The sequence below is a fragment of the Arachis hypogaea genome, chromosome 14, assembly GCF_003086295.3.
Source record: "Arachis hypogaea cultivar Tifrunner chromosome 14, arahy.Tifrunner.gnm2.J5K5, whole genome shotgun sequence".
NCBI lineage: Eukaryota > Viridiplantae > Streptophyta > Magnoliopsida > Fabales > Fabaceae > Arachis > Arachis hypogaea.
This window is the reverse complement of record NC_092049.1, coordinates 136,215,919-136,360,097: the sequence shown is the minus strand read 5'-3', so window position 1 is coordinate 136,360,097 and position 144,179 is coordinate 136,215,919. Positions and strand designations below refer to the sequence as shown.

Below are 144,179 nucleotides of genomic sequence, written 5' to 3'. Positions count from 1 at the left end.
CGTGCTGTGGTTCTGCTTCAGAAAGATCACCTTCTCTGCATTTTTCATCTATTTGAACAGTGGTTATCTCTTTAATAATGCTGTCATTTTCTTGTTCTTTTTGCAATTCATCTTCTGCAAATATCACATCTCTACAGACAACTACCTTGCGGGCAGTGGGATCCCACAGGCGATACCCCTTAACACCGTCAGCATAACCCAAGAATATACATTTTCTAGACTTTGGGTCTAGCTTTGTTCTTTCTTGGAAATTGTACATCACGTACACAGGACAACCAAATATATGTAAAGAAGAATAATTAGGTGGCTTACCTTGCCACATCTCCATTAGTGTCTTTAACCCAATTGCAGTTGATGGTGACCGATTTATCACATAACAGGCGGTTTTAACAGCTTCTGCCCAAAAAGACTTGGCTAAACCTGCAGTTTGCAACATAGCTCGTGCTCTTTCTAGGAGAGTCCTATTCATTCGCTCTGCTACACCATTTTGCTGAGGCGTATATGCAACTGTGAATTACCGTTGAATACCTGCTTGCTTGCAAAATGTTAGGAAATCACCATCGACATATTTTCCTCCATTATCTGTCCTTAAACACTTGATCTTCTTTCCAGATTCAAGTTCTAACTTTGCTTTGAACTCTTTGAACATCGCAAACACGTCTGACTTCTTCTTGATCGGGTACACCCATAGCCTCCTAGAGTAATCATCAATAAATGATACAAGATATTTCGCTCCTCCTAGGGACATCTCTGGCGATTCCCACACATCAGAATGAATCAACTCCAATATGTGCTTGCTCCGAGCAGTTGATCTACCAAACATCAATCTATGTTGTTTGCTTGTAACGCAGTGCTTACAAAATGGTAAGTTTACCGATTTGAGCCCGGGAATGAGATTACGTTCTACAAGAATCTTCAAGTCTCGTTCTGACATGTGGCCCAGTTTGCAATGCCATATCATCGTCATTTCTTCTTGGCTTGTTGAAGCAACTGATGCCTCTGCCTCTTGCAAAGTATCTCCCATAAGCATGTATAGATTTGCTGCAATCTTTTCTGCTTTTATTACCACAAGAGCTCCTTTAACAACTTTTAAGATCCCACCTTCAATATGGGTCTTACAACCAAGTTCATCCAATTGCCCAATCGACAACAAATTCTTCTTCAAGCCTTTCACGTGTCTTACCCCTTGAAGTGAACGAATAGAACCATCAAACATTTTTATTTTGACAGTACCCATTCCAACAATTTCTAAGGCATGATCGTTTCCCATAAACACAGATCCTTCCAAGACAGGTTCATATGTACAAAACCAATCACGATGAGGAGTCATGTGCCATGTTGCTCCTGAATCAACAATCCAAACATCAGTGAGCTGTTTACTGCCTTTAGAACCAATTGTTGCTTCACCATACAGGATTTCTCCATCATCAGAGGTACTTGCAACACATCCTTGAGAACTTGATCCTTCTGGAACCTTCTCTATACTCTTCTTATTCCAACAATCTTTCTTGAAGTGCCCTCTCTTACCACAATTGTAGCATTTGACCTGCTTCTTACTTTGTGACTTTGGTCTACTTTGACTCCCACTGAAACCACGCTCCATTGATCTCCCTCTTGTCATCAACAAAGCCTCTGCTTGTTTTGAGCTTTCTAATCTATCTTCCTTATTCTTGTGCCTAGATTCTTCTTCAAGAACCGCAGCAGCCATGTCATCAAAAGAAAGATAATCAGTCAAAACATTATTAGTTAAGTTAATGATAAGCTGATCATATGAATCTGGTAGACTTTGAAGTAAGAGATCTGCACGTTCGTTTTCCGCTATGGTATATTCCAACGATGAGAGTTGGGAAAATAGCGTATTTAGATTGTTGATGTGATCCGTTGCCGATGTGGATTCACTCATTCGAAGAGTATAAAGTCTTCTCTTCAAGAATATCTTGTTGTGAAGTGACTTGACTTCATATAATTTGGTGAGAGCATCCCAAATTTCCTTTGCTGTCTTTTTCTCTGCTACACTTGATAAAACTGAATCAGCTAGTGCCAAGTGTAAGTTTGCAACAGCATTGTTGTCCATCTCCTTCCATTTTTCATCTGTAATTCCAGTGGGTCTACCTTCAGTTGCTGTCACGCAATTGTCTTTTCTCATAATAGCTTTTATCTTCAATTTTCATATGGAAAAATTACTCCCACTGAATTTTGGAATTTCATACTTTGCTGCCATTTTTTTTAGACGGTAACTCGCAGCGGAAAAAAAAATATTAATCAGCAACCTTTGGCTCTGATACCACTGTTAGGTACCAGACAAATGACACAGCAAAATATAGAGATAAAAAATTAGAAATTTGTATAAAATATGGAAATAATTGAATAACTTTCTTTGAGAATTACAACTTCTCTCTATCACAAGGAGACTACAAAACACTCTCTCTTGACAAAAGGAGAACACACTTCTCTATATATATATAGAAGAAAACTACTCAAAGAAATATTATGTTATTCTATCTGGATGACTTGATTGAAATGAATTAAAGAAAAACTCAATTTATAGGTGAGTCTCTTCAATATGAACCATCCGTCAATTAGAGGTATATAATTCTTCTCTTTTTCAACCACTAAAATTCTAAGGTTATAAACTAAGATTGTTTATTACCTCTCATTTTATTTACTTATTATTTATTTATATATTTTCTAAAATTAGCTTTACTAATTTTCACAAATTTCTCTGTGAAGAAGTGGTTGTGAGACACTCTTTTGTTCTCAAACACCAACGAGTAGAGTAGAATGAGAGTGAGTGTAAGTAAGGAAGGTTAGAGGAAAAAGGATAATTAGTTTATATTTGGATTGTGTACGTTTTTTCCTCAATTTTAGATGTTACTTATAATTTTTTTTATAATAAGAGTACATAAGGAGTACATATAAGGTGTAATAACTTAACAAATATTTTATAAAGAATATTTGATATATTTGCGATTCAATTCCTTTCAAAAAATATTTGTTAATTATTATACCTTATATACTATATACTCCCATTATTAAAAATGTTACAACAAGAAAGCCTATATTAACTATTGATAAAACAATGCATAACATGTTATTTTTTTATTAATCAAATTATTATAATTTAAATTAATTTTAAAAAAATTAAAATTATAATTTCAATCTTATCACGTGCAAGGCACGTGCATGACACGTGCATACACGGATAATTATATTTTTTATAAGATGCAATTCAGCCATGATGATTCAATAAAAACAGAAATATTAAACAGTGAAAGAAAAAAAAAAAAAGACTAGAAACACCGAGATCAAGCGAGCCACGAAGGGCTCCAACAACACAAGTGAAGGCAAAATAATGAGTGAATCTGTGCTCATAAAGATGAGCCCTTTTCGTAGGTCTTCCTTCTACCATTCCTCCTGCCATTTTTCTCTGTAAAAAAGTGGTTGTGACGGACACTCTTTTGTTCTCGAGCACCAACAAGCAGAGTAGAATGAGAGTGAGTGTAAGTAAGGAAGGTAAAAAGGATAATTAGTTTATATTTGGATCATGTGTACGTTTTTTCGTCAATAGTAGATGTTACTTATAATTTTTTGTATAATAAGAATACATAAGGAGTACATAGTATATAAGGTGTAATAACTCAACAAATATTTTTTAAAGGATATATGATATGAGAAAAACTTATTTTTCTGCGATTTAATTCCTTTTAAAAAATATTTGTTAATTATTATACCTTATATACTATATACTCCCATTATTAAAAATGTTACAACAAGAAAGCCTACATTTACTATTGATAAAACAATGCATAATATGTTGCTTTTTTATTAATCAAATTATTATAATTTAAATTAATTTTAAAAAAATTAAAATTATAATTTCAATCTTATCACGTATAAGGCACGTGCATGACCCGTGCTTGGCACGGGTAATTACACTTGTTATAAGATGCAATTCAGCTACGATGATTCAATAAAAACAGAAATATTAAACAGTGAAAGAAGAAAAAAAAAGACCAGAAACACCAAGATCAAGCGAGCCACGAAGGGCTCCAACAACACAAGTGAAGGCGAAATAATGAGTGAATCTGTGCTCATAAAGATGAGCCCTTTTCGTAGGCCCTCCTTCTACCATTTCTCCTACCATTTTTTCTCTGTCAAAAAGTGGTTGTGACGGACACTCTTTTGTTCTCAAACACCAATAAGCAGAGTAGAATGAGAGTGAGCGTAAGTAAGGAAGGTTAGAGGGAAAAGGATAATTAGTTTATATTTGGATCGTGTACGTTTTTTTCGTCAATAGTATATGTTACTTATAATTTGTTTGATAATAAGAGTACATAAGGAGTACATAATATATAAGGTGTAATAACTCAACAAATATTTTTTAAAGGATATTTGATATAAGAAAAACTTATTTTTTTTGCGATTCAATTCCTTTTAAAAAATATTTGTTAATTATTATACCTTATATACTATATACTCCCATTATTAAAAATGTTACAACAAGAAAGCCTACATTTTCTATTGATAAAACAATGCATAACATGTTACTTTTTTATTAATCAAATTATTATAATTTAAATTAATTTTTAGAAAAACTAAAATTATAGTTTCAATCTTATCACGTGCAAGGCACGTGCATTAGGGGTGTTCAAAACCGATCCGGACCGAACTAAACCGATGGACCGAACCGAAAAACCGAAAACCGAAAAAATCGAAAAAGTGATGTTTTGCGATTTTTCTGCGGTTCGGTTCGGTTTTTGGTTCTTGCCACCAAAACCCTAACCGAACCGGTTCTTCCCAAAACCCTAAAATTAAAACTACCCCTAACCCCAACCCCACCCCCCCAAACCCCCAAACGCGTTACGCTGTTCCCTTGCTGCGCGAGTCCCTCCTCCCCCTATGGAAACCTAACCCCGCCCAAACCCCAGATCGGAGCCACCACATCTCGCCGACTCACCCAGACGGCCAGACCCCCCACGGAGCCAGCCTGAGCCACCCACCTCCTTGATACTCGAAGGCCGAAGCCTTCCTCTTCCTCCAAATCTCACCTCCTTCACTCCTTGATACTGGAAGTCGAAGCCAGCCTGAGCCACCCACTCACCACCTCCAACCTCGCCGCCTCCACCCAGAAAGCCTCCACCCAGCAGCGTTTCTGAGTTCTGTAGGGTCACCTCACCACCTCCGACCTCGCCTCCTCCACCCAGAAAGTCTCCCACCCAGCCACCGATTCGAGTGCATATGGAGCCCGAGCCATCTATTCAGGTAAACTTTACTGATGCATTGTTGCCTACTTGCCTTGTTGGTATTGCTGCTTGCTGGTTATTGTTCAATTTATTCATGTTAGGATTATTGTTGCCTCGGATCAAAGTTTGTAGGATCAAAGTTTTGAATTTGGCTTCTAAAATAGAGGCTTTCAGTTTCTGATAGGGATGTCCAACTCCAACGTGTTATCTTAGGTCACAAATTATGTAATATTAATGGGACCCTTTCAGTAACAAGTTCTTCAAAATTACCAACAAACCAAAACAAAAATCTCAAATTAATAAAATTATGTTTCACTGCAATACGCAATTTTAGTTTTCAATTGCCAAGTCAGAGTGTTCAATTTGTTGGTATAATGGTATTGTTGTTTAGTGTTTAATTTGCCAAGTTCAATTTGTTCATTGCTTGTTCAGATTATCAAGTTTTGTTCTGTTTGGTTTATTGCTAGTTCATTGCTTGTTTATTGCTGGTTTTGTTCATGTTGCACCCACTCGTGATCCCAATGAAGAAGATTCTGGTGTTGAGTCTGATTAAAGTACATCTTGTTAAGTTTTATGGTATGAATTGTTCTCCTTATATTATTATTATTATTATTATTATTATAATTATTATTGTTGTTGTTGTTCTTGTTGTTCTTATTATGTAACTGTTTTTTTTATTTCAGGTTGGTTTGCATTATGAAGTTTTAGCTATTTTGTTGGAGAAGACACCATAACTTTGCTATCAGTTTAATGACAATTTATTTTTATTTTCAGTTGTGTTGAATGTTGAGCTATTAAACTTCTTTAATTGTCGTATTTGAATTCTATTGTCGTTATATTTCATTAGATCAAGACTTTGTTAGCTATTGTGTATTTTGGCTTGTTGATTTCAATCTTATGACATTGCATAATAGTATGGTAGAATTTTTTTTTATTTGATTCAAAAAACCGAACAAACCGAACCAAACCAAACCGATTTTAATTGGTTTGGTTTGGTTCGGATGACCTTGGAAAAAAAACCGAACTAAACCGAACCGCACCTTAATTAAACGATCGGATCGGATGGCTTTTCCTTAAAAAATCGAACCAAACCACACCGCGAACACCCCTAACGTGCATGACACGTGCATGGTACGGATAATTACACTTGTTATAAGATGCAATTCAGCTACGATGATTCAATAAAAACAGAAATATTAAACAGTGAAAGAAAAAAAAAGACCAGAAACACCAAGATCAAGCGAGCTACGGAGGGCTCCAACAACACAAGTGAAGGCGAAATAATGAGTGAATCTGTGCTCATAAAGATGAGCCCTTTTCGTAGGCCCTTCTTCTATCATTCCTCCTGCCATTTTTCTCTGTCAAGAAGTGGTTGTGACGGACACTCTTTTGTTCTCAAACACCAACGAGCAGAGTAGAATGAGAGTGAGTGTAAGTAAGGAAGGTTAGAGGAAAAAGGATAATTAGTTTATATTTGGATCATGTGTACGTTTTTTTCGTTAATAGTAGATGTTACTTATAATTTTTTTTATAATAAGAGTACATAAGGAGTACATATTATATAAGGTGTAATAACTCAACAAATATTTTTTAAAGGATATTTGATATGAGAAAAATTTATTTTTCTGCGATTCAATTTCTTTTAAAAAATATTTGTTAATTATTATACCTTATATACTATATACTCCCATTATTAAAAATGTTACACCTATAATGCCTAAACACCACAAATCACCACTCATCATTAATATCTTTGTTTTGCTCTTCATGCATCACCGAACATGCATTTGGAGAGAAAGAAAAGAAAGAACCGAGAGAGAAGAGAGAAACCGTGAACTTCCTTGAGCTTCCGAGTTTGATTTCTTATAATTCATAACTCCAGTCAAAAATCTAATCCGATAAAAGTGTTCGTATCCTCCTCCTCTACACGTTGGTGTTACTTTGATCCGGTAGAAGTTGATGGTAACGTAGCTCCTCTTCCCCTTGAGTTCGGCCAATTGGAGTTTTAAGAGGCACAAATGATTTCAGACGTTTTCCTTTTCAGCAACTCGGTCAAAAAACTTCTCCAAAATTTTCTTTGATTCTGATTTCATACGAAGGTAGGGAATTTATTTTTAAATTAATCGTTTAAATCTGTTAATGCCATTAAAGTCTAGTGAGTAATTGCAAATAATTTATAAATGTCTTGCGTGATTAATGGATGAATTGGTTGAGTTGTGGTTGGAAAAAGTGATTAAATTAGTGTTCTTGTTAAATTAAAAGATTAGTTATTGAAGAAATTGTTGTGTTGATAATGGTTGAATGGAGTTGGATTTGAGATTAGTTTGGGAAGTTAGGAATCTGAGGGAACCCATATGGGTGGTAAAGTCCAATTTTAAGGGAAGATGATGTCCAAGTTTTTGTAAAAAGTATACGAAAAAGTGTTTTCGTTTTAAAAATTATTTAAATATGTATTTACATTAAGAAGCGAACTTTATATTAAAAAATCTGATTTACAGGCTTATTGTGGGAAATGATTTTGAAATTGAACCTGGTTAGCTTTCAAATTTATAAAATGATTTGGCATTGAATTTGGATTGTCGGATTTATCAGGAATGATCTTTGAGGATCGAAAATGATTTGGTTGGGACCCTTGAAGGGTGGCAAAGCCCGAATTTTAGAAGAAATGCTGCAGTAATTTTTATAAAACTTCGAGGCTTTGCTTAAAGCGTTAATCATAAGAGAATTTGATTTAAAACTCATTCTATTTGGCTTTCAATTTATCAGGAAAAGTTATGTTTTAAGTTTATTCTATTGAGAAAAGTTTCTTGTTTAAGTAATAACTTGAATCCAATTTATTAAGGAAAGGAATTTTTATTAAACGTTAAAGAAGTTTGGCTGCCTAGGAACTAATGTTTTGAGGTATGATAAGTGAAGGAATATGTGGTGATGTGGAGGTGTGAATAATAATAAGGTGATGCGGAGGTATGTATAGTTAAGCGGTGATGCGGATGTATGAGTATGTAATTGGTGATGTGGAGGAATAATGAAAATTCATGAGTGGAATAAATAACTGAAGTAGATTATGATTTATGAAAATGAAATGTGAATGGGTCTTTGTGCCAAAGCGCTAATGCGGAAGTGCCCGCCTAACTGATAGCCTAAGGTTGCTAATGCGGGAATGTCCGCCTAATTGATAGCCTATGGTTGCTAATGCGAAAGTGTCCGCCTAACTGATAGCCTAAGGTTGCTAATGCAGGAAGGTTCGCCTAATTGATAGCCTGTTCTTACCGTGATGCCAAGATATCCTGACTGACACGGTAAAGGAACCATATTCGGGGTTCTCCCCGAGTAACGTCGGGTTGCGGGTAGACATCCGACGCGTGAGCTCATGGCCTGCTTAGGACAGACATGCATCATATTGATTGCGCATTTACATTTGGTCTTGTTTTGCTTGTTATATTTTCTCTGTGATTGTGCTGCTTGACTTGTTTGTCTTATTGCAATTTGTTTGTGTGTTGATCTGTTTCTTGTGTTATTATTTCTCTGTGATTGGGAACTAAAGTTGTGATTGAGATTAGCTTATGTTCGGAAATTTAAAGAAGGTAATAAGGTAAAAATAAAAAGTATTTCCAAAGGTTTAACAAAATGGTTTTATTGAGTAAAGTTAGTTATTTGTATTTTATTTCATTACTTTTACGACATTCCTATTCCCTACTGAGAACTAGTGGTTTGTTCTCACCCCAAAATCTTCCACCCTTTCAGTGACACAGATTCGAAGACTCATTTTGAAGCCGCAGGCGACTAAGAGTTTTATTTAAGTTAAATTTATGTGTTGAGTTGCTTTTATAGAATTCCCTCGCCCTTGTTATTTAAGATTTTATTTTATGCAGAGGGATAGGAGTTATAACTGAATTTTATTTGAACTCTTCTATATGATATTTATTATTATTAATAACTATGTGACTAGTATTTCTTGGAAATCTTTGATATATGATTTTAATTAATAGAAACAAAAGTTTTCGGCTTTTTCCTAAAAACTGAAACGCGATATCGACGTAAAGGCTCGATATTAAATAGATAATAAAAGAAAACAGGTTAGTAACTCCTTACTTTTGGTACGATCACGACGTGCTATAAGTTAGGGTGACTATGTGAATAAATATGCTAGATTGTCACTTGAGCGGATCTATTGGACATCAATTGTCCCTTGATTTTGAAGATCATGAGTGAAGAAGAATTTGGGAGGAATATGCTTTGTTCTATCACCTTTGATATATCCGCCTTTAAGTTGAGCAATACATGTTGTATTATCTTCAAACAGGACAGTTGGAGCTTTCTTATGATCAATCAGTCCACATGATGACAGAATATATTGGATCAAACTCCTGAGCCAAAAACATTCGCGACTAGCTTCATGAATCGCTAGTATTTCGGCATGATTAGAGGATGTTGCAACAATCGTCTGTTTCATGGACCTCCATGATATAGCTGTTCCACCATATGTAAACAGGTATCCTGTTTGAGATCTCCCTTTATGTGGATCAGACAAGTAGCCAGCATCTGCATAGCCAACTAGTTGTGACTTGGATCCATAGGGATAAAACAATCCCATATCAACCGTCCCATGAAGATATCGAAAGATTTGTTTGATTCTGTTCCAATGTCTTCTGGTTGGAGAGGAACTATATCTTGCTAATAAATTCACAGCAAATGATATATCGGGTCGTGTATTGTTAGCAAGATACATTAGCGCATATGGTACTTCAGGACCAAGGATATCTTCATTCTCTTCTTTAGGACGGAATTGATCCTTTTCCACATCCAAAGACCTTACGATCATTGGGGTACTCAATGGGTGTGACTTATCCATATAAAATCTCTTCAAGATCTTTTCTGTGTATGTCGTTTGATGAATAAAGATCCCATTTTTTGTATGCTCGATCTACAGGCCGAGAAAAAATTTAGTCTTTCCAAGATCTTTCATCTCAAACTCTTCTTTTAGAGTTTTTATAATTGTTGGAATCTCTTCAGAAGTTCCAATGATATTTAAATCATCAACGTACACAGCAATTATAATGAATTCAGATGCAGATTTCTTTATGAAAATACACGGACAGATATCATCATTCTTGAATCCATTTTTTGCCAGATAATCAATAAGACGATTATACCACATTCGTCCAGATTGCTTTAGACCATATAAAGATCTTTGCAATTTGACTGAGTATAACCCTTGCGAATATTCATTGGATGGTTTAGATATCTTTAGTCCTTCAGGGACTTTCATATAGATATCCCGATCTAATGAGCCATATAAATAGGTTGTTACCACATCCATTTAATGCATATGCAGTTTATGATATGCAGATAAACTGACCAAATAACGCAATGTTATTGCATCTACTACAGGGGAATACGTTTCTTCATAATCTATACCGGGCCTTTGTGAAAAACCTTGTGCCACAAGTCGGGCTTTGTAGCGCACAACTTTATTTTTCTCATTTCGTTTTCTCACAAATACCCATCGGTATCCAACAGGTTTTACATCTTCTGGTGTACGGACTATAGGTCCAAAGACTTCACGTTTTTCAAGTGAGTCTAACTCAACCTTCATGGCTTCTTTCCATTTTGGCCAATCATTCCTTTGTCGACATTCTTCGACTTATCTTGACTCAAGATCCTTACTTTCATGCATGATATTTAATGCCACATTATATGCAAATATTTCATTGACAATTGTCTTATTTCGGTCCCATTTCTCTCCTGTAAAGATATAATTTATCGAGATCTTGTCATTTTCACAATTTTCAGGTACCTGAACGTCTTCTGGCGTTAAAATTATATCAGAATTTTGGACAACTGCAGGTGTCTTTACTATGTCTTTTTCAACAGGAATAGTATTTACCTCTTTTCTCTTTCGAGGATTTTTGTCTTTGGAACCGACAGGCCTGCCACGCTTCTGGTGTGTATTTGCTTCGGTTGCAATTTGTCCAACTAGGACATCAATTCGAATTAGGGCATTTTTCGCTGGTATATACGACTTGGTTATCCTCTTTGTATCGGAAAATGTATCAGGCAATTCATTTTCTATTCTTTGCAAATGTATAATCTTTTGAACTTCTAGTTCACATTACCCTGATCGAGGATCTAAATACATCAAGGATGATGCATTCCAATTAAGTTCCTTTTCAGGAAGCTTATTCTCTCCCCCTAATGTTGGAAATTTTGATTTATCAAAATGACAATCCGCAAACCGGGCTTTAAATACATCTCCAGTTTGTATCTCAAGATACCTCACTATAGAGGGAGAATCATATCCAACATATATTCCCAATTTTCTTTGGGGTCCCATTTTAGTGCTATTAGGTGGTACAATGGGAACATATATCGCACACCCAAATATTCTTATATGGGAAACATTTGGCTGCTAGCCAAAAGCTAATTGCATAGGAGAGAACTGATGGTAACTCGTTGGCCTCAATCGAATAAGTGCTGCTGCATATAAAATAGCATGCCCCCAAATCGAAGTTAGGAGATTTATTCTCATAAGTAAGGGTCTGGCAATTAATTGGAGGCACTTAATAAGTGATTCTTGACGAATGGGCTTTTGCTATTAAAGAAATTAACAAATAAATCCTCGTTGCAAGTATAGTTTCTAAACCAACAAAAATCTTTTCGTACAAAAGTTTTGTTTGTCACTTAAGCAAACCCAATAAAAATAATAACCGAAGTATTTAAACCTCGGGTTGTCTCTCAAGGAATTGCAGGGAGGTGTAGTTATTATTGGTTATGGAAAAAGTATATTTTGGGTTTTTTTTTAAGATAAGAAGCAAGAATAGTAAATGGCAATGGAAACAACTAACTATAAAACTCTTGGCAAGGTATGAGAACTGAAAATCCCATCCTAGTTATCCTTATCAATTGTGATGAGAATTGTTTATTGCTCCTACTTAGTTAACCCTTACTAAATAAAGGAAAGTCAAGTGGACTAATCAATTTAATTCCTGAAGTCCTAGTTAACTCCTATGGAAAGACTAGCTTTAGAGGAATCCAAATCAACCAGCAAATTCCAATTTTCAATCAACAAAGGAGTTTGATAACTCAAGTGTCACCAATTACTCAACCCAAGTCAAGAGGGAAAAAATCCAAATTATTTATATCATAAATAGAAGAAAGCAATCATAAATCTGAAATACCTCAAATTGCATTAAATAAAGAAATCAAATCTAACATGGAGAGTTCATAAACTAAATTGGAAAAATAAACAATTAAAGTAATAGGATAAATAAAAGTAGAAAAGAAACCACATGGTGGATGAATAGGTCCACATATATCACCTTGAATCCTTTCTAGGAATTCAGGTGACTCAAATCCAATCTTTACTGGTGATGGCCTTAAAATTAACTTCCCTTGAGAACATGCAGCACAACAAAATTCACTAGTTTTAAGAATCTTCTGGTTCTTTAGTGAATGTCCATGAGAGTTTTCAATAATTCTCCTCATCATGGTTGTTCCTGGATGACCCAATCTATCATGCCAAGTTATGAATTCATTTGGGCTAGTAAACTTCTGGTTTACAATGGCATGTGATTCAATTGCACTAATTTTGGTATAATACAACCCAGATGAAAGTGAGGGTAATTTTTCTAATATAACTTTCTTATTTAAATCATGAGTTGTGATACATAAATACTCATGATTTCCCTCATTCATTGTCTCAACATGATATCTATTTCAGCGAATATCTTTGAAACTCAACAAGTTCCTCAGGGACTTGGTAGATAATAGTGCATTATTTATTATAAATTTTGTTCCTCCAGGAAACAAAATTATAGCTCTTCCGGAGCCTTCTATCACATTGCCTGAGCCAATAATAGTATTAACATATTCTTCTTTTGGCACAAGATGGGTAAAATATATATCACTTTTAAGAATAGTGTGCGAACTTGTACTATCCGCAAGGCAAATATCTTCAGAATATGTCCTTGCCATTTTTCTTCAAAGACAGATGATAATAATAATAAAATGAGTAGAAGTACATGCACAGTAAAATTATTCACATGAATACTTAACAAACACATACACATATCAAACTATTCCATCATTGATCAAATAGCCAATATTTCCTTCATAATCCTCAAAGAAATTAGATACTTCATAATGAGTGGTGGAATTTTCATAATTTGAAACAAAATTTGTTTTCTTTCCTTTGTCATCCTTTTTCAAGGATGCTTGATAAAGATCAACTCGGTGCCTTGGGGGTACGACAGGTACGTGACTAATGGCCCTTTCCACCACAACGGAAGTATTTATCCTCAATTGATTTACTTTGCCCATTGTTTCTTTCTTTATCCCACTTTTGGTGAGATCCTTTCTTGTGAACATAATTTATTTTCCTTCCATAATTTTTTTTATCAAAATCTTGCCATTTACCTCTTCCGAGGTTATAAGTTGCCGCATTTGCTTCAGGAAATGGGGCAGCGCCAGCTGGACGCGCTTCATGATTTCTCAAAAGTAACTCATTGTTGCGTTCAGCAACAAAAAGGCAAGAAATTAACTCAGAATATTTTTAAATTCTTTTTCTCGATACTGCTGCTGCAGGAGCACATTCGAGGCATGAAAGGTCGATAAAATTTTCTCTAACATATCGGGCTTGAGGAAGTATCACCGTCTTTTTATGATTATACATTTTTCAAGGTCTTTCCACAGATCTGCAGGATCTTTTAATGTGAGATATTCATTTTTCAATTATACGTCAAGATGACGACGAAGGAAAATTATGGCTTTGGCTATATCCTTTTGGGATGTATTATTTTCAGCCTTAATGGTATCTCCAAGATCCATTGAATCAAGATGGATTTTAGCATATAGTATCCATGATAAATAATTATTTCCAGATATATCAAAAGCATTATATTCAAGATGAAAGAGTTTCGACATAATAAAAATTTGTTACCTGAAGTCTTCCTAAAATATCGTTAGAGCTTCGTGCTGATAACGTGTTGTAAAATAAATAACTAATGAAGATATTAATAAATATAAAGTAAATAAGTATAAATAGAAGACTCTAATTTTGATATTCACCAATATAATTATCTCACTATAATAATAGAAACTTATATATTTACTACTCTTATATATTAACAGTGTATGAAAGAGGAAGGAGAAAAGCTTAATATAAAGAGAGGGAGAAGATTTTATTACTGTGTGTATGTTACGTGAGGATTCATCCTCTATTTATACATACAAATATTCAACCATTCAACATTTCATTAACTTTCAATTTGGCTTGAAAAGCTATTCCTTCAGTATAGAAAAAGTTAGCCGTCCAATCTTATAAATGGGCATTCAATTTATTTTTATCACAATACTATTATCCATTCTTTGAGTTAGTTTAGTGTTTAACTTTTCTATTTGATATGCAAGCAACTTCTCAAACGCCTTAAACGCCAACCTTATGTCATCCCTATAGCCTTCACTTTGGCTTAATTAATTTACTCAAGGTTCACTCTAATTCAATACAAACAAGTTCATAATTATCAACCAATCAAGGTCATAAGAATTATTTAAAAGTAGTTAGAATTTTTTTCATTTAATTGTAATTTAAATTTCAATTCAGCATAATTTAAAAATAGGGTCATAGAGTACTTCACATACACCACCTAGGAGGGAGTCTTCTGTAACACCCTACTACACAGTGTTTTATGCTTAAGTCATAGAACAGAGGTAGTGTGGTATTACAGACCTTTAATAGTAAGGATATACATATAATACTGAAAGAAATAATATACTAGGAGCCTTGAAACAGAGCGGGTAAACAAAAATCGCAAAATAAAAAGCGCAACGCTCAAGGAATAGGATTACTTGCGTGCTAAGAAACCTAATAGGAACATGATAAAACAATAAACGAAGGGATAAAGAAAAGCCAAGGAATAGCATAACTAGCCTCTGACTCAGCCTGCGAAGCTAAGGCTGGCCGGAGGATACATATATACAAATAGAAACCAAAATATACCCAAGGACTACTTCGCTTTCCAGAATCCAGACGCCTAGCGAGGAGCCTCTCGACCTGCATCTGAAAAACAACAATACAATATGGAATGAGAACCGGAGGTTCTCAGCATGGTAAAAGTGCCACGCGTATAAGAAATACGGTCCTGAGAATACCATAGGCAATCCTAGAACTCCGTTATTCAATTATCCAACTTAAGTACTAAACAGAAGCCATAAACAGGGGTAGGTATTCTAAATCTGCCTAACTTACTCAAGTTCAAGCTTAACCTAACATCAAACCATTTCCTCCGTTTTCTCCATCCTTTCATCATTCAGAATGTAACAGAAACAAGCAACCAAACAAGTTCACGCACAAGTAATGATCAAATAGTACAAATAGCAAGTATAACAAATAGCAGGTAATATATATCAATTAGGCATACCCAAAAAATGCATAGCAATCAATACAAACAAATGCATATGATGCATGCCTGTCCTATGGCTGATGGGGCCCATCTGTCGGTTATCCAGCCAACCCGACAAGTCCGAAAACCTTAGACTGTCCCCCGTCGCGCATCCCCAAGAGTCTATGCATAGAGTTCACATTCAATCATCATATAATCACTCAATGGGGGCTATCCATACCCGGGAATTTATACGTGCCCGGTCACCCTTACGACGTAGGGTCAACAGAGTATCGAGATTCAACCTGGAACACGTGGTGGCGAGCCACGGCTCTTACCCAGGGAACTCGTATCTCAGATAGCATTATTCATAAGCCATTTCATAGTCATAATCATTATTTAATCATTCATCAAGCCATGGCATATTAACTCCTTTTATTAACAACCTCCCTTTCACATTTTTCATCGTCATTCCCTTATAATTCAACTTGATTACCCTTTCCGGGTCCTGACCAAACTTTTTATCAAACTCTTCTCATCCTTCTTAATATCGAATAATCTTAAAATCAACCCAACTCTAACATTAAATCAATCACATCACACGAGGATTGAACTTTAACTTCTCGAACTCATGACTATCACTAAGACATCCTCGACACTCTATTTTCTTTTCTGTTTTTAATATAGCAAATGAACTCGGAATTGCACAAACTTTATGTCCAGGCGTTCATATTGAAATAAGCTTTCTAAAAAACTAAATATCATAATTTTCTGATTTTTCTAGCCTCAGGAATAAAGGAAAAACTGTGACTGCTCTGCAGTGCATAAAACCAGAAAAACAGCAGCAGCATGTGATATTCAAAATTCAATATAAAATCCAAGTTAAATCCAATGACTTTGAAAATTAATTTAGTTAAAATTTACTCATCCAGGTTTCTTTCTCAATTGGTTCTGAGTCAATACCATTTTTAATGAAAAAGTTACATTACCTGGAAGTTAAGTAAAAATGAGACAAAATCTGTTTTAAAAACCAACAAGTTTAGTACCTTTCAATTGGAATAACTTTTATTACAAAACTCCAATTAAGCTAAATTTTGATTTGAGAACCCCTAGCTCATCTAAAAACAAGTGTGTCTTGGTTGCAACCCAATTTCTATTTAATTCTAAGAGTTACAAGCATTGGAAGTTGATGCATAGCTTGCTGAAATCTGTTTCTTTTTAGTTTTGACCACCAATATTCAAAAATTCACAGCTCCCAATCCTCAACTCTTAAAATTCTGAAATTTTAGAGAACTAAAGAAAGTTAATCAAATTTTATAACAAAATTGGTTTCGCTCCAAAACTCAACTCGTAAAAGTCGCAGCAAGACAAACAAGTTGCTGCCTGTTTGATCTTTTCTGCTGCTGGACAGATTTAACAACCTAACTTTAAAAATTTGCCATAAATTGTATATTTAACAAAAAAGTCCCAAAATTTCCAGTTTAGTTCCTTATATTCCCAAGTTTAGCCCAAACTTGGTCTCATGCAATTCCGATCATTATATAATTAGTTACAGCATATACAATACCACCACAACACAACTCTACATCCTTATTAACAAACACCAATTCTAATCCATCATAAATAAATATAAGAGCACACCATTAATAGCTTTCACACCTCATAATTCTAATATATAAATTCACTAACAAATCTATTCTAACAACATTACAAGGCTAATCATTAAATACAACAAACAATCCAACTTATTCTATGGTTCCTCTAACCTAAGTTTTCACAACACCGTAAATATTAAACGTGCGAAACTTAAACCATACCTTGGCCGATCACTTAATTCACCCAAGGCAGCTTCTCAACATAAAATCACAGCCCCTCCAAGCTCAATCAAACAGCCCCAAAGCAAGCCTTGTCACCAACAAAGCTCCAAGTAATCCAAATTCAAGTTCAATGCATAAACACCCTCTTAAACTACACCTAATACACATATATATGTTCCAATTCAGTTCTCTATTACCAAAAACAAGATTGAGCTAGGGTTAGGGTGTTCTTACCATACCCATATGCTCAATAGCTTGAGCCCACAAGTTCCGGAATCTAACTTGAACCTAGAACACAAAAATTGGACAAGATTCACTATAGGTTTTCAAGTTTACCAAAGAAAGAGGGATAGAGATTCTGAACTCAATAGAAGGCTTACCAGAGAAATTGTTTGGATAGAAAGGTAGAGCTCGACGCGCTGAGCGCGTGGCCGCGAACGGTGCGGCAATCGGAGCCCGGATGAGGAAGTTATGGTAGTTGGAAGGAATGGTGAGGGTTAGGTTTCTTCTCTTCTCCCCCTTGCTGTGTTTTTCGTTGCTGTGGTGAAATGGAGAAGATGAAGCTGCTGCTTCATTTATGTTAGGGGCCCGGTTGAACCCATGGGTCCGGGTTGGGCCCCGGTTCAACCGGTTCGGCCCTTCCGGTCCGATTTTGGGCCAAATTATCGAAATTGGTATCAAAATTTTCGTTTCGATGAGCTCTATCCTATTTTAATATTAGTTTTGTATTTTTAACTTTCCTAATTAAAATTCAATATATTAACTAATAATTTACCGATTTTAGCGGGGTTTACATCCTACCCACCTAATTAGGAATTTTGTCCTCAAAATTCAGAGAGAGTTACCTGAAAAGAGGTGTGGGTAGTCCTTTCGCATCTCTGATTCAAGCTCCCAGGTATGTTCTTCAATACCTGCCCGACTCCAAGCTACTTTCACCAAAGAAACTTCCTTTCCGCGGAGACGTTTGGTGCTGGTATCATCAATCCTAATCGGAGTTATTGGAAGCGTCAGGTCTTCTCTCACTTGGACTGATTCCGGTTCTAGGACATGACTAGGATCAAAAGTGTATTTACGAAGCTGCGATACATGGAACACGTCATGCAGGTTCGAAAGATGTGGTGGTAACGCGATCCTATACGCCACTGGTCCAATTCTCTTCAGGATTTCAAACGGCCCAATGTAACGGGGATTTAACTTCTTGGTTTTGATGGACCTCCCTATTCCAGTGGTTGGAGTAACCTTCAAGAAGACGTACTCTCCTTCCTCAAATTCTAGAGGCTTCCGTCTTCGGTCTGCATAGCTCTTCTGACGGCTTTGAGCTTCAAGCATTCGACTTCGAATTCTCTTTATTTGCTTAGTGGTTTCACTTACCATTTCAGGTCCTATCAAGCTCTTTTCTCCTGCTTCGTACCAACATAATGGAGACTGGCATTTTCTTCCATACAAAGCCTCATATGGAGCCATTCCAATACTTGCATGATAGCTATTATTATAAGCAAATTCTACCAAAGGCATATATCGATCCCAGCTCGCCGGTTGATCCAAAACACAAGCTCTTAACATGTCTTCCAAGGTTTGGATTGTTCTTTCTGATTGGCCATCCGTCTGAGGATGATAGGCAATGCTTAAGCTCAATTGAGTGCCAAAAGCTCGCTGAAATGCACCCCAGAACCGTGATGTAAAGCGAGGATCTCTATCCGATACAATGGTGGAAGGTACGCCATGTAACCTCACAATCTCCTTTATATATAAGCGCGCCAACTCCTCCATAGAACAACTTATCCGAATAGGCAGAAAATGAGCTGATTTGGTCAATCGGTCTATAACCACCCAAATAGCATCACAACCGGTCCGAGTCCTTGGTAAGCCCAAAACAAAATCCATAGCAATGCTCTCCCATTTCCACTGTGGAATCTCCAAAGGTTGAAGGGTTCCTGCTGGCTTTTGGTGTTCGATCTTAACTTTCTGACAAGTTAGGCATTTAGAAACATGTAACGCCACATCATTTTTCATTCCTGGCCACCAGAACATCGTTTTTAAGTCTTGGTACATCTTAGTGCTTCCAGGATGAATGGAGAACCCGCTCTTATGAGCTTCCTTCAATATGTTATGTCGCAAATCCCCAACATCTGGCACAATTATCCGGCCCTTGAACCTCCACAATCCATCTCTATCTTCTGACACTCTCCATTGCTTGCCTTTCTCAATCGCCGGCAAAATCTTATACAATTCTTGGTCGTTCTGATGAGCCTTTATCAGTTCAGCCTTGAATTCGCTTGAGATCTGTAATTGGCTTAAGCATAAAGTCCTAAACTCTTCTCTGATCCCCAATTTCAATCCTTCGAAGGCTCTCAACAACTCTTCCTCTCTCAGCATCATCCAAGCAGCACATAGGAATTTTCTACTCAAGGCATCCGCCACTACATTCGCCTTTCCCGGATGATAGTTTAGCTCGAAGTCATAATCCTTCAGAAGTTCCATCCACCTCCTCTGACGCATATTCAATTCTTTTTGTTCAAACAGGTACTTCAGACTCTTATGGTCCGAGAAGACTTGAAATTTCACTCCATAGAGATAATGCCTCCAAATCTTCAAGGCAAAGACAACGGCTGCAAGTTCCAAATCATGAGTCGGATAGTTTCTTTCATGAGGTCTTAATTGACGTGAGGCATAAGCTACAACCTTATGATGCTGCATCAACACGCATCCTAAACCTTTCAAGGATGCATCACAGTACACCTCGAATGGTTCTCTCGGCTCAGGCAACACTAATACAGGGGCGGTAGTCAATATCTGCTTTAAGGCAAGGAAACTCTCCTCACACTCGGGAGTCCACACAAAAGGAACATCCTTCCTGGTCAGCTTCGTTAAGGGTAAAGCGAGCTGTGAAAACCCTTTAATGAACCTTCGATAATAACCTGCCAAGCCTAAGAAACTCCTGATTTCCGTCACTGAAGTTGGCCGCTCCCAATTCATCACCGCCTCAACCTTAGCGGGATCCACTGCTATTCCTTGTTTACTTACCACATGACCAAGAAATTTCACCTCAGACTTCCAGAACTCACACTTGGATAGCTTGGCATACAACTTCCTATCCTTCAGAATTTGTAGCACTGTTCGCAAGTGTTCAGCATGCTCATCCTCAGTCTTAGAATAGATAAGAATGTCGTCAATAAACACAACAACAAACATATCTAGATATGGATGGAAAATTCTGTTCATGTAATCCATGAATATCGCCGGAGCGTTGGTTAGTCCGAAGGACATCACGGTATATTCATAGTGGCCATAGCGCGTTCTGAAGGCAGTCTTTGGGATATCCTCATCTCTAACCCTTATCTGGTGGTATCCGGATCGTAGATCAATCTTGGAGAACACGCCAGCTCCCTGTAATTGGTCCATCAGGTCATCAATCCTTGGCAGCGGATATTTATTCTTCACTGTAACCTTATTCAGCTGCCTATAGTCAACACATAAGCGCATGGTTCCATCTTTCTTCTTCACCAATAATACTGGCGCACCCCACGGAGATACACTTGGTCGGATAAAATTCTTACCCAACAGATCCTCCAGTTGAGACTTCAATTCGGCCATTTCTAGAGGCGACATCCTGTAAGGAGCACTCGAGATTGGTCCGGCCCCAGGTACTAAATCAATAGCAAACTCAACTTCCCGTTTCGGTGGAAATTCATCAATATCATCAAGGAACACCTCCGAAAACTCACACACAACTGGGATTTGTTCCAAATCTTGATCATCACCCGAAACACCCGCAGCTAGCAACAATATCCCCTGACATTCAGCCCCAGAACAGTTCACCATCATGGAATTCAAGTAGTAGTTATTCACTACAACCGGCCCTTCAGTGTCTTCAGGCATGAAATACACTGTTTTCGCCGAGCAATCTAATAGAACGCGGTTCTTGGATAACCAGTCCAATCCTAGAATGAGATCAAGACCAGTCATCGTCAAACAAATTAAGTTATGCACGAAATCACGCCCTTGTACACGAAAAGGAACTTGGGGGCACCCTAATCTAGTCACCATAGCCTCGTGGGTAGCATTATATACCTTTAAATCATACCCCAGTACTACTATTTTCAATCCTAGCTTATCAGCCTTCTCAAATGCAATAAAAGTATGTGAAGCTCCAGAATCAAACAAAGCATTCAAAGTTTTACCCGCCATCTCACATTTACCTCGGATCAATGACTCTGACCCCTCAGCGCCTATAGAAGAAGTAGTGTATACCCTTCCTGGTTGCTGCACCCTGCCTGTCTCATATCTCTTCTTCTCGGGGCAACCACTAGCCAAGTGTCCCGGCTGCCCACAGGAGTAACAGACTCCAGTCCCAAACCTACATTGTCCTGAATGATACTTTCCACATCTGTGGCAACTCATATCCTGCTGTGGCTGCTTACCCTGTCTCCTTCCCTGATTAGCATTGGTATTAGGCCTCCTGGAGTTGCCTTGCCCCTGATTATTCTGAGGAACAAAGCTACCACGCTTGAACTGTCTGCCTCTGGGTGCAAAATTTCTCCCTGTGGTCCTCTGGAATGGCATCCTCAGACCCCCTTTTTCTGCTGCAGCCCTTCTAACACAATCCTCTGCCACCCTGCTCCTATTTACCAACTCAGAAAACACCCGAATCTGCATAGGCGCCACAAAGCTCTGAATGTCACTCCTAAGGCCTCCTTCATACTTTATGCATTTCCACTCAGCAAAGTCCTCAGGAGCTCCCTGACAGATGCGTGAGAAGCGGCACAATTCCTCAAACTTACTGGTATACTCAGTGATGGTCATCTGTCCCTGTTTAAGCTGAAGCAGTTCGAGTTCTCTGGCATTTCTAACTGAAGTGGGGAAATATTTTTTATAGAATTCATCTCGGAACAACTCCCAAGATATCACAATCCCATCAGGTTGCAGAATGCGCCTCATGCCCTGCCACCAGTGCTGAGCTTCACCATGCAACTGATAGGTCCCAAACTCAACCCACTGCTCATCCGGAACCTGTTGAGCCTGTAATGCTCGCTCAATGGCCTGTATCCAATTATCAGCATCAGTCGGATTCGAGGTCCCTCTGAAAGTTGGAGGGTGAACCTTCAGGAAGGAATGCAGTGACATAGGACCATTCTCACCATTATTGCCATTATTTCCATTATTAATTTGATTTCCCAGGGCTTCAGCTGTTGCTTGCATTGCTGCTGCCATATTGCCTAATGCAGCCATGAAGTCTATAGGATTAGGAGTGTTTCCTGATGCCTCAGGCATGGCATTGCCTATTCGGCCTCTACCTTGCCCGCGTCCGCGTCCGCGAGTAGACATCTGGTCCCTATACACACCAAACAGGTGATATCAAGTTGATCAGTCTCAATATCGCAAGTTCAGTGCTTTAAGTCCCAAATGCATGCTCAGGAACGTTTATGCCACATACATCAATTAGATATCCTAATAGCACATAAACACATACACAGAGAATGCACAAAAGCACAATCAGTCCGTCCTCAGGCTCTATAGGAACGAACTGCTCTGATACCATAATGTAACACCCTACTACACAGTGTTTTATGCTTAAGTCATAGAACAGAGGTAGTGTGGTATTACAGACCTTTAATAGTAAGGATATACATATAATACTGAAAGAAATAATATACTAGGAGCCTTGAAACAGAGCGGGTAAACAAAAATCGCAAAATAAAAAGCGCAACGCTCAAGGAATAGGATTACTTGCGTGCTAAGAAACCTAATAGGAACATGATAAAACAATAAACGAAGGGATAAAGAAAAGCCAAGGAATAGCATAACTAGCCTCTGACTCAGCCTGCGAAGCTAAGGCTGGCCGGAGGATACATATATACAAATAGAAACCAAAATATACCCAAGGACTACTTCGCTTTCCAGAATCCAGACGCCTAGCGAGGAGCCTCTCGACCTGCATCTGAAAAACAACAATACAATATGGAATGAGAACCGGAGGTTCTCAGCATGGTAAAAGTGCCACGCGTATAAGAAATACGGTCCTGAGAATACCATAGGCAATCCTAGAACTCCGTTATTCAATTATCCAACTTAAGTACTAAACAGAAGCCATAAACAGGGGTAGGTATTCTAAATCTGCCTAACTTACTCAAGTTCAAGCTTAACCTAACATCAAACCATTTCCTCCGTTTTCTCCATCCTTTCATCATTCAGAATGTAACAGAAACAAGCAACCAAACAAGTTCACGCACAAGTAATGATCAAATAGTACAAATAGCAAGTATAACAAATAGCAGGTAATATATATCAATTAGGCATACCCAAAAAATGCATAGCAATCAATACAAACAAATGCATATGATGCATGCCTGTCCTATGGCTGATGGGGCCCATCTGTCGGTTATCCAGCCAACCCGACAAGTCCGAAAACCTTAGACTGTCCCCCGTCGCGCATCCCCAAGAGTCTATGCATAGAGTTCACATTCAATCATCATATAATCACTCAATGGGGGCTATCCATACCCGGGAATTTATACGTGCCCGGTCACCCTTACGACGTAGGGTCAACAGAGTATCGAGATTCAACCTGGAACACGTGGTGGCGAGCCACGGCTCTTACCCAGGGAACTCGTATCTCAGATAGCATTATTCATAAGCCATTTCATAGTCATAATCATTATTTAATCATTCATCAAGCCATGGCATATTAACTCCTTTTATTAACAACCTCCCTTTCACATTTTTCATCGTCATTCCCTTATAATTCAACTTGATTACCCTTTCCGGGTCCTGACCAAACTTTTTATCAAACTCTTCTCATCCTTCTTAATATCGAATAATCTTAAAATCAACCCAACTCTAACATTAAATCAATCACATCACACGAGGATTGAACTTTAACTTCTCGAACTCATGACTATCACTAAGACATCCTCGACACTCTATTTTCTTTTCTGTTTTTAATATAGCAAATGAACTCGGAATTGCACAAACTTTATGTCCAGGCGTTCATATTGAAATAAGCTTTCTAAAAAACTAAATATCATAATTTTCTGATTTTTCTAGCCTCAGGAATAAAGGAAAAACTGTGACTGCTCTGCAGTGCATAAAACCAGAAAAACAGCAGCAGCATGTGATATTCAAAATTCAATATAAAATCCAAGTTAAATCCAATGACTTTGAAAATTAATTTAGTTAAAATTTACTCATCCAGGTTTCTTTCTCAATTGGTTCTGAGTCAATACCATTTTTAATGAAAAAGTTACATTACCTGGAAGTTAAGTAAAAATGAGACAAAATCTGTTTTAAAAACCAACAAGCTTAGTACCTTTCAATTGGAATAACTTTTATTACAAAACTCCAATTAAGCTAAATTTTGATTTGAGAACCCCTAGCTCATCTAAAAACAAGTGTGTCTTGGTTGCAACCCAATTTCTATTTAATTCTAAGAGTTACAAGCATTGGAAGTTGATGCATAGCTTGCTGAAATCTGTTTCTTTTTAGTTTTGACCACCAATATTCAAAAATTCACAGCTCCCAATCCTCAACTCTTAAAATTCTGAAATTTTAGAGAACTAAAGAAAGTTAATCAAATTTTATAACAAAATTGGTTTCGCTCCAAAACTCAACTCGTAAAAGTCGCAGCAAGACAAACAAGTTGCTGCCTGTTTGATCTTTTCTGCTGCTGGACAGATTTAACAACCTAACTTTAAAAATTTGCCATAAATTGTATATTTAACAAAAAAGTCCCAAAATTTCCAGTTTAGTTCCTTATATTCCCAAGTTTAGCCCAAACTTGGTCTCATGCAATTCCGATCATTATATAATTAGTTACAGCATATACAATACCACCACAACACAACTCTACATCCTTATTAACAAACACCAATTCTAATCCATCATAAATAAATATAAGAGCACACCATTAATAGCTTTCACACCTCATAATTCTAATATATAAATTCACTAACAAATCTATTCTAACAACATTACAAGGCTAATCATTAAATACAACAAACAATCCAACTTATTCTATGGTTCCTCTAACCTAAGTTTTCACAACACCGTAAATATTAAACGTGCGAAACTTAAACCATACCTTGGCCGATCACTTAATTCACCCAAGGCAGCTTCTCAACATAAAATCACAGCCCCTCCAAGCTCAATCAAACAGCCCCAAAGCAAGCCTTGTCACCAACAAAGCTCCAAGTAATCCAAATTCAAGTTCAATGCATAAACACCCTCTTAAACTACACCTAATACACATATATATGTTCCAATTCAGTTCTCTATTACCAAAAACAAGATTGAGCTAGGGTTAGGGTGTTCCTACCATACCCATATGCTCAATAGCTTGAGCCCACAAGTTCCGGAATCTAACTTGAACCTAGAACACAAAAATTGGACAAGATTCACTATAGGTTTTCAAGTTTACCAAAGAAAGAGGGATAGAGATTCTGAACTCAATAGAAGGCTTACCAGAGAAATTGTTTGGATAGAAAGGTAGAGCTCGACGCGCTGAGCGCGTGGCCGCGAACGGTGCGGCAATCGGAGCCCGGATGAGGAAGTTATGGTAGTTGGAAGGAATGGTGAGGGTTAGGTTTCTTCTCTTCTCCCCCTTGCTGTGTTTTTCGTTGCTGTGGTGAAATGGAGAAGATGAAGCTGCTGCTTCATTTATGTTAGGGGCCCGGTTGAACCCATGGGTCCGGGTTGGGCCCCGGTTCAACCGGTTCGGCCCTTCCGGTCCGATTTTGGGCCAAATTATCGAAATTGGTATCAAAATTTTCGTTTCGATGAGCTCTATCCTATTTTAATATTAGTTTTGTATTTTTAACTTTCCTAATTAAAATTCAATATATTAACTAATAATTTACCGATTTTAGCGGGGTTTACATCTTCGGACTCTCCTTCCACTCTCATCCTCTCTTTCTCTCTTTCATTTCCTTTCTTACACACTTTTGTAAATATTTAGTTATAAATCTCTACTTTTCAACATTAGAAAAAAGAGATCTATTGCAATTTAATGGATTAATTTGTTTTTATTTTTCATCTTCAATTCTTCTATTATTGTTTCTCTAGAAAGATCTTCGTTCTTAATTCCAAAAATTCAAATGTCTTAAAAAGGAATTTGAATCTCACATGAATTCCATGAGAAATTGAAAGAGGATCATGGAATTAGAGATTGAAGATCTTTCTCCCAATTTTTATGAATTTGGGTTTGAAATTGACATGTGACATATAATCAACTCATAACTTTATTCATGAAATTATGTGGTTCTAAATCAGAGACCAATCTTCATCTCTTCTTATGAGCAATTAGATCAAGACATTATCAAGTGATCAAGCTAAGAGAAATTGAATTGCCAAATATTGGAATTCAATTACTTATGATTTGCCAAGAGATCAATGACTACATGATTGAAGAGGAGATGAAAATTATTGATCCTGAAAATGCAACATCTCTTGATCCTAATGTTCTTTTCATTCTTAATTCTAGTTATTTACTTTCTTACACTTTATTTTCTTATACTTTACTTTCTTTCACTTTACTTTCTTATACTTTACTTTTCTTGCAATTTAAATTCCAAATTATTTACATTTCCGTCAATTTACTTTCTTGTCATTTTATTGCTTCATTTACTTCTTGTTCTTTAATTGCTCATCATTTAAAATTGAACCGTCTAACTAGAATAATTAATTAACCATTGTTTGCTTAATGCATTAATTCTCGTGGGATCGACACTCACTCATCATAAATTTTATTACTTGATACGACGCGGTGCACTTATCGGAGTTCTACGGAATATTGTTTTGTAAATTCTGTATCAATGGAGGAATGAGAAAAGCTGAAAAAATACTTGTGTTGTTTTTGTTGTATCCGAAAAGAAGGAATTTTTGGAGAAGGAGGTATTGTTCTTTGTTATGAAGAAATCAAAATAGATAGAAAGAGACATGGCATGGACCTCAGAGATGGCAGAAGAGAGGGAACGATGCGGAGAAAAAGCAAAAAATAAAGAAATCACGTCGGTGGAGCAGAGGAGCAACAGAGAGAGGTGAAAGCAAAGACAAAGAGGAGAACGCCAAAGTCACGCCAAAGTCAGAAAAGAGAGGTATCGTGCAAAGGTGAAAGAAGACTTTGAGGAGTAATGATACACTCTCTCAAAGATGGGAGAGGTTTGATATTTTACCATTGAATAATGTAGTTAAAAATAGTCATATATCATTAATGTTGCAAATTTTCAGTTGAATTAAATAACATATGTAATGGTAGAACTTTTCAAGAAATGAAAACTTGAATGGGAGGAAGACATGTAGCAGAAAAGAGTGGTCATAGAACCGGAAGTTAAGATATTAAATAAGGATATTTGGAGTTTAGTTTTTAGTCTTAGTGTTTAGAGTTTGAGGTTTAGGTTAGTTTTTAGTGGTGAAAATCTAGGGTTCAATTTTTTTAGATTATGATTTAGAATTTAAGATTTAGGACTTAATATTTATATAGTTTATTTATGAATAATGGTCTAAGATTTATATAATAAAATATATAATTATCTTTTAATAATTTTTTAAATAAATTAGTTAAAATTTAACATTGATAATATTGTTGTGATAAGGATAAAAGATGAGGTGGATGACCATCATTAATATGAGCATTTGATTTTAATACTGAATGGCTTAACTTCTCAAGGCAAACCAAATTAATGAGGTTGAAAAATGTAAAGCTTCCTTGCCTATAAATAGAGAAGCAACTAAAGAACACTACTCACAACAATAAACAATTATCTCTCTTTTCGTTGCAATACTTCTTTCTCTTTATATTTTTTTATTTTATATTTGTTACCTCTTCTTTATTTATTTAGTTATTTTATAACAAATATAAACCTTTTTGTTATTATTATCTCATACTATATATAGTTATTTTTAAATTCGTTATCTATATTTAATTTTAAATTATATTCTATATTTTTAATGTCAGTGTTTTTAATATAAAAATGTTTTTATTATCCATATAAATCAATTTTTCATTACCTTGATTTTTATGCTAATTAGTTTTAAATTTTTATATCATCTATGTTTAAAGACAAAATTAAAACCATAATCAAATATCAAATATTTAAAACTTAAACAAATAAAATTCAATAGCTATATTGAAATAGATTAAAATAGATCGAATTTTTTATGTTAATTTCTCTAATAAATATGGCAAGTTAAATATGTGTAGTTTTTGTGTTATATAATTTTTAAAGTACGCAATAATCTTTAGCAAAGAACACTTTAGGGTTCGCCAGTTAAAAACAAAAATTTTGTATAATTATTCTTTTATTGTCTTGTATATTTGTAATTTTTTTAGTTTTATTATACGACTTTTTATGATGATATGTTTGTCATAAGTTATGACTTTAACTTTTAATTATTTCTATGTTTTTGGTTAGCATTTATAGTGATTAGTTTAGTGATAAAAATTTAAGGGTTCATCAGTTGATAACAATGGTTTGTATAATTCTTTTACTACTTTGTACATTTGTAGTATTTTCAACTTCATTTTACGATTTTTTTGTATGTATATGTGATATATTTCTCATAAGTTACAGTTTAATTAACATTTAGGTATTTCTGAATTCTCAGTTATCATTTACAGTGGTTAGCTTAGTATAATAAAAACTTAAAGGATTATCAGTTGAGATAAAAAAAAATTGTTCCATTTCATATAGTAACTTAGGATATAACCATTAATAACTATTCTCTCTATTTATTAATGTATATAATTTAATATATATTTTACTACAAATTGTATACTTCTAGTTTTAGTTCTTTTGTTAAAAAATTATAGATTCTTTGTTAATTTGTAATACTTTTTAATATTATTATTTGGGTAAAGTACTAAATTAGTCCCCTACGTTTGGGCGTAATCTTGTTTTGGTCCTTAAGCTTTAAAATGTCCTATTTGAATCCAAAAATTTTTTATTTAGTTTCAATTTAGTCCCACCGTGAGGTCAAAGATAAATAATTAACTAAATGTCATACATGACAGCAGTATAAGATTAAGGTCGATAATTTAGAGAATAGGTACAAATTCCAGAGACACAAAATCAACCGTAGATGCATCAATACATGTATTTAACATTTATTTTAGTTTTATAGAAAATATTTTATTTTAATTATAAGAAAAATGATAAATAAATATATTGATGCATCTACGGTTGATTTTGTGCCTCTGGAGCTTGTACTTATTCTCTAGATTATCGACCTTGTTCTTATACTACTGTCATGTAGGATATTTTGTTAATTATTTATCTTTGACCTCCGATAGGACTAAATTGAAGCTAAATGAAACTTTTTTTTATTCAAATAGGACACTTTAAACCTTAAGGACCAAAACAGAATTACGTCCAAATGTAAAGGACCAATTTAGTACTTTACCCTTATTATTTTGTAAATTTCTTAAGTTATACCATTTTTAAAAAATTATTCAATAATTTTTTAGATAAATTATTTATTTTGTTAATATGATTTAGCTAATTTTTTAACTATGTCACTAAATCCAACTTTTATAGTGCAACTAATAATTGTATTTTTTTTACAAATATTATATAAAATATTGTTTACGGTATATTAACTTAAGATATAAGTATAAAGCATTTTTTACAAGTAGGATATACAATCAATAATTAAATATACTAAAAGAAGCAAGTTACATTAGTATTTACGGTGGTTAGCTTAGCAATTAAAATTTTAGGGTTCACCCATTAAAAATAGGTTGTATATTTGTAAGTCTTTCGACTTCATTGAATGACTTCTCGCTGTGATATATTTCTCATACCTTATGACTTTAATTTTTAGTTATTTCTGAATTCTTGGTTAGTGTTTACGATAGTTATCTTAGCAATGAAAATTTAAGAATTCATCAATTGAGAGCAAAAATTTATTTTATTCTTTCATTGATTCGTATAGTAACTTAAAATGTAGCCATAAATATGGTAAATTAAATATGTACAAGTAATAAGTCATGATGTAAATCCTTTTAAATTAGTAAATAATTAGTCAATAAATTAAATTTTAATAAAAAAAATTAGAAATGTGAATTTTACATTAAATTAAGATAGAACTCATTAAAACGAAAATTTTGACACTAATTTTAAAGAATTTGGCACAAGATTGAGCCGAACAGACCGAACTAATCGAACCGGCCCAAAATAGGCCCAAGGACCCAAACCAACCCAATCCTTATATGAAGAACCCTGCTTTCCTTTCCCCTTTTCTTCAATTCACGCTGCAACATTGAAGGGGAGGAAGGGAAGGATCCCAAACCCTTATACCAAATTCAAACCACCACAACTTTTCACTCTGAGCGAGCTCCGATCGCCACACTGTTTATGGTCACGCGACTACCGCAATGAGCTCTACGATTCTATCGGAACAATTTCATAGGTAAGCCACTCTATCACCCCAATTGCTCTATCCCTTCCTATTTTTAAAATTCATTAAGGTGGTGTTGAGATTTCTTTGGCTTTGGTACTTTAGATTCAATCTAGCTTGCGGAACTCATTGAGTTTGGTCCGTTTGATCCGTGGGTACGGTAAGGATCCTCAACCCTAGTTAGTTTTTTGAATTTGGATATTGGGTATTGAATTTGTGTATGGATATGTGAAAAATGTGAACTTAGGTGTTTATGCATATATTAGAACTTGATTTTGGACATTTGAGACTTGGTGGAGGATTAGTGTCAATGCTTTGGTAATTTTTGGACTTGTGGAGCTGTGTTGGCTTTGGTGATTTGCCTTGGACAATACGTGAAAATCGGTCAAGGTATGATTTAGGTTTCTCGTATTTAATATATAATGTTCTGTGAAAACTTAGACTAGAAGACCTTGGATTAGGTTTGATGGTTTCAGTGGCTAAGAGAAGGGGGGTTGAATCTTAGCCCCCCTTTTTTGCTTAGTAACACTTGCTGGCCTTTGAGATAACTTTAGGAGACTTTTTGATTTTTGTCTCGTCCCTATCCATGGCACGAGACTTTTCTTTTTGTCTCGTCACTTGGCACGAGATATTTTTCAGTTTGAGCTCCTGTGCAATAGAAACAGAATTGGAGTAGAGAAGAGAGAAAATTACACCCAGATATATCCTGGTTCAGCTGCTAAGTGCAGTGCAGCCTACATCCAGTCTCCATCACAACCATGATGGAATTTCACTATAATCTTCTTGATTACAGACTGTAAAGTGCTAACCCAACTTACAAGGGGATTCCCATAGAATCATGAAACACAACATAGATGAACAAAGGAACTCTAAGGACATCTATGGCTTTTTCTTTTAATTTTGCACTCTCTGCCTTTTTCCGCTCTATGGCTTTTTCATAAAAACCTCACAGTTTGCCTTTTCCATGAGACTCAAGACATGACAAAATTAAACAGAAAAATACTAAACAGAATACATTGAAGGAGAAGAAAATCTGTAAGCTTAGGTAGCTCTGAGAATCCTGTGCCTTGCACTCTCACTGCTTACTTCTAACTCCTTGCTCCAAACAGTGGCTATTCTCTCTTTTTATAGAAGAGGGAAGCCTCCACTTTTGAAGCCAAAACCCAAGCCAACTTCTTCTTCTTCAAGAAACAGAATCGGTTCGGCCACATAGAGAGAGAAGAGATAACCATGCAAAACCCAACATGCAATTACCTCTAGTCCTTCCTTGGTCACCATTCTTCATCAATCCGGGATCTCCATCCTTGGCTTGCTCTCCAAGATGGATTTTTGGCCCTTGATGCTTTATAATGATGATGACTTCATCTGCTTCAATCTCTGCCTCTTCCATCACTTCGCCACTCTAGCTACTTCCTGTGGTGGTTGAGCAGAATCAAAGACAAGTCATGCCTCCAAGAATCTCTTCCTTGCTGGCCGAGATCTTCTTCTTCTTTTTGGGTATGAAGAGCTCGAGATTACCTCACCAAATCTACCCATATTTGGTGAAAATCTCAGCCACAACATACTTTTATTTTGTTATGTTTTCTTGCCATCATTGTGATGGTCTTGTAGCTTGCTCTTTCTTCAATTTGGTAGCTAAGTTTTGCTTTCATGGTTTCCTGTGTAATAACCGAAGAAGAGAAGCAAAGATGAAAAAGAGGAGAGAGAAATTTGAACACTAGCTAATAGGTAATGATAAAGTGAAATTAAAGTCTAACTTCCCTTGCATAAGGTAGCGTGTAGAGTTACTGAACCCATCAAATCAATTTCTCTCTCTCACATTTATGTTTCCAATGCTAGCAAATTAAATTTGAAATCCATCCAAAGTAAAGAAATAGGATCCGTGGGAAAGCATGAGGCAAATGATAACATTTGCTTTCCTGATGGATATTGGATCAAGCATTGGTTCTTGTAGCATCAAAATTAATTTGGGCTTGTAGCAATAATAGCTTCAATTTGGCCCAAATAAAACACAACATTGTTTCAGCCACTATGATCACAATTAGATTAATATCAAGGCTGAGTGTTCATAGGCATATTGGGCTTGCACCAGAATTTTATTTTCGGCCCAATATTAAAAACCTGCAACAAAATTATTAATCAATATATATTAAATGAAAATCAAATTAATAATTTTGTAATTAATTATTTTAATAATATTTAGTCATCACAAATATTAATTTAGAGTTTTCCAAACTCATCAATCTCCCCCTTGATGACAAACATTATTAAAATTGAAATGGAAAGAAATTTAAAGATTGAGTAAAGAACACTCCCTTTGAATTTGAATTTCTCCCCCTTTCAAATTGTCACATGGCTCCCCTTAATATATGCCATTTTTACTAAGGGAAGCACTAACCTGTAACAATTTAATCAAGCTTCAAGTAACAATGTTATTTAGCATTTTTTTTATTACATGATGCTAAATGCTTGATTTATGAGCAGATTTGAATGATATACAAAACTCATTTGTTATCAATAATTTGATTGTCTGCTCAAACTTTTTACACATCAATTGAGTACAAAACAATGTTGTTCAAAAATTTTCAGTCAAGATATCAGAGCAAAATTATTATGGTAAGGAAAATATTTTGAAGCACACATGATCTTGAAGCACACATGATCAAAACATGGCAGTTTTTATACTTTACATAGTTTAAAGGAACTGCCAAAAATATCAAGCATATTAACCAGGATGAAACAGAGTATTCAATATAAGCATGCATATTCATCAATTCATCAAGGTTAATTAACAACCTGTCATCCATGTAATCAAAACAAATGCAGTTTCAATATTATATCAAGCATCAAAATATAACAAGGGTGATCATGAATTTTCAACCGAAAATTTCATCCCCTGTTTTTCTTCAACCAAAAATTGCATCCCCTGTTTTTCTTAATTTCAATTTTCAGCTTTTCTCCCCCTTTTGTCATCAAAGGGGCACCTGCAAAAAATATTTAACATAGAAACATAATATGCAAAATATAATCCAGAACATAATCCAAAAGTGTTAACAGAGTATCACATAGGTATACTATTATCAGTCTGCAACCTAACAAAGCAAAGTAACAAATTGAGCCAAAGTGTGCCAATATCAAACAGTAAACAGAAACTTAATCATCAGAGAGATTAAAGTCAGATCCCTCAGCCCCTGCTTCACTACCAGCTTCATCATCAAGGCTCTCTAGCATTAAACCGACCCTTTCTTGGCATTTCTTCCAGGCCGAAACTCATTTTCATATGCAAGTTTGCGAGCAGACTTATGAAATTGAACCATGAGATCAGACATGTTAGAGAATTCTGTGAGAATGTCTCTTAGGGAATCGGTCGCCTTTGAGGATTCTGGCCGGCTCTCAAAGTCATCATCAGAAGCCATTGATTTCTTTTCCTTTTAGTAGTCACTCTTAATCATAGAACTTTTCTACATCCTCATTTGTTAAATCTACCTTAAAGTACTCAAAAATGCATATGAGGAACATTCCATAAGGTAAATTAGCCTTTTTTGTACTCTTTACAGACTCCCACATATGTCTAAGCATGAGGTAACTAAATGAAATGGAAGATGATGTAACAAGAGCAAATATTATGAGACAGTCAGATACAGTTACCCTGTTATGAGAACCACTTTGTGGGGTGAGGATGTGGGTTATGATGCGGTGCAGCAGGGAGTTGGTTGGACCCAAAGCCTTGTGAGTAGGAACGGTTCCATCTAGTCAAGACAGATTTTCACAGATTTGATGAAGAACTTGCTTGTATGTAAACCCAACATGTGAGTCCCATTTATCGCTCATGTAAACCTTCGGCCTTTCATCAATGTAACCAAGGGCAGAAGCAATGGTTTCAGTATTCAGAGTGATGTGCACCCTTTTCACGTAGGAGTGAAGGCTACCATCAATATATCTCAGATTAGCATAAAACTGTCTCACCAACCATGGGTAAACCATTTTATGGATAAGGAGCAAGGGTGACCATTTGAGACCATCAAACAGGGGTTGTAGGTTGATTCCTTTGGAGGCCAGAGACTCGAGATTAACCAGATAGGAGGGGCACAGATGCCGCTTTTCCAAAACCTCTTTGTGGAATTCATAGAAAGCACATGTTGAAAATCTTGAAGGATCAAAATGGGAGTGTGGTTTGTGAAATTTATTCTTGAACTCCATTGAACCAAGGTTCGTGGGTTCTCTGGTTTCATGAAGCACGAATCCTTTTTTCTTCTGTGAACTCTTTCCGGATGCATGTGGAGTGGTTCTTTTCGACGAAGATGGAGGGGGTGATGTATGAGATTCCTCTTCTTCTTCTTCCATGCTTGGCTCCTTGGTCTTCTCGCTTTTTCTTCTTCTAGAGGATTTTTGAGCAATAACTTTGCGCCTCATAGTTTCGGATTTCTTGGTGGGGGGTGAAGGGGAAGACGAAGAAGTAGAGTGAATGTGAATGTGTGTATGTGTTTGAGGCGTAGAGGGCTTTTGAGATAGGCGAATTCTCTCACTCTTCCTTGGTGCTGTTTTCTTTTTCATAATGAGGAAGATCAATGGAAATGGAAGTTGGAGAGGGAGAGGTGGCCGAAAGGTGAGGTGAGTGGAGGGAGGTTAGAGGAGCATTAAATGCTTGATTGGAAAGAGAGAGTGGAGGGAGTTATTAGCCATTAAGAGAGCGGTGATTATCCAAAGGGGTTTCAAAAACTGAAAAGGGGTTTCCTTGAATCAAGGGATTAGTTGGAAGGAAAGATTTGATTTGACAACATGCTTCTTCCAACAAGATTTGATAAGACAACAAAGAGATTTTGTGAGTTTATTTTTCAAACAAAAACGGTAAACTAACAAAACTGTCATGGTGGGGTCAAGAAATTTTGATGGGGCCCATGAAAATTGATTGTGGCGTTGCCTCCCCCTTGATTATAGCTCTTCTAACATGCTCATATTTTTATCTCGTCCAAACCTATGAGATAAAACTGAACAGAGTCAAATATTCATAAGTTATCAATAGTGCTTAAATCAAACATTCCCAAATTTTTTCTTAAGTTGCAGAATCTGTCTTCACAGAGGGGTTTTGTAAAAATATCAGCAATTTGGTCTTCAGATTTTACAAATTGAATATCAATAGTACCCTTTTGTACATGCTCTCTAATAAAATGATATTTTATCTCAATGTGCTTGGTTCTTGAGTGCAGAACAGGATTTTTTGAAATGTTTATAGCACTCATATTATCACAAAATAAGGGTATACTATTGATTTTTAATTTGTAATCTTCCAATTGTGTTTTTAACCAAATTAATTGAGAGCAACAAGCAGATGCGGAATGTATTCTGCTTCAGCTGTGGATAAAGCCACTGTGACTTGCTTCTTGCTTGACCACATGTTGAGTGAGCTTCCAAGGAAGCAACACATGCCGGAAGTGCTTCATCTATCCACTCTATTTCCCGCATAATCTGCATCACAAAACCCTACTGCACAAAAATCATCAGATTTAGGATACCATAACCCATAATTACAAGTTCCCTTAATGTATCTAATGATGCGTTTAACAACCGTAAGATGGGATTCTTTCGGGTGAGATTGAAATCTTGAGCATACACCCACACTTTGAACAATATCCGGTCTAGAGGAGGTAAGGTACATGAGTGAACCTATCATTCCTCTATACCTTGTTTCATCCACATCTTGGCCATCATCATCTTTTTCAAGTTTTGTATTAGGATGCATTGGTGTACCCATTGATTTGGAATTTTCTAGGCTAAACTTTTTGATAAGTTCTTTTGCATACTTTCCTTGGTGAATAAAAGTACCACTAGGAGTTTGTTTGATTTGGAGGCCAAGAAAGAAAGTAAGCTCTCCCATTAAACTCATTTCAAACTCACTAGTCATAAGTTTTCCAAACTCTTCACACAATGATACATTGGCCGATCCAAATACAATGTTATCAACATAAACTTGAACAAGGAGTATATCATCATTAGATGCTTTAATAAATAAAGTAGTGTCCGTGGTACCCCTTTGAAATTGGTTTTCCAACAAGAAGGCATTAAGCCTTTCATACCAAGCTCTTGGAGCTTGTCTAAGACCATAAAGAGCTTTCGATAGTTTGAAAACATGATTTGGAAACTCTTTATGTTCAAAACTGGGGGGTTGTGCCACATACGCTTCTCTATCAATAAAGCCATTAAGGAAAGCACATTTAACATCCATTTGAAATATTTTGAAACCCTTATGGGCAGCATAGGCAAGAAGCAACCTAATTGCTTCCATTCTAGCTACCAGAGCAAAAGACTCATCAAAATCTATACCCTCTTCTTGATCATAACCTTGGGCCACTAATCTAGCCTTGTTACGAACAACTTGTCCATCCTCACCAAGTTTATTTTTAAATACCCATTTAGTACCCGTAACTTTCTTACCATCCGGATGGGGTACTAGTGTCCAAACCTCATTCTTGTCGAATTGAGCAAGCTCTTCTTGCATGGCTTTGACCCATGATGGATCTTCAAGGGCTTGTTTGATATTGTTGGGCTCCATTTGTGACAAGAGAGCGAAATTGCTAGGTTCGGTTTGCCTTTTGGTGGAGGAGCTTGTAGTTACACCTTGAGAGGGATCACCAATGATGAAGTCATGAGGTTAACCCCTCATGGACTTCCATTCTCTAGGCTTTCGGACAGGTGTTGAGCTTTGATAAATTTCTGGTGGTCTCACTGTTTCAGTTTCTCGTGCTTGCTCAGGAGACAAAATGGAAATGTCTCCTTCAATCTGACGAGACAAAACCGGGCTGACAGATTCTTCAGTTTGCACAGATTTGGGATTTTTTTTACTTGTTCCAGCCTCTTCACAATCTAAATCATTATCCTTTACAATACTGGGAAATAAGTTAGAATCACAAAAAGTAACATGTATGGATTCCTCTATGGTTCTATGCTCTTTGAGATAAACTCTATAGGCCTTGCTTGTGGTGGAATATCCAACAAACATTCCTTCATAAGATTTTGGATCAAACTTTCCAAGGTTTTCTTTATTATTAAGTACAAAGCATTTGCATCCAAAAACATGAAAGTACTTAAGATTTGGAGGGGTTCATTTCCATAACTCATAAGGGGTTTTCTTTAACCCTTTTCTAATGATTGTCCTATTCAAAATATAACAAGTTGTATTCACAGCTTCAGCCCATAAAAATTTAGGAATCTCATTCTCACAAAGCATAGCCCTAGTCATTTCTTGAAGGCTTCTATTCCTTCTTTCAACCACCCCATTTTGTTGGGGGGTTCTAGGGCATGAAAAGTTATGAGAAATTCCTAAGTCATCACAGAATTTTTCAAAATCTTGGTTTTCAAATTCTCTTCCGTGATCACTTCTTAAATGAGCAATTTTTAAATCCTTTTCATTTTGAATTTTCTTGCAAAGAGTGGAAAAGGCATGGAAAGCATCATTTTTATGAGCAAGGAAAAGTATCCAACCAAATCTAGAGTAATCATCTACCACCACAAGACCATAGTGTTTACCTCCTAAGCTTTGAGTTCTTGTTGGTCCAAAAGATCAATATGTAACATCTCTAATGGCCTTTTGGTTGAGATTCCATCTTTAGGTTTAAAAGAGGATTTTACTTGTTTGCCCAATTGACAAGCATCACAAGTAAGATCCTTATCAAATTTTATATTTGGAATTCCTCTAACCATATTTTTCTTAACTAGCTTAGAAATTTGGTACATGCTTGCATGACCCAACTTTCTATGCCATAGCCATTTTTCAGAATCAAGAGATGTAAAGCATGTCACATTTTGTTCTTTTAGGTCCTCAAGAGTCAATCCATACACATTATTGCATCTTTTAGCTTCAAATAAAATATTCCCAATTTTTTCACAAACAACCAAACATACAAACTTCCTAAAAATAACTTCAAAACCCAAATCACACAGTTGACTAACACTAAGCAAATTATGTTTCAAACCATTTACAAGAAGGACATCATTTATACAAGATGAGAAGTTTTTACCAACTTTTCCAACAGCAACTATTTTTCCTTTTGCATCATCACCAAAAGTGACAAGTCCTCCATCATATTCATCAAGCTTTATGAAGAAGGTTGTCTTTCCGGTCATATGCCTAGAGCATCTGCTATCCATATACCACATATTTTCCTTCCTTTTGGATGCTAGGCACACCTACAAAACAAGCTCAAGTGACCTTAGGTATCCAAATTTTCTTGGATATTTTCACGTTAAACCATCTCTTATGTCCTAAGCCATTATAATCGAAGACAACTTTACAAACTTTATCACCAATCATTCTTTCACCAAAAAAATATTGAATCGGAAAGTGTCCATTTCGATTGCATAGTCTACAAAATCTTGGAGTTGCTGTTTTGTTAAAGTAGGTGGGATCTTGAAATCTTGTATCATTAAAAGATGAAGCAATGTTTTCAAAATGAGCTTTTTCTGCAGATTTATAAAACTCCAACCCAGCTTTATCGTATAGAGGTTTTTGACTAGCCAAGATTTGATTCAGATTTTCAGAACTTTGGGTGAACTTGGCTAAGTCTTCCTTAAGCCTCTTAACCTCTTTAAGCAACTCTTCATTTCTTTTAAAACAGTTTACATATGCAAGAACGGAATGATCACTTTCACAGCTCTTAATTTGGGCTTTTAACTGCTTATTTTCTTCAACAAGATCACAAGCAGTTTCGGCCTCCCTTACTTTTTCTTTAAGAAAACTATTTTCAGCTTTAAGAATGGTGATTTGTTGTTCAAGTTCTTGATTTTCCAGCAGGAAGCATCTTATTTTTTCAGAAAGGTGGTCTATCATAAGATGAAGATCTTCAGTGTTAGGGTTATGAAAGACTACCTGATCAATGTGATCTGCCATGAGGCATGGTTGTGACTTGGTCTCGGTTTCTTCATCATCATCATCAGAGTCATTTTCTAAGTCTTTCCACGAAGCCATCAGTCCCTTCTTCTTTGCTCTTTTTGGCTTCTCCTCCTTCTTTAACTTGGGACAATCAGATTTGAAATGCCCCATTTTCTTGCAGTTGTAACAAGTTACTTTGCTAAGGTCTTTCTTCATTCTCCTTGAGCTGCTGTCTTTGCCTTTGAGCTTCATCATTTTCCTGAATTTTTTGGCAAATAACACAAATTCATGTTCAGAGGAGTTATCACTGGATTCTTCATCCAGAGGGTTAGTCATAGAAGAAAAAGCAATTCCTTTCCTTTTTGAATCTTTTTTCAAATAGGTGTTTTCAAAAGCAAGAAGATTTCCTCTCAAATCATCACAAGTCATGGAGTCTAAGCTACTGCTCTCAGAAATAATTAAAGCTTTTGTTTCCCACTCTTTTATGAGACATCTCAGCACTCTCCTCACAAGCACAGAATCAGGATATGTAATTCCCAGAGCATCTAAGCCAACAATGATGATGTTGAATCGTTCAAACAACTCATCAATAGACTCTCCTTCCTTCATTGCAAACATTTTATACTCTCTGTTCAACATATCTGTCCGAGTCTTTTTTATAATGGTGGTTCCTTCATGAGTGATTTGCAATTTATCCCAGATTTCCTTTGCCGTTGTGTAACGTGATACCCGTCGGTACTCCTCGAAGCTGATAGCACAGTTGAGCAGGTTTACTACCTTGGCATTTAACTCCACCTTCTTCCTATCTTCCTCGGTCCAGCTTGCTTCTGGTTTGAGAGTGACTATTCCTTCAGCACTTGTGTTAGTTGAAAATTGAGGGCCTTCCAAGATGATCTTCCAAAGTCTGTAGTCTACTGCTTGCACAAAGATCTTCATTCTCTCTTTCCAATAGGTATAGTTTTTCCCATTGAAAAGAGGCGGTCTGTTGCTTGACTGTCCTTCTGTAAGATTGTAGGACACCAGATTAGAGCCACTGCTTTCTGCCATTTGGATCTTTTCTCCAAGCTGCAAAGCTTGATCTCTTTGAGACCAAGCTCTGATACCAATTGATGGTTTCAGTGGCTAAGAGAAGGGGGGTTGAATCTTAGCCCCCCTTTTTTGCTTAGTAACACTTGCTGGCCTTTGAGATAACTTCAAGAGACTTTTTGATTTTTGTCTCGTCCCTAGCCACGAGACTTTTATTTTATCTCGTCACTTGGCACGAGACTTTTCTTTTTGTCTCGTCACTTGGCACGAGATATTTTTCAGTTTGAACTCCTGTGCAATAGAAATAGAATTGGAGTAGAGAAGAGAGAAAATTACACCCAGATATATCCTGGTTCAGCTGCTAAGTGCAGTGCAGCCTACATCCAGTCTCCATCACAACCATGATAGAATTTCACTATAATCTTCTTGATTACAGACTGTAAAGTGCTAACCCAACTTACAAGGGGATTCTCACAGAATCATGAAACACAACATAGATGAACAAAGGAACTCTAAGGACATCTATGGCTTTTTCTTTTAATTTTGCACTCTCTGCCTTTTTCCGCTCTATGGCTTTTTTATACAAACCTCACAGTTTGCCTTTTCCATGAGACTCAAGACATGAAAAAATTAAACAGAAAAATACTAAATAGAATACATTGAAGGAGAAGAAAATCTGTAAGCTTAGGTAGCTCTGAGAATCATGTGCCTTGCACTCTCACTGCTTTCTTCTAACTCCTTGCTCCAAACAGTGGTTGTTCTCTCTTTTTATAGAAGAGGGAAGCCTCCACTTTTGAAGCCAAAACCCAAGCCAACTTCTTCTTCTTCAAGAAACAGAATCGGTTCGGCCACATAGAGAGAGAAGAGATAACCATGCAAAACCCAACATGCAATTACCTCTAGTCCTTCCTTTGTAACACCTTAATACTTTTAAACCGAGTTAAGCTTTATTTGGATTATATTTAGTAGCTGATATTCAAAACCTTGCGAAATTTTTCTTTTAAAACAAATATGAAATATTTATATAAAATAATTTATAGATAAAAATATTGAATAATTAGTTTTTATTCGAATAGTTACTAGTTGAAAAATATAAGTGGATTTGAAAATACTAACATGAAAAACCGGTGTGCTAAACTATGAAGGCACAACAATGACAAGCTTTACTCATACCAAATAAAAAGAAAACATAATAGTTACAATTGCAATCAGTCAATAAGGATAAAACAAGACACATAGGAAATCCTAATTCTCTTAATTTGTTTAACTATGGCTAAAACAATCGCATATTCTTTCTTCTTAAGGTAAACGTTTAATGTTTTGTATCTACGTCCTCGATAGCTTGCTCCCACTAGTGCACCTGTCTTTTTCCCTCAACTGTATTGCTTCGTACTGCATCGTTCCTGAAGATGGTACAGAGAGAGGGGTGAGAAACAAAAATTTCTCAGTAGTTTATCTATATGGTGTCATCGTATCCATCCTCAGCCACTCCGAGTTTTAAAATAAAAGCAGTGATAATGCAATGTTGTTCAATTATTATTTCAAAAGTCTTTGTTAGTCGGAGTGGTATGACTTTTAGATGCTTCTCATTTACTTATGTTATGACATGTGTGATGCATACAAAATGCTTATAGCATTAAAACATATAAAGGTAAACTCATAAACCTTGGTATGATGTTCTCATAGGCCATAAAGCCAGACAAAATAAATAATAAATAAGAGAAGAATAGTAACATTGCCATAAATAAGTCAAACAGAGTAAATCTGAATAAAATAAAAATCTTAAACAATATCATGCATCATACAAAAAGGAACTTTGGATAAAAGAAAGATGTTTGAATGCAATAATAAACATAATCATAAATCAAAAAAAGATAAAAGAAGAACAATCATGATCACACTTTTCATTGCACTTTTCATTACTTTTTCTCGTAGCTTTTATGGAAGGTATTGAGCTCAAACCGGTATAAAAGGTGGGAGTCCCCTTCCCTTACCGAAGGTTATCATCCCAAATGTTTTGGCGATCACCTTCCCTTAGCGAAGGATCATCTCGATCGATCACCTTCCCTTACCAAAGGATCATATCGATATCTTGTCTTTGGGGGTCACCTTCCCTTACCGAAGGATCATTCCCTCAGTTCAATTTACAATCAAGGTTATTTAGACATACACAAGAAAAGAGTTATATCAACAAAGATATCTTATTATATAAAATTGATGGGAGTCTCCTTCCCTTACTGAAGGTTCCCAAAATTTTCCCAATCACCTTCCCTTACCGAAGGATCATCTCGATTATCTTGTCTTTAGGGGTCACATTCCTTTACCGAAGGATCATTCCATCGGTTCTTTAATGCACATAAGATTGCTATTATAATGCATAATGCGTATGACGAAAAGAGACATTATATCATGACATATGCAATGCTAACATCCATATAAAAAAATATTTAAGATATGACATATAAAAATTAGCATAAAATCCCCTACCTCGGGTGAAGTTCCGCTAGGTATTCCGATGTAAATAGATATGGTTTGTTAGTGAAGAGAGACTTGTTTTATGGCTAGACTTTGTGTATACTAGAATGTTTTGTATAGAAAAAGGGAATAAAATGAGAAAGGAAGGATCAAATAGCTCTCAGGTATGTGTAGATTATGTTATGAGGCATTTAGGTGAAATCTTCAATCTGGATCGTCATTTTGTGAGCCTATAACTTTTTTTACGTTTTGAATTTGGAATTAGCTATTAGAGAAAAATTTATAGAGAATTGAATTATCTTTAAAACGAATCTTAAACGAAGTCAATCAGATAACAACAGCTTGAGATATTCCCGAAATACTGTTAGTATATTAGGTTGGCTGATAAGAGCGCGATTTTCTACTCTGAACTTGTAACTGATTTATCTACCTAATTTAATTTGAATTTGATTTTATACTAAACTTAAGGAATAGAGCTAGTATTCTTATCTTTTCATATAACTAAATATCATTCAAATCTAATAAATGTAGAATTAATTATGACTATATTTTTAACAAGGTTGTTTATTGTCGGTTAGAGATTTACTACCACTAGTACTCTCATATGTTTAAATTTAAAATTCAAATCTTAAATCATTACCATTTTAATTAATTAATTAGTTATTAAATAATAATTTGATTCAAAAAGTTGGTATGTTACATCCTTGGTCACCATTCTTCATCAATCCGGGCTCTCCATCCTTGGCTTGCTCTCCAAGATGGATTTCTAGCCCTTGATGCTTCATAATGATGATGACTTCATCTGCTTCAATCTCTGCCTCTTCCATCACTTCGCCACTCTAGCTACTTCCTGTGGTGGTTGAGCAGAATCAAAGACAAGTCATACCTCCAAGAATCTCTTCCTTGCTGGCCGAGATCTTCTTCTTTTTTTTGGGTATGAAGAGCTCGAGATTACCTCACCAAATCTACCCATATTTGGTGAAAATCTCAGCCACAGCATACTTTTATTTTGTTATGTTTTCTTGCTATCATTGTGATGGTCTTGTAGCTTGCTCTTTCTTCAATTTGGTAGCTAAGTTTTGCTTTCATGGTTTTCTGTGTAATAACCGAAGAAGAAAAGCAAAGATGAGAAAGAGGAGAGAGAAATTTGAACACTAGCTAATGGATAATGATAAAGTGAAATTAAAGTCCAACTTCCCTTGCATAAGGTAGCGTGTAGAGTTACTGAACCAATCAAATCAATTTCTCTCTCTCACATTTATGTTTCCAATGCTAGCAAATTAAATTTGAAATCCATCCAAAGTAAAGAAATGGGATCCGTGGGAAAGCATGAGGCAAATGATAACATTTGCTTTCCTGATGGATATTGAATCAAGCATTGGTTCTTGTAGCATCAAAATTAATTTGGGCTTGTAGCAATAATAGCTTCAATTTGGCCCAAATAAAACACAACATTGTTTCAGCCACTATGATCACAATTAGATTAATATCAAGGCTGAGTGTTCATAGGCATATTGGGCTTGCACCAGAATTTCATTTTCGGTCCAATATTAAAAACCTGAAACAAAATTATTAATCAATATATATTAAATGAAAATCAAATTAATAATTTTGTAATTAATTATTTTAATAATGTTTAGTCATCACAAATATTAATTTAGAGTTTTTCCAAACTCATCAAGGCTGGAATGATTAAGCATGTTGAATGTATAGTGCTTGTGATAATGATTGTTGATATGAGTTGAATATATGCTGATGACCATAGTTATAGTAGAAATATAATGCTATACGGTGTACTGATAAGTGGTTGACAAGTTGGTGATATTGACCATGTATATATGAATGTTAATAACATTGTTGGTTAAGATGAGACATTTAAGTGTGAATGTGCGTAACATTAAAGTATGATTGATGTGTAGAGATTTTAGTGTTATTTTGGTATGGTATGGTATGTTGTTGTGTTGATGGATATAGATATGGTAAGTTGAATTGAGTTTAGGTTTTAATGAAAATTGAGGTTTTGAGGTTTTATGAAAAAATTAGTTTTTGGCCGAATTTCGACGAGTCATAACTTGGCTTCCGGACCCCCAAATGATTTCAAACTTATTTTATATGAAAATTGGATCCGTGAAGTTTATGTCGTTCAAAGAATGGATGAAAAATATTTTAAAACGAAAAAGTTATGCGCGTCGAAAGTTTGAGGTTTTAAATTGAAATTCTGCAGATTTCAGACTTAGCCAAATTTTTGCCTAAAAAGCCTTGCATGTATATGCATACACCCTTATACCCATTAATTACATTCTGTTTGGTACCTATGTGTACGCGTAGCACCAAAAAAAAAGAGTGTTTCGCGTACGCATACAGGAGCCATACGCATGCGTTCAATTCTGTCTAGCGTACATGCGTACACGGACAAGTGCATGCGTACGTGTCTTGGCCAAAAAGAGGTCAATGCGTACGTATACATGTGTATGCGTACACATACCCCTGTTTTCAGCAAATCATTATTTTGTGTTTTCGAAACCAATTTGACCTCCTAAACCCCTATTTTCATATTGTTAATTCTAAACTTGGTTAGAAAGCTTAGTAACGAGATGGAGTTAGGAAATTAAGGTAACTTGGAGAAGAAGTAAAGGTTAAAAATGGTGAATCATATAAGAATGAGGTGTATGCTTAAATGATTTATGATGTCAAGGCTTGAATGATTAATTTCTACAATTACTCTAAAATGTATGAGGCTTACACATTTAACTTATCTGAGATACGAATTTTTCTGGGTAAAGTGTCGTGGCTTACCACCACATGTTTCAGATTGAGACTCAATACTCTATTGATCCTGCGACGTAAGATATGACCGGACACTTTAAATTTTCGGAAAGGTTGACCCCCATTGAGCAATTTATAATATGAGAAAAAGCTATGCATAGACTCTTGAGGATGCGCGTCGGGGGACAGTCCAAAGGTTTAGCAGCCGGACTTGTCGGGTTGACTTGATAACTGAAAGATGAGACTCATCAGCCGTAGGACAGGCATGCATCATGTACATATTGCTTGAATTACTTGTTTGTGCATTAACTGGGTGTGCCTAAATGTACTTGCTATGTTAGTTGTATAATTGTTATCTGCAGTACTTGCACTCTACTTGTGTTTGTCTTTATCTGCTTGAGTGTCTATGATATGTTATTGGAGATGGAGGAACGGAGGAAAGGCGAAAAGATTTAGAGTTAAGGTTAAGTTTAAGTTAGACTTAGATTTCCTTAGAATACCACCTTTTATGGTTTCTGTTTTATACTTTTAAGCATTTTAATCTGAGTGTCGGCATTTTAGGATTGCCTTTGGCATTTCCAAGACCTTATATATTATGTGCGTGGCATCTTTACCATGCTAAGAACCTCTGGTTCTCACCTCATACTGTGTTCTTGTTTTCCAGATGTAGGTTGAGAGGCACCTCGCTAGGCGTCTAGACTTCTGAAGCGGAGTGGTTTCTAAGTTCCTTTTTGCTGTATAGTTCATAAGTATATATACTTAGCTTTCTCTTCGAATGACTTGTTTATTTTGATTTTCTTAGAGGTTTATGGAGAGTTAGGGTTTTATCTATATATTTTGGGTTTTTGGGATATGTATATATATATGTATATATTCTCTAGCCAGCCTTGGCTTCGCAGGCTGAGTTAGGAGCTAGTTATTCTGTATCCTTGACTCTCTATTCTCACTTTTGTTTATTTATACCTATGATCCTTAGGTTTCTTTGCACGCAAGTAATCCCGTTTTCTGAGCATTGCGCTTTTATTTTCGCGATTTTTGTTTCACCTGTTTTTCAAGGCTCCTATATATATATATATATATATATATATATATATATATATATATAATTGTTTTAGAGACCGTAATACCACATCACCTCTATTTTATGGCTTAAGTGTAAAATTCTGTGTGATAGGGTGTTACACGTGAACTCAATCATTGTCATTTTTTTTTATTCTATACAAATTGAATTGTCAAAATTTTCTATTGAAGCAATTTTCTGTTATTTTTGGATCCTCTTTTTATTTTAATTTAGTGTGAAATTTCTAATGATATAAATTTTTGTTCATTGTGATACGGGAATATGCTGAGTTTCTAGATGATCTGCTATTCATCTTTTATTGTTGAAATAAATTTTTATTTTGTTAAAATGATCCATTGTTCACTTCAAGATTTTCTAGTTCTTTAAAAGTTTTGTTTCATTCATTCATTTTTTTAAAGGAACTCAACTACAAATAGAATGAAAAACATAACCCCAAAAAAAAAAAAAAGAGCAGATTTGAGTGTTTAACTAATCACTATATATAATTTAGAGTTTAAGATTTAGAATTTAGTGTTTAATTTTTTTTTTTTTTGTTTAGGTCTTAGGATTTACAGGTTAGGGTTTATATTTTATGTTTACGGCTTCATGTTTAGATTTTATAGTTTGGAATTTAGAATTAATTTTTATCTACGAGAATTTGAAGTTTTGTTTTCTCGAAGTTAGGATTTAGGATTTAGGATTTAGGACTTATTGTTTATTGTTTATAATTTAGGATTTACGATCTACGAATTTATATAATAAAATATATAATTATCTTTCTATAAGTGTCTAATTTAGCAATTATATTTTTGTGTTTAAATTTAAGATTTAGGGTTAAGTGATTTTTTTATTGTTTATGATTTATAATTTAGGGCGTAAGAATTTTGGTTTATGTTTGATAGTTTCATTGTTATAGTTGAGTTAATTTTTTAGGGTATATGGTTTTGGATTTATTGTGTATTTTATGTGTTTATCTTTTATTACTATAACTTTGTTTTCTCTAATTTTGTTCTTATTAATAAAACTCAACTGGTTTATATTGTTAAAAGTGACATATGTTATCCTTTAATTATTCTTTAATTAATATTTTCAAATTATGTAATAATATTTAGCTTATTTTGAAATATGTAGTTATTTTTTTATTGTATAAAATAATTATTTTTTACATTAAAATTATGATTATATGAAAAATATTATTATTCATCCAAAATATAATTTTTAGCGACTCAGTATTATTTTATAATGTTATTAATATTTGTATTTTATAATTTTTTTAGGCTTATTTAAATTTGGTGTACAAATGTTTAATTCTTCCAATTTTTTTGAGTTAAGGTTTACGGTTTATTGTTTGTATTTTAAGTGTTATATTATTATGCTGTTATTTATAATTTATTAATAATGAATTACTCAATTGATATTTATTTTATATATATATATATATATAAAACAGTTTTTTATATAGTTTAAAACAATTTTTTATATGTATATTCTATTTTGATTTTGTTATTGAATTGATTTACATTGAACTTTTTTAATTTCTTATGAAACACGTGTTTGTCAATTATTTAAAAGCTTAGCTTTTCAGTTATGTTTTTGTTAAGAATATTTTTTTAAACTGATTATCCAAATTAGTTTTCAAAGGTTTTAAAAACGAATATTTTAGTTTTTAGAAAATATTTATACACAAGAATATCTCAATATTTTACTTTGACAGATAAATTAATCTTCAGTTTATTTTTTGACACAGTTACTCAAATCAGTTCCAAAAATTTTAAAAGTAAACATTTTAGTTATTCCTAAATCCTTGATTAGCGTTTACTTTGATTAGCTTAGCGATTGAAATTCAAAGATTTATCATTTGAAAATAAGAATTTGTATCTTTTTTTATTACTTTTTATATAATTTAGGATATAACTTTAAATAATTAGTCTTTTTATTTATTAAGATATATGATTTAATATGCTAATAAGCATTGCTCAAAAATATTTATTATTATATAATTGTACACTTCCAATTTTAATTTTTACGTTTGAAAAGTTATACATAATTTTTATTAATTTATAATATTTTTATTATTTTAATAATTTTGTAGATAAATCATTTGTGTTGTCAATATGATTTAGTTAATTCACTAAATCTAATTTTCATAGTGTAAATATTATTCATTCAATATTCTTTAGAAAAATTATTTATATCACCGAATTCAGTTTTTATGGTACACTTAATATTTATATTTTTTTTACAAACATTATATAAATTAGTGTTTATGGTATATTAATTTAATATATAAGTATATAATGTTAATTTTTTACTATTAGAATATATAAATAATAATTAAATATACTAAGAAATAAGTCTTATTATTATTTATGGTGGTTAGCTTAGCCATATAAATTTTAAAATTCACTCGTTAAGAGCAAGGATTTGTATAATTATTTATTATTTCATATATTTTTAGTTTTTTTAAGCTCATACGATTTCTAATTGTAATATATTTTTCACAAGTAGTTATTACGACTTAGTTTTTAGTTATTCTTAAATTCTTGGTTAGGGTTTATAGTGGTTAGCTCGCTTAGCAATAAAAACTCAAGGATTCACCATTTGAAACCAATAATTTGTATCATTTTTTATTACTTTCTATATAATTTAGGATATAACTATAAATAATTAGTCTTTTATTTATTAGTATATATATTTTTATATACTAGGAAGCATCACTCAAAAATATTTAGTATTACATAGTTGTACAATTTAAATTTTAATTGTTCAGTTTAAAAAGTTATAGATAATTTTATTAATTTATAATATTTTTATTATATTAATAATTTTGTAGATAAATCATTTGTGTTGTTAATATGATTTACTTAATTTTTTTAACTAAATCACTAAATTCAATTTTCATAGTATAAATGTTATTTGTATTTTTTTCAAACATTATATACATTAGTATTTACGGTATATTAACTTAAAATATAAATATAAAATGTTAATTTTTTTTTATCAATAGGGTATCTGGGTATGTAATTAAAAATTAAATATAATAAGAAGCATGTCTTACTAGCAATAGCATTACGTAGCTTAACGATAAAAGTTTTGTATTCATCAATTAAGAATAAAGGTTTGTATAATTCTTTTATTGCTTTGTATACGTATGTTTTTTCAACTTTATTATTTCTCACAAATTACGTCTTTAATTTTTAGTTATTTTGTGATAATTGTTTTTATTTTTTAATTAGCATTGTACTTTTAAATTATTATTATTAGTTGTCAAGCATGAATTTTTTCCCTTATTTATTTAGTTTTATGTTAAAGGATTAAAAATATATTTTCCTATTATTTTATATATTTTTAACTAATCTAACTCTTAGAATATTTAATAGTATTTGAACTTTTTAACTCTTATCATCTGTTTTATATTTTGTTATCATTGAATATAATTGTTCTGGTGGTCAAAATCAATCTTTATTTTGATTTTCTATTAAAGTATTTGTCCCTTAAACTTTATTCTTTTTTTTATGTCATTTCTTAATTTATTCTAAATATCTTAACCAAGTATATATATATATATATATATATAAAATCTTTGTGACGAAATTTTTTTCTTAATAATTAAAATGCATTATTTTCTGTTTATTTTTTGTTTTTTTCATTTTGGATTATGATATCTATAATATTTTAGTTTTCGTTTAAATAAAAACTTGAAAATATTAGCTTTCCAGTTATGCTTTTAAATTTTTTTTTTTAATATTCTGATGGATGGCTTTGTCTAAATACATTTTTTATTACTTAATTTATTAATGTCATTTTTTTTTATTTAAGAATTTTGACTTAATTTCAACCCATTATTTTTTCCATTTTTCTTTAGTTTTGCATTCTTCAGTTTATCATATTAGTCTTTACCTTCCGTCAATAGTTGATAAAAAGTGTGACTATCTCCAACTATTTTACTTTATTTTTTGCAAATGATCAAAATGGTCTTAGCTTTATTTTTTTAAACATTAAATAATATTCATTAAAATAAATTATAGCTTTGAATTAGTATGTGATTTGAATTACAGGATTAAACTAGTATTTCTTAGTCACCAAAAAAAACTAGTATTTCTTAGGCTCTGTTTGGTTAATGAGTGAAAGTAAATAAGATATAAATATAGATACACAAATAGAAGTAGACATAACTATAGACAATTTTTTTTATTTATTTGATAAATAATATACAATACAATACACAAATCACAATTATATTAAAATGTTAATATTATTCTTCTCTTTCACTTCAATTTGTTATTTTTTTTAAGATTAGCGCAGTTCAAGTAACAAAACCTAGATATAGATTATTATTAAAAAAAATTAAAAATAAAAATAAAAGAAAAGAGAAAAATTATGGAAGCAACTTCTACAAAGAAATGATGGTGGTGATGTCTTCTTTTTTAGAGAAAGACTAGATTTGTAAGAAGATGACATGAAAAACACCGTAAATAGCTTAAATACTGGAGGGGGGAGAAGGAGGGAGGAAGAGAGAGTTGTCATGGGAGAGAAGCAAAAGACACCAGTGAAGGAGAAGGGAACAGTTGGAGGAAGAAAGATAGATTTGGAAAATTCACAAAATATTAAATATAAAAATGAATAAAAAATTTGTGTCTAATATAAAAAATTTTTGTCTCAACTTTTCAAAGGAATTTTTTAATAATAAAATAAAAAAAATTATATTTCTCCAAATATAATTTTTGGATTTTAATTTTTAAAATATGATTTTTTTTTTGGCATTTAAGCAACTTTGCCGGACTCGGCGAACTCTATAAAAATTGGTAAGTTCGTCTAACATCTGGCGAACCCTCGGCGAATTTCCTTTATAGAGTTCGCCTAACTCCCGGCAAACTCCCTTTTAAGTTTTTTGAATTCCACATTTTTAATCCATTATCATCATCTCCAAATAGTATATAGATCTACAAACAATATATAGGAGTACACAAAAATACACGGAGAACAAGCATGACTTCTTCAAGAATTTTTTAACAACGACAAACATTGTTATCGTCTCTAAAAATTACACCGGAATAAACCATATTTGACAAAAAAAAAATTTTAATTATAAATTAAAAAAAATAATTATTTTCCAAAAATAATCTATAGTTAACAATTTAACAATCCTTGTTATTTTTGGAAAATAGTTTTTTTTTTAAATTTATAATTAAAAAAATTCTTGTTAAATATGGCTTATTTCGGTGTACCTATGTATTTTTAGAGACAATAACAATGATTGCCATTGTTAAATATGACTTATTTTTTTAATTTATAATTAAAAAAAATTCTTGAAAAAACTGTGCTTATTATCCGTGTATTTTTGTATATTCCTATGTACTGTTTATAGATCTATATACTGTTTGGAGATGATGATAATAGATTAAAAATACAAAATTCAAAAAACTTAAAAAGAGTTTGCCGGAATTAGACGAACTCTATAAAATTTAAAAAGTTCGTCGGGAGGTTAAGTGAACTTGTCAATTTTTATAGTGAACTTGTTTAAATTAAAAAAAAAATCGTATTTTAGAAGTTAAAGTCCAAAAATAATTTTTAAAGAAAGGATTTTTTTAATTTTATTATTGAAAAAAATATCTACTTTCTAAAGAGACACAAAATATACGTCTATTATGTGCGGCTAAAATTTTTATATATGGATAATTTTAATGTGAAATGCAAAAATATTTGATGATTTTGGTGTTCTACAGGGTTGTGGTAGTAGTACAAAACGTCACTGACGTTTTGCAATAAAATTTTTTTTTTAATCATCAAAGAACAAAACGTCACTAACGTTTTGTAATAAAAAATATTATTTTAATTATTAAAACACAAAACATTACTGACGTTTTATTAGAAAAATATTATTTTAATTGAAGAAACACAAAACGTCATTGACGTTTTGTAAATGGCCATAGTTGTGTTCAACACACAGTTTAATTCATGATGAAGGATTTCACCTCTAATAATACAATATTAAAAAGAAAAAGTTCATTATGTGCAACCGTATATCACCGTGTCCTTTAAAAAATGGCGTGTTTTCAACGTAGATGTGTGCCACCATATTTATATATTAAATAGACAAACTCACTAACCAAACACGATATTATACTGAGGCTTCAAATTGGTGATAATTAAAATAACACTTCATAAAGAAAACAGTAATCGATTTGACATAATCACACATCGTACAATTTTGAAAGACGGTCGTATTCTAGTTTTCCCTCTATACTTGCTTCAGAAGAATTGGGTAAATTATTAGTTAGTGCTTGGATAAATTTGTTCTCCTTACGCTAGTTGCTTCCTATTTTGTCGAGAAGAAAGTAATAGAACCTTGGGTGGAAAAAAGAAAAGGACACCATGCGTGCTTTCTACCAACATTCGTTAAAGGGATGTGATATGCTCCAAAATTTTTTCCAGGCAAGGCAAAGCTTGCTTCGTTTTTTCCAGAAGTTTTATATTTACAAGAAACACAAGGCAGGAAGACCCTAACTTGTAGAAATGGAAGTCTGAATTAACTATTTCCCATTAGTATTGGCATGCTTATGGAAAGGCCAAAGATTTACCAGACGCTCGAGCACACTTTTCGAGAAATAGCCAGAGAATCCGGCAGGTGTTGTTGGCGGAGGAAAGTCTTCTGCAGGCATAGCAAATGGATGAATCATCATTTCCATCTTTTCAAATGTGAGGTATGATCCTATTTCTTGAAGCCTTTCAGGACCCATAATAGGCAGTGTGTGCTCCTGGTGCAACGAAGCAGCCTCACTATCGTTCTTCTGCTGACCATGCATGTAGCATGACACAAATTAGCAAAAGAGGAAAAGAAATTCAACGTTCAAAATCAGCAGCATATTCAATGGTATTCCTCATGAAAAGTTGTTAATAGACCTTATAATATGAACAAATCTAACTACTTCCAACAAGTGAATTAATTGCAAATTCCTACATGTTACTGGCAGCAAGTCAAAAAACAATTATATTTGGTATTTTACTTGATTAAGGAAAATAATTAAACAGTTGACTTCGTCGAAGGTTCAAGCTAATGTAACACTACAATATTCTGAAGCCTAATGGATATTGAGCTGAATTTCAATTTCATACCAAGAAATGCAAAGTGAGTAGAACTAGAACCCCAGTTTGGATTTCTTACGGAAAACTATATAAATTGGATATCATTACCTCCAACGGCGATAAATCAGCACCCCGGCTGAAGGTCAGCTCTATGCGGAACCTTTTTGGATCTTCTAGATCGACCTGCATTTAAAAGTCAAAAGTGGATCAACTACTTTCTTAATTAGACAGACAGGGTTTTCTCCAAGACCACCTTTTTGAACAAATGGAAAAAAGAATAAAGAAACCCGTATGATGTAGAACACTTGGGAACCCTATAACATGCTAAAGATGTTGATTGGGAAATGGCAAAAATAACTGACCTCTGTGTTCTCAAACATTCTCAGCACAATGTAACTCATGTAGTCCAGCTCCTTTGTTTTATATAGGCGGTCTAGAGCATTATGACAAACAAGGCTCTCTTCTTCTTGAAGAGATTCATCCAAATTACAATATCGAAGAACATTCATGAGAGAATGGATATGTGATTCCTGTCAAAAAAGGGGGAGGTGGAAATTATTAAGGATGTGTGTGGTTCAAGCATTACTTTGTTACAAAGATTCCATTCCCATGGGAATTAAATATACCCAAGGGGAAGGTGGGAATTGAAATGATGGTATTTTGATTCTCTGGAATCAAATTTGCTTGGGAATAGCTTTTCAAACTTTGAACCAAACATGAGCATATGATATTCCCATCTTAAAATTCCTAAGAATTATTTATAATTCCCCCAACCACACACACCCTAAGAGAAATAAATGTCAACAATTTTTTTTTAAACTTTCTGTTTAATGCATCTTATTTATACTTTAGTGTTCAATACAAGTTGACTAGTTAAATTTAAAATTTGTTTTCACGTATGAGGTCTGTGTAGATACAATACAATTAACCACTCCAAAGGACTTTTTGGTTATATTAACAGATTGGAAAATGAGATGTGATACTCACAGAAGTGAAGTATAGGCGTGTTCGCACATGGCGTTCAGGAGTCTTCACATTTGCATACCTAATGGAAAATAAAAGATTATTAGAATACAACTTAAAAATTTACCAAATCAAATGAAGACCAGATACTTACTTTGGATCTAAACGATATTTGGTCTCCTTATCATCATCGTCGTCTTGATCCATTGATATATCACTGAAAGTGCTTGATTTTCTGGCCATTTCACCATTCTTATGATGTTTTGACTTGGCCTCTGTATCTTCCTTCTCAGTTTTCATCGCCGATGTATCATTGTCTTGGTTACTCTTTAATTCAGCAACACTGATAGCTTCCTCCCGAGTATTCCTCATATCAATTAAAATTTTACCCAATAATCGACGAGCAATCTGAGTTAAGACAGCGTAAACAATTGAAACAAGGTAATCAGGAGGCTACAGTTACAAGAACATAGGGGTAATGCATTGGATTACAGTACTGCATGTTCAATATGAAACTCCAATATAAAGATGTATAAATAGTTTTAATCTGTCGTACAGTTTATTATGTTTGGTTATTGCCTTATATGTAATATAGCTATTGCCCAAAAGGCCAAAATGATACTTTATTTTTCCTAAAAGTGAGCATGTTTTATGACTGTTCTTATCAAATGTAGAGTGTTATATAACTGAGCATCTAATGTCACATTGAAAACTGAGTTGCTGTATCCACAAGGCTTGTTTTGGTTGTTGCATGTTTATATATGTCTGTCATGAACTATCAACAGACGATGAATTATTCATGACATCTGTAAATCTCATGTTTATTATAGTCGGTCAAATCTTCTATCACTGTTTAAGAATAGAATGTTAAATAACTGAATCAAAACTTTGGTATAGGCACGGCAGGGAAAATGTTCACATATATTTAACATGAGAAGAAATTTGCAAGATTCCTTAAAGCAGGAATTTACCTCTGAACCGATCTTCAGCTTCTGCTTTGGATTAATTCCATATTCATTTGGAATTACACCATCAGCAAGTGCCTGCAAATAAGATGTCAGAGCGATCAGGAAAGTTAACAGACCGAGTTCAAAGTTGATTAATATATGAACAACGGAGCAATATAAAATGTAAGGGCTTTATTTCTGCAGAGGAATACTTGACTCTTAAGTTTTTTAACATATAGAGTTTCTCCCAACGTTAAAAAGGAAAACACTGTACTCTGTTCTATGAAAAATTTTTGCTGAGTGAAAGTCACGCACTATGCTGCCTTTTACATGTAAGACTATCAGCGACGCTACCAGCATGCAATTTATACAAAAACCAGTGATATGTAAACATGAGCAGAGGTTACCCAAACATTATACTGCATACCTGAGCAACTCTAAATAGCTCGTCCAGTCCCTCTAGATTAAGATGCGCATTGTGCAATAGATCATATCTGCAATGTGGAAGCCAGCATTAACTTCTTAGAGAATAAATGAAGCTATATAATTTATGATATTGCCAATTTTTCATTTTAAATTCATATTTGACTCCTATGCATATTTGATGTGCACACTTATGAAATAGGGTTGGAATTGCTTGTCCAATGATAAATTAATAGTCAACAATTAAATCAGCCTCAACAAACTGTAGGAGGGTCTTCTAAAGGTTGCAGTCTAATCACAACTCAGAGATCAAAATATACACACAAAAACTTGAAACACAAACATAAAACTGGATGGACGATCACTAGAACAGATCAGACATGAAAAACAGAACAGTTGGGATTGGAAGAAGGAAAGTGACAGAGAGGAACAAAGAGAACAGGAAAAAAAATAAGGAAGCCTATGGTTTATGGTAACCATCACATTGAAAATAATATTATGGCCAATGAGAACCCTTTACATTATAGAAAATAGTTCAGGTGAAGGGGTGAATGAAACAGAAAATTAAACTACAGATATAACATTTTTACAGCCATCAGGAGAGGAAAGACTCTGCATTTCATGATCTTTAACAAGATCTCCATAATTGTTACCATAAAAAGAAAAGAAACAAAACAAAACAAAAACTCCATAATTGTTTTCTGCATAAAGATATGTAGCGATTGAAAAGATCAATCGAGTTATAATACAAACATAAGATAAGATAACTTACTTGCATGAATCATAGACATCAGGAATTTGGGTGATGTCAAAGCGCCTGTGCAATTAACAGGCCATTAGTGTACAACATTCAACATAAGGCAAAACAGTTCAACTAGGGAGACAACATTTTTTAGCCAATAAACTACAAGTACACAGAAGAGACCAATACACCGTACACGTAATGCATACAAAATTCATGATAGTTTTGAGAGTGAAATCATCACTGGAAAATGCTAAATCGAAACAAATAATAGCATTTAAAATCATTTTAATTAGAATAAAGGAATTTACATATTCTTAAAACCTGAAGCATGTTTTTGCTTGTTTAACATATAAAGCAAACCATATTACTATCATTAAGAGACAAAAATTGGATTGGATGAGATGGGTTAACGGGAACAATTCCACCTATAGATTAAGGAAAGATAAAAACAGCATCCATATCACATTACAGAGGTAGGAAATGATTTTCACTCCACAAATAACTTTATCGTTTGAAGCATCTGATTGCCTTTACTCATTATCATTGAATGCATGTAATTAAACCAGTCAAATGTACTATTAACGGTACTTGCAAAAAAAATTTGCATTTCTAAATATATAGAAAAAAAAAAGTACAGAAAACATTAAACCAAAAAAATTCTAAGCACTTACTCCTTCCGTTCATTGTACAAGTCTCTTTCAAGTTTTTTCCACCGAGCATACATTAATAGAAACCCTTCACTACCACATGGTAATCCAGCTGCTATACGATCAACATCAATATTTGTCTTCCCAAGTGCTTTTGCTTGGTCATAAGGAGGAATTACATCGTACGAGCCTGCTTCTGTAAGTTTCTCATCTTCATCCTTAGCAAGTAGTCGTACTTGCTCGGTAACCTTCTTAGTCAATTCTACCTATTGAAGACAGATGCCGGGGAAATCAAGAAACTAAAAATGGCTGCATTTCGTAAGAAAAGTTTCACGTTCTATAAACAGCGAACAAAAAAGGAAGGAAAAAAAAAAAAGAAAGACGTTAAGGACAATGAAAGATAACAAATATTACCAACTTGGGAAGTAATTCTGAAGCATTGGGTGGCAATCCAGCTCCATCAGCCATCCAGGGAAATTCAGGTGATCCGTTGCTATGAATGGCCTTCGAACTAGAAGTAATGATTTCATTCAGACGGGCCTACCAAATATCCAATCATGATAATACGTGAAATAAAATGTATTAGTATAATAGAGTTCCTGATATTCTGTCATACCCAAATCTTAACTCGAATTTGTTAGTTATGGAGTATAGAAGCAAATGTATGAATTATGAACTGTACAGTTACCCTAATCCTCAACCTATAAAAAATTTAAAAGGATAAATCAATGATCCATCTGTCATTAACATCATATGCATACCACACAATATAGGAAACAAAACACTGCAGTCTGCTCCAAATGTCATTCCACTACATCTAAAAACGTATCATCTCCTTCAACAAATTCTACTGGCTATTGAAGAAAAAGGACTAGGCCAGTCTCAGTATTGGTTGCTAATGGTTAGAGCCCAGTGCTACTACTTTTCTCTTCCTCGCACATCATACAGGAAATAAGTTATAATGACCCTCTCTCCAAAAAAAAAAAAAATAACTTCCTGGATTTATCCGTACTCATTTGGCCTAATTATTATCATTTTTACTATTCCTTTACAAGTTGTCTATAGCTTTTGTTTTTTCAAAGCTCGATTGTTCTTGATTGAGGGTTATGCCAGTAAGATATATATATATATATATATAAAACAAAAAAAACAAAAAAAAAAAAAAACAAACATCGCAATGCCTGTAAGCGTCATAAAAGATAGAACAACAAAATAAATCACTGTATTACAAACCTTGGCTTCTTTCATTTCAATACTAGCATTGTCAAGCCCATCCAGCATGGAAGAGTCCTTGCTAACAAGGGAAACCTTTAAGATAACCATTTCAGTTAAATATATCTGACACAGAAAACTGTTCAACTGTTCTCTTTAAGGCTTTTTAAAAGAAAAAATGAAATAAGAAACAAACCAGGATTGGTGTTAGCTGTCCTTCTAGATCAAGAAGACCTTTTGCAAAAGCGGCTGCAGACATCTGTTAACACAGATCCAGTACATAATAACTCAAATTGTAGTATTTTAAGACGAATTATGCAAGTTAGCAACCACATAGAGACATCAAACATGAATAACAAGTGAAGAAGCTGCTCTTAAACGACTTAAGCATACTTTGGACTGGGGAAAGATGACTGCATCATTACCCATACCTGTACACGACCTTCATCAGAGCTATAAATCTTAAGATCATGGCGATATGTACTATGGAGGCGAAGCAGCCCTGTACCTTCTCCTGCCAATTTGAATTAAAAAATAAAATAAATAAATGAAAAACTTGATTTGCCTATTATACATGGTCCTGTCTATTGTGATAGACTCATAATGTCACAAGAAGAATGAAAGACCATGTTTGAAACATATTAACCTAAGTAAACCTAAGAAGCACCGATAGACCATTTGTTCCAATATAACAATTTTATTTGTGTGTGATATGCACATTTACAATCAATAGCTACAATTATTAGAGTATAAATTCCAGTATAATTGCCGAGTGGCAATATAATTTACCTGGATACATATTATTTCGAAAATATCTTCCTAGTTCTTCAGCCTGCAAAGAGGGCAAAAGTAAGAATAGATAATCAAGAAAACTTCATGGAAGATTAAACATGTCACATTGTTTGTAAATAATAGTGCTCCATTCAAACTTGAATGAGATTCTTTTTGTTTTATTAATCTGAACCTGCTTTCTTCCAGCATGTGTAAGAACACCGCCATATTTAAGAACCATTAGAGCTTCAACTGGTCGTTCTTCTTCACCTTCACCATTTCCTTTTGTGACTTTGACCCACTTTAGTGGCTTTAACTGAACTTTCCTATATATCCCAGAGAAATGTCCTCCCTGATATTGAGGAGCAAAACAAGAGGTGGGCAAATTTAGTATATGAAATAAGACATTTTGGTTAACAAGAAGAAGAAACCAAGATCACAACTGCAGTTATTCATGCTCTCAGAGTAGATTCAAGAGCATTATCTTTTTCCTGTGTTAGCAGTATGTTTGACACATCATAGCCAACAGAAGAGATCCCATATCATAAGCAACAAACTAAAATCATTCCATTTTCTCTGGGTCAACACACAGCGATATAATTTTGCAGATCATTAGCTCATGCAGGCAGGTTTTTATAGATCTCCATACCATATTCCTTGTGTACATCAATCATTAGCACAGCTAGGAAATTTACCCATGGTTCCCCATACTTATATGTGCGACTTAAATCAACAGCGCACAGGGATGGCTAGGGATTAGAAAGGATTACAAGGAAGTAGAGCAATGTATAAAAATTCATGCCGAACTAACTTCAATAAAAATCTCCCAAACTCAATCAATAGGAGGTACAAGTCAATGCAGCGTAGAATGAAAAGCTAAATTTAGGCTCAACAAAATTTGAAATTTAATTTTCAAGAATATAAATTTCAAATATTAGTCACTAGCAAAACTCAAGTTAGTTAACAACCTCCTCAAGAACTGCTTTAACTTGACGGAGCTTTTCAGCATGCTCAACTTCAGCCTCACTATCACTTTCCCGATCAGGCCTGAATGATAGTAACAGCCATAGTTATTTAAAAGTTAAAACCCTTGGTTATCTAAAATAATAAGCATATACTGATTATAAACCTAGAGTCTACAACTAACAAATTCCAAATAGAAATGACAAAGCACACATTCAACGAAAAAGAATTGGCCTGACAACTTTACTACTTTAGCAAGGTAAACTTTAGGAATCTGGGAATTTTTTCCTTGGGATGCAAAATGAAAAAGGAAATGCAGCTATCATCCCTTGTGAAGGAAACAAGAAAATCAATAAAAGCAAGTGAGTTTTATTTAAAACAAGCTATTCCAGTCCTTTTTTCATATTGAGGCCAATGGCACTTCCTATACAACATAAGGCAAATAACTACTTCCCCTAGCTGTCATGCATGTGTGCGAGAATGGTTTATACTGATATTTGATTAATTTTTGGTGTGAATGTGATATGGAGGTGCATGTCAATCAATGCTTAGGCCTATGCATGTGAGTACCTAACGCGAGGCACAAGAATGCGTGTGGCATCTAATAGATCTTGCAGCTGAACGGCACTTTTAAGTTTGGTCTGCAAACAAATACCATTAGATTGAAACAAAATTGATAACTTTCCCTCAATTAGAAAAACATTACAAAAGTATCAGAAAATAGTATTACTTCAGCTCTAGGTCGGCCTCCATTGTATTTCAACATCAAGTTCAGCAGCCTTTCCTCGGTAACTTTTAGCTTCACCTTCTGTTTAGGGGTTCTATCACCACTGCCAAGGGGCCAAAAGAGTACATAACAATACATGTGGTGCTTAACTAATTTAATAAAGGAGGGCGGAGGGTGTTAGAACATACTGGCGAATAACAGCAATTACACAACGTAATTCTTCAGATTGTCCAAAAGTCCCAATAATACCACTTCCCTGACGAGTAAGTCCCTCCGTCGGTTGGACCGGTTCATTTACTTTCCATGGCAAGGTTGGTGGAATTGCTGAAGAAAGATGAGGTGCTTTTGCATCTAAGAACATCTTTCGCAGAACACAGGCAGCATCATCATAATACCTTAATAAGCATCAAATGGAAACCGTATGACTGAAACAAGCAGTGCATGCTATTTTGAATATTGAAAGAAAAAATAGTTCGGCACGAAATTGACATAGCTTTCATAATTGGTAATGTTTTCCTTATTTATAAGCATCTCATTGAAGCAATGATTTCCATCAAACCCAAATTGACGAGAATTTTGCTTCACTGAAGCAATTCTACCATGTAGCAACTAAAGCATGAACAAGGCAAGTAATGCTATATCTAGTTAGAAAGAGTATTTATTTCATCTATGTAAGTTATTGCATGCCATCCATAGGGAAACTTCATTTTTCAAATAGCATCACAACCAGTCTATATCTTCAATAAAATTCCCAGCTCGGATATATAGTTCTTAGAGGAAAAGAGCTGGGCTACGATTTTCTGATTACTAGAAGCAAGTGTAAAGCTATTGGGAAAATTGAACCATGCTCCCATATTACAAGAATAATTGCGAAAAATCTAATTAGGGACCCATACTTGTATGAGTTTTTAACGAAGCTCCATCCATTGACATCACAAACATAGGAGCGTCCCTCACATCTCAAGAGGTCAAACCCGCAAACCTACAAGCAACAAGAATAATTTACAGCAGCAAACAAGGAGAAACAGACAAAAAAATATTTTCTTTTAAGCACAAAGACAGTCATTTCTTAAAACATTTGGATCTAGAACTTTTTTAGCTCATCAATAGTCGCCAAAAGAATTTAGAGGATATTTTTCAAGCTATTGATCAAACTTTCAACCAGAAAACAAATTAACTGCAAAATTGAAGAATTATAAAACACATATAACCATACAAACATATGCAACATTTACTAGCAGCTCTAGGATACAAAACATCAAAGCTTGAATACAATCAACACTTGCTAGGACCAACAATTCTACGAACTTTACCATCTAGAAACCAGAAATCCAATTCCAGTGAAAATTTCAGAAAAGAACCATACATGACAAGAACCACTTCCTCATTTTTAATAGTATGTTGCCACATTAAAAGAACATACCGCTTGCCTGAATGCAATGCAAACCTCTCTTGCCATTTGTTTCTCAGTAGGGGTTAATAACACTGGATACCTGACCTGCCAAGTGTAATAATAGACATAATTTAACAGCCTCTCATTGCATTGTATATGTTTGTTTCTTTTATTGATCAACCCAAATCCTATAACTAAGAAATCTTAATGTTCAGAAAATAAAAAAAAAAATATTATACATAACCTACAAAAAACAAGCAATTTAGGTAACCTTAAAATACGCATTAAGACTAAACAAGAGGTTGTCACACTTTGAAAGAGATGTGATAAAAGGATGTAGTAGAATACATAACATGCAGGAAGACAAGTTAAAAGAACAGAGCAATGAGAGAATAAACAAGAGAAAACAATAAAATGCATTCAATGTATCTACTCTAGAACATGATATAAGGGCTGCAATGCTGCAGAGAGGAGTTACAAACCTAATATGAAAGTAACATCCAAGAAATAACAAATGAGAATGGCTTTGCATTTTCAAAGGAACCTAAAAGTTAACCAAAAACATGAAATATGTAGGAATTACTAACCTTCTAACCTATTTATCTTAATTAGGGTTTACTCCTGTCTCAACTATATGTGTCATAGGGTTATAACATCAAGAAAGTATAGGATTCAATATCATATGTATCATCTTCTTGGCACTGGGTTTACACGTTGGGACCAATTGTGTTATTCCATAACATTACCACAAGGTACCCAACATGGACAGATCCACACTGCTTCGAAAGGAAAGATTAAACTATCTGGATTAACAAGCAACAAACCAGCGAAGACTCCAAGTTATAGCAAAATCATAAAAACAAAACAAATAGCTGGAAGAGGAGAGTAAGATGTTTAGCATGCTACTTACTTCCTTCCCATCAGGATTTCTCATAACGACACCATCAACAACTGGAGACTTCCTGGCTTCAGCATGAGCATACTCAGGGCCTACTGTATACACCTACAATCAATCATCAAAATTCTTGAAAGCCATAAGAATATAGACAAACACATGTCATAAACATCAAAATATGTTAATTTTCTTAAGAAAAAGGAAAACTAAAGCACTTCAAACCTTAACATCTGTCCCTCCAGTTGGCATGAATTCCTCATAAATATAGGAGCCTTCACGCCTCACTCTTCTCACCTCCGGCTGGAACTCACTAGAACGGTTGCCAACCTTAGATCATAGTATACCAGAAAAACAGAAACTAAGATGAGTAATATATTCAATCAAAAGGACATAAAAGTGGGTCGGATAAAGGTAGACATAGGTATAAGAAGACCCAAGTAAACTTCAGAAAATTATTATCAGAGATATAAATATAAAACACAGATATGATTTATTATACAAATGGCAGAGGTGGCAGTTTCAACATGTCCCTTGGAAAAAGAATGTCTTATACAATTATTTAATGTTTCTTAACTGGGAAGAGTAGCATCTCAGCGTAAAGCTTACCTTCCGAAATAATTTCTTCATGCCTCCACCAGCTGAACTGGGATAGTATATCATTATACTATGATTATCACCTTAACAAAAAAAAAGAGCGTTATAAAATTCAAGAAAAATTGTTTGCAACTTGTATATCAAGGAAAACAAACAGTAAGAGAGGACATTATGAGAACTGGGAAGCTTCATTACTTATCAGGAAGATTAATACTAATTAATTTTTCTTTTTTGATAAAAGAAAAAGATTAATACAATACCATTAGAAAGAACAGTCACAGGAATAACAATAGCATTGTAAAAGCATTATTGAGAATATAACTTCCACGATTTCCAAATATACGGCACAAAAAGAATAGTGGATTAGATAAATAGGCAATACATCATTAAATTTCAACTTCTGTGATCAGGTAACAGATTTTTATCCAGCCGCAACCAATTGAAAATATGGTACAACTAATGATGGTTTTATTTTATTTTATTTTTAAACAAAAAGGTTAAACCATAGAACACATTTATGTAAAGTCTGCGATTTTGGAAAAACATGAATAGTGAAGAATGAACAGTTTCAATTAATGGCTCACCATCAATAGGCTTCTCCACAAATGGCTTCCAAAATCGCATGCCATGAACTTCAACAAAATCCTCTTCCTCAACAAAGTAATCCAACTCTTGGTATGGCACTTCCCTATTAACAAGGGCATATCTTGGAACAGGGATTCCAAACATTTCAAGACGCTTGAACCAAAAGTTGAACATATTAATATCATCATAAAAAAAAAGAAACATAAATGATAAAGTTCTTTACTGTTGCACTGTAAATAACACAGTAACCAGACTCAAATTCCTTTTTTTTCCTTCTTTTTTTGTTTCCCTTTTCTTTATATACATCTTCAATGATAGATTTTGGAACAAACAACTTCTGTGGTATAAAATAAAGTACGTACTAACATCTTTTTTTTCCCAAAGGGAATTTCCCTCTCATAAGTTCAGAGACTACAATTCCCTGCGATAGTGTTTTCTATTGTTTGTTTTCATGCTCACAAAAAGGATCTCTTATCTTCTCATTTTCTTATGACTATCATCTTCATAAAAAAAAAAAGGCCAATGTCCACTCAGGCTCTTGGTGAACAAGTCAAAGAGTACAGCTTGTATATTTCAGAACCAATTTTCCTAAAAAAGCAATTCATAGGCCAATTTCACTTGTGCCAAGATTCAAATATTGCAAGTTTAATAGAAACATTATAAACAACAATCCCTGCCCAGTGCATGATTCGAAGAGGGGGGGAAAAAATAAATCAAACATATAGCTAAGTGATGTATATCTCTGGATTTTGATTGAACCAGCAAGAGCTATCAGTTCAAATCCAGTCATCCAGATAGCACATACCAAGATGTTCAAAGCTTACAGGAAATGAAGCTTCTTATATTTATTTTTTTTAATGTATATCCAAGAAGGCTCAATATACATGGAAATCTCATGGAACTTGAAAATAAAGCAAAAAGTACATAACTAGAAGAAATTAAGTAACTAATCCCTCCTACCTCGTATACTTTTCTTCGATCATGAAGAAGGTGTTGGGGCTCCAGTTCATTTACTAGAAAAGGTCTGGATCACAATGCACAAGTAGTTTTAAATCTGTAAACATTCTCCACCAACATTTGAAAAGAATAAAGAAAAAGGAGAATAACAAGAGAAGAAAAAAAATAGATTGATATGAAAAAGATTATTATACTGTGTGTGTACATCTTCAAGTTAGTAACCAATGTCTGAGAAGAAAACGATACAGCAATCTTATAACTATAACCAAACATGCAACAGAGAATAAGAAGACAAGAAATTGATAAAGAATTTCATAATCTACTGTGCTTATGCCCATGAAAAAAAAAGTGAAAAAAAAATAATATGCGAAGCAACATGGACTAATTACTCAAGACTAAAAAATATATTTGGTAAATAAACAAGCTTACTTTCTTAAAGCAGCATACGCCTCAGCCTTTTCGAGGGGATATCCAGAGGAATGGAAAGCAATCAAACAATCACATATTGGCCAACTGAAATAAGTCAAACAACGCAATATTTAAACTTAGTATGCAATCAGTGCAATTCAAAAAACAACAAATATTTCAGCAATAACTCACATGTCCCAAGTACAAATATGATTCACACATCGAAAAACATTTTTTTAGGTAGGGTGTCGATGACTATGCATTCTTTTCTTGATCTTTATTCCCTCCAACAGTATATACACAGCAAAAATGAAATGTAAAGGTATTTAATGAAAGTGCATTCACTTCCAAATTGGCCACTGCCAATGGAAAGGAATCTCATAAAAATAATAGTTTAAATGATAACTCCATATACTTTTCTTGATAGCCTTCCCTTTACTTTCTACTGTATTCCCTGATATACATATCTTCTAATATTCTTTCTTTTCTTCTTTTTTGTCCCCCTATTTTCCATCCTTAGGATGATCATCATTCAACATGGTTAGCATTTTCTTGTGCTCCATCCATGCATACAACTATTAAATCTTGTTAAAATCAGCCATAAATGCAGCATTAGGAAACATCAAGTACAAAATCCCTTCAATTAATTTTTTTCCTCCTCGGCATGACAGTTAGACATTTCCTGTACTTGAAAGATATTTCATGCCAGTGCCTATGTATATGTGTCCTGAAATAAGTTAAAATAACCAAGTGTCTACTGACAGATCACGAGCATCACAAAAAGAAATTGATTCCATATATTCATTGATTATTCAATGTACCGAAAAGATAAAAAAAAGTGACTTATACTCTGTGCAAAGGACGGCAAATCGTCCAATCACTATTTAGTTCTTCATACTGTAGATTCCAAAAACAAATCTAATTCGCGGTGTCAGTTATACCTCTCTATTGGATCTTCGAGGATGACCTTGTCTCCAAAATATATGACCTACGAATAATAAAAATAACAAAGTGAAAATAATAATAATTATAATAAAACAGAGACAGCAAAACAAATATAAGAGAAAATACAAAAAAAAGGGAGAAAACACAAAAATGACGGCGAAAAATGAAGGAAAAGGAAAACACGGGGCACATTATAATTTGAATAAGTAACAGAAGAAAGAACATGAACTCAGCTACTACCAGTAGATTCATGAACATTTCAAATCGAAATCAATGAGGATAACGCGACGTGAAGAAACGAAACATTTCAGTGATTCAACTACCTCAAATTCACCAAAGGCTCGTAATCTCTGAAGAATCTGCTCCATAGGCGCAGAGAAAACCTGCAATAGAAGAACAAAGCGGGAATCATTACATAGACTAGAGTCTCGTAGCTACTGAAGAAGAGTGGATCCAGCGTGAAAAAGAGAGAGTGAACCTCTGAGTCACATTTCACCTTCTTTTCCATCACGCAGACTCCAATCGTAATCTTCTTCTGCGGAACAACTACTTCATCGTCCTTCTCATCTGCCAACGCCATCGTCACCACTGCAAAACTCCGAAGAATAAGTAGACGCAGCAGCAGCTACTACTCGCAGCGGTTCAGTGACGGTTACAACCTTGACTCTACGGCGAAACCGTTAGAACTAACGAGATCGACGTCGTTACCGTTGAAGCTGCTGAGAGAGAGAGAGAGAGAGAGAGAGAGAGAGAGAGAAATGCGTAACAGATATTAGAGAACGTGAGAAACGGGTAGAAGCTCACGAGAACGATGTGAGAGAGAAGCAAAAGAAGAAGAAAAAATTGCGAAAAGTATTTAGCCGACTCGGATTGTGTTATTTATAGGTGAGTGAATTATGGAGAGAAGAAGATAAGCAGGTAACCGAAGCTAGCAGTCACAGCTCACAGGAAATGAAAATTATATTCATAATTAATGTGATCATTATTGCAACAATTATGTATACCAAAATAGTCAACAAAAATTAGTTATTAACTTATTATTAAAAAATATATATTAAAATATTAAATATATATTAAAAATAAATTAATAATACATATATTTATATATAATTACATAATAATTGATTTTAATATATAAATAATATTTTTGTTATTATAAGTTATATAATAATTTAATTATATTTATTTATAAATAAATATATGTGTAAAATTATTCATACCGTAATGCATTAAAATTAAATTTATTATAGAGTAAAGTATCGTTTTTTTCCCTAATGTTTGGGTAAGTCTTATTTGTGTCCCTAACATTTAAATCGTCCTATTTGTATCCTTAACGTTTATAAAAGTGATTCAATGTTATCCTACTATCAATTATACTAACAAATCAGATTATATTTTTTAATTATTCTTACGTGGATGTATTCATTCTCAATTAGGTCTTACTTGAATGTGTTCGATTTTAATATTATACCCACTATTTGTGTTTAAATTCAATTATGTCCTTAGAAAAATGAATTATGTAAATGTTGTAGGAATTAATTTCAACAGTTGATGAGCTATTTTTCGGAGTAGATCATCGATTCTATCTCAGACACTTATATTCTAACTTCAAAAAGAGATTTTAGATTTTTAAAACTCAAACTAAAGCACTCATGATGTGTAATTGACGGCGGATAACATTGAATCACTTTTACAAACGTTAGGGATACAAATAGAACGATTTAAACGTTAGGGATACAAATAAGATTTATCCTAAACGTTAGAGACAAAAATGATACTTTACTCTTTATTATATTATTGTAATTAGTGATATATTAATTGCATTGTATAATTACTTTAATTTGATTCGTTTACCATATATTGTATCTTTTATAAATGATAAATATATTTGACTATTTTTGTTCATATTGAATTAAAGTTATAATTTTTAAAATTATTCGATATTTCATTAATGATATAGGCAAGGTGTTATATTTTTACAGTTAAAGTGATGATACTTTCTGTCTTCTTGGATATTTACCCCTAACCGCAACATTCCTGATTATTAATATTAACGTTTTCAAAAAAGTAACATGTACAATAATCCTTAAATAATAATCAATATAATGTTTATTTAAAATTTTATAGTAGTATCTTAATTATAATTCACTAAATAATAATATTATTCTTATTTTGATAATATCCATTTTTTAAAAAAAAGGATAAGACTAATGTGAACCAAACATTATCTTTTTCCCAAACATATACATGACGTTTGGTAATAAAAATGAAATTAAAATAACATTGAGTGTGTATGCGGCTTGATGTGAAAAATGGACATTTTGGAGGGATTCTGGAATATACAACGGAAATTAAAAAGTGGGGTTCAAACTTTTATCTTGGGAGAAGAGAGGTGGGAAAAAAGGTTCCAAGTTGAACTTGGATTTGGTGTTTTTCGTAAGAAATTCTCTCTGAGGAAGAATCCAAGTGGTACCAACTTTAGGGTATTTGTGTTGTTACTTTCCGAGTCACTATCATGCTAACGTGACACTGTTGATAATATATTATGAGGTTATGGTCCTGTGCATCATCACCCCTTTGAGCCTTATAAGATTAGTTATATTGCTGTAATTGGACAAGTGGAATGTGGTATGTTGGCTACAAAATTGTTGATAACATGAGGACCCCACCTGTAAGATCATTTGACTAAGGTCTATGTGTTTTTTCCTCTTATTTTTTCTCTCAATCTTAGATCTACATAATATGTTTATTAGCACATTGGAATCGTGAGGATTGTATTATTCTATTGTAAATTGTGATAGAAGTTTAATATGTTATTACTGATATTCTTTTCTCTTTCTTTGTCTTTTCCTGATTAGTGGATCTTTGTATGAGTTTTAACTTTTAAAAAATGTTTAATTATTCTGCAAATTCCTATAATTTTATTAAATTTTTAATTAGGTCTTTATATTTTTTTAATTAAATTTTAAATATTAAATTTTTTTTAATTTAGTCTCTATCATAACAAAACTGTTTGAGATAACAGAATATTTCATTCAAAAATAGAATATTCTCTTAATTAGATTAGAATTGCTAATTAAATCCACCCCCATTTTTTTAAAATACTACCAAAACTAGCTCTTAACATTTTGTCCCAAAAGTGAAGAACTCAGCACTACTTCTCTGAAGTCAGTGGCATTTCTCCTCCGTTCGTTGGTGCCGTCGTCGTCCGTTGTCCTTGGTTTGTGCTGCACTGCTCTGCTCCACGCTGGTGGTGTGTCGCTTCCCTCGTCATAGATTGCCACGCCGCACCACACCTCGTCTGACCGCACCTCGCCTTGCTGCTCTGCTCTTCGGATATCGATGCTAATGGTAGAATCTTCAAGAAATGCCTTATTCAAATCTCAGGTTCAGTGGGGAGCTATGGAGCTTATTTGGCTTATGGTTTAGAGAACAGGTGAGATCTTCAAATGACTAATATCAAGTATTTAGGAATTAGTTATAATTGCTGTTTACTTGTGGTGTTTGTTATATTTTCTTGTCTTTTGTGTAGCTAGTTAATTGATCAACATAGTTAATGATATTCTAGATATGATGATATTCCAACTTTGCTTCTTCATCTTGGCGTCCCATTTTAATCTCTTGGTTTTTGAAAGGGGACAGTGGTGCGGAATTTATAACCACAAACTAACCGGCAAGTGCACCGGGTCGTACCAAATAATATCTCAGGTGAGTGAGGGTCGATCCCATGAGGATTGATGGATTAAGCAACAATGGTTGATTAATTTACTTAGTTAGACAAACAGAAAAGAGTTTTTTGGTATTCAAAAGCATTAAACAATAATTCAGAAATTTAATAAAGCAAGCAGTAAACAGGTTGTGAAATATGTATGGAGAAACAGTTAAGGTTTCAGAGTTATCTATTTTTTGGATTAACTTTTCTTATTAATTTATTTTAATCATGCAAGATTTAATTCATGACAAACTATATGTGACTAAACCCTAATTTCTTAGACATTTCTAGTCTCCTCTAACTTTCATCAATTGCCAATTCCTTGGTCAATTAATTTCAATTAGGGGGTGAAGTTTAATTCTAGTTATTATGCCACAAAAATTCTAATTATCCAAATATAAGAAGATTATATGTCACGTATCCTGTTAAGTCCAGATAATTAGAATTTAGGAGAAATTGTTTTCAAACTGTTGTTCAAGTAAAGAGCTTTTCCAAGTTATACAAGAACTCAATTAGAAAGAGAGTCATACTTCCGTTCCACCCAAATTCATAAGATAAAGAACGAAAACAATTCTTAAATTATAAATCAGTGCATGAATTAAAATAGAAAAACAATAGAATCAATCCATACAATAGACAGAGCTCCTAACCTTTAACAGTGGAGGTTTAGTTGCTCATAGTTCAGAGAGAAAATAAGGATTCTGGTAAAGTGTAAATTGGGCTGAGGTGGAATAAAAAGTGGAATAATGTTCGAATCGAATTCCCCCAGAAGAGAAGTTTCTTTTCTCTTTTATATCTAATCCTAATTAATTTAAAATATATTTTCTAAAACTAAAATAATATCTTTTCATATTTTAAAATAAAAAATAAAGTTTAAATTAGAATTAATTAAATAATCAGCGTTTTCTGCACTTGGCGCGTGTCACGCGTACGCGTCGATGGTCTTCTTGGCATGTCACGCGTACGCGTCAGGTACGCGCACGCGTCGCTTCTCGCTGATCATCTCCCTTAATTCTTGTGCTGATTCCATTTGTGCAAGCTTCCTCTCCATCCTCTAAATCATTCCTGCTCTATATAACCTTCTTCTCTTTTTCTGCAGAAGCTTCATCAAATCCAACCGAATGCTACCTAAAATAAACAGAATTGCACAAGACTCAAAGTAGCATTCATAGTGGCTACAAGATAATTAATTCTTGATTAAACTCAACAAATTAAATGCAAATTCACTAAAAAAAGATAAAAAAGATACTCACGTATCAGACAGTTGTGAGGTTGTGCAAAATGAATTTATATTTCAATTTTGCTTACATATATTATATATAGTTTTGAGCTTTTTCTGCATATTACAAATATTGAAGTTTGTTATATTTTCATGGTAATTAATCTCAGCAATATTTTCATATTTTGTTCCTAACAGTGGGGATTATGATGACGCTATAACCTTGAAATGTCTCAAAGATTTTCATCGGAGAAGAGTTCAAATTTTAGCAGATTCGGGTGCTGATCTCCTCGCATTTGTAACAGTGCCAAATAAGCTTGAAGCTAAGGCATTTAAATGGTTTAGTCATTCTTATTGCTAAAATCTTATTATTATTCATGATAAGTGAAAGAGTTTCTCTGTTACGTTAGTTTAACTCAACTTTGCTGATTTGTTTTTATTTAATGTTACCTTGAGTTACCAATACCATTGATATATGAACAAAAGAATTGAAATTGTTTGTATAGAATTTTTGCTATATGTTCAAATGTTTAGATCAGCACTCTAAATCCTGTAGAGATTTGTTGCAGCTTCCTCATAATCAAGGCTTTTGTTCTTTCATTTCTCTCTTCTCAGTTGATATGATCTTTCTGTTCCTTAACTACCTTTCCCAACTTAATTTGGCCTTCAAACATACATTCTTAAAGAAGGAAGCATTACATTTCTATCCTACTGTTTCTATTCCCATTTTGAATGAGTAAATTGCTGGTCAATTAACTTCATATGATGAAGAAAATACTACGACATAATGAATACTTGAACAATGAAAATTGAATTTTATATATACTTATTATTATTATTTTTGTTTTATTTTATCCGTTATTTTTTTTATATGTTCTTAAAATAAGATATTTTAAAAGTAAAAAAAAAATATATTTTTGGTACAATTTGTATATAAATAAATAAAAAAATGATAGTGACAAAATAAAAGGGATTATAGGAATATCTTTCATGTTGTAGAATCATTGAATAAGGATTATAGGAATATCTTTTATTGAATATTTATAGTTTCACCGAATTTTTAATTAGGCCTCTATATTTTTTTTTCTTTTCAATTGGGTCCCTAAGGGTATACAAGTAATTTCACAATTCACTAATAATTTTTTGACATTTAACGTTAACAGGGACTAAATTGAAAAAAAAAATGTATAAGGACCCAATTGAAAAGAAAAAAAGTATAGAAACCTAATTGAAAATTCGATAAAACTATAGGGACCTACAAAATAATTAAACCTTTAGAAAATTAGCACTTAATTTAATCTTTCGGTGTTTATTTTGTTGAATTTAATTTTGATGCATTTGAAAAATATTTTATATAGTTATGCAATTATATTTATTTTTTATATGATTATTTATGTGATTATTTACATAATTAAATATATATGTAAAACTATTTTATATTGATTAGACATCAAAACTAAATTCTATTTTCTTAAAAAAAATACTAAAGAATCATCAAAATTTATTATTTTTAGTCATTAATATTTAAAATTATGAAATAAAATATATTGTTAAATTATTAAACTAAAAAAAATTAAATTTCAATAATCTTTTAACATTTCTCTTTCTTACAAATAAAAACTTGCCATAAAACTTATTGCATATAAGTTTTAAGAATAGGATTTGGAACATGAAGTTAATAATAAATAAGAGTGAACACCCAACCCGGTCCCTGTCCTTTTTCTTGATGGACATCACGGACCTTGTCCAAAAAAAAGGGACATATCGGTCCCTGTCCCATACTTTTATGAGACTTCCCGATCCTTCCGTCATCTCCCCTGACCAAAACAGACGAAATTTGCCTACGTGTCAGTTAACGTTGCTGAGTTGGAGGTTAATAGTCTGTTAAGTTCCACGTGGCTATTAGGAAATGAACAGGGGTCGATTTGTCCCCTTTTGGTGACCTAAAACTACGTCGTTTTAGTGGTCTGAGACGTTGCTATTAGAAAATGGACAGGGATCAATTTGTCCCCCTTTGTTAAATTTATGTCATGACATATATGCCATTATCTATCAATATAGGGATGAGATTTAACATATTTATCACAGGCCATGGTTCAAATTTTACAAATTCAACACAATAATTCCTGCTTCATTCATCATCAAAAGTGATGTTCACAACTCAACTCAGTGAAATAACAAAATTCAGCTATCAAATTCCTACACACTTGTTCTAAACAAGCTTGCAATTACAACCCCACCCAGAAATGCTAACAAATTAAACCCATACCTAATACATCTACTTTCACCCATTTTCAGTTTGCAGTAATCTAACTGATCCTCCAAACCAATTAATCTTTCCTCCAACTCATTAACTTTGTTATCCACCACATAACCATGGCCTTCCAATCGATTCTGTTTCTGCTTTGATGCCCCAAATGAGACAGCCTTGTTAGCATCCTCACCACATGAAGATACATAATCATCTAGCCATGCAAAGAAGTTGCAATGCCATTTTCCAGTCTACAAAAAAGTTTAACATTTGTTATCATCTGTGGAATAGAAATTGAAAACAAAAAATTAGCTAAACCCTCAAAAACTACCTTGAATTTTGGGCAGCAAAAGAATAATCTGTCTGGATTCTTCACCGTCCCTGACATGAACAATATTGCATGAGAACCACAATAACAAATTGGGGCAACCTATTTCTTCTTCCTTGGAGCTCCAGCACTCCCACCAGAATTTAGGCCCCAGCCTGAATCGTCTCTGCTTCGTGGGTTTGATGATGAACAACGCTCTCCATTACCAATCATGGTCTCCTAGGGTTTGTATTTGGGTTGGGAGAAGAGTGAGAGATTAGCAGCGTCGAATCACTTTCAAACCATTGTGTTTCAGTGAAGACTAAAAATGAAGTCGTTTTTGGTTTCTAGAATGGGACAGAATGACCCCTTACCATTTCCTAATAGCAACGTCTCAGACCACTAAAACGACGTAGTTTTAGGTCACCAAAGGGGGACAAATCGAACCTTGTCCATTTTCTAATAGCCACGTGGAACTTAACAGACTATTAACCTCCAACTCAGCAACGTTAACTGACACGTAGGCAAGTTTCGTCTGTTTTGGTCAGGAAAGATGACGGAAGGACCGGAAAGTCTCACAAAAGTATGGGACAGGGACCGATATGTCCCTTTTTTTTGGACAAGGTCCGTGATGTCCATCGAGAAAAAGGACAGGGACCGGGTTGGGTGTTCACTCTAATAAATAACCCAAAATTCTAAACTAGTGGTCCTTAGTTTCGCTCCGTCAAAGCTCGCCAAAATTATATGGACCGAACTTGCTACTTCGCCTTATCAAAAGACGAAGTGGCGGGTTGGCAGGCTGGCCTACCTTCTCTCTCTCTTTTTTTTTTAAATAATTTATATTAAATATAACACAATCCAGTATCCAATATCAAAAAAATTTAGAGGATAAACAAAATAAAAAACAATGAATTATAATGGAATCAAAAGAATTAGGGATAAGCAAAAAATTAGAGACAAATTAGCACCTATAATGAAATCAAACGTTTCACAACAGAACTAGTTTAGTAACATTTTAACAATAAAAGATAAAAAAAAGCTTCAACCGGATAAATCTAAAAAAATTGCTTGAGTGAGGGGTTGGCCAGCTGGGGGAGCGTTGTCGCGGCTGGGTCATGATTGATGGCTGAGCTGAGACACAGAGGTTGCTGGTACATGTTGACGACGAAGGAGAGAGACAATTGGACGGAGGGGGAGGTTGGCTGCTGAGCGTCCTGGACGGAGGGGAATCGTCGTCATTGATGCTTGCTAGACTGAGAGAGAGAGCCTTTGGCTTCGCGGTTGTCACTTGGGGAGAGAGAGAGAGAGAGAGAGAGAGAGAGAGAGAGAGACAGAGAGAGAGAGAGAGAGAGAGAGGCAATGACGTTGGTGGCCTACGAGACAGAGAACCGAGTCATCATTGCCACAGTGATTCCGGTGCATTCTGGGCTCCGGGCGACTTCAATCCGAGAGGGAGAGAGAGATATGTGAAGGGGAGAGAGGGAATGTCGCTGAGTATGTCGCCGGTGCTTTATATGCTACTGTGGCTCTGCAGCGCTGCGTTGCTACCTATGACTGCAAGAAAGAGAGGGAAGGTAGCCGACTCGCAGGCTAGAAGATTGAAGAGAGCAAGAGGAGGGAAGCTCTAGCTTTACGTGTGTTGTTCGTGTGAAAATGGTGTAAAGAGAAACCCTAATCCTATAATGTGATATTTATGAATGAATAAAAGTTCAAAATATCCTTAAGAAAAGATTATCAGCCGCGGCCCAATCTGCCCCTCTCTACGAAAGTCCGCCAGTTTGGGGGTGCGGGTTTGGCGAATTTTCAAAAATTAGCGGATTCAAAATTTCGTCCTAGTCTACCTTTTTTGGCAGTTTGATATGGCGGGTTTGGCCCGTTTTGTCACCGCTACTATTAACAGAATCTTAAAGATTTAATTTTGGAAAGTCGTACTTTATACTTTATCCATCTTGTTTATGTTTTCCAAGTTACAGTGCAATAGATGTTATAATATTATGGTGATACTATATGTACAAATATTTTTGTAATTAAGTTTAACTAAATTGATATAAGTCTAATAAAAAATACACATATATATATATATATATATTTTTTTTTCTTTACATCTTTTTAGCATAGAAATTTTAGATAGTATAAAAATTTATTGATATAACATTGAAATTTTTATATATAACATAAAATATTTTGCTGTGAATATATTTTGTTGATTGAATAAATCAATGTTTTGGATATGTGGTCATTTAAAAATTTATGTGCTGTGCATAAAAAATTTTGTGTTGTGTATAAACATTTTTTTATATTGTGCACTAAAATTTTTGTATTATATGTATTTTATTAATTGGATGCTAATATTTTGAACATGTAATCTTTTAAAAATTTATGTGTCGTGCACTAAAATTTTTGTTGAGTTGCGTATCAAAATTGTTGTACTATAAATCAACATTTTTGTATTATAATTTTCTGAACATATATATAAAAGAAGAAAATAATGAAAAAAAAATGACGACAACAACAATAATAACAAAGAAAAAGAAAGAAGAAGAAAAAGAAAAATCGACTTAATTGCACTATAATTATTTTAATATTATAAAAAAATTGTGCCAAAAAAAAATGCGGACTTGGTTGCACTATAGTTACTTTTAATATTAGAGTAAAGTATCATTTTTATTCCCAATGTTTGGGTAAGTTTTAAAGTTGTCCCTAACGTTTCATTCGTCCTATTTAAGTCCCTAACGTTTTAAAATTAACTCAATGTTGTCCTACCGTTAGAGATCCATTAACAGGATTGACGGTAGGACAAAATTGAGACGATTTTCAAACGTTAGGGACTTAAATAGGACGAAAACGTTGGGGACAAAAACGATACATAGAAATAAATGTTAATTTTATCCTTCAATAATATCAATTTTTTACTATACACAGTATTCAATTATTTTTTAATCACATCTAAGTAAATTACACTTAATCATATTACTTTCATTCTAAATAAATTAATTTTTTTATAATTTTACTCTTAAAAATTTTTAGTTATCATGAAATATTTGTAGAATGATTAGTATATAAACTTGCGAAAAAGAAAAAAATAATATATATACAATAAAATATAAATTATATCTTTTGTCTCTAATGTATCAAAATTCTTTAAAATTATAAAAAAGTAATTTTATTTAAAATAAAAATAATGTGATTAAGTGTAATTTACTTAGATGTAATTTAAAAATAATTGAATACTATATACAGTAAAAAATTGATATTATTGAAAGACAAAATTGAATTAAAAATTATTTTTATGTATCATTTTTGTCTCCAACGTTTTCGTCATATTTAAGTCCCTAACATTTTAAAATTGTTTCAATTTTGTCCTACCGTCAATTCTGTTAACGGATCTCTAACGGCAGGACAACATTAAATCAATTTTGAAACGTTAAAGACTTAAATAGGACGATTGAAACGTTTGGGACAAAAATAATACTTTACTCTTAATATTGTAAAGAGATTGTGCACAAGAATGCTGTACAAAAAGACAGTATATATAACATTAAAAAAATTTGTCAAGTAGTGATAAATTTATTCTTGATCATATTTCATTTTGTAGTTGTTAATTTAACATGATGACTATGAGATATAACTATATTCTTGGATATTGGGCAATGGGAACACCCAAAATTAAATTGGACATTCCCCTGAATTTGATTTACAGATTCAAGTATAATACTGTATTTAATTTAATTTTAGTATAAAAATGGTATAAAATTTCTATGAATTAATTTTATAAAAAGACTTTATAAGAAATTGGTCCATGATATTTCTTTTTTTTTTTTTTTAAATCTCCATTATACTCCAAACCAAACTGATGCAGAATCTTTGGTCAAGTTTGTTTTCCCTCGTGTTGCATACAATACCTCGAAGGAAAAAAAAAGGACTTATCCCTTTTATTGACCTGGAATTTTTTAATAAAAAAAAATAACTTGTAAATTATTCAACGAATATTCGTAATTTAATTCAATTCAGTGACTACTTCAGGATTATGAATTGTCCACTAGGCTATTTATAGTTGGATTCAAATAAGATTGTACAATTCAAACAATACGATTGGCTGATGAGCAAACATTGAATTAAGAACATCGAGAACACAAGACTTTGATCCAAGTTATGTGTCCATCTTCCACACCTAATATATTTGAAAATGTCTATATACACTATATAATGAAATAAATTAGCTAAAAATAATACAAGTGGATTAGTTTTAAAATTAAGTTCTGGCTCTTGATTTCTATTTGTTGCACCTAGTGTGTTGAGTTTTTTAATTCCAAAAAAAAAAAAGTTCTGGCTAAATGAAAAGTGGGGACAATAATTTCCCACAATGATTAAAAACTAAAGTGGTTAGTACTATTAGTTACTGCAATAGTAAATTTTTTCAAAAGCAAAGCAATTCAAAGTTCAAAACGGTGATGGAGGAGCTCGAAAATGTCATTCGTACATTAAAATTAGTTGCTAAAATTAATAAATAATGTATTTATGTATAAATACATATATAATTTAATTTATTTTTAATATATATTTATATTTCAATATATATATTTTATATTAATAATTAATTTTGGTAACTAATTTTAATGTACACGTAATATAATTAAAAAGAGGTAGCTGACAAAATTATTATTCAAGAAGAAGGTCTTAGTTTATTTTCAGTTTTTCATGCCAGATTATTTTTCAAGAGGACTCAACATCAACAAGAAAAAGTTTAATTAAAACTTTTTTATTTGATTGATTTTCCAGAAAAATATTTTTGAGGGAATTTGACACATTATGCTATTGATAATCTAAATTCCTTTATTAAACCTAAAATAAGAAACACTTCCCTTGCTTCTTTTTAACTTTTGTTAATACATTGATTAAGAAACTTTTTGTTAGTTGTCTAGTAGGAATGACGTTTGGGTATATTTTAATGCAAAAGAGTGTTGAAGAGAATAATGCATTGAATTTATTAATAATTTAAATATTTTGTGTATATGTTTAATTATATCATTTTCAAAAATTATTATAACACATATTCTAAAGAATAAATATATCAATTCATAAACGTATAAAAAGATCAAAACAACAGTTAAGTATTAACAGACCATACAAATAGAAGAAGACTTCCATTCTCTTCCAAAATTAGGTGGTGTGTTTCAGAGACATAACATTAAATTAAGCATGTGTATGTGGCTCAGTTAAATTTTGTCAGATCAAAACATTAGTAGGTACATATGTAAACCATTAGTGGTCTAACTACTATAATTAAGGTAGACGAACATAGATTCTTTGTTAACAATTTAAATTAGTATATGTTCGTTCATCTTCACTTTATAGAAAATTAAAGTGGTAGTGTTATCTGACAAGGATTTTATTATGATTGCTACTTGATAAGGATTAACCTTTTTTTAAGAGTTAATTAATGATACATCATTACATCTTGATGATGATATTAATGAATGCTACCCTCTCAATGTTGGATTGACGCAATTGGTTGGATTATATTGTCTTTCAGAGAAATTTCTTATGAATTTTCTAATTAACGTTGTGGTGTGTAAGTTTTACATAAGTGAAGTCCACGCTTGCCATTCATAAATTTCCTTACATTAAAATATTGAAGTAGTTCTTCATCAAAAGATCGTAATATTAACAAATCAACAAGCAAGATCACCTCAAAAATGAAATAAAATGACCAAGGAAGACAATATACACTAATTTTCCTATTAATTACATTATTTTTTTCTGAATCATGTACATTACAATTTAGTGAATTTACATTAGTTTTTGGTCGTTAACTTATATTTTACATTACTCAACAAAAGAGCATATATAACGAAGCCCATGTATATACCAAGATGGAAAACTAAGCCCAAAATACAAGCCTCATGGTTGTGTCTTCTTATGTGGTCAAAACATCCAAATCCAATTAAAAAAATAATTATTTTATTAATTTTTATAATTTTATTAAATTTATAATTAAATTTTTATATATTTTTTTAATTGAATCTCTAAATAATTTTAAAATTTATAATTATATTCCTACCTTAACAAAAATATTTGAGTTAGTAGAATATTTTATTTCCAAATGAAGATACCATTACTACTTCCACATTTAGAGGATCACAATAGGCTCCTCCATTGTGTTTTTATATTAAGTTCTTTCAAGCTAGGCGATAATTATCACCATAGAAATCTAATTATAAAATTTAAATGATTTAGAGACCCAATTAAAAAATATATATAAATTAATAATACTATAAAAATTAAGAGAGTAATTTAAAACCTAAAAGAAACCCAAAACTATGTTCCTGCGTTCCTTTTCTTTTCTTTAGCATCTCCTCAAATTCTAACACTTTTTCCTGAATATTTCTTTGTCCGATGAATTTTTCAGAGTGTATATGATTGTTACCTTGTTTTTTCTGGTCATAAAATATAATTCTTCCATCTTTTTTCTGGTGATCTATTTTTATCTAATTCTCTGTGCTGCATAGAAAAAAAAATAATATTGTTAAAATATATACACACACTAACAAGTAATAACTCAATTTTATTATGCACTCAATAAGTTCTTGCCTCTTAATTTTCATTGACTACTTATATTTTGATTATTTTCTCTTGTCTTTAAATTATAAACCCCAGTGAATTATGCCATGCATATTAGGGTTTTCATAATTTTAGTAAGGAATTTGGAAGTTTATTAACGAATGTTAATACTCAATAAAGATATAAAAGAAAAAGCATTTGTAACATTTTTTTGCATTTGATGATGTTATTAAAATCTTGAAACTTTTGTGTTTCTTTTTTCAAGAAAGAGCTTCCAACTTTATATCTTTGATAAACCTATGTTCTAAAACACTCTTTAACAAGATTGTAATAATAATTATAGGTAATTATTCGTACAAAGTTGACTTCGTATAAAGAGAATAATAAAAATTATTAAATAATTTAATATATTTGATTAAATCGTTATTTAATAATTTTTAATAAAAAAAAATCTTTACACGCGCGAAAATAACTTCATGAGAATAACCACCTGAGTTTCCACCATTATATATTATGTAAGTAGGAAGCGAACCTCAATTGGTTTATCATCGGATTCTTGTTCTCTTGACTCCACAATTTCCACGTCCCAAAGAATCCAATTTGCTGTTGCAGTTCTATGAGGGTTGTCGTGTGTGACCGAGTTCTTCCACGGCCGTAGCCGGAAATCGTTGGCTCGCAAGAATCCGCCGCCGTCACGTGTCTTGAGTTTCACCTACAAAAGAATACAACATACATTATTGTTTAATTTCTCCATACTTGTTTGACATTAATTAATAATCATAAGATACAATAAAAAATGTTGTCCAAAATATCATATATCATATATACCAGCATCCCATCTCTTATGGGTTCCCATTCAAATGATGAAGAATTCAACAAATTTGAAGGAAGTGGTTGTTGCATGACTTTCTTGCCGGCAGATCCTAATAGGAATGGGATATTGGTGGCTGTTAAATAATTCCCAAAAAAACTCTTCAATCGGATCAAGTTGTTATCATCATGATTCAAAATCTCGACCGTCCATTTGGCATTGTCATAACATCCTTGGAGGTCTTGATAAATGGTCTCTCCATCACCGTTTGCCATTAAGTACTTGTCATGGTAGCTCTTTAGGCGCACAACTTTGGCATTTTGGAAGAATTCCATTGATTACACAACACTCAAAACTATAAAAAAAAAAAAAAAGTTTTGAGATTGGTGATTGATTGATGATTGTTTAATTTGGGTTTATCATCATCAAGAAATTGTGGATTCATGGATTATATATTTATTGCAATTGAATATAATGGGGGAGTTGTTAATTAATTACAATAATAATGAGTTGTTATTATTGGTATATTTAGTATGAAAAGAAACAAATTAAGAATAATTAGGATGGAAATTTTTATTATTTGACTTGTTAATTACAATAATGAGTTGTTATAGCTTAACAAAGGTATCAGCTAGTTGATGATGCATGCATGCATGTTGTTTTTTCCAAATAAGTTAGTTTGTTTTTTCATTTATAAATCTTGTATTTGGAAACAAGTATGTGATTTCTTTTATCGTCATAAAATTGTTCTGGAAGTTAAAAACGATGATGAATTTGAACAATATTATGAATGCGATATTGCATTGGAAAGGCTAAAAAATTTGGATATAGAAATAGAATGACTGTCCTTAGCGTGGTAATTTTTGGTATTTTTTAAAACCATAGAAGATATACAAATAGTAACTTTCTATTTGTGTTTAAAAAATTTTAAAAGTTTAGAGTACACAAATCAGTGGTCCGATTTGTGTACCTAAAAATCGAACGGTCTGATTTCTGTACTTTTTAAAAATTGGACGGTCCGATTTATACTCCGTACATTAAATCATCCCACATTTTAAAAAAATACCACATTAGATTACAATTTAAAAAAACACTATTATTAATCCAATATTAAAAATAAAAAAGTGCATTGAAAATATATAGGAAAGTCTATTATATATTGTGAAACATATATTATTGTCGTCTACTATATAACCACATAAATATTTAATTAAATAGGAAATTAAAGAGAACCATTAGAAATTAAAGGATACACAAATAACTTAAGAGAAATGTTTAGGACTACCAATAAAATTTATTTTTTTTGTTATTATTTTTAATTAGTTATTACTTTATTTTTTTAATTTAGTAATTCAATAATATATTTTTAATCCATATTTTTAACATTGATAGTTAATTGCTAACAAAAAAAATAAATTCTGCTATTTCTCTAATGTTTTTCATAACTTAAATATGAAAAAAGAAACCCATTCATATATATTGAAACAATAAAAAATTTGATAACACTAACTAAAGATCCAATACATATCAAAATGAATAAACACTTAAAATTGATTTTTAAAAAAATTCAGATTCAACAATTTAGTCTTTATAAATTTTTGTTTTTTAAAAGCCTTCAAAAATTATTCTCATCAGACTAGTTGGTCATTTTGTCATTTAAAAAAAAAACTAATTTATTTTATAATAATACTTTATAAAATTTAATTGTCTTATAATAAATTTTTTAATAATTTATTTGTCTCATACGTTTAATACAAATTTAATTAAAAACAACAGAAAAATCGATTTATTTGACGAAAGAAATTATCAAAAATAATTTTTTTTAAAAGTAAATTTGTTAAAACTAAAATATTTATTTTAAAATTCTTTATACTAATTTAAATTTACTCTATATTAAACATGAACACATGAAATCTCTCCCTTTGGAGCATGATTGATACTTCAAAAAAGAAATATTATCTGCATGGACAGCTTGATATTTTTTTTCCTAAAAATAGTAGATTATATTTTATTAATTATTGAAAAAAAAAATAAAGATGTTTAAAAGTAGGATAGCATAATAAAAGATGGAGATTTCTTAAAATAATACATTAAAAGCATTCATCTAACGATGATCGAAAAATGAAAAAAAAAATTTAAAAAAAAAAAATAATAAGTCAAATTGAATAAAACACTAAGAGTTTGCCTCACGGAGATGATGATCTAAATTGAAAGTTCTTTGAATTTTACAGAACAACTTGACAGAATTTGCTAGAATGACAGATAACATTGAAGTAATACCTTCAAAAATTAACTGATTGCGAACTTTCCAGCAATTCCAGCAAATAATGGCAAGCAAGTGAGGATTACGCCAGTCAGCATTCTTCAACTAACAGATTAAGTATCTATGTTGATGCAGTCCACCATATCCAAAAATCGTTAGAACTCTGAGGGGGAAGACAGTCATGAAGGTAACTCTGAGATTATACTTCTTTAATTTCAGAGCAATAGATCAAACAATGAGTGATTGTTTCTGTTGCTTCATGACAGTAGGAGCATAGTGGCGATATATATAAATAGAATGCGATGGTAAATCTGAACAAATACTGGAAGTCGACCATATAAAAAACTTTTTAGATAAATAACTTAATTTTGTGAGGTAAATTCAATTTCTATAGATTAATTTACAACTTTTTTTTGCTGCATTTAATTAGTGTAAAATTTCAGAAACAAATAATAAAATAAATAGTCAATTTTATAACCTAAAATTATATTATTTTATTTAGAATTGTTCAAATTTTATTATAATTTATTTTTATTCTGCTAAATTTTAACGGATAAAATTTTGTCTATAATATTTTAAGAAAATAATTCTTAAATAAAATTTTTATTTTTATTTTTAGTAATTAAATCTTTAACTCTTACAACCAATTTAAAAATAACCTGCCTGTTTGGTATGTTAGGAAATTACACACAAGCTATTAATTATACTATATATGATATCTGTTCCGAAATCTGAATGGTGTGAATATATTTGCATTATTAATGATGCCATATTTCAGATTCAAGCAACCTCCGGCAAACCATAATTAAATCTAAAAGGGTATTAGGTGCGTTGCAAGTAATAAACAAAGGGAAACAAAATTTTATTAGGTGTATAGATCGAAATTTAGGAGGAATAGATATTAATCAATTTGAGTTGAATTAATAATTAGTTTATTAAATAAATATCAAAAATTTAAATTTTATTTATTATATAAAATAATTTATTGACTAACAGTAATAATATATTTTTAAATAGAATTTAAATCTATAACAAATTATTTTAGTATATTAAATTTAAAAATATCTTTTAAAAAAAAGAGAGAAATAGATATAATGATGTGCTGAATTAATATTTTATTTTCTAATTACTTGTGTTTTACATATATTAAAAGTGATTTAATGTGTTATCTTACCTTTGATTATCTAAAAAAATATTATCAAAAGATTAAATATCTTTTTAAATCCTAAATTTTTCTTTAATTTAGTAAAAAAGGGAATGCCATTTTACATAGATACAAGAACATGATTGAAATATATAGAAAGTGGGAAAAATATCATAATAACCTCAGAGCTTTTATTGTTTTTCTATATATATATATATATAATATATTTTCTTACTTTTGGAAATTTTTCTTATATTTCATAGTTTTCTACTTACATTTTAAATTCACTATATATGTACCGCCATTGTTAATAAGTTTTTGACGGAATTAAATTGATTCACTTTTAAAATATTTGAATATAATTTTAAAAAAGTGGTTAAGAACAATGTTAAATCTTATAAAAAAACATTTGAGTACACTTTACTCATAAATTAAGAAAGTGAAAAAAACAAGAAGGAAATAAAGCATGGTTGGTGGATTTATAAATAAAATTCTGAAATGTTCTTAGCTTAAAAAATATTTAAATAATCATTTTATTATTATTATTATTATTATTATTATTATTATTATTAAATTTTTCTAAATATATAACATGTTATTTTATAGGAAACGTTTTAGGTGAGGCAAGCATGAAAATGGTATTTCAGTGCTTCAGGTACGAATACTAGGGCTGGAAGTGAGTCGAGTTGAGCCGAGCTAGACCAAATTCAAGTTCGGCTCATGAAAATTGAGCTTGGCTCACGGCTCGACTCATTAACAATCGAGCTTATTTCTTAAGCTCAAACTCGGCTCACCAAAAGCTCACGAGTTGGCTCGAGCTCACGAGCTGACTCAAATAAGAGAAACATAAATACATAATCTATAATTTTATATCAATAAATTATAACTTATATATTTTTAAAAATATTTCAAAAGATCAATTTTATATATTGTTTATCTATCAATAAATTATAAATTTTTTATTTATGTCCTATATTAAAATTATATGTAAAAAATAAATATAAATATTAAATAATTAAGATTGTTATAATATATATATATAATCGAGCCAGCTCACGAGCTAATGAACTGAGCTTATCCAAGCTCAAGTTTGGCTCATTTAATTTATGAGCTCAATTTCAGTCTCAAACTTGGCTCACCAGTTCACGAGCTTAGCTTATCGAGCTGTTAACGAGTCGAACTCGAGCTGGCTCATGAGCTAGCTTGACTCACTTTCAGCCCTAAGTACGACTAAGTGCCAGGTATTAGTTTGTCATGTAGCTCGGGTTAGAATGATCATTATACCCCATTTGCAACGTGTAAAGACTGAAATGGATAGCTTCAAAATGAGAGAAAGAAGTGGACAGCAACTTACTGAAAGATGGACTAAAAAAAGAGCTCGACTCTGATGGTGAGATATATGTATTACTTAAAAAAAATTATGCTTAAAATAATATTTATGGTATGATTTAGATCGATTTATAAAATAAAAAACGATACAGTTTATTATTATTTAAATCAAATTAAATAAATTTACAAGTAAAATATAAATATAATATAAATTTAATTAAAAAAATTAATTATAAATTGATATTGTTGCAATTTATCAGACCTAGTTTAAGTCATTAATAACTACTCCTCTTATTTTATTTTTATATATTTTCTATTTTCCAATATTGTAAAATTACATGATCCTAAATAGTTAATCACTTTTAAAAACTTATAAATTTTTTATTTTTTTGACATTCTCAATATGATAAATGACCATGCAATAAACGAAATTTAAAATATATATAATTTAAATTTAAAAATTAATACTCAAGAGAATGCATAAAAAATTAAAAAATTTAGAAATATTAGATAAAAAATTAATACTCCTTTTAAAAGAATACATAAAAATTAAAAAAAGTAATATTTAAAAGAATACATAAAAAATTAAAAAATTTTGACCAAAGTATAAGGTTTGTATATATAAAAATTTAAAAATTTTGACCAAAATTTTTTATGTACTCGTATGAATACTAATTTTTAAATTTAAATTAAAAATGTTAGAAAAAATAAAAGGTTTATAGATTTGTGGGAGAGATTAATCGTTTATTTAATTTTGTTAAAAAAGTTAACTATTTAAATATAAAAAATATGTTATAACGGTATCGAATTGCTTACTTCTACTTTTGTGCAGGAGTATCATTAACCATAGTAAAAATATTTACGAATAGAACCCATTTTTTTTTGAAAGAACTAAAACTAAAACATTTACCCCTTCATATTTTTAGTTTTTCAAAATTCTTCCTTTCTTTTTAACCATTCTTTTGAAGAAGAAAGTCTCTGCTAGAGTTTTCTCCTACACTCAGCATCATCACAATTGGCTCTGCTAGAAATCTTTTCTTTGATGTCCTCATGTCAGCTACTACCCTTATTACGTCGCACTACACTTTCAGTTCGGTCTGTGTTTTTGTTCTTCGCTATCGCTAATCTACTAGGTTTTTCGAGTACCGTCGTCGATACTGTAGTGAAAATACTGTAGGAATAGAGTCCCTCCCCGCCGTTGAATTCAACGCGCCGCAGTTTCGCGTTGTCTTCTGACACCGTAAGCTCAAAAAAAGATTGAGAATTTATGTGATTTTTAGTGTTAGAGGTTCTACTTCAAACGAAATCTACCTCCTTTCGATGTTGAATTTCAGTATTCCTAATTGTTGTTCTTTTTAACTGTGACTGTGAATGAACTATATACTTTGCATTATTCACTATCACTCTGTAGATTCTGAATCTGAGACAATTTTTGACTTTGTACAGTATATCTTAGATTCTTAGTTGACTTGGGCCTGCTATATGTTAATCTTTTCCTAATTAATGTGTAATGCAATGGTTATGTGATATGGTTGTGTGCAAAGAACAAATTATTGTGCTTTTTTAAATGGGGAATACAATTGATGTGAATCTTTATCTCAATAATTAGAATTGTTTATCCATTTAGAGGCTCTAATATGTGGTGGTTTGAGTTGTGGATGTCTTACTCTTTTCATCCTGCATTTTCTGAATGCTACTTAAAAATGTTTTGCAGAATGTGAAATAGAGAAAAAAATGAGAAAAAAATACTACAGAATTAAGCATATATTCTGAGTTGTTTGCTCATGCTTATATTTTTTTAAGGTGATTGCTGTGGTCAGAAAATTCTATTTTTGTTAATGATTTTCTTAGTCTACAGACTTAAGAGAGATTTGCTGTCATAGGCAAATGAATTTCTTGATTATACTAACATTTATATGATCGGTCCTCTTGAACCTTTTGATGGCTATTGCGAATGCGGCTTAGATTCAGAATTTGCACTTAATTAGAGTATGTTTGAAAATTTTAATGAGATGGAATTGAATTAAATTTTAGAAAGAATTGATTTGTAATTCAATTTTCACCCCACTTCTTAAATTTGGATTAAAAAGAATTAAATAAAAAAGAAATGATTAAAATATATATAATATTATTATATTATCCTCGTATTCGTATTGAGAGAAGGAAAAAAGAAAAAGAGAAATGAGAAAAAAAAAGCAAGAAGGAAATAAAGCATGCTTGGTTGATTTATAAATAAGATTCTGAAATGTTGTTAGCTTAAAAAATATTTAAATAATCATTTTATTATTTATATATATATATATAATCATATTAATAAATTTTTTTAAATATATAACATGTTTTTTATAGGTATATAAAATTTTTAATAGAATATTTTTAGCTAGATATTATTTAATTATTTCCTTAACATTAAATAATAAATTATCCGTCACAGCTAATGTACTTATACATATATAGATATGTAGGTAATTGAATGACTGTCTAAAGGTATTTGTCTTCATAATTAACATTTAGTACATTATTCTATGTAAAATAATTTACAGAAAATATTATTGGATTTAATTTTATCCAAAGGGAGAAATTTTATATAGTTATACAACCATACATTGTTATAATATTGTGAAATCTTATATATATAATTATGTGATAATATTAACAACTTAATATTCTCTCAGTTTCACATCACAGTATCAAAATTAATCACTTAATAATTACAGAAATAAAGGCTAAAAAAGCTTTAAAACTAGTCAATTATTATTCTAGATATGTTTATCAAAATGAATTTAATATTTATAATTTTTAAAAGTATGCCTTTCTATAAATATAAATATCCTTTCTTATTTTTAAGATTTGAATCCAAAACTTTTTAATTCAAGTATAAGAAGATCTTTCTTGTATTAATTAAATAACTAAACCCTTACACAAATAACGCAATCTTCCAAACTCAAAAGTCAAAACATTCCCATCACGTCCATTGCTCTTAAAACAAGCATCAAACTATTATTACCAATTATTATTATTATTACAGTGTCAGATTCTGAAAACGCAAAACAGAAGAACAGAGAAAATGAAGAAACCAAAGCACCACCTGGCACAGCCACCGTCACCACGGCAACAACGAAGACGCATCGTCGTTTTCAGACTCGGCATTGCCACGCTTCTCTTCCTTCTCACCCTCGTCCTCTTCGCCGCAACAACACTAACCTCTCCCATTCTCTCTTCCTACCTTCTTCCGACATCAATAACCGTCTCCATCACGCGCTCCCTCTTCGTCGAATCCAAGCTCCACGCTCTCCCCATTCCACCGCTCTCCGATTCCGTTCCTCCGCGTCTCGCATACCTCATCTCTGGCTCCAAAGGCGACGCACACGCGCTCACGCGCACTCTCCTCGCGCTCTACCACCCGCGCAACCGCTACATTCTCCACCTTGACCGCGAGGCTTCCGAAACGGAGCGCGGGGAGTTAAAGAGGTACGTGTTTGGACACGCGCTGTTCATGAGGTTTGGGAATGTGAGGTTGATTTCAAAGGCCAACCTCATCACGTACCGTGGGCCAACGATGGTGGCGAACACGCTCCACGCGGCGGCAATTGCGCTTAGAGAGTGGAGCGATTGGGATTGGTTCATCAACCTCAGCGCGTCGGATTATCCACTCGTTACTCAAGATGGTTCGTTACTTTCCCGCCACTTTTCTGATTCATTTATTCGTTCAATAATGTACTGGATGCAAATGCAAGTGTAGGAGTATATATCAAAGCACTTAGGAATGTTTTAGTGATTCCTTTAATGAGTTCAACATATTTGTCCTTATAAGTTTTGATGGTTTGGGAGTGCAGACTAAAATGTCATCTTTGCAAGTTTAAGGATTGATGTGTCATTTGAAAGTTTAGGGACTAACATCTAATAAACAAATACCATGGACTAAAATGGTCATTTAGAATAAGTTTGGGGGCCAATTTGGGATTTAGTATTCAGTAATTTGTATAATTTGTGGTGAAAGTGATAATAATTGGAAATTATAACATGGAATTGATCGAGTTGGGTTGTTTGTATTCACATTTTCTTTGACATTGAGCTGTTTCACTAGTCTGGCTCATGAATTCGATAGGTGGCAAAGAAGAAAAAAAGAGTACAAGGAATCATTTCTTGATATTGATGTTGGTATTCGAGTGGTTTCATACTTGTTTTAGTTGGTGACGGATGATTTGTTTGTGGGTTTTGGTTGGCTAGATATCCTTCACGTGTTCTCAACCTTGTCTCGCAATGTTAGTTTCGTCGATCATACTGGTGACCTGGGGTGGAAAGAGTAAGTGAACTATACCATGTCGTTTGCTGTTGTTCTTTTGTTTGTTTTCCTTATCAACTGGATTTTGTGGCGTGTGTTATTATGTTGTGTAGTCAGTATCGTGCAAGGCCACTAATGGTCGATCCAGGATTGTACCTGGCACAGAAAAAAGATCTTTTCTGGATTACTCAGAAGAGGAGTAGGCCAACACAATTCAAGCTTTTCACAGGTGCCAATCGATTCCTTCTTTTTGTACTGCTTTTGGGTTTCTTTCTTTTGAGTTCTTCATTCTAGCTTATCTTAGGATGTTTATGGTTAGCTAATCCTGTGCCACTTTGAGGATTTTGTTAACTCAATAAAAATGACAGCTCTTTGAAAGTTATTTTGACAAGGAATAGGTTTTAGCTTGGTCTGGAATCTGGACTCTCTTTGTGCCAACAATGCAATCTTTTTTAACATCACGATGAAATTCAGTTATGGAAAAGTCTAGGAGGCCAGCAATTTTATCAAATTCTGGCCAGCATGTAACCATCAAAGAAGAGTGAGCCATTGGATGAAATCTCACATTAATCTCACACCATTAAAAGCCTCATTGATGGCTATTTGATGGCTATAAATCCCAAATGTTGCTGGCCCCCTAGCATTCCTCTTCAGTTATTATGCTTAATTAAGAATCAATTCAAATATTTGTTTTGATAGCATTGTCATTCAGTTTGGGTTCTATAATGTTACCTGCATTCTGAATACCGCTAATCATATCAGCTTTTGAATTTCTTATGAGTAGAGTGGGACTTTTGTTTGTGAAGTTGTAATTTTTAAAACTGCTATGTCTTTTATAGATGCTATACCTCCTCAGCTGAATTGTTTCTGAAATAAATTTGCTTTTCAATGGAAATGAAAAATTAAGAAAGTAACCCAAAGCTATTATTTTATGAAGACTTTACACTTCTAATGACTAGTTTGGAAAGATTTGTAGTCACAGGGCATTGTATATTCTGATTTTTAGCATGAGCTTTTCCCAGTTTACTTTCTATCTTAAGGAATTTGAAAAACTGCTTCAAATACAGTATCTGACTATCTGGTAATACTGCTTGTGGAACCTTAATATCTTTTGAATGAAGGTTATCGTGACCTGTTAGCTACTTTGATTTGCACTGAAAGTTAAAACAAATTAATCAGTTAGTTGAATTATTTGATCTAAGTGAGAGTGATTAGAACATCAAATCATGCCTTGACATCTTACCTTATTGCAATTAAAGATTGCACCTTCCTGAAAGCTACTGGTTATTTCACCATGAAGGGGATTTAGAAAGATGGACCAATTCGTAAGCTGCTAGGGTCAAGCTCCATGATTAGAGTCTCAAATTTGAATTTATCTATCTAGTTTGGAGTGATATGATAGAAATTAGTCATCTTAAATTCTGTGATCATTTAAGTGTTTATTTTTTAGGCATCTTGATGAATGATGACCTAAAAAAAATTTTCCAGGCTTCCTCATTTGGACTGGATCAACTACTCTGGTCTTCTATTTTTGGATATACACAAGGCACAAAGCTGCTTTAGATTTTGCCGTCACTTAGTTTATTTTGCAACATGTTTTACTTGCCAGCATAATGCAGGAAAGAACTTAGCATGTGGATTGCATGCTGCTTGATTATATATACCTTTGATATTGTAATATATTTATTAGGTCTTCTACTCGGAAATAATTGCACTTTGTTTCAAAAACACATAGCATTTAGCCTTGATAAACTTTTTTTTTTCCAACTACACAACCCTCAAATTTGAAACAATGTTTTAGGCTTTGTGTCTGACCTTGACAGCATATTCATATTTTGATTACCTCCCTGTCTCTTTCTTTCAGGTTCCGCGTGGATGGTGCTGTCAAGATCGTTTGTCGATTACATGATATGGGGATGGGACACCCTACCTCGGACCCTCCTCATGTACTACACGAATTTCGTATCTTCCCCTGAAGGATACTTCCACACTCTCATATGCAATGCCAAAGAGTTCAGGAACTCAACTGTTAACAGTGACCTACATTTCATTTCTTGGGACAATCCTCCTAAGCAACACCCTCTCTACCTCATGCCAGCTGATTACGAAAAGATAGTTGGCAGCAATGCCCCTTTTGCCAGGAAGTTCCCCAGAAACGATTCGGTTTTGTTGGACAAAATCGATAAGGAACTATTGTCCAAAGTTGGTGCTGAAAGGGCTGTTCCTGGAGGGTGGTGCATAGGAAGCAGGGAGAATGGGACTGATCCCTGTTCTGTAGTTGGTAATACTACTACTCTTAGACCTGGCCCCGGTTCAGAAAGGCTTCAAACTTTAATTAATTCATTGTTATCACCAGAAAATTTTAAGCCAAAACAATGTGTATAACAAGAATCAACCAGTACTACAATTCTAATTGAGATTTTTTTATTTGTTGCCTGCCACTTGCTTTTGTCTCTATAACACACACGAACTAGTTGAAACTAAAACGAATAGACGTTTATTCTCAATGAACCCAAAAAGTGAAGGCGACAGTTATTTTGAAACGAAAAGAGTATTGATGTGTTAAAAACTCATTCTACTTGAGACTAATGTCGGCCTCTCAAGAGGTTCACTGGTTTAGGAATTCTTCTGTAACAGATGGATTCTTGGTTTAAGTTAATAAGAATGTACCAAAATGATTCTCAAGTGACACATTGGTTTAAGAATTCCTCGGTTATTGATGGATTCTTATTCAAAATAGGTGGGAATTTAAATGCATCCAATTGTCTCTATATGAAACTAATAATTAAAAACTGTTCTCTGACGATTTATATGAATTGATGATTTAATAAGTTAGTTATGTACATTTGTTTTCAGTCAATATATAACAAAGACCTATAAGTAGGAAAAGTCGCTTATTATTATACTTGGTCACTTCATCTAGGAATTAGGATACACGCTAGGAATTTTTTATTTTATCTTGCAACCTTTTTTTTTGGCATGATGCTGATGCAAAAAAGAACTTGTTATCATATTGATTGGATAATGCTGCTTATTGATCGATTAATATACTTTTTAGTAGTTACATGAACATTTTTTCTTATGAGATTTGGTTATTAAAAATCATTGTGACTCTCTCTATTTATATATTCATGTGAAATTGACTTTTCCTTAGGAGAGGTTTGTAATCTGTTTGCATAAGAATATTGAGCGAATGAGTGTAATAAAACAGAGTCTGTAAAATTTTAGAAATAGAGAGAGGAAAATGAGTTTAATACTTTAATTATTGCATGCACTTTATTTCAAAGAATACGTAATATAACGTTTAACCTTAACGCAATCCTCAAATTTTATACGGAATGCATGCTATCTCATGCAAAACCTTTAATAAGGTGAAAAATAAATATATTTAAATAGTTGACAAATATACTTAGCTCTCAGCTTCTAACCATGTACGCTTTTGATGAATAATGATCTGTAAGACACAATTTTGATACTTGTGGCACCTCCAAAAATTAAAATACATATATTGTTATGAAGTGGTTGTAAGATACCTTGTCGCAGAAGAATGACATTAGTTATACGACGAAAACTCAAGTACAGTTAATTTCATGTGAAATTAATATAGTTGAGCGTTATTAAATAATTTAACAAGTTTGACTAAATTATCATATAACGATTCTTAACTATCAACTTTATATAAAATTAACTGCATTTGAATTTCTACCTAGTTATATATGTCATATATACTATCCAATGTCATCTCTCCTGCGACAAGGATTCTTTAACCACTTTGAGCTCTTTCGCTCATATTTTTTCTGCCTTTCATGCACTTATATCATTGAAATATATATAGGCAATACCACAATACGCATGGTTCCAATAACCCTTCTCAATGCTAGCTACATTATTAATTAATTATCTACCAAAGTTGACATTTATTTTGTGGGGCTGTGTGGTCCTAAGAAATAAGTAGACGTACTAAATCAAGTTCTCAGCATTGTAAATAGGGGTGGAACTTGATAAAATATTAGATCAAAGTTAAAAATATTTTTACAATAAAATAAAATTAAAATAAAAATTTTAAAAAAATTAAACTAAAATTTATATATAAAAAATATTAAAATTTAGGGAGATCATTGTCCTCCTTTCTCTCTGAGGCTCCGTCCCTAATTGTAAAATGCATGTATAATAATTTAATGAAATCACCTTTAAACATTAGTACCAATTATGATGCTAGTACAATGCAATGACCGTTGTTACTAGTAAGTCAATGAAAGGTGAAACTGAAAGACACAAAATATCCCTCTAAAATATGACAAAAAATACTAGGTCGTCGTCCATGTAATTTCAGTCAATAATGTAAGACCTACAAACTGAAAGTCGCTTAGTCACTCATTATTTTCAAATATTATTATTATTATTATTATTATTATTATTATTATTATTATTATTATTATTATTATTATTTCACGTTCTCATGCAACAATAGATACAATTATTTTAACGATCATACTATACATGTACACAAATTAAAAAAAATCAATTATTAATTTGCTATTATACATAATGTACGTGTATAGAAATACATATTTTGTGTTTATAAGAAAATTAAATATTTTATTATAATAGATTTGATATTATATTATTATTGATTTGATTATTTTAATCGTTGATTACGTTGTTAAAAAAATATAAAATAATATGTAAAATATAAATATACACAAATTATAGTAGTTTATTTTTAGTGTTTATAGAATATTTTTTTAATTTTAAATAAAGCCCATATCCTCTCTCACTTTCTATATATATAGAATTATTCTAGTATAATTATGTTACAATGATTATAGTATTTTAAAAAGTGTTGTTAAAATTAAAATAATATTTTTTATTGTTAAATAACATTTTTTAAAAAGAAAATATAACTTTAATTTTAATAATATTTATATAATCACTGTAACCACTTCAACATAGTCATCCTATATATATATATATATATATATATATATATATATATATATGTCACATGCATTCCTGATTCCTACTAAAGCCGCAGATAATGAAAGTGGTCAAAATAGACAGGGAACGGAATGTGTTGGGTCAATAGTAGTTATCGGTTCTATCCATCGTTGTGGACATTGAAACATTCAAAATCATTAGAAGTAGTAGACATTTCTCTTCCAACCCCAACCACATATACATCAAATTAACAAGTGACATAACAAGAGAACGAGTCAAATAAAACCGCCACAATAATGATAATAAGACAAGGGGGGCGTCATGGATGTAACATTATTGCCATTTGCCACCTTTCATTGTATAATAACAACTTGTAATATTACAAACAAATAAATAAAAATAACTGAATGTAAATAAATAAATAATATATATCTTCAATTGGTTGCTCATCACGTGGTAGAATCTAATTCCAAAATGGTGCTGAGGTTCATTGGGTTCATGTATATTGTAGAACCTGACATGATTCTTTCGACAATAATTCTATTAGCCCTTTCAGTTGGATGAAATGGATCCCAAAATACAAACGTACTTCGGTCAGGGCACAAGTTGGAGCTTGGTGAACACACACCAAGTCCATTGTAAGGTCCTTGCCCACAACAAGCTACTTTTGATGTTGTGAATCCTGATCAATTCATTGGAATAGCTTCTCATCAAACTTTAATTTCAATGAATAAATGATAAGAGAAGATACAATCAAAGGTTGAAAAGTCTGAGGAGCGAATATTAATTCAGGCAATTAATTTTAAAAAACAGCTAACAATTAAAAAGAAATGGACAATAAAAATAAATATCCCAAATTTAAAACAACGAAACATTCAAAACTTTAGTAGAAAAGATATTTAAAAGTCAAACAAATTAAAATCAATTTACAATATAAAATTTAGGAATTATAATTTAAATAAAAATATAGAATAATTTAAAATTTATATTAGTTATGATTCGGAATTTAAAATTTAATATTTAAATTTTAGGGTGATTGAAAGTGGCGGAGATGGTCGACAACAACAGAAAATAAAGGTGAAACAGTAATCGTGAATAAAATTATGGTGTGAGAGAAAAAATCAAATGAGTAAAAGAATTGGATTATTGTAAAAAATTATTGAATTAAATAATATATTTTGATTCAAAATCCTAAATTAATAATAAATTCTATGAATTATACCATTTTTTTAAATTTAAATCAACTTAATAATGCTTTTTATGTTTGAAATTCCCATTTTTTTACACTAATGAAAGAAAAATAAGTCCTTGTAAAAGTAAGAAAAAAGTTAACATTATGAAATATTTAAAACTTTCATATTATTTAGTAATTGTATTAAAAATAATGTAATAATTAATCATACAAGAAAGTATATAATAAGAACAAGTCAAGTTAATTTCTAGAATAGTTTAGATAATGGAGACCACTTTAATAAAGATACTAAAAATGTTTTTTTTAAGATGTTTATATGTGTCATGTTATTATTGGACATCTTTATTAAATCGGTTAATAATTTATTTTTTAATAAATCAGAACAAAATTGATTTATTATACCAACAATAATAAACCTAATTGTCTGCGTTATAATTATTAGACCTGATTTGATGCGATCGAATTACACAATCTAAATCGAATATCGTTAATTTTTTTGATAAAAAGACAAATATATCTCTAACTTTTTTTTTTTGCACCCTAAAAATTTAAAAATACAATGAGATCCCTAAAAAAAAGTGGATTTATTATTATAGTTATAAAAAAATCAATTTTATTTTAATTTGTTAAGAAATTTAAAAATAACCGGTTCATTAATACGTCCAATAATAATACGACAAGTAAACGTCTCTACAAAAGACTTTTATGGAACATCTCCTTAGATAATTACCAAATGAAGTTGGATTACTGATGAAGTCATTGTGCATTAGTGCAGTGTTAGCAGCGATGAAAACGTGTTTGCGAAGTCTGTTATTGAGGTTTGTAAGCATGCGTTGAAGTTGAGGGTTGTAGAGTGAAGCAGCTCTTTGGAGCTCACGTGAGCATTCACCATCTCTGCTTCTCATTGCCATTTCAGCCGGAGCACAACCCAGTGGACCCGTCCCTGTCACAATTACTCTCCTTCCTCCCATATCATATACTTTCTGCAATAATATAATTCATCAAATTTGTTCATTTTTTCATCAACAAATTTTCATTGCTCTAGACAGGTAAGGGGAACTAATAATAATAATAATAGGAAAAGGAATTTTAAAATTCTCTAGACGAATTAAATTTGTTGCTCTAAATATAAGACTATAGTACTCGTACAATTAAGTTGTATTTTTTTTTTCTTTAATCATAGTAGGCCTACATGAAAATTAGTTACTAGTATAAATATAAAATACACATTAAAAATATATATTTATATATAAATATATAATATATAACTATTTTTAGTGGCTGATTTTTTATTTGTAATATTTTTTATTTTTAGAATTTTATTAAGAAGAAAAAGAAAACCCTAACAACAATAAAATTTTGTATCTATTTTTATATATAATATTTTTTCTATTTCACAAAATTTTAAAAACAAAAAATACTTAAAAAATATATTAAAAAAATACAAATTAAACACCTTTAAATTTTTTGGCCTAATATGAATATAAAATATAAATTAGAGAATGAATCAAGTTTTCTTTTTAAACAAGAGAGTGCAACGATGAAAGATATAAATACGAACAGGAGTTTAATTTTAATGTATTGATAATACAAAACATTTTATATATTCGTACAATCACAATCATTTTCTTAGATGATCATTCACATGATTAATGTAAAAAATAATTATTTTTACTAATATAGCATTGTTGATTAAATACACGTATAAAATAATTTTACCCTAACAATACGTCAAAATTAAATTCATAAATACATACACAAAGAAAATGACAAAAGCCCATTGCATTTTATCCCAAAAAAATGGTTTATTTCAAACTTTTTCCATAAAGAATTATAGCATTTAATCCTTTGTTTGGCTTTTGAGAGATATCAAACTTAATTTTGATATAGAATAAATAACTTACAACTTCACATAAACAGAAGTAATGTGAACCAATAATCAAGCAATTCATATATACAATTCAATAATATTTCAGTAGTTTTGTACTTTCAATATATCTAATATATGTTAAGTAGTAAATGAAAACCATAACATTATTAGCAACAACACCTTGATGCGAGAATCGAATAATTACCTTCAAAATTTTTCGGTACTCAAAGATGAGAAGCTTGACATACTGTGGTAATCTATATTGACGAGACCTTGCTGAAGGAGAAACTAGATAGTAGTTGTTGACAAAATCATTGCCACCCACAGTTATGAGTATCAATGCACGTTTCACCAATCTTTTTGTCTTTGAAATTCCGATTAGTGCACTTAATCGCCTTTGATACTCTTCGAAATACTCTAGCTGTCTGTACATTCTTGTTATGTTCAACTGCAAATGTTAAATTAAGCTTATTGAAAAACTATTTTTTTTTACCATAATTTTTATGATAAAAAGAATTATATTTTAATTCTTGTTAAATATAAAATAATAAGGTAAACTGTATATTTTTTTCGTAGCTCAAGAAAAATAATTTTTTAATAATTTAAGTTGAATTAGTTTTTCAACCAAATCTACTAAAAAATTATATATTAAAGAAATAAAATTCTTAGTTTATTTTTTTATGGTATAGCATTATTACTCAATTAGATTACTTCAATGCCAAGTCAACAATTCAACATATATTGTTGGTTGTGTGTCAATGTCACATTCAATAGAATATCTGCACTTTAATTTTAATCGTAAGCAATGAGTAATCATTAATTAATTAATTAATTAATTAATTAATTAATTAACTTACAAACTGAACTCCAGTATCATTAAGGATTCCAACTCCAGCTGAAGCAAAATTGGCACCAACTAGGAGCTTCTCTCCTTTAAATTCCGGACTCAAATATGGCAATGTAGATTCGGCACCAAGTCTCATACCTGAACCAAGCTTGTTATAGATACATCACGAGTACTAAGATGATGAAAATAATAATAATGATAATAATTAACATGAATTTAATTTTTACGTCTTGTTAGTATAAAATAGTTTTACACAAATAATTAATTATATATATAATATTACATCAATAATTAAAAACTGTTAGATAATAATTTTTTTTAGTTGCCTATGATATCCTCAACTCGAAGGATAAAAAACGTCGTGAATTTGAGTTCCATTTAAGACTGATCAATGAGTTGCTGCAATTCGAACTTTTGACACTTATTTAAGTAGACGAATGAACTGACCGCTCGACCAATCCAAATTACTTCGTTAGATAATAATTTAATTAATCAAATATATCAAATCACTTCTTCAAAATAAGATAACCATGTGTAAGTCTAAATAAATAAATTTAATTAAATAAACATGTAAAATTCTTTACATTATCAAAAATGAAACTCTAATTAACATGTATATTATTACTTAACTGATGAAATCAGGAATGTTGTAGCCATTAGAGAAACGACCAGTTGGTGTGCGAGTTGGAAAATCAATACCATAAGGAGGTGAATCAGCACGAGCAGTTGTAAACAAATAGTTGTTGTTTCCATTATCAACAAGTGAATCTCCAAACACAAAGAATGCCCTTGGCCTAGCTTCAACACTAATAATAACATTTATAAGTACCAAAAATACCATACCAAAATCAACCAATAATAACATTTTTGTTGACATTGCAATGAAAGGATATGTAGTTTTGTCTTGGATGATTCAAGTATTCCTATATCAATATATATACCCTAATTTCTCCCATATTTAGACACATACGTTTTTTTGTTAGCATTGGACCCCACTTTTTGGTGCACTTCAATTTTATTTAACGTTTCTAAAGTTCTACTTCTAAAAATTGTGGCAATTTAACTAGCATAAATGAGATAATTGATTGGTATTAACATGGATACGTAGTTATTAGGAGTATGTGACAACAATGTGTGTATGTATTAATATATGCATACTACTTTGACTTCGTACCGACCAATAATTTGGATGAATTAAAGATTAAAAAGCTAAAAATGATGAGTTTTTATATTTGGGCCTTGTTTTGAATTTTGATGCTAAAAGAACTTTAAATACAGGAGCTAAGACTGCGGTGCAATTTGTTTTCATAATCAATTGTGAATTGTCCATTATACCTCCCTCTTTTCCCACTTCTGAGGCGATTAAAATTCTTCTATTAATGGCATAAAGTTTAAACTCTTAGAGTAGTGAACTATGTTTTGAAAAAGAGAAAGTATAGAAAATTAATTTTTAGTTAGTTATATTAATTCATTATTTTTAATTTTAAAAATTTTTTATTTTTAAAAAATTTAAAATTTATAATTTAAAGTTTAGAGTTAAAAATTTATTAGTTAGAATTTAATATTTAATTAAATAAAATATTTTTTTTTAAAAAATAGATAATGCTAGCCGAAAAAAATTGGCTTCTTAACATTATTCTTTGAAAAATCACTAATTAATAATTTTTTTTTCACCGAAGATATGGAGACTCAAACCCGCAACCTCTTAATTGAGTATGGGAAGATTATGTCATTTGAGCTATTACTTCTTGGCTCACTAATTAATAAATTTACAAAGGAATAAATGAAAGTTAAAATTGTTCATTCTCTTTTAGAAAATATTAAAAATTAAGCAGGTTTAATTTATTCTAAAGTTAATTTAAAATATCATAATTATTTTTTTTAGATTACGTGAGACTTTATAGAAAAAATTCTTTAATTGAAGACTCTTAACCTTCTCATGCAAATTCAAATTAAGGTATATTAAAATTGCAATAGTAAAACTTAAATATCGATACTTTTATAGAAATAAAAGAAAAAATAATGCATGAAATTGATATATACAAATCGATCTGAAAGGTACCATGCCTGAGTGAAAAAGAAAAAAGAAAGAAGAGTAGAGAGAGAATTTTGTGATTAAATCTGATATGAATATTATTGCTCAAGATTAATTACAATGTTGCAGTGCTCTGCTATATATATAAACACAGAATAGAAATGGAAATAGAAGGTTGTAACTAACTGAAGAGCCAGCCTGGCACTCTTAGCAGACTTCTCTAACTGTCTAACAGACTTCTAGTTGTTTTAACTGAATTCCAACTCCTTTGAGTAGCTAGATTCAATCACTATTCTATCATGCTCCATGCTTTCAAGTTCCTTTGATTCTTCCACCTGGTTTGAGTGTTTGTTGCTGCAACTTAAGTTCTTTGCATACCTCCCACTTTCTAACTATTTTGTCTTCTGTCTTCCTCCTTCACTACTCGGCCCATTCTCTTCTACATTCATCAATGATCGAAATTGCAGAAAGGCAGCACTAGGTAGTGCTTTTGTGAGCACATTTGCTATTTGCATTGAACCAGGAATATGACTAACAGCTACTACTTTCTTTGTTACATAATCTCGGACAAAGTGGAGGTCAGTCTCAAAATACTTTGATTTTGAGTGCAGGATGGAATTTGCAGCTAGCAGGACTGCACTGAGATTGTCACAATACATCAGGGGAGGAGCTCGGGGATCTACTTTTAGTTCAACCATCAAGTTTTTGAGCCATATTAATTCAGCTACCAAGTCTGCTAAAACTCTATATTCAACCTCAGTATTGGATCTTGCCACAACTGTCTGCTTCTTTGCACTCCAAGAGATGAGATTTTTGACTAAGAAAACATAAAAATTCCCTGTAGATTTTCAATCATCTGGATCACCACCCCAGTCTGAGTCATTGTATGCAGTGATTTGCATGGACTTGCTCCTATGCAGATGCAACCCATAGTTACAAGTCCCACTAATATACCTCAAGATTCTTTTCACCAGCTTTCAATGTTCAAGCAGAGGGTCATGGAGGAACTGTGAAACTTTGTTACAGCATAGGCTAGTTCAGGTCTTGTAATAGTCAGATATTGAAGACTTCCAACTACTAACCGGTACAGTTTGAAATCTTGAAAGTTTTCTCCTCCAAATTTAGAGATCCTGACGATGAGGGAAAGGGGTTTTGGCAAGGCTTGCATCCATCCATTCCAGCCTTAAGAAGTAGGTCCTTTGCATACTTTTCTTGAGTAAGTAGCAGCCCACCATTGCTCGTTTTAGAGACTTGTATTCCTAAAAAATAATGCAGGTCACACAAATCTTTGAGTGCAAACTTGCTGTTTAATTGCTGAATCACCTGATTGATATCAGTTTTTGAGTTTTCAGTGATGATGATGTCATCGACATACACCAAAACAAAGAGGCTAGTTCCTTTGGTGAATCTTGAGAAAACTAAAACATCTGATTTGGTAGCATTGAATTCTAAGTGGTTAAGTTCTATGCAAAGCTTGTGGTACCAAACCCTGGGTGCTTGTTTAAGACCGTATAGTTCTTTTTGTAAGCTTACAAACCAGGCTACTGTCTCCAACTGCATACCCTTGAGGCTGCCTCATGTAAACATCTTCACTCAAGTCACCATGGAGAAAGGCATTGTTGACATCAAACTACTTAATGCTCCAGTCATTTGCCAATGCCACTGTTAGGATTACTCTTATCGAAGTTGGCTTCACTACTGGACTAAAGGTTTCAATAAAGTCAAAACCAGGTTTTTGGGAGAACCCCTGTGCAACTAATCTGGCCTTATGTTTCTGCAACGAGCCATCAGCATTGTACTTAGCTCTAAATATCCACTTACTTCCAATAGCTTCTCCCCCTTGTGGCAGTGGTACCAGCTTCCATGTTGAATTCCTCATTAGTTCTTCATATTCATTATCTATGGCTCTCTTCCATTCAGGGTGAGATAATGCCTCTTTGACACTTCTAGGTTCAACTGTGGCTTGTAGTGCTTTGGGCTTGAAAATTCCATGTTTACTCCTTGTGATCATAGGATGTATATTGCTGGTGCTTGGTTGAGCAGTATCATCTGTAAGTGGTGGTAGGACAACCTCCAAGTCAGAGATAGGAATTGAAATTGGAAACTAGATAGAGCTACAGGTTGTGACATAGGTTGATGTATTTGGTTTTCAGGTTGTGGTATATGAGGTATTGGTGATGTTGACTGGCTGAGTGAGTTTTGGATGAATTAGGTGGGTTGCAGGGTTGTGTTGTTAGGTGATATAATTGGGCTGGTATCTGATGTGGTTATGTGGGGAGGAGTTTGTTGCTGCAAATGTGTTGAGAGATAGGGTCCTTGAGACATGAATTTTGGTAAAAGAGGTATTCTTGGTAAGGCATGAATTGTGAATTCTGAGCTGTCCTTATCTGAGTTGCTGCTAAAGAAGTTTCCTTCTTTAAAGGGAACTTTGCTTTCATAAAAAACTACATCTCTTGTCACTATTATCTTGCCACTTTGTGTGAGGCATTTATAGCCCTTGTGAATCAAACTGTATCCTATGAAAACTGATGGAGCAGAACGAAAGTCCAGTTTATGTTTGTTGTAAGGTCTTAGATGAGAAAAACAAAGACAGCCAAAGACTCTTAAAGTGTCATAATTTGGCTTCTTTCCAAAAAGCTTCTCCATAGGCGAGTAGTTGTCAAGAGTTGGTGTAGGGAGTTGGTTGATTAAGTTTACTACTGTTGAGAAGGCTTCCCCCTAATATGTTGTGGACATGCCAGCTCCAGCAAGCATTGCAAGTCCTTTCTCCACTACATGTCTATTCTTTCTCTCAACATTGCCGTTTTGTTGATGTACATAGGGGCATGAAAACCTGTGCATAATTCCCTGTGCCTACAGTTCTTTAGATAAACTAGTGTATTCAGTAGCATTATCAGTTTGTAACATTTTTAGCTTAGTATTTAATTTCAACTCAACCATACGTTGGAAAGAAATAAACACTAATTTGAGCTGAGACCTTGCTTTAATGAGGTACAACCAAGAGAATTTGGAAAATTCATCAGTGAACAAAATAACATAGAAGTTTCCATTAGTATCAGGAGTGGGGGCAGGACCCCAAATGTCAAAATATACTAGTTCAAGAGGTGCTGTGTATACAGATTTAGAAACAGAAAAAGGCAATTGGTGAGACTTGTGACAACCTAAACAATTTTAAACAAATCTAGCTATCCATTCTTCACTTTTTCATACACTCATGTATTCTCTTTTTGATCACCACACATATGCATTGAATTTATTGAACTTTAAACCTTGGGACATTTTGTTTCCTTTTTATTGCATTTTTTTACTATAATATATACAAGAATATCAATGCATATGGTTTACACATGATTAATATATATGAGTGTGTACCCAATTCCTAAAATTTTTAATAAAAACACACACATATTTTTATCTCTTCCCAATATTCCCAACTTTTTCAAAATCAAATGATAAACACTCTCACTAGCCTAAGCTAATCAAAGATCCAAACAAGGGACATTTATTATTTTTCACTTAGGCTTGTAATGTGCTACAATTAAGAACAAATGGGTTAAGCATAGACTCAAGATTGGTTAACAATGGAAGATAAAAGGTTAGCTATTTGGGTAAGTGAGCTATTTGAATAATGGCCTCAATCATACAATTGCATGTATACACAAAATAATGGACATAAAGAATCAAACAAATTAAAGATTACACTTATAGAAAGAGAATAATGCACACAAGAATGAAAGTAAGTGGTCATATGATGTAACCACACAATTAGGCTCAAAACTCTCATGCTTGTGTTCTTAAACTCAAAACATGATCCACAAAGTGTATAATTCAAGCAAGTTCTAAAAAAAAAATTCAACCAATTGGGGTGGTACCCGAGAAATAGATTTCTTGAAAATTTTCATCACATTGACTAAGCTTATTCTAATGCAATGTTGTGATTTAGAAAATTTTAAAATTTTTCCTAGTTTACCCCCTTTTCAATCAAAACACAATTCTTATACAAAAAGGGTCAACTAAGTTTTAACAATCCAAAATATTTTCTAATCACAATCAAAAGCCAAAATGCAACAATATATATATATATATATATATATATATATATATATATATATATATATATATATATATATATATAAAAGTGTGCATCAACCAAAATAAGGGTATCCACAATAACAAATATGTACAGTAATCCCAAAATGATCTCAAAGATAAAGTACAAAATAAAATAAAGTAGCAGAAACTAAAGATAGATGTCTGAAAGTTCACCACATAAATGTAATACACCGGTCACGAACGGTGACCTCCCCACACTTTAGGATGAAGCATCGTCCTCGATGCTACTGCTGAAGCTCGGGATGGGGGTCAACAGTCGCGCCGGGTTATGGCTCAGGCTTAGGCTGTGGCTCAGGCTATGGATCCTCAGGAGGCTGCTGGACCTCATTGGTGGCCTGTGTCTCTGGTGGTTCCTCCTGCTGAATTGGCTCCTCAACATGCTCCTGCTCGTCGGAGGCGGGAGAGTCTTCGAGCAGAGGTAGCTCGATGCCCTGTGATACGAACACCTGGTCTATGCGGTCGAGACGTCGCATGAGACGACGCTCGCTGTGATCCATGAAGTGAAACAGGCGTTGCACCAATAGGTATGTCGGCTCAAGTGTAGGTGGTGGTGGTAAGGATGCTGTGGCTGCTGAAGTAGAGGGGGTCCTGCTGCTGCTACTGCTGATGATGAGGGCTGAGCTACCTCCACCACTACTCTGGCTCGAGAACGGTGCTTGAGTGGAGGCTTCTCGTGCACCCACCCACCCTATGGAATGGTAACCTCCTTGTCGTCGTCATCTAGGGGTGGTGGTGTCACATCATCGTCCTCCCACGGGACATCAGCTATCTCAATCATACTGGTGACCAAGGTAGGAAATGGCAGGAGGCCACGGATATGTGCACGCCACATACTCTGCCTAATCAGCCGGGGGAAGTCTACCTCCTTCCCCTCCATCACACACCCAATCAGAACCAGCATATCCATCGAAATCTCTGAGAAGTGAGTGGTGGGCAAGACATAATGGGCGAATATATGCTGCCAAGTTCTAGCCTCTCTCGATAGATAAGCGAATAGCATCCCCTTGGGCTTCTTGTTACTAGAATTCATCACCTAAGGGGCATCAGGTGTGGCAATCATGCGCTTCAGCACCTCATAATCGAATGTCATGCAGTGGATGGCTACCTCTGCCTGCTGATAAGCGCATGTGCCATCAGTGCGAGGTCGGCAAAGCAATGCCTCCCCAATGGCAGCCTCAGTGATCAGAATCTCTCTACCCCTCAGCTGGACTGAATCAAGAGTGGCACGGAAGAAGTTGCAGTAGAATTTTCTCACCCATGAAATGTTTATCCTTCCCAAATCTCTATCAACAAAGTCCAATCCCAACTCCAGAATATGGCTATTGATGGCGCGTCTCACATCATTAGGAAGGACTAGCTTCTTCTCAATGTTCAGGTTCGTCTTCCGGAATTTAGGGAAGCAAAGCTCACAGTAGAGGTTGGGGAATTTGATTGGATCAGTGGATGGGAGTAGCTGATTTTCTTTGTCCACTTCATTTAGGGGATTTTTAGCATAATTTGCATAGGGTGAAGGGGTAGAGGTTTTAGAGCGCTTTCTCTTCTTTGAAGTAGTGGCTATAGCTTTTCCTTTGTCTGACATCCTAAAAAACATTTATGATATGATATAAGCAACTAGCCAAGTAGATATAAAGTACTCAAAGTAAAACATATTCATGAATTGAGTGAAGAGAAGAGAATTCTTGAAATGCAAGTAACAGAATTCAGAATTCAAACTAAGTCACAAACCAAGAATTCAAACCATAATTGCAAAAAAAACTTGTTCATTGAGCCTAAGAAATTCCATACTAAAAAAGAATGATTAAGGAGTCATGTTCAAAACAAAAAGAAGAAATCAGTTGGTTAATCAAGTTAGAATTAGAAATTAGTTAAAAAATCAGTGATATGACAATTATCGGTTCAATTAAAAGTAGTGTACAAAGTATGGATGCAAGCATACTCACAATCATGAAATGCATCAAGTCATTGATGATGAAATATGATATTGCCAAAAAGCAACCAATATGGGAACAAGTTATCAATCAATGTGAAGATCACTAGTGGTGTTAGTGAAATCAAAACCTTGAGAAACAAGTAAATCAAGCAACATTTAACACCAATTCCAACAATGCATAAAAGTCATAAGTTCAAATAAGAATGGAAAACCTCATGATCCATGTGACTTAATGAAATTAGGTATGAATATAATGAATCAATTAGTCACATAGATTGAAAACTTTCAAACTTGTGTGTTTATACAAAAGAGGCACAAAATTTCAAGAGAGTCTGAAGTTATGGTCAATCTGAAAACTTAATCGAACTATTCAATGCATATAAGCAAATTAGTATTGCAAATAGGCAAAAAGTACTATAAGCATGACCAAAACCTGCAAACATGTCCTTGAGGAGTTTCCCAAAACCATTTAGCAAACAAAACCTTATTGACACAGAAATCGTCAAATAGAAGCTTGTTGCATCAATTAAACAGTGTTATTTCATGAAACATGGTTAGGAAAAATCCGGCAGCATTTCAGTAGCAAATTGGCCATTTCCCAAATTCAAATAAGCAATTTTAATCCATATGAATTCATTAACAATTAAAAGCACGAAAATCATATATGAGTTCATATGAATTGAACAATTAAGCCAATCTTTCAGCAGCAAAACATTAAAAAGCAAATTAAACTAAACTAGCCAGCAACAATTAACATTCTTTCTTTTAACGATGAACAAAAATACTGGCTTAAAATACAGCACCAAATCTACCCAATTGAATAAAGATAATGAATTCAGGTAGCATGCTATTCACTGAAGTTCATACCCAACCACAAGTGTTCAACACGAACTTAAACAAATACGCATGTTGGGTTAAGAGATTGAGTTTAAATTGGAACAAGACAGCAGCAAAAACAACTTGAATTCATTAAGAAAAATAACCACTGCACAAGCAATTATTAAAAATATTTAGCAGCTGGTTCACTTCACACAGCCATAATAAAAAACACAGCATCATCAATTCAAACAAGCCTAAATTGGCATAGGAGCAAACCATACAGCACAAACAAAGCAAGAGAATCAATAAAACAGCAACACTTTCAGTCATCATCATTATTCAGAACAAACCTAAATCCACTACTCAGCCCAGATTCTCTAACCACCTAATTAACTAACATGCATTTCTAACTAACTAAGCTAATTAACAGAATTAACACAAAGCAGTAAAGGAAACAGAACAGGGGAAGGCAGAGACCTGGAAGACAGAAAAGAAGCAGAAATGGGGAAGGAGACAGAAAGGGCAGCAAGGTGGTGCTGCTAGCGGCGGTGCACTGGAGCTCGTGGTAGCTCTCGGGTGGCGTCGAAACAGAGAAGGGAGATAGAGCAGGGGCGAGGTCAGAGAGGAAGGGTTAGGAAGGAAGAGGAAAAGAGAGAAAGGGAAGAAGAGAGAGAGAGTTGGTGGTCACGGTGGAGGCTTACCGGCGACAATGGAGTCGCGGCTGTCGATGGCGATGGAGCAGGGAGTGAGAATGGTTGAGAGAGAGAGGGGAAAGAGAAGTGAGAATGGTGAGAGGGAAGAAAGAGAGGTGAGACAGAGAGGAAGGGAGAGGGATGAGGGCGCTGGTTAGGGAGAAAAGAAGAAGGAGAGATGTTAGAGAAGGGGAGTGGAGGGCTGCGTGAATGCGCTAGGGCTTTGCGTCCCTGGGGTAAGTGGAAATTTGAATCCACGCAGGCGCGCACCATGCGCGTCCGCGTGGGTGAGAGGATAAAGGAGTGGCGCGGAAGCGTTACATGCGCTTGTGCGTAGATGAGGGAATCGAGAATGAGCGCAGACGCGTACGGTGCGCGTCCGCGTGGGTGAGCTGGGCCAGAGGCACAAAAGGGGCCCAAAGTTGGCATAACTCTCGGGTCTTTTGGCTTGGGTGATGCAAAAATGCATCGACGCGTGCGCGCGCTGTGCGCTTGCACGTGGATGGGTTGATTGATGATAGGGTGCGGAGGCGCCAGGTGTGCCAACGCGTAGGTAAGGAAACACAAAGGGATGCGGATGCGTACAGCGTGCGTCCGCGTGGTTAAAGCACAGAGTTGGCCCATAGGTGGCACAACTCTCTGGTCCTTGGCCCAGAAAGCTTAGATGCGCAGCCGACGTGCGCGCACTATGCACTTGCGCGTGGCTGGTGCTTTTTTTTTTTTTCAAAATCCTCCCAATCTCTTTTAAGACTCTAAAACTAGCTAAGATGCAAGATTAAACATATTTTTGAATTTTTGGGAATTTTTCAAACAAATTGAGGAAACTTGCAATTCAAGCAAAAACTCAAATTCAAGGAATCATCCCTAATTAAGACCTAGAATCTATAAACTCCTTAGCAAGCAAAGCAAAATATATTGAGAAGTAAAGAAACTATATACAATGGAACCCGTTTCATTCATTCATTATATATACAAGAGAATGGAAAGAGTTTACCATGGTGGGGTGTCTCTCACTAAGCACTTTTGGTTTAAGTCCTTAAGTTGGACATTTGGAAGGTTCCTTGTCAAGGTGGTTTATGCTTGTATCCATCCTTGAACCTCCAAGAGTGCTTGTCCTTCAATTGGTTGTCAGAAGTTCCAACCATTTTCACCAAGCTTTGGTGAGGTTCTCTCCAAGATATGAGGTCCCAAAATTGGTTTTCATGGTGTGATCCAGGATCCCATATCTTATCTTTGTACCCATCTTCTAATTAATCGCCTTGATTCTGTCCGGGTGACAAGAAAGTTGAATTCTCATGAAAGCACCAAACTATCCTCCTAGACCCACTTAATTGAGCATTACACCAATCCATGCTCTTCAATTTTGAGCTTCCAACCATAATGAGTCTAGATTTACAACGCCAACCACTAAACATCCTCCTTTTTCGCTTAATTCCACAAAGCGCCCTAAGTTGGCCATCCGTCTCAAGCAAACTATACTCAAGTGAAATAATAAAGCTAAGAGTTAGAAGTTTTACCCACTCAAATGAAAGATTGGATGACAACCTAGATGGAAGAGTTCCCAATGATCTTGATAAAGCACGCTCTACTCCCGTCCACCATCTTCTAGAGGCTTCCACCACTTGGCAAGGTTCTTCGAGCTTTACCTCTTGCCAAGCTTCTTCAAGTTCACACTCTTCTTCACCAATTTCTTCTAGCTCTTCTCCATCACTCTCATCATAGATAGGAAGTTTAGTGAAGTCTACCTCGTCATCAATTTCAAGCACAGTGGGGAGGGATTCTTCAAACTCGAAAGGATCATATGTTGATGCGGAATCATCGTAGATAGGAGGGCTTGTTGCTTGGGACACTTCTTCCAATTCGTCATTCACCAATTGCCTTGGAAAGTTGCACGTCCTCCTCAACATTGCTTTCTAATTCACTGGAAGTAGGCTCAACAAGATCATCGAGAGGGTTGATCAATGTGGACAAAAAATCACTAATGATGGAATCCACTTCTTGATCAAATTCCTTCGACTCTCCATCCACTTCCTCAACATCACTCTCCTCTTTAACATCCCTTCCAAACTTCGTGGGAGAGGGCTCTGCGACTGGAGATTCCTTTACGTGCTCAACATATCCTAAACATCCAACTACTACTTCCTTTTGTTCACTAATTTCTACCTCCTCCTCTTGTTGCATTTCTTGTCTTGACTCATCCTCCTCTTCATGGAGCTTTAAGTTCACTCCTTCACTAAGCTCTTTGGTTGCTTCTCCACATTCAACAATGGGAGCGCCTTAATCACATAGGCTTAGGCGGGATGAGACCATGTCACTAATGGCTTCTACCATGATAGCCATTTTTGTTCTTAACTCTGCAAACTTCCTTTCATCCTCCTCTTGTCGCCTTAAGACATGAGATTCAAGATCTCTCAATTTCAACATGGGGCTTCATCGGGAGATGATAGTGGAAGAGAAGGTTCATTGTTTGAGGAAAGGTTGTTGTAATTGGAAGGTGGTTCATATTGGTGGAATCCTTGAGGTGGTGTGTATGAATTTTGTGGTTCATGGGAGTATTGGTATTGGAAAGGTGGTAGTTCTAAATATGGTTCATATGGTGGTTGGTATGGTGGGTATGAGTTGGGGTCATATGGAGGTAAATGGTGGTAGAAAGCTTGTGAGTGAGGTAGTTTAAAATTATGTCGCGGAGGGGGTTCATATGCATGTGGTGGTTGTGGTTGACAATCACAGTAAGGGTCATCACACACATTGGGTTGGTATGCATTAGGATTAGGATTATACCCATAAGAGTTCGGAGGAGGTTGTCCATAAGCTTGGGGTTCTTCCCATCTTTGATTTCCAAATCCTTGATGCACATCCTCATTAAAGCTTCCATTTCCTACAACATAGTTTGAACTACACTCATAGCTAAAAGGATGAGAATTCATAGTGATGAAAGAAGACAAAAATAAAACTAACAAGAAACAAAGAAAACAAAGTCCTACAACTAGCAAAAGCCAACAAACAAACCAAAAATCAAGCTATTCACAATATGTACAATAGCCAATAAAATAGCACAATTGATATCCCTGGCAACGGCGCCATTAATTTGATCGAACGAGGTCTTTGCTCGATGGTTTAGAATTTCTCTAGTAGAAATAAGAACTTCGTTGTGAGCATAGCTCCAAACCAACAGACAACTCTCGCATCAAATTAAATTTTTTGTTGTCACAAAGAATAAACCCCAATAAATTTATAACCGAAGTATTCAGACTCTGGGTCATCTCACGAGGATAGCAATGAAGTGATCAATTATTGGCTATGAGAAAACAAGGGGGGTTTGATTAACAAGAGGGCAATAAAATAAATGGCAAGAAAAGTAAATCAAACAAGCAATTAAAAGAAGCTAGATAAGAGACTCTTGGCTAAGATTTAGGTAATTGAGATCACCATCCTTGTCATAATTCAAGCATTGATAATCATGCGGAACCGAGCTCATTAGGTCTACTCACCAAAGCCTTAAGTACGTAATGTCTACTCCTAGGCTTGGAGTACTTCAAATTGCTTGATCAACATCAATCCATAAGTCCCAACCTAGCTACTAATTGACTTAGTAGTAGGCTAGAGTCAATGGTTATCAAATTGATCCACAAGGGTTCTAAAATTACCAATTCAACAAAGTCCAAGGACTCAAGATCACTCAATCCCCTTAGCCTAGGCCAAGGGTCAAGAGAACTACTCAAAAACTATAGGAAGCATTATATCAAACACCTAATGTGCAATAAAAGTAAACATCACAAAATTCTAAAATTAAGGAAACCCATAACTTCATAAGCAAGAAATCAATAATAGCAAGTAAGATCAACATGAAAGAGACATTAACACCAAATTACATTAATTGTAAACCAAATCCAACATGAGTTCATCATCACAAACAAGATAGCAAAATGAGAAATTAACATTACAACTAAGAAAATCAAGATGTAGACATGAGAGATTATAAAAGAAACAAGATGAAAGCAAGGAATTAAACATGGATCCATGACAATTTGACCTAATCCTAACCTAATTCTAGAGAGAAGAGGGAGATTCTCTCTCTAGAAAACTAACTAAAGGCTCATGTTGACTAACTAATTGCTCCCCCTTTGCTTGGACTTTAATTCTGCATGAAATACACTCAGAAACAAGTTGGATTTGGGCCTGGGCAGCTCAGAAACCGCCCCAGCGTTTTGCCTTTAAGTGGGCCATATGTTGGTATCGGCGCGTACGCACCATGTGCGCGTGCGCGTCGATTGGCTGTTTTCTTCATCCGCGCGGATGCGGTAAATACGCGTGCGCGTCCTTATATGAAATCACTTCTGCGCGTGCGCCCCTTGTACGCGTGCGTGCCCATCGATGAATTCTCAATTCTTGTTTCTTCATGCATTCTCCACTTTGTATACTTTTCTCCTCATTTCTTCCATCCAATACTTGCCTTATGAAGCTGAAATCACTCAACAAACACATCAAGGCATCGAATAGAATTAAAGTGAATCAAAATCACCAAGTTAAGGGCCTAAAAAATATGTTTTTACACTTAAGCACAATTCAAGAGAGAATTACAAAACCATGCTATTTCATTGAATAAATGTGGGAAAAGGTGGTAAAATCCTCTAAAATAAGCACAAGATAAATCACGAAATCGGAGTTTATCAACTTGCCTACACAACAAGCTTCACATATGGAATTAAAATTTACATTACAAGACTTAAGGACAGTGGACAGTACACTATTAGAGGCATGCCCCAACCTATTATGCCAGAGCAAGAAGCTGTCCTTGCTGCACAATGTTGAGACACAAGCAGACTTGGTTGATGGTTTGAAGTGAAGAAATTTGTACATTCCATTTTCGACTACTCCCTGGATAACTACTTCGCTGGTTCCCTGAGATTTTACACAGCATTTGTCAGAATGAAACTCAAAATAGACAGAATTGTCACAGCAAAATTGGTATACACTCAACAGATTTTTGGTAATCTCAGGAACATGCAGTAATTTTTGTAAAATGAATTCTCTATTGCTCAAATCAGATTTAAAGAGATATTTTCCAACAAGATTGATTCGCAAACTGAACCATTCCCTACGATCACTTGGTATGATCCTTCATAGGCTTGTCCTTCCATCAGATTTTGTTGATCTGAGGTCATATGGTGGGTTGCTCCAGAGTCCAAATACCAGTTTGAACCATGAATAGTTGCTGGAGTTGCAAGTAGTGCATGAGGTGGTTGAGAAGAAGATTGGCTAGCTTGTGAATCTTGTGAGTTGTGCATTTCAGGCCTCAAGTCAGCTCCATAGTTGTTGTCCCTTTCTTATCTATAATAACAATTCTTGGTAGTGTGGCCAATCTTATCACAGACTTAGCACACATGTCGCTCACCATTCTGCATGAATCTTGGATTTTCATTGTGGCCTCTTTGAGTGAATCTTGAATTGTCATTGTACTGTGAAGTAGATCTTGAGTTATTCTGAAAAATTTGAAAATTGCCACCATTCTGGAAATTATTGTTTTGGAAATTACTGTTCTGGAAGTTGTTCTTCTGGAAATAGCTGTTCTGAAATTGTCTTCCTTGCTCAAATCTGTTGTTGTCATTGTATGAAGGTCTTCCTCCTCTGCCTAATCTTCCTCCTCAAAATCCACCTCTTGTGTGAGCAAGATTAGCCTGGACTAATGCTTCTGGTCTTCTGAACCTTTCAAGCATGCTTTCGTGTGTTAGTAGAAGTGCTTCAAGTTCACCAACTGTGATGCTAACCGGTCTTGCAACTACTGATGTGATTACGGATCCATACTCTTCTGTTAGGCCATTTAGAATTGCATTCACATGATCGCTTTCTCTCATCGGTTCTCCAACGGACGCCAATGCATCTATGGTGCTTTTCAATGCAAGTACGTATTTATTGACAGAACTTCTAATCTTGACGGTGCTCAATTTGTGCTTTAATTGTATAATTTTTGCTCTGATTTGAGAAGTAAAGTGATCATCAAGACGTCTCCATACCTCGTACGCATATACTATTCTGGTGGTGAAGGGCTTTGTCATTGAGGCTAGGAGCCATGACTTTAACAGAGCATCATGTCTCTTCTACGCTGAGAATTCTGGATTCACTTCACTATTTTCTTTGAATCTTATTGGTATTCCTTCTCTTCTTATGTGATTCAGCAGGTTATGTCCTTCAATTGTGAACTCAGCCTGATCTTTCCATTGTAGGAAATTGTCCTCGTCAAGCTTCATCGAGATTGGAGAGGATGTGAAGCTTGCTTTCAGCGCAACTTGTTCTTCAGCCATGATTACGGGTTCAAGCTCTGATACTATGAAAGGTACCAGGCCTGAGTAGAGAAGAAGAAAGAAAGAAGAGTAGAAAGAGAGTTTTGTGATTGAATCTGATATGAATATTATTGCTCAAAATTAATCACAATATTGCAGTGCTCTGCTATATATACAAACACAGAACATAAATAAAAATGGAGGGTTGTAACTAACTGAAGAGCCAGCCTGACACTTAACAGACTTTTCTAACTAACTCTAACTGACAGCTAAGCATTACTGACTTCTAACTGTTTTAACTGAATTCCAACTTCTTTGAGTAGATAGATTCAATCACTACTCTATCATACTCCCTGCTTTCAAGTTCCTTTGATTCTTTCACTTGGTTTGAGTGTTTGTTGCTGCAACTTAAATTCTCTACACGATCAAGAGTGCAATTTGTTCTGTGTGCTATAATAGTAGCGCTCCTTTTATAAGTATCAATATATATTGAGTTAATTATTTATTTAGGTGCATACGAAAGGAAAAATATAAAGAAAATGATTTTTTTTATAAATAGTTAGATATTTATCTAAAAAAATATTTCATTCTATTTTTATATTTTTTTAAGATAGATTATACTTTTTTTTTTCACTATCTCCGTACAAAAGTCTTTTCATGGTTGAATTGGCAATTTATTTATGCTTGTTGAAAAACAAAAAGGCAGCTATAACAACTAACAACTAGCAAATAAAATCATTATTAATATATAAGATACAATACAATACATACATATACATGCCCATTGAACGCCTATATGCAATATTTACAAACCATATATATCCTATATTATAATTTATAAAATAAATAATTAAATTAATCTCCAAAAAATTACTTATTTTTTAAATTAATTTTTAAATTTTTTTCAATTAAATTGTCCTTCAAAAATTTTAAATTAGTGATTTTAATCTTTTTGTCATTTTTGTTACTAACAACGTCAAAATTTGTTGATGTGACACGTTAAGTGACACTACAACACATACCTAGTAGTCCTAATTGGTGACTAACATAATAAATTTATGAAACTAGATCAAATCAATCCTAAATTAAGGGATTCCAATGCCTTAAGTTCTTCCCTTAATTAAGTTTTGATTTGATTTAATTTCGTAAACTTATCATGCTAATAGTCAATTAAAGTTCCTATGTGTATGTTGTAATATCACTTAATGTATTACATTAACAAATTTTGGCGCAGTTAACAAAAAAAATATAATAAAGACTAATGTAATTAATTTAAAATTTTTAAAGAATAAATTTAATTAAAAAAACCTTTTAAAGACTAATTTAAAAAATGAATAATTTTTGAAGACGAATGTGACCATTTACCCATAATTTATACTACTATTCCAGTAACTCAAAGCATGCATACACCATTTCATGTATCATTGGAATAATGATATCATGTACAAAACAAAACTACATTTGGATCTCTATTTGTTTTATTTAACTTATTCCAAAATCAGTGGATGAAACCATTCTCTTTCACTCCATTATTCTTCAACTCTCCATGTTCCCTCTCTTTCTCCTCCTTCAACCTTGATTCTTCTTCATCCTCCTCCTCCTCCTTCTTCTTGGCACTCTCAAGAAACTCAATCAAGTTCTTCAAACATATCTCGGAATCATCAGAGTTCGATTTCGGCATGATCTTCTCAGCAACATCAGCAGGTGTAACATTCACTTCACCCAACAACCTCTCAACAATGGAAAACAAGTGATGGTGATGATGATCATCAATGTCCAAGTAGTTTGTTGCAAGAACCTTAAAAGCCTCAAAGCAACAATAAGACAACTCAATGTGTTTGTCCATTCTTCCACTCCTAATGAGTGCTGGATCAAGCTTGTCCACAAAATTTGTGGTGAAAACTATGATCCTCTCTCCAGCACAAGCTGACCAAATACCATCAATGCAATTCAATAGCCCTATATATAATAATAGTGACACAGATCAAGAAAATTTCACCACCTCAAAATTAAATTATAGATTAAATTATTCTGTTAATTTTTATAATTTTCTCAAATTTGTAATTAAATTTTTATATTTTAAAAATTTTTAGTTAAATTCTTACACAAGTTTTTAATTTGTAATTAGATCTTTTTCATTCATCTCATACCACTAGCGAATATGTGTCAGTATATTCTGTTAAGTTGAATGTTTTTAAATCACAAAGATATAATTATAAATTGTCAACGAATTATAACTCAAATGGCATAGTATTCTCATATTCACTTAAAAGATTGCGGGTTCGAATCTTACTTCTAAATTATTTCTATATAAATATATAATTGAAGCAAAGAAAAATATATAGTGGGGGCATAAGTTCCTACCTGATAATGTTACCTTACTATCCTTATTGTCTTCTTCTTCAGCATTTTTAACAGGATCTTTATTAGATTCATCATTATCTTGATTCCCTTTCCCATTTCTCTTGTTTCTCCTTTTTCCGGTGAGATCAAGGGAACAATCAATGTCCTCAATCACCAAGATAGACTTGCTTGATGTCTCAATCAATAGGGTCCTCAATTGTGTGTTGTCCTTCACTGATGTTAACTCAAGATCATAGACATCATAGTATAGGAAATTCGCCATTGCGGCTATCATGGTAGATTTTCCAGTACCTGGAGGACCATATAGCAAATACCCTCTTTTCCATGCCTTGCCAATTTTGGCATAGTACTCTTTTCCCTTCTTGAACTTAGTAAGATCATTTATTATCTCTTCCTTCTTATTTGGCTCCATGGCTAATGTCTCAAACCTTGCAGGGTGCTCAAATGTCACATTGCTCCACTTTGCTCTGTTCCATCCATACCAACCTTTGTTGCACAGATATAGGTAAAAGTATTCAACAAGATTCAATACATAAATATAACAATTCCATAGCTAGTGATTTGATTGGATAATGCATTGAAGAGTTTAAGGGTGTCTATTGAGATGTTAATATGTTATATCTTAAACATAGTTTAGTTACTACCTACTACAACAGAAAATTTACTAATACTTTGTTTTCCTTGGTTGTTTATTTTTATTATTTCTTATAGAATAAATATAGGAACTAACTTTTAATTAGTTAATTTTTTTATAATAAAATTATTTTTTAAAATTTTTATTTTTTTTTGAAGATTTAGAATTAAGAATTTAAGATATAAGATTTAAAATTTAAAATAAAAGATAATTTTAAAAAAATTAACTGATATTGGTACAAAAAAAATTACTTTTCAAAATTGAATTCTTTTTAATAATATCTAGTTCTGAGACTAATAAGTATATAAAAATGAGAATATAATGATAAAAAATATTATTCTTTATATACAAAGTTTAATTTTTTTTTAACATATAATTTAATTTTAATGCACTGACAGTATAAAAGAACTTTACACATGTATCAAATTAAGTATTACTAGGTGGATAAAATAATTACTTTCAACAATCAACGCGTGAATGATCATGTAAACAAATGAACGTGATCAAATGATTGTGTAAAATAGTTATGGTACATCAAAATTAACCTTTATAACATAAACATAACTTTAGAAATAGTATATAGTAAAGCCTTAAAGTATGTGCAGAAGTTCTATGAAAATTTTGAAGTATTCATGCATGGAAGGTAGATAATACCAACCAGTGCTGCAATTGTTGGTGTAGAGCTTCAATTGTCTGTTCTTGATCTTGATTGCTTTCCCTTCTTCCAAGACATGAGGGATGTAAGAGTGAGCAATGAGGTCCCTATAACGCTTGTGAAAGCTTAAAATGTAGTATCTCTTCTCATCAGAAGCTGGATAGAACGAAAACGACTGCGTTTTAAGTGTGGTTTTGTTTGAGAGCCACCAAACCTTAACACCTTTGAACTCATCACTCACTTCTTCACTGTCATCCATGCTCAGTACTACCTGGGTTTGGCTGTCCTTGACCACTTCCGCCTTCAGCCTTTTCGCGCTGAGGGAAGAGGTGGCGCTCAGGTATGTTTGGATGGCCGTGAAGGCCTCGCTTCGCTTGAGGCGCTCGCCGGCGAACTCAGGGAAAGTTATTTGGATGTATGGAGACAAGAAGGATGCTAGTTTGTGTGTGTACTTTTGGACATGCATACGGAGGTGAGGAGGGAAGAATTTCTCAAACATGGCATACATGAACATTATGGTAGCCATTATTGATCCTATTTTTGACCACATTTCCTCAAACCCCATTTTTTCCCTTCCTAAGTGTTAATTACACTAAGATTTGTTTGTCATGCAGCATATATAATAAAGGATTTAGCAAGTAAGAATCTCTAGTTTTCTGTGGGCGATCAATTTCTTAGGTCTTAACTTGGTACTTGGCCATCAGATTAAATGGCCTAATATTCATAGTGCCTCACTTCCAAATATATAATACTTGATGAATACAAATAGCACATTACTTGGTTATAATGGGCCAATAAAAAATGAGATTAAACAGATATATCACTAGTATAAGTGATGATTGCACAAACAACGTATAGAACCACTCATGGTTATTCACATTTAATGGGCAGTAACGGGTTTTATTTTGAGCAGTTGCTGGTTCCAAATAGTGGAAATCATGCATGCATATGAATGGGTATGTGTGTGTCATTCTTTCATACTAAATGAATAAATTGTCAAATTTGTCTCTCAAAAATTACTAATTCTCTAAATTGGTTTTCAATTCGTGTTAGTAACTAATTATGATGTTGTGGTCAATATGATGTCACTTAACGTACTACATCAATAAATTTTGATGTCGTTAATAACAAAAAAACAAAAAGAATAATATGACTAATTTAAAATTTTTAAAAGACAAATTTAATTTTAAAAAAAAGACTTTCAAAAACCAATTTAAAAAACAAATAATTTTTCATGAACGAACTTGACTACACTGATTATCACTTTTGTCTGTTCTTCCAACTAGTTGTATCATTTTTAAAAGAAAAATGTCAATTAGCTTGTGTCACACAAAAAAAAATTGTCAACCATTATTTGTTCACATTTACATTGAATAATATATTTCATTGTAGATAGCATTCTCTCCACTAGTGAAAATCGTTGCATACTTTTGACCTTTCTATGGTTGAAGAGATAATGCCAAAAGCCCAAAAGTGATTTGGCTTCTCCTAAAAGTGAAAATCCTTGCATACTTTAATCTTTCTTTGGCTGAAGAGATAATATAAAGAAGATGTGGCAACATATTCTAGTTAGATTTCTATGGCTGTGTAATGTTGTTCCTTCTTAAATGTGTGGACACCGAAAACAACATAAGCTAGCTTAAATTAATCAAAATCTCTTAGGCACATCTATCCTGAATAGATATGGAGTACACAGAGCAAAATTTTGGCTTGCACGGGCAAGAAATTAAATTTCCTTTGGTAGTGTTAGAAAATTGATACAACATATGTCTGTCTACCAACCATGATTATGAGGCTGCAGCAGATGATCTTTGAGTCTTCAATCCGAACAGATTCTCAAATAACTTTGGAGCCATAGGAGGAAGATTCATCGGTTGAGGGGCCATAAAGTTTACTATCTTTTCATGAACATTATACCTTCAACATCAAATCATTCAAAAGCTTGTTCAGTTAATATGATGAAAGAAACACACCGTACAAACACACCCACGGAAAGAAACTCAAAAGTATTGGCAGTCTCTTGATACCTTATCTTGCGGCTTTTTGAGGCACGGCGATCAACAATTTTTCGTTTCTTTTTTTGCATTCTCTTCAACGCATAAAATGCTGTCTCTATAAAAGAGAAATAACAGAAAATGAGGTATTTGACTTACACTATTAAAGAACAGAGTTTAAGGGCATAATATTCAGCCAGGAAATTAAAAACACTGGCAAAAAAAGAGCTATATGTGAAGATTTTCAGCCACAAAGTGTTTTACCAGATGAATTAGGATCAACTGTCTCAAAAAATTCTTTCAGTAATTGCTGATAAAATTCAGAATCATCCAGAAGTTCAGGATCACCATCAGTTTGCGCTTCCTGAGCAGAGTGAATTATAAAACAATGTCATGTAAGAAACTACAATGACGAGAGAGAACATTACTTGCTAATCATCACTTACTAGGCACACAATTGCTGACAAATCAATACTAAAATTAACCAGTAATGTATAATTCTTACCTCGTCTTTCATGTTATCCTTAACCTCGTGAACCTGGACAGTGGAGATATATGCCAGTGAGTAGACATGATGGTTAAAAAGTAAAGCCTAGCATACTCTGAAATCCACAGAACGCTTCTATAACAACTAAGATTAAGCGACCAACTTACAGATCCAAATACACTAACAGCAGATTTTCTCAACCGCATCTGTTTGATCATTCTACTGGGGTCCCTCATATAAGAAGCGACTTGATTAGTTATATCCTGTTATGAAACAACATATTATGAGTAAAATAACATGCCTCTCACATTGCAAAATCCTCAGCCCACTTTCAGAACCTGACCTGATTAAACGCATGCAATTTGCCTTTAATGGCAGCAGCACCAGTTGTCACTTGTGTCATCCTCTGCCATTTGTTGATTGACTTGTCTCTGAAAGATGCTATTCTACAAGATACAATACAATAATGAACAGAATCAGCCAGATAAACATGCATGAAGATTGTATCACAATGTTGTAAGAAAAATTCAAAATACTAAAATTTGTCAATTATACATGAAAAGAAGAGCTAAGAATCTTAATGATGCACCGAATTGAAAAAATTCATGCTGCACACAATTAGTACGCACTTAAAAATTACAATAATACCTCTTATGTGTCTGAGAAATCTGTGACCATTCTTGATCAAAATTGTCATCCAAATTCTTAGAGACTTCCAAATCTTTTGATGACCTCTCTAGACCTTCAAGAGAAAGGAAAAACTCTCTTTATAAAGGACAAGAAAAAAAATGAAAAAGCGCCTAAAAATTGAAATATTAAGGACCGAAAAAAAATTGAATTATCTTTAAAATGGAAAGGAGTAACCAGCCACCAAGAACTCTTCTTGTTAAGCTATATTTTTTTGTTTGATTCAATCATAGCAGAACAAATTATTTTGGCTAAAAGAGAGGAATCACCCAAAAATATTTGTACATGACCCGTGCCACCCATTCCTATGACTGTATATTAAGCACAAAATAGATTCACCAGATAGTTAGGTAATTCTTCCATGCATACACTTTTTCTTCCCTCTCAAAACTTATGATTTTCAACTTCAAACAGTGTCATTTTCCCAACTTTTGTTCTCTCCATTCATGCAACTATTTTGCATAAATGTTTTATGCCTTGATTGACTAATGTGATTAGAACCTCACTTCAATGATCAAGTAGATGAATGATAATGATAGGTCAGTCATACTCTGGACAGAAACCCTTGTAACATTCAACTTCAAACAATGTCATTTTCCCAACTTTTGTTCTCTCCATAACTCCATTCATGCAACTATTTTGCATAAATGTTTTATTCCTTGATTGACTAATGTGATTAGAACCTCACTTCAATGATCAAGTAGATGAATGATTATGATAGGTCAGTCATACTCTGTGGACAGAAACCCTTGCAACAAAATCCATACACCTAAAGCAGTTATAATGCTTGTATTATCTCCAATTCTTACAAGCATCAAATAAACAAGACCTTAACATAGCATGAAATGATAGCAAGCGAATGAGGATAAAATCATATAAGAAACTAGAAAGGAAAAAAAGTATTATTAAAGAAATCAATTACCGCTTGTGGCTTGGGTAATAGATGGGTTCTTTTCAAATAGAGCCTGCAATGAGGAAAGTAGTGTCAGTATTATTGAAACTAGGGAAGCTTAAACATAATGTTGTACATATGATAATCTAATATCTTCATAATCTTCAAATAAGACAACTAACATATTATGTATTAGATATGAAACAATAAAGTTACTAAAACACATACATGAAACAAGCATAAAAAACTTGTATTTTTTTTATCTTTCATATATAAGTTCCAAGTCAAGAAACACACCTCTTGGAGTTCCAATATAGAATCTAAAGTCTCCTTGGAAGAAGTAATCAAATCTGAGTATGCTACTCTAACATTTTCATCTGCTTCACAAAATGAAGACTTGACTGGATCCTGCAGACAATATGTTATCATCAGTCATGAAACTCAAATATGGTGAATAGCAAATTGCATTAAATCTTAAAATTGGGATAGGAAAAGACCTGAGGTAACCTATTTGAACTTGAAAATGGCTTCTGAAGCAAGAACCTAAGCTCAAGAATTTTGTACCAGAGGGCCTTGAAGACAGAAGTCAGTGATGTTAATATAAAACCAAAACAGAAAGAAAAAATGTTCGTTAACTATATCTAAATAAAATTATCACCTTTTGGCTTTTTACAGCTTGTCCTTTAAGGAGATCTTCATCCTTATGATGCTTCAAATTCTTAAAATTAAATCTAGAGAATGGAGACAGAATGTTATTTTTCCATAATTCATAATCCACACAATCATATGGATTGAAAAGGGAACATAATAGGTTCATCATAACTTAAGTGCTACAGAATAACACTATAAGGTTAAGAATTCTTACAGCTCCTGGTGATGAAGATCCCTATACTCTTTCTCAAGTTGTTCCATCTCATCATTGTTCCATCCACTTTGGTCTTCCTCGTCTGTTCCCTCCTCTCCATCTCCTTCCTCTTCTCCTTGTTCCTCCTCATCCTCCTCACCATAATCATCGTCGTCAAAATCATCTTTTTCCTGCTCCATCTGCATCACAAAAATAACCCCTCCATCAAAAAATAAAAAATAATGAACCTCTCTCTATACTTGCACAACATTCTAGAAACCTTGCATCACCAACACTTGACTTACCTCTTCAAACTCCATATCATTGTAGTCATCCGAATCGCTGTCACTTTTTCGCATCTTCTTAGATTTCTTTGCGGATAATCCCATTATCAAGCCTAACTTTCAAAAAAAGAGAGAAAAATAAAGTTTTCCATCAAACTCAAAATACAATAAAACCCTGGTTAGGAAACTACAATTACAGGGAGAGTAAATGAGTATGCAAACAGGTAAAGTATCCCTTAATCCATGTGAACCTTAGCACTAAAAGTAACACCAAAAAGCAAATGACAGAAGCTCTATCTCTATTCACTTAGTAACTACGAATAGTTCAATGTTCCAAATGGTGCTCATAAAAGATACTGTTCTCTACGCTCTAAATTGTTTCAGATTTCAAATTCATTAACATACCAATCGAAAAAAAGTAAAAGGAAACATCTTATTAGAAAGAATAAAAAAGGAAGCTTCAAAATACAGTGAAAATTTATTAATAAAAACAAATAAGAAAATAAGAGAAAAGGAATTACAGGAAGGAGCAGATGAAACGATGATAGAGGACGGTTGTGGTGGGCTGGTGGAAGTGACGGCGGAGGTGGCGGTGGCGGGACTTCGTGTCAGCTCTGTTATTTTATATCGAAGTGTTCCGATCTGTGTGCTTCGTGGTTTTAGAATGATATAGGTTACGGACTCGGGTATCATAACTAAGGCCCAATGTGAACCTTGATGCAGTTAATTGGGCCGTCATCAGCCGAATACAAAAGTCAATTGGGCTGGGCTGGGCTAGGCTGGGCTAGGGAAGTCAATATTATACTTTGCTAATTCTGTCCAAAAAAAAATACATTGCTAATTTATACTTTAATTTATTTGTAACTTTTATTTTAGTAAATCTTATATTCCAAACATTAGTTATTACGTTAAAGTATATTTAATATTAAATCATTTTTGTATAGTTCATCTCATGCATCGGGTAGGTGTATGCAAGATAGTAAATTCGTAATTTTTACTTTAACTTAGTCTATTATAATAAATTATAATTCGTAAAATTGTAAAACGAAACGTAAATATAATTCGTAAATTATAAAAAAATATAAAAGAATGTAAAAAATATTAACAAATAAAATAAATTTTATAATTAATTCTCAAATTAATTTTAACAAAAAAAAAAAACAATTTAGTAGTTCATAATTATATCATATGTATATGCCATAAGTCCAAGGCACCACTTGAACAAAAACAATGGACTAAACTCAATTTAACTAAAAGCAATAAAACAAATAATAAATAAAGGATATAAATTTTACCAACAAAAATATATAAAAAAACAATCAATAAGAGATATTCATAAAAAAGCAACCGAGTTCAAAAAGAAAAGAACAAAAAAAAGTTTAAAGTTTTCAAAAGAAAAGTAAAATAAAATAAAATAAGTCAATTTTATTAATCATTTCAATTTCATCCCACTCTCTTTTTGCATATCCTCTTTTATCTTTATTTTTCCTCAAAATTTTCATTTTTCACAGCATTATTTTAACTCTGTACTTTTTCTTATTATTTTTGTTTAAAATAATAATTTTTTTCGGACATATCCTTATCCCTCTTCTAATAGAATAATACCTATCCAAGTGATGAAATAGAAAAAAAGACATGATGGGTTACACATATCAGAAGCATAGAGAATGAGAGGGAAAAATGGAGAAAAATCGAAAATTCTAACACCTTTACTGCAGATTATGCTTGGGATTCAAGTTGGGGTTCTGCATTGCACAGCAAAACTAAGCTTAAGCTTTGGGCCAATTTTTTCTCAAAACGTAGGTTACTTGCAGAATCGCGATTCCGACGATTCTATGACTTTTTTCGGTGTTTCTGTGTATAAACAATTTCAGTGACTCGAGTAGTAGACGCATGACGAAGAGAGAGAATAGAAACGTAAATTCATATGTTTTCGTGAGCCAACTCGTGATTTTGTCTACCTTAGATATATGTACAAACCACTATTAATTAATATAATCTAGATTACTTGATAGACTAATTTAGTCTTTAGGATATAACAAATACTTTTTAATACCAATATTAAAAGTTTGGGGTAAATAATACTAAGTATTCTTAGGTTATGTTTAAAAGGGAGTTTGAGACGGAGAAACAGAAACGGAAAAATAAAGATTGGGAGAGAGACTAAATTAAGTTTTTGGATTGTGTTTGGGATAAAATATACTAGACTGAGTTATGTTTCAGTATTATGTTTGATTTAAGATAAATATAGAGATTAAGAAATAAATTTAAAATTTAAAATAATGAGAGTATTTTAAAAAAAATGTTATTAAAGTTTTAGTTTCTATTCCTAAAAATTTTAGTCCATTATGTTTCCACCTTTTTAAAGCGTTTATTTTGAGATACTGAGACAGAGACTGAGAGACTGAGACTCAGTATCATGTTTGTTGGTTCAGAGACTGGTACTAAAATTTCTGTCTCTGTCCCTAAAATTTCAGTATTTTAGTACCTCCAAAAAGTAGAGACACAGGGGACTAAAATTTTTAGAGATGGAGATTGAAACTTTAATAACATTTGATACCTAAAATATTCTCATTTCAATTAATTAATTCCAATTTTACTCTTTGTACAAATTAAATTAGAGTTTCATTCTTGTTTCAATTTCTGTCTCCCACTTTACACCAAACAGAATACTGAGATTTATTTCAATCTCTGTCTCTTAGTTTCTGTCTCTCAATCTCAGTCTTTTCGTCTCTATCTCTCCACCAAACACTACCTAAGGTATTAAAGAGACTGAAATTTTGTGTTCCAAAATTAAAATTTTAATTATAATCTCTAATCATCAGGTACAATCCTCAATCTCAATATTTTGGCCTCAATCTCAATTCCATTCCTAAGAAACAAACAAAGCTAAAAATTTTAATATATCACAATTTATCATGTTCTCATGAAAAATAAACATTCCATCAAATACTGTAAAATACATTCAACATGGAAAGAGAACACATGACCTCTTACTTTTACTATTAGTCATAAGTGAAAGTTCGTCCGAGATGTTCATTTAAGAGTAAAATATCGTTTTGTCTTTAATGTTTAGATTAAGTATTAAAGTTGTCGCTAATATTTAAATCGTCTCATTTAAGTTTTCAACGTTTCAAAATCGTTTCAATATTATCTTGCCGTTGGTGATCTGTTAACATAATTGACGGTAGGACAAAATCGAAACGATTTTAAAATGTTAAAAACTTTAATAAAGCAAAAACGTTGGAGACAAAAATGATATATTACTCTTAAAAAAATTACCAAATTAAGTAAAATAAAAATAAAATTTTAACGAAATAAATTGCATTATAAATTTAAAATTTATACTCATATTTATAGAATGGCTAGTATATAAACTTTTGAAAAAAAAATATGGTACATATATAATAAAATATAAATTATACTTTTTATTCCGTAGTATATAATATATTGAATTTTTTAATATTTAATTTAATTTAATTTAATTTAATTTTTATTTTTTAAATAAATTTTAATGTTTTAATAATTTCTAATAAAAATTTCAAAAATATTTGGATAGGTTTATAAGTGATTTTTTTTAACTTTTAACTTATGAAAATGTGTAGTATTAATGTCTGGTACAATTTTCAAAACAAAATTGCAGCTTTCTAAAAAGCTATTTTGGTGCTTAAGGAGAAGTTAAAAAAAATGACTTCTTTCATAATAAAAAGTTTTTTATCAACTTTCTCTTAAAATAAGTACTTTTATAACTAAAAAATAAAACACAAAATAACTTATTTATAAGCTACTTTTAATATAAGCATTTATTGTTTAAGCTATTTCTTCAAAAGTAACTTAATTAAGTTGTTTACCCAAATTAGAGCTTATGTCATGGCTTGTTAACTATAGACAAATATATTTATTAAAGTATTGGATAAAATAAATTTTTTATCTTTATCATTGATTAGTCCATTTTTTTCAATTTAATAAACAATTAGTCATTTTTTTAATCCAATTATTCTATCTTTTAAAATAATAAAAGTCAATGTCTTGAATATTTTAAAATGAGCTTCATTCTATGCAAATTCCAAGTTGGTGAAAAATTCTCATTCTTGAAAACACACACTTGAACCATACTGCTAGTTGGCTAGGAGGTGGGAAGTGGAAGTGACGCGCGGATGGGGCGCGCGTGAAATGATATAGTGAGGGTAGAGAGTATCCAATGATTGTGGAGAGGAGGTGTCTGGTTACAAAGGGACAAAGTGGAGACGCACGAGTGCAAAGTGGGACCACGTGCCACAACACATGCACGTGAACTCCAACGTGTTCCCCACGTGACTCCCTCCCCCTCTTTGTCCCCAACAACGAACAACCTCAAATCCTTTCAACGCTTTCCCTTCTCACACACCACCCACTTATAACATTCTCTCTCTTTTATTTTTTCATGTATATATTCCTTACAAAATCTATTAAATTAAATCCCTCTGTTTAATTTTTTTCCTTCGAAGTATTTTGTATATATTCTATTTCTCCTTCTAATAATTTTGAGTTATTATATTCTTCTTCTTAACTTTTAGTTAGTAGTACTGAAATAATTGTCTTCTGACTAATAGAGTATAATTAGAGTACCATTATTATTTTATATTATAAATGCTTTACTTGTACTTTTCCAAAAATTATTGGACAAACTTTTGATTGTTACGTTGGGACGGTCAGTTGCAACTTGCAAACCCTATGGCTTTTCTTTTTCAAAGATAAATTAATTTGTGACGTTAATTATTGGTGACTATGTATGATTAAATTATTTTGGTAATTAAATTTAATTAAATTAATATAAAAAAAAGAAAAATAACATAGTTAAATATAATAATTATAAAAAAAATTTGTTTACCTAACATATTTTTTAAGTTAATTGGATTGGGTCGCGTCGATCGGTAATATATTTTCTTCGGCATATTCAAAGCGAATTAAATTGATTTAATTAATCAACATAAGCTTTGTTTAATTTTCTTTTATATCCTTTTCAAGTTCATTTAATTTTTTTCCTATATATAATGTTTGGCGAAAATTTAATATAATTTCTCCATTATATATAAATAAAAAAACTTTGCAACCTTGTACCAATACCAACTAAACCATCGCATGCACATCCTTAATTATTAGAGGAACAAAAGCTACATTTGAGTGGATGAAAAGCAATGGAATATTTTGTAAGAACTAAATCATTCACCACCTTGAAGGAACGGCAACTATTATGTCTAAGTGGATAGAAAGTTGTAGAATATTATTGCACGTGGAATAATAAGATAAAAAATACTTAAAAAGTTATTATTGAGATATTTTGGAATGATGTGATTGGGTATAGAACTTATTCCAATATTCTACTCTTTCTTTTAATCTAATTTAGGTGGAAATAAAATGAGTTAGAATTACCTAGTGTAAGTATTTATGCGATAGATACATGAAAAAATGTCTATTTCTTTATCTTTATGTTTTAAATTTTTTAAATAATTTTTTAAATAATTTTTTTATTGATATATTTAACTTATGTAAAGTAATCTTATATATTTCTGTTCCCATTTAAAGAATACTGAAAAATAACATTAAAAAAAATAAAAAAATAGATTAAAAAAGCAAATATCCAGTATATATAATAAATAAATATCTCAATATTTTGAAAAAAAAATGTATGTGTACAATTTTCTATAAGTAACTAACACTTGAATTTATACAAATCTTTAATTACATACAGCACATTTCATATATATATATATATATATATATATATATATTGTATTTTTTGGTCTCGTATCTAAATAGATTTTAATGTTATTTATATTAATATTTTTATTCAACCAAAAACAAAAATAAAAAATAATAAAATTATTAACAAAACACTAAAGAATTAAATAAATACCTAATTATCTCAACTTATCCAAAACTTTTCTGTGTATATATTGAATTCTCATATGTACTACCTTATCCTAAATTCCTAAACTTCCAAGCTCTCAATTAATTAAAAATGTGTTCCATTCATTCACATTTAAAACCCTTATTATTCCTAAAAAAATCATTAGTAAAACATAAATGTTTGGTGATCAAATAATTTTTTAACTAAATTTAATCAAGTTATCACGCTTTTTTTTTTATACATGTAGTGTCCTTATTTTTTTTTTGCTGCAACCACCCTTTATTTTAGATTTTTTTGTTATAGTCGTTAAGAAAGGGAATATAATATTGTGTGTAAAGACAACGTTGTCATCGTGTATTTTTTGTTTAAATGATTTTTGAGTTGAAGAGATAACGATGAAGGTGAAAAAAAAAAGTTAAAAGACTTTTGTCTTTGCTAGTGAATCATGTCAAAAAATAAACTGAAAATTGTTATGATTAAAGAAAAAAATACTAGAAATTAATTTTTGTATTAATTTTCTTAAAAAACTAAATATCTGTTTTTAAAATTTTTAAAACATAATTTAGATAATTACTCAAATTTTAAAAATAAAAAAATATATTGTACCCTAAAAAAGTTTTAAGGTCAACAATATATAGGTGAGTTTTTTTATTTTTAATATTAGGATAGATTGTGGATAATATCCATAAATGAGGTTCCGAATGTGTTATGCACCGATATGAATTTGATAATTGGCATATTTAGAAATCGTTAATAACGATTTTAAACAAATTGTGAATAGCGTTTTCTATTAGGAGAGAGAATGTGAAAAGAAAAGCTGGAGATGTTGGATCAAGTGAGAATGACTAGGATCAATAAATAAAATGAGGGTACCGATTCATGGGGGGTAAGCAGAGAGATAGCGGATAGCAACCGCAAGATGGGCGATCTACGTTCGGGAAGCATGAATCAAATCGGTACTTCCAATTTGATGCTGTGTCCACGTGGCTCGCATGTGGTGAGCCCCTGTGTGGTCCGTGACTCCTCTCTCCCCAGAAGCTCTCACTTATCATTGAGAAGACCAAAACATCAAAACACAAAGTGTGTGTTAACTCTCTGCTCTCTGTTTCGGTTCCTTTCTTTTTAAGTGCCATTGTTTTTATATGAAGGTTGCATGTTTTGTGGAACTTCAGATTTATCTTTTTTAAGATGGGGAAGAAAAAAATCTCAATGGATAAACATATTGTGAAATATCTTGATCATCTTTTATATGTAAGTAATTTTTTTGTCTATAAAATTATTTATAATGTTAACATCAATTATAAGTTGGTTAAATGAACTTAGTACTGTTATAGAATAAAAGTTAGCTATAATAATAAATTTGAGTATAATAAGTTAATGTGAACATGATAGTTAATCTAAATAAACCCATAAGTACTCTGTTTTTAAGAGTTTAGTGGCTTTTTTATTTTTTTAATCGTTATTATCAATATCGATATAGTTATTATATGTTTACATGATAGTGTTATTATGGAGTAAAAGTTAGTTATAATTATAAATTTGACTGTAATAAGTTAATGTTAATATGAACATGATAGTTAATCCAAATAAACACGTTAGTATCCTATTTTTAAGAGTTTAATGGCTATTTTATTTTTTTAGTTATTATTATTATTATTATTATTATTATTATTATTATTATTATTATTATTATTATTATAGACTAAAAATGAAGTTAGTTATCATAATTGATTTGAGTGTACAAAATTAATATATATAAACATGGTAGTTAGTCCAAATAAATATGTGAGTATCCTGATTTTAAGAGTTTAGTGGCTATTTTATTTTTTAATTATTATTATTATTATTATTATTATTATTATTATTATTATTATTATTATTGAGATAATTATAGGTTTATTGATAGTGTTATTAAGTTTTAATAGTTATTGTGATTACAGTTGTTATAATTCATTTTTAATAGTTTCATTTCCTAGTGCATTTCCATACTTATTAACATTGATATTGTTATTGTTGTTATTATCATTATTATTTTAACAGTTATAATTATGTGTTGATTATTTTTGTTAGGGTTCTAAAGTAATTGGACTGAGACACTTATATGCTCCAGAACCATATGATCGGAGAATAGAACCCTATCTAAGAGCCGCTGGCTTTTACAATGGGTCTCAGATTCGAAAAATTTCAGGACAAATAGTCCTGATAAATGCCTTGGTAGAACGGTGGAATCCAGTGACTCATACGTTCCATCTTCCTATAGGTGAATGTACTATCACTTTAGAAGATGTAGCTTTGATACTTGGGCTTCAAGGAACTGGGCTACCAGTTACAGGGCCAACCAACAGTAATCACGGATCCATGGTGCAAGAATGTCTGATGAACTTTGGAGTTGCCCCAACAGCGAGTGAATGCAGAAGTAGCTTTATCAAGCTAACATGGTTGCGTAATGTTAAGCATGGAATAATTTTGACTACTCATGAGGCTATGGAGCGTTATACCAGGTACCACATTATTATGTCGCTGTTTGGTACCACGTTATTTGCTGACAAATCCGGTGTAGGGGTGCATTGAAAATTTCTACCCTTGCTCCGTGATATTCCTAGAATCAGGACATATAGTTGGGGATTAGCTTGTCTTGCCCACTTGTATAGGTCTCTGTGTAGGGCCACGCAATATGATTGCAAAGATTTGGATGGGCCTTTAGCACTGTTGCATGTATGGACAGGTGGAATGAGTGGGATGCCTCTTCGAGTGAGTTTACACGGTGGACACCTGCACATTTTAGGCAAATGCTTGATAACATTACAAATGCTAATGTATGTCATTATTATTGCTTATGTTTCATTCATCCTCTAATTTTATACCATGCGTTATTTTCATTGTTAAGAGGTTTGCCTAATCTAGTGTTTTTCTGTTGACATGGTTTTTGTGGGACCCATATAGTGCGCGACATCTCGGACCCGATTTCATGCTGCATGACATGTATGAGGATGCACGCATGTGGCTTGCACCGTCTCCACTCATTTCCTTCGAGTGCATTGAGTGGTGCCCAACCGATAGGGTTAAGAGACAATTCGGGAGACGACAAGACCCACCGGAGAGTCCAAAGGTTCTTGGAGATGCACACAACATGTTGTTGACGGGTCCAAAAAATTATAACTGGTCCAGCAGTGGAGTGAATGGATCACTTTGTGGCAAGGCAGACAATGGGATGTGCTTGGTTCAGAGATAGTTGATAATTTTGACCCGTCAGATGTTTACACAGATTGGCACCATAGAGAATTTGCTGAACAGATACAGTTGTCTGCTCGTGTAGACCAACCACAGCCGCATCCATCACCCTAGGCACGTCCACGGTCACCATCGCCACAGCGACAACCATGTCCACCACCGCCGACACACCCACCACAGTCACAGCCACCATCGCATCCTAGTGAAGCTGGATGGATTCCAACTCAGGGTGAAATGGCTATACAAAACATGGAAATAGAACATCTATATGTCCCATAATTTGATGCACCACATACTCATTACAGCCCACAATTGACAGAGGCAATGGTAGAAACTACCTGGGATCAGATCATCGGGTTCATGCAAGATCCAAGTACGCCCCAAATGTCTAATGTGCTGGATCCGACCCAACATCCCATATACCAGCAGGAGTTATATCCGGAAGAGGTGCCACAACCACCTCAAGTGGTGCCTGATAGATTGTCTTTCGATTCACAAGTACATTGACCTACCAGTTCCTCTTATTCAGCCGCTAGAGTGTCACTTGACTCCAGCAGAAGCGATTGGGGTCGAGGTATTGGTCACGAATACAACTCTAGAACTAGTGCATATATTCCAAGAATTGATCATAATCTCATTGATTCATCAATCCAGGAGACACATGAAGAAGACCAGTTTGCACAATGCAGATACAGTCCATACCGTGATAAGATGGACTCAAGTGACGACGATAATGAGGAAGAAGATTCGGATGAAAGTGAGGATGATGATGACGACGAAGATAACAATGGGCAGCCTAGGCCGACCAGAGGTAATTCATTTTTAATTATTACAATGTGATGGTATTGTAGCGTCTGTCTGTATTATTATCACTCTGAAATAAATGTGATTTATGTTATAATTATTACATACATGTACATTGAGATATGATGTTAATGTTGGCAGGTGTGACTGGAACAGCAACAAAATAAGAACGGGATAAAGGCTACAATTTAAGGGTAGATCCACCCTGTCGTAGCCAAAAGAGATATACCCCATCAGCGATAAAGAAAGCAATGTCGAACAAGTACAAAAAAGTGGTGAACACAGTAAAAAAAAAATTTACAAAATATGTGTAGCAAATTGGTTTGTCATTCCACGATGTATTTTGTGAATTCAAAATTCTAGTTTGATGTGCTAGTTAAATTTATTTATGTACATGCTATGACAAACTACTAGATTCTACTTTGATGTGCTAGTTAATGGCAAAGTCCGTGATGTTAATTTTATTTATGTACTACTAGAATCTATAACCATGCTATGAGAAACTACTATATTCACTAAAAATATAAATGCTTAACCTGGATACATACTTTTTCTTCATTACTAGTAGATTGTAATTGGCAATAATATACTCAACGTCGTTTTAAAATATGTAATGTACGCCCTTAGCCTTTCCTATATTATACACTTACGGTGGGTCTGCCTCGCGTGCACTAAATCCGGCGTGCTGGGGGCACCTACTACGACTATGTCCTTCTACACAGCATAGCCTACAACGTCTTGGACCTCGCATTGATCGTGTGTCCATCTCATTCAAGAAGCGAGTTTGTTTGGAAAGACCTTTGGTAACTCTCTTAAATGAAGGATTAGGTATCATCCGTGGCCCTCCATACACGGGCCATGTTGTTGGGTTGCCCAATGGCTTAAATCTAGCTCTGTACACCTTTCGGATCTCATCCATCCGATACACCTCATGAACGTAAACTTGCCAATCAAGACATTGGTTTGCATAACATGCAAAAACGTGACGACATGGAAAGCGATCTACCTGAAAATAACCACAGTCACAGTGCCTACGTCGCAAGTCTACCGCATATTCAACACCGCTGGGCATCTCCCTCACCTCGAAAACCTCATTCTGCCTATCGAAGCAACTAACCATGATGTTTCCAGCCGCAATTAAATTTTGCTGAATTTTTTCGGTCATTATTTCGGAGAATAAGTGTCCGGCTCGAAGATGAGTCTCAGCGTCATCCCTTTTCCTTGTGAACAACTCATTCAGTCTGTAAAAAGTCGCCTTTACAAGTGCTGTGATGGGAAGATTGCGTGCACCCTTCAACACCCCATTGATGCACTTCACTAGATTTTTCGTCATATGACCCCATCGATGACCACCATCATATGCCAAAGAGTGTTGCTCATGGGGAATCTAGCCAGCAAGTGTATGCCTCACCCCAACTGCGCAACCTCTGGTAACGGATTTCGTATTCATCCACCGTCTTAGAATAGCCTGGACAAAAAGATACAACGATAACCACCATTGGAAACATAACCACAAGATGCATAAAATATTATATAGAACACATTGTTAATTACCTATGTTCACCACAAGCTTTTGCATGAACGGTGCCTTGAACTTCCTCAAGAAGTTGGATGCTATGTGCCTCATGCAAAACATGTGTCTGGCCCTTGGCGGCTCCCATGCTCCATCACAACGTGAAACTGCTGACCTAATAGACTTGTGTCGATCAGAGATAAGTCCCATCACATCCTTTGTCACCACATGGGTTCGCAAATGACGAAGAAAAAAGAACCATGCATCTGATGTCTCCCCCTCTACAAGCGCAAACGCAATTAGCACAATATTGTTGTTGCCATCTTGAGAAACTGCGACCAACAACGCTCCTTTATATTTTCCATACAAGTGTGTGCCATCTACCTGTACAACCGGCTTGCAATTCCTAAATGCTCTTATACATGGGTAGAAACTCCAGAAAATTCGGTTTAGAACCCTGACATCCTGAACCAATTCATCCCCATGGTAGCAAGGTAACGTTTCATATTCGACGGCTACTGATGGCTCTTTCTTCACCATTGCCTCAAACCATATGGGCAATGCTTCATAAGAGGCTTCCCACCCTCCAAAAATTTTTTCAACTACCTTCTGCTTAGCCAACCATGCTTTGCGATAACTAATCATGTAGTTAAACTTCGATTGGACATCTGCAATCACTGATCGCACCTTTATGGATGGATCGGCCTCTATCAATGGCTTAATTGCTTCTGCAATAGTGTTTGAGTCCAACTTCGAATGATCCTGAGAAATAGTGGCTCTAGTACAAGTATGGTTGCCATTGTATCGTCTAATCTCCCAATAATACTTTCTTCGCATCATGCTAACCCTGATAAGCCAATCACAGCTTTGCCCATATTGCACACATTTCGCGTAAAATGTCGTCGGCTCAGACTTAAAAACCCGATAATCAACACCTCTGTGAATGGTATAATCTTTAACTGCCTTGATCACAGCCTCTCTAGAATTAAATTTCATCCCTATGACAAATTCACCATCTTTGACCATAGGTGGATCTGCAATAACGCCGCCAACCCATATTTACACAGTGCATAATATTAATACACAAACATAATATTTAAAGTACTAATCCAAATACAGTGTGATGCAACTACAAACCTGCATTGGCATACTCCGAAAATTCTGGAGTATTCATGGCATCGAGATCCAAAGCGCGCATGAAAGACGGTTCTTCGAATGGATGCTCACTCGCTAGTGCATTTGCGACGTCTTCGACGTCCGACTCAATGGTGCAGTCCTCTTGTTCCTCGTCTGCATTCGGATCAACGAAATAGTAATTTCCTTCATATTCCTCTTCGCTGTCACCGTTATAACTTTCCCAATCAAAATCATGATCATATTGTTCCATCGTATTTGGTAATTGGTCAAACTCCACATACAGCTCAATAATAGACACTTGTGATTGGGCTTGATAGTAGATTGAGAACATCTCTTGCAGACTTGTGTCATCATTGATGCACGTCGCATGAAATTGAACGAATCTACCGAATACTAATATAGGTCGTCTGTATAAAATATTTGTCACCCTCTTTGGCATATGAGGATCTATATTTTGACAACTATAACTCTTAAATTCTTCGAACGACACCATAAAAAAAAAGAACAAATATACAAGGATTATTACACATAAATATCACACCTTCAGCTGTTTCAAATAAAGTTTGACTATTATAATAAATTTTAAAACTAATATTATTATTCATTTTTGTTATCACAAAAATTATATTTCTATTATAATTTCTAACACGAATTAACGAAATATCATAGTATCAAAATGAAATATTTATATAACTAAAATAAACAAAAAAAATTTACCTAATAACAAACAACAAAAAAATTACTTGCACACAGGAAAGAAGAGAAACAATAAAAAGAATAAGAAGTATAAGAAGAGTATTAGAAAGAGAAAAGGAAATCGAGAATTGCAAGACATTACATTCACGCACGCACTCTATATATAGAGAAGTTAATAAACAAATCGTTACTCACGTTTACGAATTAAATAATTTCAAAATTAATAAAAAAGGAAATCGACACTAACGATTTCATGTTCCTATAGATTCAGAACTTATTTTTGTCCTACTTGAAATCGTAAGTCCCATTTTCTATATTTTTTGTCCTATTCAAAAATCGTTAGTCTCATTTTTATAGTTTTTTTATCTTTTCTGAAATCGTCAATAACGATTTCTTGTTATATTTTCTCAATCTCTATATCAATGTATTACACTAAACTAACATAATATCTCCCTGTTACACCTATGTTTTGATAATATCTAAAAAAATTAGCCACAATAGGTGTAGTATTATTATTTTATGTACGGATAGTAATTTTTCTCTGTAAAAAAAAAAAAGAGTGACGCGATCGTGATGATTGAGGGTTCAAGGCGGTGATAAATTATGACATGAGTGAATATGGTAAGTGACAAGCTAAGGACAAATGTGTTAGCAAGTAGGGGTGGAAAAAGGCCAGGCGGCCTGTCAGGGGCCTGCAGCCTGACCTGTGTTTGGCCTGGCCCTGGCCTGGCCTGTTATAAAATAGGTACAGGCCCAAGCTCTTTTAAAAGCCTTAATACATTAATAAGCCAGGCTTAGGCTCACTAATTAGCCTTATAGGCCTGTCAGGCCTACCTGGACCTGTTAAAATATAATTAAATATATAAATAATTATTTATTATTAATAAAATTATGAGATATTTTAAATTTATTATATTTTATTATAAATATTTTTGTATATTTTAAATATGTTAAAAGTTTAAAATTTTTTACAAATATTAAATATATGACATATTACATATAACTATTTTTATTAAAAAATAATTTTTTAAATAATATTTTTATTTTTGTAAAAAAAAATTAGCAGGCCTTTTAACAGGCTTCAGGCCAGGTCAGGCTGAATAACAGGCCAGGCCTAGTACTTTATAAAGAGCCTATAACAGGCTGCAGGCCAGGCTCAGGCCAATCAACTGTATGACAGGCCAGGCCTGTTAAGAACAAAGACTGGCCTGGCCTGACCTGTTTTCACCCCTATTAGCAAGTAGCAACTGTTTCTCTCTTCCTAAATCGTAGTAGCACTGCTTGATTTATGAGTTTCTTAAATATTCTAAAAGAAAGAGAAAATAGATATAAAATAAAAAATATAAATAGATAATTTTAATATTAATATTTATTAATATAATTATGTTAATATAATAAAGATGTTTTATATATATCTATTAATATATATAATAATTTATTTGTAAAAGAGAGATAAAAAAGAACAGTATATGAAAAAGGAGAGAAGTGATTTTATTGTTTTAATTGTATGTAGCTTTGGCATGAATTTATGCCTATTTATATACCTACAATAGTATTGTCTTTTTGTTTCATTAATTTCAATCTGTATTGATAAAATGAATTCTCATTCTGAAAAGAGTGAACTACCCATTAAATGGACATCCACATGCTTATCACAACACTCCCCCTTGGATAACCATTTAAGATTATGCCTCATTAAAATTTTACTAAAGAAAAATTCAATGAAAAAAAACTTTAATAAATGAAAAAGAGTACAAAATCCTTTTGTGATGGGGACTGTCTCATTAAAAATCTTGTCAAGAAAAATCCAATGGAAAAAAACCTGACCAAAGAAAAAAGAGTACAGTCTCTCCCTCTCGTCGACATTATTTAATATCTCAAAATCGGTGTATCCCAATCTGATGTACCAATTTTTCAAAGGAGGATTTTGGGAGTGACTTTGTAAACAAATCTGCCAGATTATCGCTTGAGAGGATCTGTTGGACATCAAGTGTTCCTTGATTTTAAAGATCATGAGTGAAGAAAAATTTGGGAGAAATATGCCTTGTTCTATTGCCTTTGATGTATCCACCCTTGAGTTGAGCAATGCATGCTATATGCCTGTATTATCTTAAAACAAGACAGTTGGAGCTATCTTATGACCAATCAGTCCACATGATGACATAATATATTGGATCAAACTCTTGAGCCAAAACATTTGTGACTAGTTTCATATATCGCTAGTATTTCAGCATGATTAGAAGATGTTGCTGTAATCGTCTGTTTCGTGGATCTCCATGATATAGCTGTTCCACCATATGTGAACAGGTATCCTATTTGAGATCTCCCTTTGTGTGGACCAGACAAGTATCTTGCATCTGCATAGCCTACTAGTTATGACTTGGATCCATATGGATAAAACAATCCCAAGTCAACCGTTCTATGAAAATATCGAAAGATTTGTTTGATTCCACTCTAATGCTTTCTGGATGGAGAGGAACTATACCTTGCTAGTAACTTCAAAACAAATGATATATCGGGTCGTGTGTTATTAGCAAGATATATTAGCGCTCCAATAGCACTAAGATATGGTACTTCAGGACCAAGGATATCTTCATTTTCTTCTTTAGGACGAATTTGATCATTTTTCACATCCAAAGACCTTACGATCATTGGGGTACTTAATGGATGTGAATTATCCATATAAAATCTCTTCAAAATTTTTTCTGTGTATGTTGTCTGATGAATAAAGATCCCATTTTTTTATGCTTGATCTGCAGGCCGAGAAGAAATTTAGTCTTTTCAAGATCTTTCATCTCAAACTCTTCTTTTAGAACTTTTATAATTGTTGGAATCCCTTCATGAGTTCCAATGATATTTAAATTATCAACGTACACATCAATTATAATGAATCAAGATGCAGATTTCTTTATGAAAACACATGGACAGATATCATCATTATTGAATCCGTTTTTGGCCAGATACTCAGTAAGACGATTATACCACATTCGTCCAGATTGCTTTAGACCATATAAAGATCTTTGCAACTTAACTGAGTATAACCCCTGCGAATATTCATTGGATGGTTTAGACATCTTTAGTCCCTCAGGGACATTCATATAAATATCACAATCTAATGATTCGTATAAATAGGTTGTTACCACATCCATGAAATGTATATGTAGTTTATGGTATGCAGATAAACTGACCAAATAATGCAATGTTATTGTATCCACTACAGGAGAATATGTTTCTTCATAATCTATATCGGGCCTTTGTGAAAAACCTTGTGCTACAAGTTGAGCTTTGTAGCGCACAACTTCATTTTCTCATTTCGTTTTCTCACAAATACTCATCTGTATCCAACAGGTTTTACATCTCCTGATGTACGGACTACAGGTCAAAAGACTTCACGTTTTGCAAGTGAGTCTAACTCAGCCTTCATAGCTTCTTCTCATTTTGGCCAATCATTCCTTTATCGACATTCTTCGACTGTTCTTGGCTCAAGATCCTTACTTTCATGCATGATATTTAATGCCACATTATATGTAAATATTTCATTGGCAATTGTCTTATTTCGGTCCCATTTTTCTACTGTAAAGACATAATTTATCGAGATCTCGTCATTTTTCCAATTTTTAGGTACCTGAACGTCTTTTGGCGTCAAAATTATATCAAAATTTTGGACAATTGCAAGTATCTTTACTATGTATTTTTCAACAGGAATAGTATTTATCTCTTTTCTTTTTCGAGGACTTTTGTCTTTGAAACCAACCGGTCTACCACGCTTCTGGCGTGAATTTGTTTCAGTTGCCACTTATCCTATTAAGACATCAATTCAAATTGGGGCATTTTTCACTGGTATATAAGATTTGGTTATCCTCTTTGAATAAGAAAATGCATCAGGTAATTCATTTGCTATTCTTTGCAGATGTATAATATTTTGAACTTCTAGTTCATATTGCCTTGATCGAGGATCTAAATGCATCAATGATGATGCATTCCAATTAAGTTCCTTTTTCAAGAAGCTTATTCAATCACCTTAATATTGAAAATTTTGATTCATGAAAATGACAATTTGCAAATCGGGCTTTAAATACATCTCCAGTTTGTATCTCACTATACCTCACTATAGAGGGAGAATCATTTCCAACATATATCCCCAATTTTCTTTGGGGTCCTATTTTGGTGCGAAAAGGTGGTACAATGGGAACATATATCGCACACCCGAATATTCTTAAATGAAAAATATTTAACTGTTGGCCAAAAGCTAATTACATAGGAGAGAACTGATGATAATTTGTTGGCCTCAAATGAATAAGTGTTGCGACATGTAAAATAGCATGCCCCCAAGTTGAGGTTGGGAGATTTGTTCTCATAAGTAAGGGTCTAGCAATTAATTGAGGTGTTTAATAAGTGATTCTGCTAACCCAATTTGTGTGTGAACATGAGCTACTGGATGTTCAACCATTATTCCGTTAGCCATACAATAAGCATAAAAAGCTTGGGAAGTAAATTCACTAGCATTATCAAGATGATTTATTTTGATTGGATTTCTGGAAACTGTGATTTTAATCGAATAATTTGAGCAAGCAATCTCCAAATGCCAAGTTGCGAGAAGACAATAAGTACACATGTGACCATCTCGAAGATACGTCTATTAGGACCATAAAATATCTAAATGATCCACTTGGTGGATGAATAGGTTCACATATATCGCCTTGAATCCTTTCTAAGAATTCAGGGGACTCAAATCCAATCTTTACTGGTGATGACCTTAAAATTAGCTTTCCTTGAGAACATGTAGCATAACAAAATTCACTAGATTTAAGAATCTTCTAGTTTTTTAGTGAATATCCATGGGAGTTTTCAATAATTCTCCGCATCATGGTTGTTCCCGGATGACCCAATCGATAATGCCAAGTTATGAATTCATTTGGGTTAGTAAACTTCTGGTTTACAACGGCATGTGATTCAATTGCACTAATTTTGATATAATATAACCCAAATGAAATGGAGAGTAACTTTTCTAATATAATCTTTTTATTTGAATCATGAGTTGTGATATACAAGTACTCATGATTTTCCTCATTCATTGCTTCAATATGACATCCATTTCGGTGAATATATTTAAAACTCAATAAGTTTTGTAGAGACTTAGCAGACAATAATGTATTATTTATTATGAATTTTGTTCTTTCGAAAAATAAAATTATAGCTCTTCCGGAGCCTTCTATCATATTGTCTAAGCCAATAATATTATTAACATATTCTTCTCTTGGCACAAGATGAGTAAAATATATATTAGTTTTGAGAATAGTATGCGAACTTGTACTATTCGCAAGGCAAACATCTTCACTATATGTCTTTGACATTTTTTTTAAAGACAAATAATAATAATATTAAAATGAGTAGAAATATATGTGCAGTAAAATTATTTTCTTGATTGTTTTTCTAAAAAATACTGTACATGGTATCATATACTGCAAATTTTATTATTATTTTAGAACTTGGCACATTTAGTAATCTTAAAATTCATAAACATAAATATTTTATCAAACATTATTTATATACATCACACTTGAAATTCAAATGCATAGAAAATAAAACTTAACAAGAAGTTTCTTATATTATTTATTTACATGAATACTTAACAAGAAGTTTCTTATATTATTTATTCAAATGACCAATATTTCCTTCAAGATCCTCAAAAAAATCAAATGCTTCATAATGAGTGGTGTAATTTTCAACATCATTTGAAACAAAATAATATTTCTTATATCATTGTCAGTTATCTTTTTTCCACATAATTTCATTCGTGAGGTGATTCGAAACATTGCTGAATTATATTCATTTATGGATTTAAAATCCTGTAGACGCAAGTGCGTCCATTCATATCGGGCTTGAGGAAGTATCACTGTCTTTTGATGATTATACCTTTCTTCAAGATTTTTCCACAAATCTGTAGGATCTTTTAATTTGAGATATTCATTTTTTAATCCTTCGTCAAGATGACGACGAAGGAAGATCATGACTTTGGTTTTATCCTTCCGAGATGCATTATTTTCAGGCTTAGTGGTATCTCCAAGATCCATTGAATCAAGATGAATTTCAGCATCTAGTATCCATGATAAATAGTTGTTTCTAGATATATCAAGAGCATTAAATTCAAGATGAGAGAGTTTTGACATAATAAAAATTTGTTAC

At 33.1% G+C, this 144,179-nt stretch overlaps 8 protein-coding genes and 1 long non-coding RNA gene across 19 annotated transcripts; 2 read left to right on the top strand and 7 right to left on the bottom strand.

Moving 5' to 3' along the window:
- The first annotated feature begins 4,856 nt into the window (after positions 1-4,856).
- Positions 4,857-6,175, top strand: LOC112744434 (uncharacterized). The gene is made up of 3 exons (XR_003172787.3): positions 4,857-5,262; positions 5,711-5,819; positions 5,927-6,175. It is a non-coding gene; the product is annotated as an uncharacterized lncRNA (long non-coding RNA).
- Positions 6,176-53,401: 47,226 nt separating this feature from the next.
- On the bottom strand, positions 53,402-68,250 carry LOC112744433 (inositol hexakisphosphate and diphosphoinositol-pentakisphosphate kinase VIP2). Of its 8 annotated transcripts, none has more exons than XM_072215493.1 (31): positions 67,761-68,136; positions 67,606-67,665; positions 67,279-67,325; positions 66,530-67,064; positions 66,359-66,442; positions 65,933-65,996; positions 64,972-65,125; positions 64,400-64,470; positions 64,016-64,120; positions 63,809-63,901; positions 62,929-63,003; positions 62,402-62,487; positions 61,694-61,900; positions 61,509-61,608; positions 61,349-61,419; positions 60,784-60,862; positions 60,009-60,167; positions 59,834-59,876; positions 59,476-59,558; positions 59,241-59,303; positions 59,066-59,140; positions 58,247-58,372; positions 57,857-58,098; positions 57,213-57,257; positions 56,445-56,511; positions 56,042-56,113; positions 55,225-55,478; positions 55,095-55,152; positions 54,470-54,637; positions 54,216-54,290; positions 53,402-53,815 (listed from the first exon to the last, which is right to left on the bottom strand). In XM_072215493.1, the coding sequence occupies exons 7-31, from the start codon at positions 65,114-65,116 to the stop codon at positions 53,555-53,557; spliced, it is 2,823 nt and encodes a 940-aa protein (XP_072071594.1). In that variant the 5' UTR covers positions 65,117-65,125; positions 65,933-65,996; positions 66,359-66,442; positions 66,530-67,064; positions 67,279-67,325; positions 67,606-67,665; positions 67,761-68,136; the 3' UTR covers positions 53,402-53,554. The 8 variants fall into 8 exon arrangements, with proteins under 8 accessions (XP_072071594.1, XP_072071596.1, XP_072071593.1 ...); XM_072215495.1 differs by having other exon boundaries at positions 53,402-53,812; positions 67,779-68,136; XM_072215492.1 differs by having other exon boundaries at positions 67,779-68,127.
- A 3,751-nt stretch (positions 68,251-72,001) lies between these two features.
- On the bottom strand, positions 72,002-82,519 carry LOC112740673 (uncharacterized). Of its 2 annotated transcripts, XM_072215490.1 has the most exons (4): positions 82,161-82,519; positions 81,865-82,044; positions 81,199-81,272; positions 72,002-72,122 (listed from the first exon to the last, which is right to left on the bottom strand). In XM_072215490.1, exons 1-3 carry the CDS (start codon positions 82,476-82,478, stop codon positions 81,213-81,215), a joined length of 558 nt encoding a protein of 185 aa, XP_072071591.1. In that variant the 5' UTR covers positions 82,479-82,519; the 3' UTR covers positions 72,002-72,122; positions 81,199-81,212. The 2 variants fall into 2 exon arrangements, with proteins under 2 accessions (XP_072071591.1, XP_025645059.1); XM_025789274.3 differs by lacking the exon at positions 72,002-72,122 and having other exon boundaries at positions 80,378-81,272; positions 82,161-82,514.
- Positions 82,520-89,808: 7,289 nt separating this feature from the next.
- LOC112744432 (beta-glucuronosyltransferase GlcAT14A) lies at positions 89,809-93,605 on the top strand. Its single transcript, XM_025794052.3, has 4 exons — positions 89,809-90,547; positions 91,110-91,185; positions 91,278-91,393; positions 93,029-93,605. The coding sequence occupies exons 1-4, from the start codon at positions 89,947-89,949 to the stop codon at positions 93,547-93,549; spliced, it is 1,314 nt and encodes a 437-aa protein (XP_025649837.1). The 5' UTR covers positions 89,809-89,946; the 3' UTR covers positions 93,550-93,605.
- Positions 93,606-96,333: 2,728 nt separating this feature from the next.
- On the bottom strand, positions 96,334-100,896 carry LOC112740672 (GDSL esterase/lipase At5g33370). The gene is made up of 5 exons (XM_025789273.2): positions 100,642-100,896; positions 100,022-100,149; positions 99,370-99,612; positions 98,025-98,277; positions 96,334-96,784 (listed from the first exon to the last, which is right to left on the bottom strand). Exons 1-5 carry the CDS (start codon positions 100,886-100,888, stop codon positions 96,552-96,554), a joined length of 1,104 nt encoding a protein of 367 aa, XP_025645058.1. The 5' UTR covers positions 100,889-100,896; the 3' UTR covers positions 96,334-96,551.
- A 16,345-nt stretch (positions 100,897-117,241) lies between these two features.
- On the bottom strand, positions 117,242-120,252 carry LOC112744430 (AAA-ATPase ASD, mitochondrial). Of its 2 annotated transcripts, none has more exons than XM_025794051.3 (3): positions 119,538-120,252; positions 118,246-118,731; positions 117,242-117,840 (listed from the first exon to the last, which is right to left on the bottom strand). In XM_025794051.3, exons 1-3 carry the CDS (start codon positions 120,097-120,099, stop codon positions 117,380-117,382), a joined length of 1,509 nt encoding a protein of 502 aa, XP_025649836.1. In that variant the 5' UTR covers positions 120,100-120,252; the 3' UTR covers positions 117,242-117,379. The 2 variants fall into 2 exon arrangements, with proteins under 2 accessions (XP_025649836.1, XP_072071253.1); XM_072215152.1 differs by having other exon boundaries at positions 117,242-117,807.
- Positions 120,253-121,085: 833 nt separating this feature from the next.
- On the bottom strand, positions 121,086-125,388 carry LOC112744429 (uncharacterized). 2 transcript variants are annotated; one of them, XM_025794050.3, is made up of 14 exons: positions 125,244-125,388; positions 124,744-124,839; positions 124,460-124,638; positions 124,253-124,325; positions 124,092-124,166; positions 123,892-124,002; positions 123,625-123,667; positions 122,664-122,757; positions 122,359-122,461; positions 122,183-122,278; positions 122,034-122,066; positions 121,793-121,892; positions 121,562-121,646; positions 121,086-121,451 (listed from the first exon to the last, which is right to left on the bottom strand). In XM_025794050.3, exons 2-14 carry the CDS (start codon positions 124,825-124,827, stop codon positions 121,322-121,324), a joined length of 1,206 nt encoding a protein of 401 aa, XP_025649835.1. In that variant the 5' UTR covers positions 124,828-124,839; positions 125,244-125,388; the 3' UTR covers positions 121,086-121,321. The 2 variants fall into 2 exon arrangements, with proteins under 2 accessions (XP_025649835.1, XP_025649834.1); XM_025794049.3 differs by having other exon boundaries at positions 124,744-124,835; positions 125,244-125,386.
- Positions 125,389-135,293: 9,905 nt separating this feature from the next.
- Positions 135,294-135,980, bottom strand: LOC114925241 (uncharacterized). Its single transcript, XM_029292540.1, has one exon. It carries the CDS (start codon positions 135,978-135,980, stop codon positions 135,294-135,296), a length of 687 nt encoding a protein of 228 aa, XP_029148373.1.
- A 43-nt stretch (positions 135,981-136,023) lies between these two features.
- Positions 136,024-137,547, bottom strand: LOC112743305 (uncharacterized). Its single transcript, XM_025792522.1, has 3 exons — positions 137,298-137,547; positions 136,202-137,194; positions 136,024-136,115 (listed from the first exon to the last, which is right to left on the bottom strand). Exons 1-3 carry the CDS (start codon positions 137,545-137,547, stop codon positions 136,024-136,026), a joined length of 1,335 nt encoding a protein of 444 aa, XP_025648307.1.
- Positions 137,548-144,179: the final 6,632 nt, after the last annotated feature.

Coding starts and splice junctions, on each gene's coding strand:
- LOC112744433 (XM_025794056.3), bottom strand. CDS start 67,862: ATGGCGTTGGCAGATGAGAAGGACGATGAAGTAGTTGTTCCGCAGAAG. Junction 65,126..65,932: donor ATCGAAGAAAAGTATACGAG/GTAGGAGGGATT, acceptor TTTTGGTTCAAG/CGTCTTGAAATGTTTGGAAT. Junction 55,479..56,041: donor AGCTGAAGATCGGTTCAGAG/GTAAATTCCTGC, acceptor GTCTTAACTCAG/ATTGCTCGTCGATTATTGGG.
- LOC112740673 (XM_072215490.1), bottom strand. CDS start 82,478: ATGGAATTCTTCCAAAATGCCAAAGTTGTGCGCCTAAAGAGCTACCAT. Junction 82,045..82,160: donor CCATAAGAGATGGGATGCTG/GTATATATGATA, acceptor ATTCTTTTGTAG/GTGAAACTCAAGACACGTGA. Junction 81,273..81,864: donor CCGATGATAAACCAATTGAG/GTTCGCTTCCTA, acceptor TTTTCTATGCAG/CACAGAGAATTAGATAAAAA.
- LOC112744432 (XM_025794052.3), top strand. CDS start 89,947: ATGAAGAAACCAAAGCACCACCTGGCACAGCCACCGTCACCACGGCAA. Junction 90,548..91,109: donor TCCACTCGTTACTCAAGATG/GTTCGTTACTTT, acceptor TTGGTTGGCTAG/ATATCCTTCACGTGTTCTCA. Junction 91,186..91,277: donor GGTGACCTGGGGTGGAAAGA/GTAAGTGAACTA, acceptor TATGTTGTGTAG/TCAGTATCGTGCAAGGCCAC.
- LOC112740672 (XM_025789273.2), bottom strand. CDS start 100,888: ATGTCAACAAAAATGTTATTATTGGTTGATTTTGGTATGGTATTTTTG. Junction 100,150..100,641: donor CAACATTCCTGATTTCATCA/GTTAAGTAATAA, acceptor AGCTTGGTTCAG/GTATGAGACTTGGTGCCGAA. Junction 96,785..98,024: donor CAGTAATCCAACTTCATTTG/GTAATTATCTAA, acceptor TGAATTGATCAG/GATTCACAACATCAAAAGTA.
- LOC112744430 (XM_025794051.3), bottom strand. CDS start 120,099: ATGGGGTTTGAGGAAATGTGGTCAAAAATAGGATCAATAATGGCTACC. Junction 118,732..119,537: donor CACCAACAATTGCAGCACTG/GTTGGTATTATC, acceptor TGTGCAACAAAG/GTTGGTATGGATGGAACAGA. Junction 117,841..118,245: donor TAGTAAGGTAACATTATCAG/GTAGGAACTTAT, acceptor TATTATATATAG/GGCTATTGAATTGCATTGAT.
- LOC112744429 (XM_025794050.3), bottom strand. CDS start 124,827: ATGGGATTATCCGCAAAGAAATCTAAGAAGATGCGAAAAAGTGACAGC. Junction 124,003..124,091: donor GTTCAAATAGGTTACCTCAG/GTCTTTTCCTAT, acceptor TATTGTCTGCAG/GATCCAGTCAAGTCTTCATT. Junction 123,668..123,891: donor CTATATTGGAACTCCAAGAG/GTGTGTTTCTTG, acceptor TCCTCATTGCAG/GCTCTATTTGAAAAGAACCC.
- LOC114925241 (XM_029292540.1), bottom strand. CDS start 135,980: ATGACGAAAAATCTAGTGAAGTGCATCAATGGGGTGTTGAAGGGTGCA.
- LOC112743305 (XM_025792522.1), bottom strand. CDS start 137,547: ATGGAACAATATGATCATGATTTTGATTGGGAAAGTTATAACGGTGAC. Junction 137,195..137,297: donor TTCGGAGTATGCCAATGCAG/GTTTGTAGTTGC, acceptor GCGTTATTGCAG/ATCCACCTATGGTCAAAGAT. Junction 136,116..136,201: donor AAAGCTTGTGGTGAACATAG/GTAATTAACAAT, acceptor CTTTTTGTCCAG/GCTATTCTAAGACGGTGGAT.